Source organism: Hibiscus syriacus, unplaced genomic scaffold (genome assembly GCF_006381635.1).
Source record: "Hibiscus syriacus cultivar Baekdansim isolate YM2019G1 unplaced genomic scaffold, ASM638163v2 tig00112523_pilon, whole genome shotgun sequence".
Classification (NCBI taxonomy): Eukaryota; Viridiplantae; Streptophyta; class Magnoliopsida; order Malvales; family Malvaceae; genus Hibiscus; species Hibiscus syriacus.
In genome coordinates this window covers 1,342,051-1,466,354 of record NW_024063355.1, presented here as the reverse complement: position 1 = coordinate 1,466,354, position 124,304 = coordinate 1,342,051, and the positions used below count along the sequence as shown (strand labels likewise).

The 124,304-nt window shown below is 34.4% G+C and overlaps 9 protein-coding genes and 1 long non-coding RNA gene across 10 annotated transcripts; 3 read left to right on the top strand and 7 right to left on the bottom strand.

Moving 5' to 3' along the window:
* Positions 1–9,592: 9,592 nt before the first annotated feature.
* Positions 9,593–18,587, top strand: LOC120181437 (probable glucan 1,3-alpha-glucosidase). Its single transcript, XM_039186558.1, has 6 exons — positions 9,593–11,196; positions 15,211–15,484; positions 15,563–15,698; positions 17,407–17,617; positions 17,729–17,935; positions 18,108–18,587. The coding sequence occupies exons 1-6, from the start codon at positions 9,625–9,627 to the stop codon at positions 18,471–18,473; spliced, it is 2,766 nt and encodes a 921-aa protein (XP_039042489.1). The 5' UTR covers positions 9,593–9,624; the 3' UTR covers positions 18,474–18,587.
* A 438-nt stretch (positions 18,588–19,025) lies between these two features.
* LOC120181420 (aspartic proteinase Asp1-like) lies at positions 19,026–20,485 on the bottom strand. The gene is made up of 6 exons (XM_039186548.1): positions 20,451–20,485; positions 19,969–20,193; positions 19,731–19,869; positions 19,446–19,649; positions 19,279–19,351; positions 19,026–19,167 (listed from the first exon to the last, which is right to left on the bottom strand). Exons 1-6 carry the CDS (start codon positions 20,483–20,485, stop codon positions 19,061–19,063), a joined length of 783 nt encoding a protein of 260 aa, XP_039042479.1. The 3' UTR covers positions 19,026–19,060.
* A 10,485-nt stretch (positions 20,486–30,970) lies between these two features.
* LOC120181347 lies at positions 30,971–32,409 on the bottom strand. Its single transcript, XR_005521749.1, has 3 exons — positions 32,395–32,409; positions 32,183–32,306; positions 30,971–31,303 (listed from the first exon to the last, which is right to left on the bottom strand). It is a non-coding gene; the product is annotated as an uncharacterized LOC120181347 (long non-coding RNA).
* Positions 32,410–34,794: 2,385 nt separating this feature from the next.
* LOC120181419 lies at positions 34,795–35,190 on the top strand. Its single transcript, XM_039186547.1, has one exon. The coding sequence runs from the start codon at positions 34,795–34,797 to the stop codon at positions 35,188–35,190; it is 396 nt and encodes a 131-aa protein (XP_039042478.1).
* Positions 35,191–40,192: 5,002 nt separating this feature from the next.
* Positions 40,193–40,891, bottom strand: LOC120181296 (nuclear transcription factor Y subunit B-7-like). The gene has a single exon (XM_039186460.1). The coding sequence runs from the start codon at positions 40,889–40,891 to the stop codon at positions 40,208–40,210; it is 684 nt and encodes a 227-aa protein (XP_039042391.1). The 3' UTR covers positions 40,193–40,207.
* Positions 40,892–43,230: 2,339 nt separating this feature from the next.
* On the bottom strand, positions 43,231–46,993 carry LOC120181418 (probable methyltransferase PMT26). Its single transcript, XM_039186546.1, has 9 exons — positions 46,961–46,993; positions 46,341–46,910; positions 46,101–46,250; positions 44,722–44,992; positions 44,487–44,597; positions 44,220–44,397; positions 43,881–44,153; positions 43,594–43,788; positions 43,231–43,459 (listed from the first exon to the last, which is right to left on the bottom strand). The coding sequence occupies exons 1-9, from the start codon at positions 46,991–46,993 to the stop codon at positions 43,231–43,233; spliced, it is 2,010 nt and encodes a 669-aa protein (XP_039042477.1).
* A 5,087-nt stretch (positions 46,994–52,080) lies between these two features.
* LOC120181475 (U-box domain-containing protein 27-like) lies at positions 52,081–74,090 on the bottom strand. The gene is made up of 3 exons (XM_039186590.1): positions 72,750–74,090; positions 69,717–69,723; positions 52,081–52,092 (listed from the first exon to the last, which is right to left on the bottom strand). The coding sequence occupies exon 1, from the start codon at positions 74,002–74,004 to the stop codon at positions 72,790–72,792; it is 1,215 nt and encodes a 404-aa protein (XP_039042521.1). The 5' UTR covers positions 74,005–74,090; the 3' UTR covers positions 52,081–52,092; positions 69,717–69,723; positions 72,750–72,789.
* Positions 53,891–55,807, bottom strand: LOC120181476 (NAC domain-containing protein 82-like). Its single transcript, XM_039186591.1, has 2 exons — positions 55,719–55,807; positions 53,891–55,425 (listed from the first exon to the last, which is right to left on the bottom strand). Exon 2 carries the CDS (start codon positions 55,158–55,160, stop codon positions 54,030–54,032), a length of 1,131 nt encoding a protein of 376 aa, XP_039042522.1. The 5' UTR covers positions 55,161–55,425; positions 55,719–55,807; the 3' UTR covers positions 53,891–54,029.
* Positions 65,346–67,691, top strand: LOC120181474 (probable pectinesterase/pectinesterase inhibitor 51). The gene is made up of 2 exons (XM_039186589.1): positions 65,346–66,327; positions 66,944–67,691. Exons 1-2 carry the CDS (start codon positions 65,403–65,405, stop codon positions 67,627–67,629), a joined length of 1,611 nt encoding a protein of 536 aa, XP_039042520.1. The 5' UTR covers positions 65,346–65,402; the 3' UTR covers positions 67,630–67,691.
* A 38,853-nt stretch (positions 74,091–112,943) lies between the features above and the next one.
* Positions 112,944–115,174, bottom strand: LOC120181272 (diacylglycerol O-acyltransferase 2D-like). Its single transcript, XM_039186438.1, has 9 exons — positions 114,875–115,174; positions 114,679–114,756; positions 114,467–114,549; positions 114,176–114,282; positions 113,930–114,085; positions 113,754–113,840; positions 113,431–113,528; positions 113,226–113,313; positions 112,944–113,082 (listed from the first exon to the last, which is right to left on the bottom strand). The coding sequence occupies exons 1-9, from the start codon at positions 115,072–115,074 to the stop codon at positions 112,981–112,983; spliced, it is 999 nt and encodes a 332-aa protein (XP_039042369.1). The 5' UTR covers positions 115,075–115,174; the 3' UTR covers positions 112,944–112,980.
* Positions 115,175–124,304: the final 9,130 nt, after the last annotated feature.

Sequence of the window (124,304 nt, the reverse complement as noted above, 5' to 3'; positions counted from 1 at the left end):
ACTTGAATGGATTGCATTACTTCAACCAAAAGACAAAACAAAGACAAATACTATTTCACAGTGTTAAAGAATACACAGTTTAGCAGAATTGGCAGCAACCGAACAAATTTACTTTCAACCAAAAGACAAAACAAAGACAAATACTATTTCACAGTGTTAAAGAATACACAGTTTAGCAGAATTGGCAGCAACCGAACAAATTTACTTTCAACCAAAAGACAAAACAAAGACAAATACTATTTCACAGTGTTAAAGAATACACAGTTTAGCAGAATTGGCAGCAACCGAACAAATTTACTTTCAACCAAAAGACAAAACAAAGACAAATACTATTTCACAGTGTTAAAGAATACACAGTTTAGCAGAATTGGCAGCAACCGAACAAATTTACTTTCAACCAAAAGACAAAACAAAGACAAATACTATTTCACAGTGTTAAAGAATACACAATTTAGCAGAATTGGCAGCAACCGAACAAATTTACTTTCAACCAAAAGACAAAACAAAGACAAATACTATTTCACAGTGTTAAAGAATACACAGTTTAGCAGAATTGGCAGCAACCGAACAAATTTACTTTCAACCAAAAGACAAACAAAGACAAATACTATTTCACAGTGTTAAAGAATACACAGTTTAGCAGAATTGGCAGCAACCGAACAAATTTACTAAGCAATCTAAGTGAAATGGCTAATCTAAGTGAAATTACGAGTAAATTTATCATTAAGTTAAATATGGAAAATCTTAAACTTACCTCGTTGCGTAGAGTATGAACCTCATTCTGCAACGATACTATCATCTCACGTAGAGCGGCAACCTCACCACGTAAAGTTGACACCTCCACACGCCATGCACCATCGTTATCGCGTAGAGTACCGATCTCCTCACGCAAGGCATTGACCTCATCACGTAACTCCCTTGACTCATCCCGTGGATGTGGAGGTGGAGAACAGGGAGATAGGAGTCGTGGCATCTTTGCCGGTCGCCTATCATGAGGTGATGGTGGAGAAGAGGCTCGATGATGTGACGGGATAGGTGATGGCTCTCGTTCTAGAGGTGTATAGTCGGGTCGATCGGGTGATGGCTCTAGGTGAGGTGATGGCTCTCGAATTGGAGGAAGTGGATGCTGCTCATCATCCGTGCCATCAAAAAAACTCTGACTAGCTTGCCACCAATCAGTGGCAAGCTCTTCCTCCGTGGGTGTCAGTCTTTGTAATGGAATGTTGGCCTCCTAAAATATAAAAACTCAAACAAAGTTAAACGTCTACTATTAATAACTTGTTTATATATTATATGAAAGTATTTGTGTTAACTTACATTATTTATTGTCGCATATGGTATTAAGTCTTCCCAATCCAACAGAGTTTTCCTCTTCCAGGAAATAGCCCTGGGAATATCATTTGACGTTTTTATTGCATATGTACGCATGCTGGGGAAAGCCTCGAATATCCAAATCTACAAACAATATAATAACAAAATTAGTAATTGTTAAATAATTAATTATAATTTTAGAAACATTATATAGAAATTCTTACCTTAAAGGCCCAAACAAAGCCTGACAAAGTGTATTTGGACCCATCGCCCCGCAAACTTTTGCGGTCATCAAAGGCAGACGACAACTTAGTCCAGGTAGCTTTCCATATATACGAACCCCACGGAAACAGATTCCATGCATTCAGGTCCTCTACCAATATTATTAGCTCCCGATGAATAGGTTGTCTGGCCTCTCTGCCTAAAAAGCCGGCATACACAAGTAGTAGAAGGCATACTCGGACAACATCGACGTCATCCATCCGAGTGAAACCAGCTTTCTTATTAAACAATTTTTCAGGTCGTCGACATGTAGGTTCGGCTTCTCCATTGACTCATCCGGAAAAACCCGGGATAACCATGATGGGCGGGCGATATGACGAGTGTACCGGCCTACATCATCGTGTCCGAATCGTAGACCAGTGATTAAGCAGAACTCCTTCCGCCCAAAACAAGTATACGCTGGTGGAAAATGAAACCAAATCTCTTCCTCACCACGTTGTATACTGTCGGGTAGATTTGATGTCATGGTCTGAAGCCATAAATGTGTCAAATTAGCATCTCCACCCGGATGCTGTACTCTCAGCCATGGCCCGAAGCAGGTTTCCTCAAACAATTGTCTTTGAGCAGGTGAAAGCTTCGAAGCAATTGTAGTGGCCAGGCTGACTTTATTTCTCAAGGTCAATTGAGCCGAAAAAAATTTCTACAAAAACAATAAACATACCAAGTTAGATATACCAAAAACTACACTGTGAAGATATACCAAAAACAATAAACATAAAAGTAGTAGTTTATTCTTGAAACTAAAATTTGCAACACTGTTTTGTCTTTTGGTTGAAATGAAAATCGCAATGAGAGAATCGCAACGCGAAATGAAAATCGCAACGAGAGAATCGCAACGCGAAATGAAAATCGCAACGAGAGAATCGCAACGCGAAATGAAAATCGCAATGCGATTTTGGTTTCGCGTTGCGATTCTCTCGTTGCGATTTTCATTTCGCGTTGCGATTCTCTCGTTGCGATTTTCATTTCTCTCGTTGCGACAGTCATTCTCTCGTTGCGATTTTCATTTATCTCGTTGCGATTCTTCTGCAAATTGAAACTTGAATGGATTGCATTACTTCAACCAAAAGACAGAACAAAGACAAAGACAAATACTAACTTGAAAATCGCAACGAGAGAATAGCAACGCGAAATGAAAATCGCAACGACAGAATCGTAACGCGAAATGAAATCTAAGTGAAATGGTTAATCTATTATTGAAATGAACAGTAAACTTATCATCAGTTTCAATATGAAAAACCTACAATAATGCAAACATTTCAAAATAAAAATAATTAAAAAAACTAACCCTCGGAGGTTGATTTTCCATTTCTGAATATTGTGAGGGATTTCTGACCGTGAATGGTTGTGAGGGATTTCGCCGGAGATGGGGACGAAAATCTTCGGAGATGGGGACGGATTTCTTCGCCGTAGAGAGTGAGAGATGGAGATGGGACTGAGTTGTGATTTTAGGTTTTAGGTTATGAGTTGCGATTACGGGATTTTGTCTTAATATTCGTTTTTGTAATTTGAAAATAAAATACGCGTAGCGATTATAATGGCGCTTTAAATATCGCGTTGCGATTTACGGATTCTCGTTGCGATTTACGGATTATCGTTGCGATTTACGGATACGCGTTGCGATATACGGATACGCATTGCGATTTACCCATACGCGTTGCGATTTACGGATACACGTTGCGATTTACGGATACGCGTTGCGATTTATGTGTTCGCGTTGTGATTTTCATATTCGCGTTGCGATTTTGGAAAATCGCAATGCGAATTTGTACTATCGCATTGCGATTTTCAAGAATCGCGTTGCGATTTTGGAAACTGATTTGCGATTCTGGGGATCGCGTTGCGATTTTTATTTCGCGTTGCGATTTTGTTGGTCATTTTGGCAAATCCAAAAAAAGTTGGTTAAAATCGTATATTATAACTTTTTTTTGGTCACTGAGGCGATTTTCTCTTATTATTATTGGAGTTTTCGCCGGTGATTTCATATTGAAGAAGCATTATTTGTTGGAGTTATCCGTTAGACTGTCTTCACCAAATGATTTTCTTTTATGAATTTTAATTTGTATATCCGATAGCAGAATTATAAATATTTTTTATAGTCGATACATATATCAATAATATAATTTTTTAACGAGATGAACAATATCAATAAAATAAATAATTAATCAAAAAAATATAAATTTTAGGATGAACACATACTCATTAACAAACACATATAGCTCCACCACTATGTATATCAATGTGCATTGAATTTTATCTTTAAAAGATCCACGAGGAAAAAACTTAGTTTTCTCGATCTGAGAAACCTTTAGAATATGAATGGATCAAAGGGTGGGTACATAAAAATAATTATTTTTTAAAAAAATTTAAATTATCATATATTTTATTTTTTTTAATAATCAAATTTTATCTTTTAAATCTTTTAAATTTATTAGTTTAATTTTTTTTATAAAATCTCCTCTTAATATAAATTTCTGTGTCAGACGACCTAAAACTATACCTTAGGTGAAAAAAATAGTGTTTTGAAGAGCAATATAATTGTATTAGAAAATAAATGTTCATTAACGAGTTAGGCGTGTGCGGTTGAACCAAAGTGTTTGGTTTATTGTGTGGATAGTAATTCATAACAACTTGTGCGGCCCAATGAATGTGATGTCGATTCATGATTGGTTAAACTACTTTCATGCTTTTATTTCCTCTCATCTTTTTGCATTTTAAAGTTTTATTTCATCCTATTGATTCTTACTTATTATGGAAAGAGGTGTAGGGATGAGTACGAGACTTTAATTGGACGAGTTTCGATTCGATTCAATTTTATAAGATTATATTTTTTAAAGTAGTTTTGAGTTTGGATTGAGTCGGATTAATTTTTTAAAAATTATGATTCAGTCGGGTCAGTTTGAGTATAGAGTGAAAATATCTGACCCGATCAAACTAAAAAAAAAATTTTACCTTATATATTTAGAGATAATTTTAATAAGACCCCTCTATATAATATTATTTTCAATTAAATCCCTATTTTTTATTGAATAAAAATAATATTTTTATAAATATATTATTTCTGGTCAAATCGATTTAGGTGCGGGTCGGATGGTTGGTGCATAATTTTTTGATTGAATTTGGATCGGGTTGATGGAGTATAATTTTTGGTCGAATTCAGGTTGACCGAAAACCCCACTCAACTCGATCCATACCCATCATAAAGAGGTGGAATTTGACACAATTCGAATTTAGTTACTTGCAAACAAAAAATTAACTATTTTAGTTGGGTTGGAAAATAAATAAAATTAAAATAAGGGATTAAAAAGGTAAAATAGATAAAGAAATTTAAAATGTGATTAGTGAAAAAATAAAGGAAAAAATAAGATGAATTATCATTTTTCTTATTCATATATAGAAATAAATTATTTACAAGACGAGAAAAAAATATAAAATAGATGCAAGTTCAAAGTCTGTATTTTTTAGGGTAAATATTTATTTGATCATATATATATTTTTTTGTTTCTATTTTGGTCACTCAAATATTTTCTAAATCGTACTTAATGTTATATTTCATTGTATTTGGTCACACTAATAGTTTTTTTAAATCATACTTAACGTTATATTTCATTATATTTTGGTCATCCGTCATTAGATTTGACCATCGATTTAATGAAAACTATAATGTAGCATGATATAATAGCAGTTTTAACCCCTAAAATTTACACATTTTATCAAATTGATTATAATTTGAAATAATTCAAAAACTTTAATATTTGAAAATTGATAGTAGAATTAAATATTAGATATTTATTAAATTATTTTAAATTATGATCAATTTGGTAAAATGTGTAAGTTTTAAGTACTTAAATTGTTCTTATAACATGTCACATCACCGTTTATGCTATAACAACATTTAAGCCTAACGACATATGATCCAATCATAAACAAAATGTAATGTAATGTTAAGTATAATTTTATAAAAAAAAATTATGTAACCAAAATAGAAACGCGACCGTATATGATGGGTCAAGTAAATAATTTACTCTTATTTTTTCTGGAAATCCGAGAGCCTTAGCTAACTTTAAGATTATTTTTTAATAGTTAGAATTCCTAGTTACATATATAGGAGGGAAAAAGTTAATTTTGTATATAACAAATCATTAAGTTAGAGATTAGGGTCATATTGTAATTAGTGATTCATTTTCTAGTAAATTTAAAAAGTTCAACATTTAATTAATATATTGAAAATATACATTTAATTAATATAGCCAAAATGTAAAGTATAAATCCAAGAGAATCATTGAGAATTTCATGATAAAGGCAGCATGGCACAAAAAGAGGAATGAGCAGAGTGTATGTCAAAAAGGGTAAACTACATATTTAATAGGGTAAAGTATAGTAATGGTTACTTAACTTTTGTAAAGCTTTCATTTAGGTCCCCCAACTTTTAAAACTTACAATACAGTCCCCCAATATTTAGTCCGTTTTCAATATGGTCCCCCAACAGTTACGTCAGGGACCATATTGCAAACGGACTAAATATTGAGGGACCATATTGTAAACGGACTAAATATTGAGGGATTATAAAGTTGGGGACCTAAATGAAAGCTTTAGAAAATTTCAGTGACCATTACTATACTTTACCCTTAAAAATATAAAAATGTCAACCCTGAAACTGGGAAGGCAACAACAAAATAATATAAAAACGACAGATTTATTAGTACCAAAGAAATGTTTTTGTTGATAATTTCTTCCTCGAACCTGTTTTGATTATAATGTATTTCGTCTTTATTTAATGAAAGCCTTTGTTTGATAAAAAGAGATATAAGGTGGAAATGCAGGGCTGAGGAGAATCACTGGCAGACTGAGAAAAAAGGTATGGAAAATGAATCCTTCTGCAAAGTATCTTCTTTCGTTTTAAAAGAAGAAAGAAAGACAGCAGTAGTCAAGTCAAGCATCTGGCTTTGTGATTCCCTTCATGAAAACGACAACTCTCACTGCCATGCATTTCCTTTCTTACAAATCACCAACCTTTTCAGTCCAACACATTTACCCTTTTCCTTTTTATCACCCAATGATTAACATAACAAACCAGAGACTATTTACTATGTAACAATTGGCAACCTCCTCAAATTTACTCCAATTAGTGCCGTTAGGGACAGAGAAATGAGTTATCTGCTGTAATTTTAACTCAGTAAAAAGCAAATTACATAGTGGGTGTAAGCAATGCATTCACAGCAGCATTTTTATCTTCAAAAACTATCCAAACCGCAAAACCACTCGAAGAACAAAAGCTATCTCGTATGCATCTCTTACATCCCACATTCATCTCATGCCTAAAACTAAACCTAAATAACATGGATACATAAAAGAAAACATTAGCAAAAGAAACGTACATAACTCGAGATTAAACAAGCAAAAAGGGGGGAAAGTTTATATTATATGAGTAGAAAATAGAGAGTTAAGTAAAATCGGACCGCGACCTTCAATTCCCCGCAATGCAATGGTGCGTCTCTCCCTAGAAATTCAGGGAGAGAGCAATGCAAAGCCTCGTTTGTTTCTTTCGCCATTCTCTTTCACCCGTTTTTGAAAACCAGCCATTGGTCGTTGTACCACCGGCACCAGCTCCGACCATCTCTTCCCTTATGTTTCCGGTTCGTATCAGCAGCTCCTTGGAGGCTTCTGGCAATCATCTTTGGCACTGTCAATGGATAAGTAAGTGAAGAATATATATGCATGTAGCTAAAGTTTAAGGTAAAAAGCAAAGATGTCAAGTAGCTTAGTAAGGAAAAGAGGGTGTGGATATATGCATTAGGAGGACCTGGTGGGTCGTATATAAAGGTGAGATCAAAGGGTTTTTGCTTTTGTTGATTTAAGTATTAAATCATTTTTCTAATGAAGATGTTAAACTATGGCTTTGTTAAAGTAAACGGTGAATAAGGGCAGTAAAAGAATCGGGTTTAAACTAATAAGGATGTTTTTATGTTCATTTATTTATTTTCGAACGTGTTTATGTTCAATTTATTTAAATTTTAAATATTGTGTATGTTCATTTATTTATTTATTTAAGGTATTTGTGTTTAATTCGTTTAGTGTTTGCAAATATGTTTGTTTTTATGTTTGTCAACACGTTTGTTAGCGTTTGTGATCATATTTATTTAGCGATTGAAATAAAAGGAAAAAAATATTAAAATTAGGGTAAAGTACAACAATGATCACTGAACTTTTCTAAAGCTTTCATTTAGATCCCCAAACTTTTAAAACTTTTATTAAAGTCCCCCAACATTTAGTCCGTTTGCAATATGGTCCCCCAACAGTTACGTCGGGGACCATATTACAAACGGATTAACTGTTGGGGGACCATATTGCAAACAGACTAAATGTTAGGGATTGTATTGTTAGTTTTAAAAGTTGGGAGACCTAAATGAAAGATTTAGAAAAATTCAGTGACCATTATTATACTTTATCCTATTTAATATTTAAACTATCAGTTTGGTATGTTTTTAATATTTAAACTTTTAATTTTTTCAAAATCATGCATAATGTTTAGTTTTTATTTCATTTTAGTATCCCGTCGTTAAAAACATAACATGTTTAGTAACTAAACTATCAATTTTGGTCCATTTTAAAACCTAAACTCATGAGCACAATTTAAAATCGAAAGATAAATTTACAATTTAAGTCTTAAATATTTTTTTCTTATGATTACAATTTGAATATTAAATTATTTTTAATGATTTCATATATATAATCATTAAAAAATAAATATGAAGATAATAAATCTAGTTTAAAAATATTAAAATATTAAATCAATTATAAGTAAACTATTAGATTTATTTTAGTGATTTAAGTGTTGTCATATTCTCAATAAGTGTTCAAATCCAATTAAGTTAAATCAATTATAAATAAACTATAAATAAACTATTAGATTTAAGTGTTGAAATCCAATTAAGTTATTTAATGTTTTTTCACTTAAACTTGAACAAGTTATATAACATGTCACCTTTTGATTGGATTAAAAATTTATTAAATTAAAATAAAAAACCATCTAATCAAATTGTGACACGTGTCATAATTTGATTGGAGAAATAAATTTATTAAATTAAATTGAAATTAGAACCTAATTAAAAATTAAGAATTAAAGGTAGTCTTGGTGATCAAATTGATTAATTCTAAAAACTAGGGGATTTAATCTATAAATTTAATACATGACTAGAATAAAAGAGTTTAAAGTTAATGCTCAAATTAAGGCATTAAACAGAAATATAAATATGATCAAATTGCATTAAATGAAAATCTAAGGAAACAAATCATATACAAGTAATGACCAAAATGAAAGAAAACAAAGCAGAGTTCTAGCGCCGCGAATACGTAACTTTCCAAGGACTTTCCCTTTAATTATATCAAGTTTGCTAACTGTCACGTAAACACTTCTGTTAAATGTTAAGGGATGTGTTTATATTAAAACCATTTAAATAGTTTAATGGTCATATTGATGTAATTTTGAAAATGATGGTTATTTCGAGACCAAGCCCATAGTTGGGTGGTCATTTATGTAGTTTAGCCAAAAACAAAATTGATAAGTGTAGTTTAGCAAAAAAAATAAAGAGTAAATTATTTGTTTAGTACTTAATTTATTAATTTTATTTTAGTTTAGTACTTAAACTTTTATTATTTTTCAAAATATACCTAAATTTGAGTTTTTTTATTTTAGTTCCCATTCAAAAATTTAATGTTTATTTTTTTTAAAAAATTGAAATTTTAGATTCTAAAACATAAAATATTGATGTTTTAGGTTCTAAAGAGCATTATTTTTTTAATGGTAGAGTGGAAAAATGAAACAAAAATCAAACATTTAGTATATTTTAAAAAAAATAAAAATTTAGGCATTATAATAGACTGATAGTTTAGATTTAAATGCGTAATTTACCCAAAATAAAATTCCGGAGTCAAGCATCTAACTTAATATTAAAGTCATATTTTCCGACGTCCGGGTCCGACGCAGCTGATTTACATAAGTATACAGTGATACTAACTTCACTTCGATCCATGAAAATGAAACGGATCGCCTTCCTTTTCCTCCTTTTTCTCGCTTCCCAAACAGTGCTTTCCTGGAAAAAAGATGAGTTCCGAACCTGCGACCAGACCCCCTTCTGCAAGCGAGCTCGATTTCGCAAACCCGGCTCCTGCACTCAAATCGCCACCGACGTCTCCATCTCCGACGGTGACCTCACTGCCAAGCTCGTTCCTAAAGCTCATCACGATCACGATCAAGATCCGATCAAGCCATTGACTCTCTCTGTTTCAGTCTACCAAGATGGGATCCTGCGGCTCAAGATCGACGAAGATCCCTCGTTGGACCCACCCAAGAAACGGTTCCAAGTCCCCGATGTGATTGTCCCCGAATTCGAGAGTAAAAAACTCTGGTTGCAGAGTGTCACCACAGAGAAACACGACGGAGATATAGCTGGTTTATCTTCCGTGGTCTACTTATCCGATGGCTATGAGACGGTTCTCAGGCACGATCCTTTTGAGGTTTACGTGAGGGAGAAAGCAGGTAAGCGTCGCGTAGTTTCATTGAATTCAAATGGGCTGTTTGATTTTGAACAATTGAGAGTGAAAAAAGAGGATGAGGATTGGGAGGAAAGGTTTAGAGGGCATACTGATACTAGGCCGTATGGTCCTCAATCCATTAGTTTCGATGTTTCTTTTTATGAGTCTGATTTTGTGTATGGAATACCGGAACATGCTTCTAGTTTTGCTCTTAAACCCAGTCGGGGACCTGGAGTTGAGGATTCTGAACCATATAGATTGTTTAACCTGGATGTTTTTGAGTATCTTCACGATTCGCCTTTTGGGGTTTATGGTTCTATTCCGTTCATGGTATCACATGGGAAATCTGGAAAAAGCTCTGGGTTTTTCTGGTTGAATGCTGCGGAGATGCAGATTGATGTATTGGCAAAGGACTGGGATGCAGAAGATGGGATTCTGATGCCCATTGACCAGAGCCGGATTGATACCTTTTGGATGACTGAGGCTGGGATTGTAGATACATTCTTTTTCGTTGGACCAGAACCAAAGGATGTTGTCAAGCAGTACATCAGTGTGACAGGTCTCCCAGCAATGCCGCAGCTGTTTTCCACGGCATATCATCAGTGTAGGTGGAATTACCGTGATGAAGAGGATGTGGAGAATGTGGACTCCAAGTTTGATGAGCACGATATTCCATATGATGTTTTGTGGCTTGATATTGAGCATACTGATGGAAAGAGGTATTTCACATGGGATAAGTTGCTATTCCCACATCCGGAAGAGATGCAAAGAAAATTGGCTGCCAAAGGTAGGCATATGGTGACAATCGTGGATCCTCATATTAAGAGAGATGACTCATTTCACTTGCACAAGGATGCTTCTGAAAGGGGATATTATGTTAAGGATGCAAGTGGCAAGGATTTTGATGGATGGTGTTGGTCTGGTTCCTCATCCTACCCAGATGTGTTAAATCCTGAGGTTAGGTCATGGTGGGCTGAGAAGTTTTCTTATACGAATTATATTGGTTCAACACCTTCATTGTACATTTGGAATGACATGAATGAGCCTTCTGTGTTTAATGGACCAGAGGTATGCCGCTTTTGTTAATTCTGTCTTAACTTCTACCTGTTCATGTGTTTGTCTTTTTGTTGCTTTCTTATCCTATTTTGCATTATTGGTGATAAAGTATCTAATCCTTATTCTTGTTAGATGTTAGCTATCATTCAATTATATGTGCTAGCTTATTGTTGTCCACCTACATGGATCAAAGACTATTAATTTAAGAGGGAGAAGAGGAAAGTTAATGTAATTTTTATTCAAGGGAAAGTGGAGAGAGTGGGGGAAATGTAATTTTTTTGTAAGAAGGGTAGGTCTCATTAAAAACCCTGGTCGTCAAATTTTGGATTGTTCTCTCATTGCTAACGAGGGAATTGATTATTGGAGGAAAAAAAGGGTTCAAGGGCTGCGTTTTCAAGGTTGACTTCAAGAAGGCTTATGATACAGTTGATTGGCCCATTTTGTTTAAGGTAATGGAGATGATGGGTTTTGGATCCAGATGGATTGGTTGGATAAGGAGATGTGTTACTACAGCTTCTGTTTCAGTATTGGTCAATGGAGTTCCTTATGAGGAATTCACAATGGCAAAGGGTCTTCGACAGAGTTGTTCTTTGTCTCCATTGTTGTTTAACTTAGTAGGGGAACTACTCAATTTATTACTTCTGAAAGCAGTTTCTGAGGTGTTATTTTCTGGAATGGTTATAGGTAGGGAGGATGAGTCTTTTAATTTATCACATTTGCAATTTGCTGATGATCTAATCATATTTTGTGGAGCTTTGAAGGTTCAGATTTTGAATTTGAAGAGGGTTCTTAGAGTGTTTGAAGTTATGTTTGGTCTTTAGTTAAATCTAAAGAAAAGCAAATTGTTTGGAGTTAACTTATCTCAAGAGGTCATTCAAGAGTGGGCAGAGTCTATTGGCTGTTCAGTTGAGTTCTTTCCTTCAGATTACCTAGGACTGCCCCTTGGTGCTACTAGGAATTCATCAGCTCTTTGGGATCCGGTGGTTCAAAACTTTCACAAGAAACTAGCTGGTTGGAAGGCTTCTACTTTGTTATTAGCAGGGAGATTGGTATTGGTCAAGTTCGTCCTTTGCTCGCTTCCTACTTACTTTTTTGTCGTTGTTTAAGATTCTAACCTCCGTTTACAAAACCCTCAACTCTATCATGTCTAACTTCTTATGGGGAGGGGGTAATGGAAAGAACAAGATACATTGGGTTAATTGGTTCAATGTGTGTAAATCAAAGAATGAGGGAAGTTTGGGTGTTCGGAATCGCAACAGCATGAACATAACGCTTTTAGGGAAATGGTCTTTTAGGTTTGCCAATGAAATAAACTTTGTTTGGAGGAAATTCATGTGCAACAAATACAATATTGACGCATCCTTGTTATTATTTGACAGAAAGGTTCCACACCAAGCTTCATGGATTTGGAGATCATTGGTGAATAACCATTTCAAAGATGACCTCTTTGGCTCTAAATTTTGAAGTTTCTGTAGATTCCAAGTTGGTGACGAAAAGTTCATTCGGTTCTGGCAAGATAGTTGGGCTTTGGATTATCTGCTAATGGTTATCTTCCCTAGACTGTTTTATATTTCATCAAACAATAATGGCAAACTATGTGAGTTTGGTGAATATCGTTCTATGGGTTGGATTTGGGATGTTCAATTGAGAAGGAATTTAAATGATTGGGAGCTCGAACAATGGTCCAATCTGCTGGTTATCATTTCAAATTACTCTCTTTCCGAAGACGCCAGTGATGTTTTGATATGGAAAGGCAACGGGAATGGTTTGTATTCTGTTAGCTCTTGTGTTAATTTGTGTTCTTCAGGTTCGGAGGAGGTTCATTTCTGGAAAAATATAATTTGGAGGGGTCTGCTTCCTCCAAGAGTGGAATCCTTTATGTGGCAAGTTGTTCTTCAGAGGCTGACAATTAAGAACGAACTGGTTAGAAGAGGGGTTCAGGGTATTTAACATGTTTTATGTCCTCTTTGTAAGCTGGAGGAGGAGTCTTCCAGACATCTATTCTTCACCTGCTCAGTAGTATGGTCCTTATGGAATAAGTTTATGAAGTTTTGGAGTCTTAGTTCTGTTTTACATGCAAATGCCAAGATTTTTCTACTTGCTTGGGATGATTTGAAGACTAATTCAGATATATGGTCATTTATCCCAAGGGTTGTTCTATGGACCATTTGGAAAATCAGGAATGATATACTGTTCGAAGCGGGGAAGTTAGATCAGACATAATTATTTTTCTTAGCAAGATTTAGGATTGCTTCTTGGTTTTTAGCTAAGTTTAAGGAGATTTCTATCCCTAAGGATTCTCTCATTTCTGATCCTTCCCTAGGCGATTCTTGTTCATCCTACAATAAAGTGATTTTATCTAAGATCCCTTGGTTCCCTCCCTCTAAGGGGCTTTACAAATTGAATGTTGATGCTGCAACTAGTTGCGACTGGAAGAAGAGTGGTCTTGGTGGCGTTTTAAGAGATCATTCTGGTTTTATTATAGGCTCTTTTAAGGAGTCTTCTGGTTCGGGCCCTCCTACACTGATGGAGCTTAAAGCTATTCAAAGGGGTTTATCCTTCTTTGTCTCTTTTCAAGGGATTGTTAAGGATCGGTTGATTATCGAGAGTGATAGCAGGGTGGCAGTGGATTGGATTAAGAATGTAGATTTATGTCCAGATGTGTATGTTTGTATTGTTAAAGACATTGTTGATAGGCTTAGAGCTCTTGAGGGTGTTGTTAGATGGGTTGTTAGGACAACTAATTTAGAGGCTGATGCCCTAGCTAAGGCTGGAATAGGCTAATGCCCTAGCTTCTTGTTTACGGTTGTCTTATGGTTTTTAGTCCCTGTAAAGGGCGTTTTATGTGTTGTATTTCTGTAACTCTCTTTATGTTTAATGAAATCTCAAGACACTCTTTTCCTCTTTCCGCTGATTAAGGAGCTTCTTTACGAGTTCCTTTAATCAAGAAAGGGGTTTTTAACGAGGCCTTCAATTCTTATAAAAAAAAACCCTTCATACTTCTCAGCCTCCATAGGGAGGCCAATAGGTAGCGGAAGGGGGAAAAGAGTACCTCAAATTTATTCAAGATTCAAACAAAGATAGAGTTCAACCAAGCATCATAAAACACAGCCCAACAATAAACCACCCAGAAAACAGGACAACAACCCTGCAGACAACCCCATTAAACCAAAACTAAAACAGCTATCCAATTCCTAATTTGGCTAATTCATCCGCCCTAGAGTTTGCACACCAACTAATATGGCGAAGAATGACAGCGCAATCCTTCACAACCGCTTCGATTTCCCGGGCGAGGAGAAGAAAGAGGAAAATATAGTTTCAGCACATAATAAGAAGGTTATTTTAATTAAACTTATGGATAAATAGGTTAGTATTTTTATTAGTTTTTTTGTATTTTCTGGTCTATACTCTAAAATTGTATTGTACATATTTATGAAAAAATTCAACCCAGTGTATATATACTGTTAAACTAGATTAAAAATGGTAATAAATGGGCATGTTCTGTGTAGATAAATGTACTAGTACCATGATTTTCCAGCTAATATTATCTGTTTTAGCTATTGTTCTTTAAGTTGGGTGCAAAGTTTGAATATTCATGCATATATGTCATGTGAAAATTATTCTGTAATGAGTTTGTTCTTTAATAAACATCTCTTTTTCTGTATAATTTTTTTGTTTAGATAGTAAAGGCATGGTTGGTTGGTGATCATAAAAAAGTTTCAGATTTTCTAAACTAAGTACAGAAAAATATTTCCTCTATGCATCCGATGATCGGAATGTAAAAGCATGTTTGCAATCATTCTACGTTTCTTAGTAATAACTTGAGAACTACATTTCCATGAAGATGGAGGTGAAGTTATTTCTGAGTAAATATTTATGGTGGCCATACTTCAAAAACCTTGGAAATATGTTGATTTTTTCTTTTTGAAAATTTCAATCATGTCCTTTTTTTATTATAGATTTGTACGCACTCATAAAATACTGCTTAGTGGCAGGTAATTTTGATCAAACTTTTGCCGTGTTTAGGTGACAATGCCCAGAGATATTTTACATCTTGGTGGAGTGGAACATAGGGAGTTACATAATGCCTATGGATATTACTTCCACATGGCAACAGCTGATGGCCTTGTAAAGCGAGGAGATGGTAAGGACAGACCCTTTGTTTTGTCCAGAGCATTCTTTGCTGGAAGTCAAAGGTATGGAGCAGTCTGGACTGGTGATAATTCTGCAGATTGGGGTCACCTCAGGGTTTCAGTCCCGATGATTTTGAGTCTTGGTCTTACTGGAATGTCATTCTCTGGTATGCATGCCGTTACAAGAAAAAGAAGTTAAAAGCAGTGTACCTTTCCCCTTTTTGATTCTAGATAAACTTTTACAGGTGCTGATATTGGTGGTTTTTTCGGCAATCCCGAGCCCGAGTTATTAGTGCGTTGGTATCAACTTGGTGCTTACTATCCCTTCTTTAGAGGTCATGCCCATCATGATACAAAAAGACGAGAGCCTTGGGTGTTCGGGTATGATATCTTTAACATCCATGTAATTCTACTCTCTGCATCTTGAAAGATTAGCATTCCCTTTGAGAACTTTCATTTATATATTAGATCATTAACATGTATAACCACAATCACATGTGAAGCTCTTTTCTTCACCAAAGTTACATTAATCTCACTTAGTAGCATTCTGATGTTCTCATTTTCATCTGTATCTCATTCCGTACAGCTTAAGAGTTCCTGATTTCCCCCCATATTGTATTGCATTGAAAAGTAAGCTCTATATGCCTGTTGTTTGTCTCCAGAGAGAGCATGTGAATAGAATTCTGATCGGCAGCATTACATTGTATTTTGGGGCCCATGATCCCTTTGAGCCTCTGACAAATATGCAACTGCTTTAATTGTTTTTAAAGATATTCTTGGAAGAAGTGTTTTGGTTGATCCCTGAAAAGACCCTTTTACTTTTGTCGAAAGGCTTTGATGGAAAATAATTTTCTGAACTACTTTGATTAATGTTCAAAATTCTAGTTCCATGCTGGTTCTACAATGGCTCATTTCTTAAATATGTTCCTTCATTTTACTTATAAGAAAATCCAAGATATTTTATTATTGAATTAATTGCACATGAGGTCGCCAAATTATGACTATTCTAAATTGGTCCATAAACTTTAAAACATTCTATCAGCCCCCAAACTCCCCATTCAAAATTAATCCCTAAACTTCAAAAGATTCTTATCAGTCTTCAAACTATCAGGATCATTCCATTTGATCATTCCGTTAACATGTACTGAGTTAACGACATGTTAACGGAAGGATCAAAATGGAATGATATTGATAGTTTGAGGATTGATGTAACATTTTAAAGTTTAGTGACTGATTTAGAGTGGAGTCATAGTTTGAGGACTGATATAGAATGGGGTCATAGTTTGGGGATATCCTGTGCAATTATCTCTTTATTATTTTTCTTCCAAGTTTCATTTCTTTGTGTTAACTTGAAAGTACAAGATGGTTTTGACTGTTGAGACATGCATGGTTTGAGTTGAAGGTTCTTCGAGGGCAGCTGCATTGGCTATATGAAGAGGATATGAACAAAATTGAATTTTGGTCAAGGATTTTACATAATGCTCGTATGGTTGTGATAAAATATATGGCCGTAGAGCTGAATAAAGAATTGTGATTATGAAGGCAAGCCTAGCCTCAACCACTGAATGTCTCTATGAGATTACTTGATTTATTCTGAGGTTATGCGTTGACTAGTATATTCCGACCAAAAATACCTTCGTATAGGTGGAGAGGCCCCTTTATTTATGGATTCATGATATAACCCACTCTTAATTGATATGTTTTTTGTTCTCCCATCACACCCCCCTCACAGCTAAGGCCTATAAATTATCGCATGGCGTGTACTTTTTGTATGGGTGGGTTTAATTCAGCACCACACCAATAAGCTTAGCTATCATTCCTTTATTGCATCATGAAGGTTTAAAATGTGTTAGTATTTTAGACTTAATTGCTTTTTCAGCAACTAATTTTTTGGTTTACAGCTGCTAATCAGGATACTACTTTTCCCCCCTATGAATTTGTGGTTGTATGGATTAAAATGTATTTGGGTGTGATGTTATAATGGGAAGGTTTAAAAAATAAAAAGTTTGATATCGTTTTTATACAATATCTCTATTTTTATTATGTACTTTTCTGATCTTCAAAATAACGAGGTTTATCTTTGTTTCAGTGAACGAAATACTGTGCTTATGAGAGATGCCATCCGTATTCGTTACACCTTGCTTCCATACTTTTACACATTATTCAGAGAAGCAAACGTTTCTGGTGTTCCTGTTGTACGTCCATTATGGATGGAGTTCCCATCTGATGAAGCAGCTTTCAGCAATGATGCTGCTTTCATGGTTGGGAACAGTCTTTTGGTTCAAGGGATCTATGAGACTGTACCACTCTTAACCAGATCTTCTGTCTTTTCTGTTCTTATTTTCTCCGTTGCTTTTCTTATCCTCATAGCCTGTGAATAATTGAAATCTCATATATTTTCTTTTACATAGAGGGCTAAACATGCATCAGTATATTTGCCCGGGAAGGAATCATGGTATGATCTCAGAACAGGAAATGCGTACAAGGGAGGAAAGACCCATAAGCTTGAAGTTTCTGAAGAGAGCATTCCTGCTTTCCAAAGAGCCGGCACTATTGTACCAAGAAAAGACCGGTTCCGTAGAAGCTCAACACAAATGATGCACGATCCTTTTACACTGGTATGTGATCGATACTGACCGGTTCTTATGGCCTTCTCACAAGTATATCTACTTGGTGTAAAATACTGCCAGATTTATTCTCATAAATTCATCTACTAAAGAACATTAGCACCCCTTCTTGTGAGTTGCCATTGATAAGGCGTGTGCCTCTGTCATCACTCTGTCTGTTTAGGTGATTGCTCTGAACAGTTCCCAAGAAGCTGAAGGCGAACTCTATCTTGATGATGGAAAAAGCTTCGACTTCAAACAAGGGGCATACATCCATCGCCGCTTTGTGTTCTCAAGCGGGCATCTGACATCTTCGAATGCAGCATCCTCTCCCCTTGGCAACTCTAGATTTTATTCGGACTGCATTATCGAACGGATTATTCTTCTCGGATATACCCCTGGAGCAAAAACCGCTCTAATTGAACCAGGAAATAAGAAGGCTGAAATCGAACTCGGTCCCCTTCGGTTCGGGGGACATGTCGGTGCTGCTGTAACTATCCGAAAGCCTGGTGTGAGGGTCGCTGAAGATTGGAAGATAAGAATTTTGTAGGATATTCACTTGATTTGATGAATATGTAGCGTTAAGCTCTCGTTGTAGTTATTCTTGAGTTTTTAACTTTATGGTGGAGAAAACTGCGAAGCTAATGGCATTTCGTACGTCCAATTTACTGGATACTTCATAATGGGAAGATACTTTGATAAATTTTATAATCATTTTTGTAGTGTCAATTATATATAGTCCACAACATGGGGATGCCAATTCTCCTCAACCTGGTCCGACTTGATTGATGCTAGTTTTTTATTAAATGGGGCTGGGGCAGAGTATTTCTTTTAAAAGAAAATTTTAAGTTGGGTTGGAAATAAATTTAGGTGAAATCCACCATGTTTTGATATATTTATTAAAATATTTTTATTTTATAATCATATTTATATAATACATTTAAGATTTTCATTAAATGTTTTGATAATAATTATTTTTATTGATTCAGAATACTACACATCATTTATATAATATAATAAAGTACATGTAATGTACAAATGTGCGGAGTTTTCCCTTGTTGGTTTGTGAGTATAAATCTTCTACATAGTGCCTAAGATGGAAGGATGTTGAGAATTATTTTGTGGTTAAAATGATGTTCACATGTAAGATTTGAACCTTGGAGGATGATCACAGTTTGCAGGGCTCCATCCTATCACTTGTTTCTCATTGTCATATATCACCATTCTGTCTTGCATCGACACGACTGTTTAAATCACAAAGGATGAATTAAAAACCGCACCAGAACTGACTCAAATCCGTCGGACCGACGATCGAGTAACTCGGTCAAAACAATAAATCAAATATCAACCCTTACCTCCAATGACATTCAGATTTTGCAGCCCTATTTGTGTTCCATTTAGAATTCCCAGGCAAACATTTCCCTTATTCTGTCAAAACATTATGTTAAAACATTATGTTAATGTTCCAGTATGCATCAACAAAAGAGAAAGAAGAACATATATATGTCTGTGCAGTGCTCACTGATATTATAAGATAAGCTTCAGGGTGCAATTCAAACTGGGTTTTTCTTCTGCCACTGGTTGTAAAGGCCAAGGACAGTACGGTCTTGAAGTATTTCTTGGCGTCGCGCACGCTTCGGAATGGCTTTCGGCCTTTCCAACATAATGGGAGTGTCTGGTCCTCCGGAGATTCCTTTAGAGATCTTCCACTTAGTTCTTTCTTCAACTACTCGTAAAAGATTAAACTTTAGGAGAACTTCATAATTAGAATATCTTGAAGATGTTCTGAAGTTGCCCTGGAACTTACCAATGCTGTCAATGCTAAATAAGCCTGAGAATTAAGGTAAGTGTATGAGCTCCCACTGTCAAAAATCACGATGAGATTTCTAATGCCGGTCGCTTTCCCACCAAAGTGTAGCTCGGCGTTTCCCGGAGAGTAGTACTTGCTGCCATAAGTAACAAGCAGAGGATTTATTATCAGGACTTCAAAGCAATCAATTATGATCAAGTTTAACCATCAGGAACAAAAATGAAGAATTGGTTACTTAAACTCTTGTGACATTGGTGTCCAATTCACATGTGAAGAATCATAGAGGCCATCCCCGAAGAAAAGGAATCCTCCGCCTATTCCGCTTAAATAGTGGCCAACGACATTACGGACCAAGCCCTGGCTCTGAAGCTGTGACACAATGCTCGATTTTCCCCTTCCGAGGCCAAGTATTCCATCTAAGGGATGATTGGATGTGCCCGGAATTTGATCGTATCCACATCTGCACACAAGGAACCGAGACGCATAATGTTTAAGGGGGTGTTGAGAAGCAACTAATCAAAGGATGTGATCTGCTAGTGAAATTCTTCAGCTAAAAGCAATGAACAAACAGTAGGGATTGGTTAATGCAGATTCAAACAGATCATAGTTAATCAGTCATCGTATCGTTTCATGTCATTCTTTTCACTGTCCCCAAGCCCCGTAAAGTCCCGCTCTCTCCTCCGAGTTCCTTCCGCGAATAAAACACAAAAATAGTACATGACCTTTGCTAACACAACAGGGGATGGTACCATGGGAAGTTTGCAGCACTTAATGAACTTTTGACAGGAACATTAGTACTGATATTGAAGATAATTTAGGCCAAAAGCACTAACCCGAGGGCGAGACGAGGACTAACTCGGATTCCATTCGTATAGTTTAAGGAAAACATGTCTCGGACAAGGACTCTGAAGGATGAACCACCATCTGCATACTCAACCTCATAGTCACATTGGTCCGGGCTCTCACATTTGTAGTCACCAGGCGGATGCAATGCTGCACAAAGCGGGGTTTTACAATGCACAAGATCATTGGTGGGTCGGTAAAGCGGATGAGGCGCCTACAAAGACGGTAATAAAAACATTTAACGTACAATAAGACATGCACAATAAACAAAATTTAACAATCACGAAAACCAACAGATTTAACAAGGTAAAATAGATAAACTGAGAGTTTGGATAACACAACACGGAAGCAAGAAACTTAGGATCAGAATAAGCAACCAGGCTAAAATTTTGAAGTACATATACATATACATATATGTATACATATACGTATACGTATACGTATACGTATACATATACATATACATATACATATACATATACATATACATATACATATACATATACATATACATATACATATACATATACATATACATATACATATACATATACATATATGTCCGCTGTTTGTGAGTACTAAAATATGATGCGGATATGTCTGCAAGTATACACAATCGAACAAGTAATAAAGTGATAAGTAGAGTATCGTCTCCACAGGGAATTGGGGAAATCAAATAGGTTTGTCAAGGCACTTTACTTTGTCACCTAAGTAAAGTTAGTTATGTATATACAGATGAGAATGCAGTGGCAAAATGGAATGGACGTAGTGGAAATGGAGTGGTAATAGTGTGGTAGCAGATGGATATGTCGTGGCAAATTAAATTGTGATACGTGAAAACAAATGGAAATGTCAAGGCAAAATAAAAATGCAAATACTAGATTTAATAAATGTAGGACTTTAGCTTTCTCACAAGACAAACAACAATGTAAATGAGTGATGGGAGACACAAGGGAAACTTAAGTTTATTTCTCTGAATGGTGTTTCTTCTATGCTTACCCTGCCCGACAGAGTCTACTGATGTGCCCTATGCTATCTCTAGTAAGGGACTCGACAGACTAAAGATGCCCTGGCAAAACCGATTGGCGTAAGCCCAAGCAGTGATCCTATTGACTCAGCTAATAGAATATGTCTCGGCAATACCTTTTTGCGGCAGCATTAACATCTAACCTATTGTTTATACACAACTCCTTTTAGTCGAATGAAATCCTATCCTTATCTCTAAGGTGGATTAGGCCTAGTTACTATCTAGAACCCGTTGTTTATGTAGTTCCTCCCTAGCTTCTCTCGAAGACTAAAGATAAATTGCCAAGGCATTCTCTCGAACCTCATGAACCCTCCTAAGGAAAGGCTACTCTCGTAGCTCCTACAACATCAAGGCTTTAAGCATCATAAACAAAACAGAATAGAGCATGAAACAACAACCATTCATTAAAATAACAACTTAAATAACCATGCGAACTCCCACCAAATAGGATTAGTTCATGGTGGGGTTCGAAATCAACAAGCACAAAGCAAGATTCATTCGTTCCTTACAACCCAACAACAAAATATAAAAGCAAGTACTAAGGGGAGGAGAAAAAGCCTTCAACGTGCACTGCCAAATGCCTTCCTCGGCCACCAAGGACTGCTCCTAGCGAACTAGCTCCTCTCGGATGCTTAGAACGCCACTCCTTTCTACTAGTCAAGGAGAAATGCCACGGCAAGTGGGATTGACGAAGAAAGATGAGACTTTCTCTCTCTAACTTTTTAAGATCAAATGGGGCTGGAACTAAAGTCTTCTTCAATATGGCTTCATCCTCTATTTATAGGGAAAAATAAATCCTAAGCTTTGGTGTTAACCATCCTAGGAAACCCCAAAACCATGGTTGATTTTCTTGGGAGTCGGGCAGAGCTGGTTGTGTTCCAGCCTGGGTTGCTGGCTTAGACCCGGCACAATCCCACTGCAGACGCCCAAGGACAGACAGAACCTGCAAGGTCAGGCGGCGTTATTATCAAAGTCGACGGTTGCAGTGTCGGTTCCTCCAGGCAGGATCTTCGAGGCATATTTCTTGGGTAGAGCTCTCGAGGAGTCAGAGACCGCTGGCTGCAAAAATATATTATTTCACTTTGTTCGCTTTCGAAATGCCAATCAGACTCGGCATTTTCATTCTGCTCAGCAGTCTCCTTATGCCACGTCATTTTCTTTCCTATTTTCCTTGCTTTCAATACCTGCACACCATCAGATAAGTACCTTTCCCATAAAGCAGTACCGCTGTAAAAATAAAATGCCACGGCAAACTGAAATCCACCACATACAACTATATGCTCCTAAATGCATCTAAATGGTCCTAAATGGGCTCTTAGACATTCAATAACTTAAGTGAAAAGGTCCCAAAATATGACCTTTTCAAGGAGTTATCACACCCCCAAACTTAAGCTATTGCTTGTCCTCAAGCAATGGATAGTGATAAGCAAAACAAAAATACCATGACAAGTTCAGAAGCATAATAGTTATATGGGATAAAATTTCAGCCCTCAGCATTTGGCTTCAACATGCTAGACTAGTTTGAGAAATCAAGTACCGCCCCCTAGGGCAAGATTCTTTATGTGGGTGTGTGGGTGTTTGTATCCAGTCCATGCTTAACAAACCTAAAAATTTTCTACTCAAGTTTTCTCAATTTACCATGACATTTTCAAATTACTACTCCCCTTTGTTTTCTTTTATTACTTCTGCTACGAGGAGAGTCAGCCCATCACTCTACCATTCCACACTCTAGATGAAAGGGAGCATACCTTTCACCCCCGAGCTAGTCAGGTAGAGTCATCCTGTGACTACTTTCATTCACTCATATGCCAAGACATAGCGGAGTGTTCCTCTACAGATATGCCAAGGCATTTATTTATAACTTCTATTTCTTTTTTCTTTTTTTTATGTGGGGTTTTCATCATTCACAGTTTTATGCCACGACATTTAAGAATTCTCTTATAAAAAATTTCTAAGTTTCTCAAGCATGGAAAACATACACTCGTGTTCAAGGGTTTCAAAGAAGCAAGTCCTAGAGTTGGTTCTATCATCCTCAACCAGTCATGTACATTCTATCCTAGCCATCAAGAATTCTTCATCATCGGGCATCCTCAATTAATTCCATAAAACTAATTCTATATTTACTAATGTCATGGTATATTCATTTTACTAATACTATCATACAATGATGCAAGAACCCTACTTCCCCCAAACTTGAGAGAAGCATTGTCCCCAATGCTTACTAAATCTAAGAAAAATGAAAACTACATGCTATGAATGCAATGCAATGCAAGGTACCTTGGCTTCATGGTGGTGGTGCAGCAGTCGCACGGCGAGTGCGCTTGCGGAGCTTAGCGGGGCTGGAATGTTCGGAGTCAGACGCGGGTGCGACTGGAGGAGTGCTAGGACCTTCTGGGGCGGCTAGTAGCGGGGTCTCCGTACGCTGAGATGCCTTCCTAAGGCGACGTCGACTCCTTCGCAAAGGAACTTGTCCTGGCATCTCATATTGTTTCTCCTCCATTGACTCGGTGGGCTGCATGGGATGGACCTTGCAAAGAAAAATAAGCACTTAAAAGAAAATAAACTAAAACAATAGCATAATAAAATATTATTTATGCACAAGAGTAAATCTGAAATGTCACGGCATCTTCAAGATGCTTGGTCGGTATCGACATCGTCCAATAAAAGTGTAGATTTGTCACGCTCGATCGGAGCACCAGTGTAGACCAAAATGCCCCACACATATAACAATTCTGCCTTAAAAATAAATTGCCTTGGCATTTCGGGTCTTTCACATCTAAATTTTAGGACCTTTGCAGTAGTCATCTCTCCTTCAAAGTGCTCTATGCATGAAGTTGAATGGTAGTGGAATGGGATCTCTTTTCGCTCATTTTTGCTGTGGCAACTTGAAATCACTTGTGCAGCAAATTCGTTGGAGAGGTCGAGGTCATCCCTATGCCAGTAGCCACCATCGTGTATGACCTTGTTCTTTCCTAGGCCAGTCAAGTAAGGAAGCAAAACAACACTAACGAGAAATTTGACAATGTCAGCATACCACGAAATTACCACGGCAAATAATAATTTCTCATTAGTGAATTTTTTTTTAATCTCCATTTCATTCCTTAGTTCTTTCACAATTTCTAGCCTAGAAAAATGAGCAGCTAGTTGAGGTTTAGGATGAGTAAATTCAATAGGATTCAAAGGTTCAAATTTCATACCCGGTCTAGCTATGGGTGAGCTAGACTTACTCATCTCCTTTGGAATATCCTCGAGCTCCTCTTCGTCTTCTTCATCAAGATTGAAGTGATTATCACTGCATAAAAATTTGTTGCGGCAAAATTCTGCAGCTTTCTTTTGGTCATCAACTCCTACTGATGGGGTTTTTTCTTTTGCCGTGGCAAAATTTTTCTTCTCTTCATTGGTTGTATTCTTCGAACCCTCATCCTTATTTTCCAGCGAATATGAATCTTCTTGCACCTTCGGATCTTCGTGCATAATCTCATGATCGGGCTCTCCGAGTGTCTTCCCCCCAAACTTAGCATCTTTATAGATTTTGATGCCACTCCTTGAGCTGAATGTACCACAATGCTCCATGTCTTGATCCTTAGTGACTTCAGTATCACTAGGTAGACTGCCATGTGGGCAAAAATGTAATGCCGTGGCAATTTGGCAAACCTGACCCTCCAAAGCCCTCAACGACGAACTGTGGCTCTGAAGCAGAGCTTCTTGACTTTTTATAGAGGTCGCATGGTCTTGCAGCATGGTATTCATTGTTGCGATAAAATCTTGCATCGTGGTCTCCAAAGAGCTTGTGTTAGATGAATATGGTACTCCCTCGTTAGAATTATGCCATGGCATATTCATTTGAAAACCCTGGGAGTCACTGAAGTTCTGCTGCCTAGCGGGCTGACTAGAGTTGCTGGTTCCTTGATTTCCCCATAAAATGTTTGGATGTTGACACCATCCAAGATCGTAAGAATAGGGGTTGTTGTTACCTCGATTGCAGTTCTCTACAAAGTTGATGTACTCTAGATTGGTCGGGCAGTCACTCTCATTGTGATTGCCGTGGCATAATAGACATGCTGAGTTGGATGCCCGAACATGTTGCCTTGCATCCTCATGAGGAGCACCACCAAACTGTCCAATAAAGTCCAACATGTCGAACATAACCGGTTTGAGCTCAAAGTGGGCTGTCTGAATCATGGGTGCCAAAATTCCAGGATTTAGTTCGTCCATGATAATATTTAAATGATATCGAATACTACGAGGCCTAGCTGCATTCCCAGCATTCGGAATTGCCTCGATATGTTGATATTCCTCTTGACCTATTCCTTGATTTCCAATTTGATACATCTTTGCTGGAGCACTTTGAGTACGTAAAATAAAAACTTGAAAAAGACAAGGAAAATAACAAGTAAAACTATACAAAAAAATTGAACAAGTAAAATAAAAATGCTATGACAAAACTAATTAACTTCCAGTTGCCAATTCCCCGGCAACGGCGCCAAAAACTTGTCCGCTGTTTGTGAGTACTAAAATATGATGCGGATATGTGTGCAAGTATACACAATCGAACAAGTAATAAAGTGATAAGTAGAGTATCGTCTCCACAGGGAATTGGGGAAATCAAATAGGTTTGTCAAGGCACTTTACTTTGTCACCTAAGTAAAGTTAGTTATGGTATATACAGATGAGAATGCAGTGGCAAAATGGAATGGACGTAGTGGAAATGGAGTGGTGATAGTGTGGTAGCAGATGGACATGTCGTGGCAAATTAAGTTGTGATACGTGAAAACAAATGGAAATGTCAAGGCAAAATAAAAATGCAAATACTAGATTTAATATATGTAGGACTTTAGCTTTCTCACAAGACAAGCACCAATGGAAATGAGTGATGGGAGACACAAGGAAAACTTAAGTTTATTTCTCTGAATGGTGCTTCTTCTATGCTTACCCTGCCCGATAGAGTCTACTGATGTGCCCTATGCTATCTCTAGTAAGGGACTCGACAGACTAAAGATGCCCTGGCAAAACCGATTGGCGTAAGCCCAAGCAGTGATCCTATTGACTCAGCTAATAGAATATGTCTCGGCAATACCTTTTTGCGGCATCATTAACATCTAACCTATCGTTTATACACAACTCCTTTTAGTCGAATGAAATCCTATTCTTATCTCTAAGGTGGATTAGGCCTAGTTACTATCTAGAACCCGTTGTTCATGTAGTTCCTCCCTAGCTTCTCTCGAAGACTAAAGATAAATTGCCAAGGCATTCTCTCGAACCTCATGAACCCTCCTAAGGAAAGGCTACTCTCGTAGCTCCTACAACCTCAAGGCTTTAAGCATCATAAACAAAACATAATAGAGCATGAAACAACAACCATTCATTAAAATAACAACTTAAATAACCATGCGAACTCCCACCAAATAGGATTAGTTCATGGTGGGGTTCGAAATCAACAAGCACAAAGCAAGATTCATTCGTTCCTTACAACCCAACAACAAAATATAAAAGCAAGTACTAAGGGGAGGAGAAAAATCCTTTAACGTGCACTGCCAAATGCTTTCCTCGGCCACCAAGGACTGCTCCCAGCGAACTAGCTCCTCTTGGATGCTTAGAACGCCACTCCCTTCTACTAGTCAAGGAGAAATGCCACGGCAAGTGGGATTGACGGAGAAAGATGAGACTTTCTCTCTCTAACTTTTTAAGATCAAATGTGGCTGGAACTAAAGTCTTCTTCAATATGGCTTCCTCCTCTATTTATAGGGGAAAAGAAATCCTAAGCTTTGGTGTTAACCATCCTAGTAAACCCCAAAACCATGGTTAATTTGCTTGGGAGTCGGGCAGAGCTGGTTGTGATCCAGCCTGGGTTGCTGGCTTAGACCCGGCACAATCCCACTGCAGACGCCCAAGGACAGACAGAACCTGCAAGGTCAGGCGGCGTTATTATCAAAGTCGGCGGTTGCAGTGCCGGTTCCTCCAGGTAGGATCTTCGAGGCATATTTCTTGGGCAGAGCTCTCGAGGAGTCAGAGACCGCTGGCTGCAAAAATATCTTCTTTCACTTTGTTCGCTTTCGAAATGCCAATCAGACTCGGCATTTTCATTCTGCTCAGCAGTCTCCTTATGCCACGTAATTTTCTTTCCTATTTTCCTTGCTTTCAATACCTGCACACCATCAGACAAGTACCTTTCCCATAAAGCAGTACCGCTGTAAAAATAAAATGCCACGACAAACTGAAATCCACCACATGCAACTATATGCTCCTAAATGCATCTAAATAGTCCTAAATGGGCTCTTAGACATTCAATAACTTAAGTGAAAAGGTCCCAAAATATAACCTTTTCAAGGAGTTATACATATACATATACATATACATATACATATACATATACATATACATATACATATACATATACATATACATATACATATACATATACATATACATATACATATACATATACATATACATATACATATACATATACATATACATATACATATACATATACATATACATATACATATACATATACATATACATATACATATACATATACATATACATATACATATACATATACATATACATACATATACATATACATATACATATACATATACATACATACATATACATACATATACATATACATATACATATACATATACATATACATATACATATACATATACATATACATATACATACATATACATATACATATACATATACATATACATACATATACATATACATATACATATACATATACATATACATATACATATACATATACATATACATATACATATACATATACATATACATATACATATACATATACATATACATATACATATACATATACATATACATATACATATACATATACTTTCACCTCAATACAATGGACGCAAGGAGCATTGCATTGGAGCCATGTTAGGTCACTTCCAGTATTAAGATCAAGAAAGCAGGGCTTGGGAGGGTGGCCGATATTGATGGTAACATTATAGTACCTAAACCAGACATCATAACTCCATGATTTCAACCATATGTACACAATAATTCGTGAGCATACAATTATATTATGCGCATGGAACAAGTTGCAGATGAACTTCTGCCTGAAAAAGTTAAAAAAGAAGCCATTAAATTTGCAGAACTTACCCTGTTGGGTACACATTTCTATGGATAGGGAACAAGATGGAGGATCCAACTCTATTCATCATCATCATAGAAGAAGAAGAAGAAGAACCATTGTAAGCTGACATCATTGCTTTCATCCATCTCTGATCAGAAGCCGAAGAGAGACTCAAAAACAGTAACTTGATGAACACATTCACTTGCCCTTTTCACATTTTATTATCTCTCTTTCTCTGTAGCTACCCAGGAGGAACTTTCAGTTGGCTATTTCCTGTTTGTTTATTGTATATGTATACATAAGGGTTGATTGATTGGTGAAAATAAAAAAGAGGTGCTTTTCTTGTAGGTAAATAATTAATGGGAATTGCTTGGTTCTTCAGACTTGTCGTTCATGGTGTTTCTGTGTTGGTTTCTTCTGTTGTGTTTCCATAAGGTTCTTTTTCATTCATTGCCTTCCCTTTGCTGTTAGATGGGAGGATTGCAAAGTGGTGTTTTCTTTGGAATAATTTCTATACCATAAACACATTATCCAAAATAAATAAATTAATATATAAAGGTTTAATAATCAATTTAGTCCTCAAACAATGTCCATTTTTTTTCATTTTAGTATTTTTCATTCATTTTGGTACTTGAACTCATTCCACCTTAATTTACCTAAAGAATATCATTGTATCTTTGTGGAACTTAAAAAGTCGAGTCGAGTCGATTTAAATTATATTTGTGTTTACGATAAAAGATTTCAACTTGAGATAATAATATAATTATCCCTTATATATCTAAGGATAATTGTAATGACACTTCTCAATATTTTTTAATTAGACAAATAATTTTCTAATAAAAATAAAAATTATATACATATTTATATCAAGTCGGGTACAAATTTTTACCTCAAAAATCATATAAATTTTGAATAAGATAAAAATTATTTAAATTTGAATCAATCAAATAACAGACGACAAAATATAATTCTCAAATCAAACTCGGGTCTACCAAAAACCGACCCAATCTTACCTATACCTATTCCTACTCGTGTGCATACCTATATAAAAATGATATCATTTGTTCATGTCATGCTTTTGCAAGTCAATTGTTAATTATTTCTTTAAAGGATATTAGATAAAGTAAAAGGGAATGAAAATTTATGTAGATAAAAAATTTATGTGGATCAAAAACAAAAATTTGATACTAAAACGATAAACTGATCTATGTGTACGCTATGATGGACATGTGTCAATTTTGAAATCTGAATTTTTTTTTATATTTGTTCTTGATTTTATTTATGTGTCCACCTTAAAATTTTATTTGTATCTATTCTATACAAAACTTTTTTGTATTATTGGATCACCCTGAAAAATATTTCTCGATCCGTCACTATAAATGAAAATAGTGTAAAGATTAAATTGATAATGAAGTCATCAAATAAATATGTTTTTATTAAAAAGAAAAATGGCAAGAACAAGTCAAACAAGGGAAAAAGTTTTGAGGAATAAAACAAAAGATCAAGGGCTAATTTGATTTTTTAAAAAGATCAAGGGCTTATTTGATTTAAATAATTTTATATTTATAAATTATTATTTTTTAAATCAAATAAGCCCTCTATCTTAAATCTTCTGCATTTATAGAACATTGCAATACACAAAATATTGGGGGGCACCTTACATCTTATAAGAACTTGATATTTTTTCATCTTTTGGCTTCGATTCTCCAATGGTAAAAAGATCAGCACATTCCGAAGCAAGACGGCAATCTCTGTTATAAGCCGATCAATCTGATGCAGAAAGGGCTGATTGCAACACATCTTCCAGATATTTTTCGGCAGCGGCATACTGCCTTTTCTTGTCGTCAATTGCCAAGGCAGCTAAAGCTTTATCCTGCATTACAACGACAATAATAATGGTGATAATGAGCTTGTTAGCGTATCTTCCTCGTTTCAAGGTTAAGGATATGGAAAATAGGGACCCTAAGTTGAAAACATTCTAGACAAAGAAGACAACAAAATTGAACTTACCATTTGAATAAACAGTGTTATCTATATCATGACTTTTCAACAAGGATGCAAGTTTTACATGACATGCGGTCCCAAGCAGGGTGCCACCAAAATGTTAAAGACACAAGGAAAAACTGAGTCTAGTTACGTTTTTGATGAGATTAACAGCACATTCTTCTGTTCATTTGTTTATATAAAAACCGTAGAAAGAAATATACAAATGAAAACCATGTGAATATGCATAGCAACCTACAACTTTTGTAGCTTTACATGAAGACATGATGGGAGATGAACCCAATTGGACGGGAGGATCCTAAACCAAATAGTTAAAAGAGTTTGATACAGGAAAGAAACACGAGTATAATGGAGTAGAAATTTTTATATGTATGGAAAAAACATGAACGCCAAAGCATAATAGTGTCCCAATGTCAACCATAAATAACATATTACCGGAGGCAGGTCCTGGTAGCTCCTCAAGGTTTCTAAGATGGGTTTGGTGGTCTTCTCTAAATCCTTCCTGTGCTCGGTCATTTCAACTAACACCCCATGATTAATTTCGGGTGTGTAGCCCACACGATTTAGTAATGCCTGCCAAACAAGATTAAGCATAAATAAAATGCAGAAAGAATTCATGCAAACAACATATAGGTGATAATTTGATCACCAAAAGCTTGATAAATTAACAATGAGTATGAAAACAAGACTAGTTACATTCTTGCTTTATAACTCTTAGACCAACCATATCGATAGAATGTTCCTGGATAATGAACAACATACAGGATGGATCAGACTCCAATGATCCTCATCAAAACTAGTCAGAACACAGGAGTTTATTGTTTGCAGAATGGCGCCTAATTAGCAGCATTAATGACCACCTATAAAAGTAGGGTTGAAGGCTTTTAGAACTAATACAAGGTCATCAAACAACCTATGGTCTATCCCTTACATTATCGAAACAGGTAAGACTAACTTCATCTTCAGCTTAACTTGACACCAAAAGCCCAAACTAGGGAAAACATTGCAAACGAGCTGACACTTTTAATTTATGGTATAAATCAAGTAGAATTAAATTTCATAGATTAAGCAATAGATAAGTAATTTGGAAGCCTGTCATCTTACCAGAATTGCAATCTAACCAACCTAATAATTGAAAGGAACAAGATGAAGTGGAATGATTGGAGGCTCATGATTTACCAAGGTGAATTGAAATATTTAAATGTAAAACAATGTCATATATATCCAAGCCAGCATCCTTTCTATATTTTCTAGGTGACATTGATCAACTTTAACCCAGCCAAATATCCAGTTGAATTTCATTCACTTTTGGCAAAGGCAACTTCTCTTTCCATCCAATTTTGTCGCTTTGAACTGGTAAATAGCATGGTCATGCCAGAAGAACTTAACACTCTGTAACTAGTTTTGCATCTTGATGCTTCCCAGAAAACAATAATACAAAAGGAATCATACCTTATAGTTGTTATACTGTTGCATGTACCGTCGCTCCTTTGATGCCATAACTCCCAAGTTCGTCTTCCAATTTTCGATTTGAGCATCACATGGAGCCACATCATCTTCTAGTTGAGCTAATGTCCTATGTTGAAAAAGCAACTTCTTTTCAGTAAACACCATATAGATTCCAACAATAACCTCAATCAGGTTGGCAAAAGAACAAGTTTTACCTTTTCAAATAGGTTCATTGCTAAAATATCTCCAAATTACACTATTTGAGCCCTGTAAACTAATAGGATAATGTTGCAAATAATTTTATCTTCAACAACCAAAAACATTTTAGAAAGGCTACTTACCTCGCTTCTTTCTCTTCCATCAGTACCTTCCAAATCCATGGCAACTGTGAAAGGCTTATGCCAACAAAATTTGCAATCCAAATACCCTTCGTAGTCTTGATTCTTGTAAATCTGCAATGAAATGATATCTATTAACATGTCTATCAGGTGAAAGTATATAAAAAAGCAACAAAATATTTGTAAATGTTTATTACATTGAAGCTATAAGATTTGAAAAGCGAAAGAACAAGTCTTTTTCTAAATGCATTCATCTTTCTAAAATGTGTATGGAAAAGATGATTTAACATGGAGCTCTTCCCTGTCTACAGAAGACAAAGCCTTTTTAGTTTACAAGGCTAATTATTTTTAAAATGACATGTTCGAATCGGATATTCATATATTCGGTCCGAAAATGTCCGAAAATTCGGATATCCGATTTTTTCGGATCGGATTAAGATCATATTTTAACTATCAGAAATTTTGGATATTCAAATTTTCGGATATCTGATATCCGAATTTGCACACCCCTAGATTGTTTTTTTTATCATAAATCAATAATAATTCCAAGGGTAAACTACATAAATGGTCACCAAATCCTACTGTAGAACCAGAACTGGGTTCGATTCCTCGACCGATCAGAATTTGATTGGATTTGGATAGGATTTTTTAGGGTAGATTTTTTTTACCTGTTGTTAATTAGTGAAGATTTGGGTAAACTATTAATTTGTCACTTTTCTTTAGTATTTGTACACTTTTAATCATTAAATTCAAAGAAGTTACATTTTGATCACTTAAGTTATCGGGTTTATTAATTCCGGTCAATTACGTTATCAATTGTTTTATTTTAGCCATTGAGTCGTTAATTCATGCTAGTTTGATGATGTGGTATTTTACTAGAAAGAGATTAATTATTAATTTGACTTTTGAACTTTGGATTGAATATTAATTTGACATTGAACTTTAGATAAAAATATCATTTTAACCACTAAACTTTAAATAAAATATCAATTTGACCCCCTGAATTCAACCAAATTCCCATGTTGCTCTCGCTACACACCCCTAAATTGTGATTATTATTTTAAATTTGTCCCTAAACTTTTGAAAATTTCAATGTCATTCATAAATTATGACTCTCATTATGAATTCGTCTTTGAACTTTTGAGCATTTCAAATTCATACCTAAAATATGGCCCACATTTTATATTGGTCCCCAAACTATTAAATGTTCCAATTTCATCTCCAAACTTTTGAATGATATTGGAATATTAAAAAATCTAATGACCAATTTAGAATAAGAGTCATAGTTTGTGGTTGAATATGAAATGCTTAAAAGTTTGAGAACCAATTTATAATGAGAGTCACAATTTTGGGATAAAATTATAATATTGAAAAGTTTAAGGACTAAATTAGAATGAGAATTATAATTTGTGGTGAAAGTAACTCAATAAACAATTAATCTTTAAAAGATTGCTTTATAAATAAAAAAAATGCATATTGCATATTGTTTATTTTTAATAGAAAAGGTTTTTTTTGGGGAAAGGCATCATAGGTCCCTATATTTTTTTAAAAACTAATGCAGTCCTCATAATATTTTTTTTTCTCAAGTGGCCCTTAAACTCATAAAAAAATCGAGTGTGGCATTTTGAACAACGTTTTTTTGTTGCTAACTGTTACATTGTTGACGTGGTAGTTAACGATGTTGATGTGGTAGTTCATCTGTCATGTTTGAGTTACCAATTTAGCCCATCTGCCATATTATCTGTCACGTTATCAACCACCATGATCTACCACATCAGAATTGTGGACTACTATATTAGCATCGTAAACTGTCAGGTCAGCACCGTAACAGTTAATGATTACAAAATATTGATCAAAATGTAAGTTTATTTTTTGAGTTGAAATGCTATATTAAGATAAAAAAAATAATACGAAGAGTACATTAATATTTTTTTAAAATTACAAGATTTTTTATACTTTTTAATTTTTTTAATTTATTTTGAGAGATGAACATCAACCTAGATCGAACACGTTGTGTTTCTCTCTCTCATGTTCCGTGTAATATTAACAAAAAATAACCATATTTTACGTGAACAAACATGTTTAACTTGGGAGAACCCCACCATTCCTCGTTTCCAGCCTGCAACAACAACGGCATAACAAACCCTAGGCCAAATTCTCCCATCTCTAATGGGTTCTTTCCCGATCCCATTAGTCTAAAACATGGCTCATCATCATCATGATCGAATTCGCTCATAATTCTCTCGATAATACCATTTCTTTCTAGATTTCATCCAAATGACGGAACCTGGTGAAGATGCCAGCCAGGTTTACATATGGACCATAGCTTGCATCTTGTTCGTCTGCGTCTTTGTCGGCGGTGGCTGCTTTTTGGCTTACGTCACCGTCGACGAGTACCAATCGTCGAGCTTGCTCCCCGTGCTCGGGTTCGTATTCGTTTGCACGCCATGGATATTCTGGATCCTGACCGTAATGTACCGGTTGTTGTCGAGGGCGTTCGGATTCAGGATGATGTTGCGCAGCTTGTACGTTAACAACACCGCCAAAGTCTCCGGAAACAATGGCAGCGGTGGCGATGAACGTAAAGGCGCTGATGATGTCGTTGTTGATGTGGATGAGAAATCTAATGAGAATGATGGTAAAACTAAAGATGTATATGATGCTTCACCGTGAACCATTTGGAAACTTCAATTAATTTTCGGCTTAATGCATAAATAAGTGCCTAAACCTTCTTTAAAATTGACTTTTGGTGACTAAAGAATTTTTCGTTAAAAAAAGATACCTAATGTTTTCTCTGTTACACTTTTAGGTGTCTTAAAAAAAACGTTAAGTTGCATGTGTCACATTAGACACCTAAAAGTGTAATGGAGAAAACTTTAAATATCTATTTTTAACAAAAAAAAAATTTATACACCAGAAGTCAATTTTAATTATAGTTTGGATACTTAATTTTATATTAAGTCTTACTTTTCAACAAGGTTGGACCTCGAAGCCATTGATGATTAACTTTTCACATGGGAAGGTTTCCCCCCCCCCCTCTTTATTTCATGATTATAGATAATTATACTGAGCTTTTAAGGTTTAAATTGTTGTTTAACTTCAATATAGAGGCTAGCCCTTCTTTTACAACCAAAAAAAGTCTATATTGGTAAGAAAATGCACAATATAGACCCAAAAAATAAGAAATTCATTGTTGTCATTCTCCTAGAAAATGCCATCTTTGGTTTCTTTTGTGCCTGAGATTAAAATAAAATTGTATTTTTAAAGGACTAAAATGAATTATTGATGATTACGAGGGACTAAAATTACTATTATTCATTTAACCTTACCGTGTTTATTATATAACTAAGAAATGGACAAATTTGAAAAATATCCTCTCTGGTTTTCTTTTTCTTTTTTGCTCTTTTTGATACCATGGTGTATTATCTGAACCTTTCTCAATGGCTTTGTCTATAGTGGTTTGTAAGGTTGTAAATAAGATGAGACATATCGTCAGCTACTCGAAATCGACACGATCAAGGCTCGATAAATACTCGGATCGAATGGACTCGACTCGAGCTCGACTCGAGTTCTTAACGAGCCTAAACGAGCTACTTGATATTCGACTCGAAAAGCTCGTGAGCAGCTCGAAAATATAATATATTAAGATTTTTAAATAAATTATTAATAATGTTAACATTTATGTATTGATTTTTTTAAAATACAGTAAGATTTTCATGTATTTAAGGTTCAAGTTTGAGTTTGAAGCTTCAATCGAGTTAAGTTTAAGATTTTTTTTTTCATTTCGAGCCTTTTCGAGCTGCTCACGAGCTTCAGTTCAGGATTTCGAGTCGAGCTTGAAAATTATAAGCTCACGAGTTTTCGAGTCAAGTCATCGAGTCGAACTCAGCAATACTCGAGTTTGACTCGACTCGTTTACACCCCTATTGATTTGATCGGCTGCCCAGGATGCAACGGAGGTTGTTGTCAACTAGGAGTCGGCGTCGGATTAAATTGATTCGAAACGAGTTAAAATATTTTGAGTTGATTGAATTAACGAGTTTAATTCTATCATTTTAATTTATTTTTTAATTAAATTGAATGATTGAATCGATTAAAATATAGATTGATTGATTAAGGATTCTTTCGTCAATTTCTGGATCGATACCCTTTTATATCGTGTAAGCTAAGAGTCTTTTAAAGGACAACAAAGAATAAAAGGAAAAATAATTAAAAAAATAAAGAATTTAATTATATGAAATTTGTAAAAAATAAGAAATATGCATAATACTCGACATATATTTACGTAAACACGAATTAAATAACAATCCCAATATATATATATATATATATATATATATATATATATATATATATTTATAAGTTTTGAATGCAATCATTCGATAAGTGTATATTTAAACTATTATATTTAAATATTTTAAAAAATTAATATCTAAATAACGTGAGATTTGAGAATCTAAAGGTTAGAATTTCTTTTAACTGCTATACTAATATAAGTATCATCAAGCCCAAGACATATCTTTGACAACTCAAAATTAGTAATTTTGCTTATAAAATTCTTAAATCATATATTATTTAGATATTGATATAAGCTCCGTGAGTGATTGAAGATAATGTCCATACACATACGTCGCCACCCGACTCATGTTTTTGTTCGTATAAATATGTGTCATGTTCATTTTTTTTGGACATAATTCGAACAAATTATTCTTAATTTTTAATCTAATTTTTTTCTTTTATTTGTTTTGACTCAAATTTTGAAAACTCTGATTAATTTTCTATCACATAAATAAATGTGCTTTCTATTTAAAAAAATATTTCTAAAAAACACATATAATGTGACACACATTTATTTAAGGCTTAATATATTTTTAGGTGTCTAAACTATACCTTAAATTGACTTTTGATGACTAAAGAATTTTTCGTTAAAAATATATGCCTAATGTTTTTTTTGTTACACTTTTTGGTGCCTACAGTTAATAAAATCCGTTAAGTGACACATGTCACTTCCATATTTTTTAAAAAATATATAAACGTACCACATGCCACTTAACAGTTTTTTAGATACCTATTTTCAATAAAAAATTTCTTTAAACACCAAAAATTAATTTAAAATATAGTTTAAGCCCTGTACAAGTCTTTATTTAAAGAGAAATCATCTTTATTTTGGGCATATTTGGGTAAGTAAGCCCTTTCACCCATCATTTTGATGTTATGATTTTGATTCTTTATAAGCTATCTTATTTATCTTTTCAGCTAATCGCATTTTATGCTTTTATTAGATGTGTATTATTCGCATTTCATATGCGTTAAAAGTTCGTAACCAATAACAAAAAAGAGTAAAAAAAGAATTTGTGCAGAAGAGAGTAAACCGAAATGTTAAGTGGATTGCACCCCCGATTGGTCGGATAACATTGAATATGGATGGTGCTCGAAGAATTAGTCACTTGTGGTGGAGTCCTCCGTAACCATCGGGCGGATTGGATCGTAAGATTCTCTTAGTTTATTGGATGCTGTTCGGCGATTGACGCGGAGTTATGGGGGCTTTATACAGGTCTAAACATTGCATGCATGGGACAGGATGTTTCGCAGGCTAATAGTGGAAACTGATAGTAAAAAGGCAATTGAAGTCCTTCAACGACATCCTAGAGTTGACGGCATTTCTCCGATGGTACCGCACATTGCATGCATAGGACATAAAGTATTGCTTTGTTGAGTCATTCTACTATTAAAAGTTACAAAATGATCACCCGACTATTCATTATGTTCCAAACTCGTCATTCTCCGTTAGAAAAATTACAATATTTTGAGCTGAGCATTAACTGCTAACTATGATATGATAAACTATGATCACAGAATCTCAAACGACTATCATATTACAATCATCATGTTAAATCCAACTTAGATAACTACCAATTTTTTAACGAAAAATGACGAGTTTGGAACATAATAAATAGTCTGGTGACCATTTTGTAACTTTCAATAGTCAAAGGACTTAACAAAATAATATTCTATAGTCGATTGACCATTTTATAACTTTATATAGTCGAGTGGCTTAATAAAGTATTACCCTAAAGTTGGGGACCATTTGTGTACTTTATCCAAATATATTATTTATAACAATCGAGTGATCTATTTATAAATTTTTTAAATTAAGTGATTTATTTATAATCTTATTAACAATTTCTTTTTGCTCAGCAACAATATAAATTTATTAAGGATTTGGATTTACAAACTTAAACTTAAGTTTTGTACTTCGTTAAAAACCTCCCTAAACCTATTTGAAGGAAAAGAGTACAACACAACTACATTAGCCTTCCTTTCAACAACACAACCTAATTCACCTTTCTTTTCAACTATAAATTACACATACAATTTCCTACAAAACTTTTTGATCAAAAGCGAATAAACAAAATCGAAACCATACTCCCATCCTCCCTATAGAAAGGACACTTACCACCACACAATTACATGTAATATAATTTTCCCAAAAATAACAAGAAATGGAAAATTTTAGGATCAGGTACACAAATGGTCCATTGACTATAAAATATTTCTTTGTTGAGTCACTCGACCATTAAAAGTTATAAATTAGTCCCTCGACTATAGGATATTGGTTTGTTGAGTCACCCGACTATTCATTATGTTTCAAACTCGTCACTTCTGGTTAAAAATTGACGGTCGTCTAAGTTAGACGTTAACATACTGACTAAGATATGATAGTAGTTTGAGCTTTTGATATCAGATTTTATAATATCTCAGTTGGCAAGTTAACGTCCAGTTCAGACTGTCGTCAATTTTTAATAGAAAATGACGAATTTAGAACATAATGAATAGTCAGGTGACTATTTTGTAGCTTTTAATATCCGAGTGACTCAACAAAGCAACACCTATAGTCGGGATCATTTTATAACCTTTAATAGACCGGAGACTCAATAAAGTAGTGCTTTATAGTTAGATTGCCGTCAATTTTTAATAGAAAATGACGAATTTAGAACATAATGCATAGTCATGTGATTATTTTGTAGCTTTTAATAGTCGATGGACTCAACAAAGCAATACCCTATAGTTGGGATCCTTTTGTAACTTTTAATAATAAGGAATTCAATACAATAGTGCTTTATAGTCAGGGGACCATTTGTGTAATCTACCCAAAATTTTAGTAATTTAATAAGAGTATTATAAGAAATAATTTCCTTTTTGCTCCCCTTAATCTCTGTTAATTTACGCAAGAACCGAAACAAGCTTGTGTTTTGTGGACTAGTCACCCTACAAGTGCAAGTGCTAGCTTATGCAGAACAGTTTGTGCCCTTAAATACATGCGAAACTAGTTATTACTATACATGCAATATGCTTAATAGTTTAAATAGTAAAATCATTTTTAAGTCCATCTAAAAATCATAAACTCATAAATTAGGACATGGCAAAAATTACATTTCAGTTCTCTTAAAATGATTAAATTATAATTTCATCTTTCAAAAAAATATAAAGTTATAAATTAATACAATGACAGAATTATATATTAGTTAATCAAATTATGCATGAAAAGCATAATAATAACATATATTAAAATGTATATATGAACTTAATTAACAATATTGCAAATGAATATAGAAGAAGAAGAAGAAGAAGAAAACTGGAAAAGAGATCCAGTTGTTCTTACCAAACGTCCCACAGAATCAAAATCTTGCTACTGTAATTGCTTTTGAAAGGAATCGGAAGAGAAAGGCAAGGAAAATGGTTGCTCCGTAGGAAGAAAAGGAGGGTGGTGATGATGAAGATGATGATGATTAGACAAAACATTTAATGAAGAATATACATTATTGTTGTTGTTGCTGAACCCTAAATTTTGTTCATATTCGGATTTTTGTTGTCGGACGAGTTGTTGTTGTTGTTGTTGGTGGTGGTGGTGATGTTGTTTTTGCAGCTCCGGTCTTTGTTGCTTCGGGAAGATAAGCTTCTCGTCTTCGATCTCTCGATATTTGCTTAGGTATAACTTCAAGGGTCCGACGTATTCCTCGAACCCTAACGTCGTGATCGCCCATATGATATCGTCTCCGTTTATCGTCTTCCTCTTCTCTCTCTGGCATTTGTCCGAGGCTTCTCCGGTGACGAAGCTGATGAACTCCGACACGCATTCCTGGATCGTTTCCTTTGCGTCTTTGGAGATCTTCCCGTTGCTCGGGATCACTTTCTTCAAGATTCTACTCACGTTTGCTATCGGAAGAAATCGATCTTGTTCTTTATTGTTGTTGCCGCTGTTGTGATTATTATTGATGGTGGTGTTGCTATCGCTACATGTGACACGTGGGCTCTCGGGTTTACCTTTACTAGCCACATGCGTCACATTTCCATGGCTAATCTCATTTTCCATTTTTTTTCTTTTTTATGATAAAAATGCCTCACAATGCTTTAATAATAATAATAATAATAATAATAATAAAAATAATAAAGAGAGAATAATTGCTAGTTTTATTTTGGATGAAATAGATGGAGACATTTGCATGAAAGTAGGGTTTTGAAGGTGAAACTAAACTAATGCCTTGTTTTAACCTAGTGACTCGCTCCTCATGCATGTGAATTTGTTATGACCATGACTTGATCTCATAAACAAATTATTGATTTTCTTTATTAATATATAATCAGATTAATATTTTTCGAGATTCAATTTATCATTTTCGCCCTTATCATATTTTCGTATCAATCTAGCCCTCGAAGTTGTTCAATTGCATTCTAACTTAAATCCTAAATCATAATTCTTAAACCCTAAATCATAACTCCATAACATCTAATCCGTAAACACTAACCCTTCATCCTATCTTAGGATTTATAGTTTAGGGTTTAAGTTAAAGAATAATATATATAATGATGCAATTAAAGAATTTTGAAGGGCAAATTGATACGAAAATACGATAGGGGCGAAAATGATAAATTGGGTCTACTACATGGATAAATGTAACCTTTATCCTATTTAAAATTATAAGAGTAATAGTTCTATTTTACCAATTGAAATATATTTAAAATTTTAAAAATAATTGTCGATTATAAAAATTCATAACCAATAACTTAATTGACTTACCTATTTCAGTGGTTTACAAAACTAAATAACCATTATAGCCTACTTTACTAAAAACTATAGGTTAAATCAATTAAGTAAGTTTGAATAATCTTTTACTCGCTATAAATAATTAGATTTTATTTGTATATAAAAAATATTTTATTTGTTTTAAATGGTTGAATCAATTAACATCGAATTATTTAGGCTTAACCAAAGTTTTAGGCTTGAATTTTTTTTGAATTAATCATTGGTTTCCGATCTATTGACCGACTAATTCAGATCGGGTACTGCATAGGCGAGGGCGACCATCCCAACCCAGTTTGCTCCATTCACAAATGCCAGGATTCGAATCTCTGACTTTACATAAGAGACCTAGTGTCTCATCCCACTAGACCAACTGGTTTGAAATTTTAGGAACGTATTAGGGTAAAATATTTGATAGGAGAGTTTTGTTATCCTTATAATCCCTTTTGATTAGATGACGGTAATCTTTACTTTAATCAAGATACTATGAGGCAAAGATTTGACGGTGAAAGTAAAATAAAGTTTTTTATCCAAGATTTAAGGGAAAATAAAAAAATACATAAAACATAAAAGTTTATTATTAAAATAACACAAGTCCTTTGTCATTTCCTTTTATATATATATTCATTTCATTTTTTATCACTTCAATAATATTTTTTATCTTTAGTATATTTTTAAAATTAAAAAAATTTAAAAAGTATAATTAAATAAAAATACATGAAGCGTAACAACTTAGAGATTCTGAAATAAGTAATATTGATTTTTATTTCGAAATATGAATTTGGATATGAAAATAAGGTTTGAGGTTCTTTGTTTGAGTTCAGTAGGCTCGTTTAGGATGGTAAATCAGTCGAATCGAGTTTGAGTATTGTTGAGTTTGATTCAACTCGAAAACTCTACAATAGAATTCAACTCGGTTCAAAATCTCGCGAGTCTAACATTTTTAAGTTCGACTCGAACTCAAAACTATGAATTGAATCTCGTAAAAGCTCGAAATAATTTTTTTTAACTTAACTTGATTGAAGCTTAAACTCAAACTCGAACCTGAACCATAAATACATGAAAATTTATATTGTATTGTTTTAAAAAAATCAATACGTAAATGTTAATATTATTAATAATTTATTTTTAAAAAAATAAATTCTTAGTAATATATTATATTTTCGAGTTGCCTGTGAGTTTTTCGAGTGGAGTATCAAGTAGCTTGTTTCGACTCGTTAAGAACTTGAGTCAAGTCCATTTAAGTAAAGTATTTGTCGAACTTTGACCGAGTTAATATCGAGTAACTCACGATCTGTCTCGTCTCATTTACAGAAGCAATAGGCTCATTGCTGAAACTTGAATTCCAGGACATTTGGATACCTGAAAATGCTGGTTGCTACTTCCAATGAATTCTCGACTCATTGAGAAAATAATTTCTTCACTTCCATGAATGCCTGAACATCATTTTCCTTTAAAGAAATGACATTGATTACATGAAATCTTGGAAACCAGGCTCATACTACTTTAACATGCCTACTTAACATGCTACAAGCCTCTACAAGGGCTTTTACATAGGGAACTAATCACCAAAAATTGCAGCTAGCAACCACAAGAGAGAAGAGCAAAAGGCAAAATGGAGAAACCGATGCCTAAGGAATGGCGTGCGTGAGCGTCTCGATCTCCGTAGGTCGCCACATCGATTTCTGGACACAAATCAACCCTTCCTTGTCCTGCGAGTATATCTTCTCGACTTCCCAATGCATGGACCGGAATATATCCTCCAGCTCGCTAATAGTCTCGACATGGTCCCGAGCAATAAGCTTCCCTCCTGGCCTTAGTATTCGATCGACCTCGGCAACTAAAGCAATGAAATTGCACCTACGTGCTCGAAAACCATAGCTCGGTTAAAGGGTGAAGCAGATGATCAATAGCACATTATGGCTCATACTGGAAACAGGGATTCTGCTCTAAGCATAAATGTAGATCAAGGAAAATACTGATATGATACCAACCTCTTTTGAACCTTGGAGAATATATGGTCAGCATGGAGAAGATCGTAAGATCTCGGATAAGTGCTAAATGATTCACACCAATCATGATATATACCGAACAGACCTCTTTCATATATGATGGGAAGTGTGTCTGGAGAGTCGATCGGGACGACATTCATGACCCATAGATTCTTATCTTTGAGTGCTGCAGCAAATCTGAGAGCAAACCGCAGTCAGAATCCAGGAAAAAGGAGACGAAACAACATAACGACAGAGTAATGGGTCGAACAATTATAACCGTTGCTTACCCTCCATAAATAGCTCTCATGTCCATGACATTTCGGACAGATGACCAGTCTATTCCCATACTATTCATGTATGACTTGGTGACCACCTGTTTCCAGTGCTCAATGTCGGCAGTAAAATCCTCTGGTGCTGCTCTGCCATAAACTCCAACTTGGGAACTCGACAACCAATAAGGTGGTTTTTCCAACCTTTCTGGCCAAAGCTCAGGCCACTTAGACCCACGTTTTGATACATCTACGGGCACTTTGTGCATGCATGTTTGAAGTGATACATTCCTACAGATAAGAATCAAATTAAATAGTTTTTACATCCAAGTCAAAAAAGAAAAAGAAAAGTATTACCACGCCGCATTTGGATCATCGGACTCAGGACATAATGGAGGGACTTGCTGTGGCCTTCGCTCATAGCAGTCATTAGATTTAGGCTTTCTAAATGTTGCTATAGCCACCTTATTTACTGGTTCCATTTTAGTTTCGTTTAAGAACTCCCAACACAAAGATTTTGTTTGTTCAATCATAGCTGCACAAAACGCACACATAAATTCAGCAGGATCAGTACACATTAGAATTCTCATACAAGACAAGAAAAAGTACAATGGAATTATATACCTTTCCAGATATCAGCATCGTCACCTTTTCTCCGATAAACAGGAGTAGCAGACCACACAAAGAAACCACCAGGTCGTAGCAAACGGTTGAGCTCTAAAAGGAGTTTACCGTCTGTACATTGCTAAGACCAGCAAATATTCAAGCACAGCCAAAATTCATAAAATGCATTGCAATAATTGATTAAAGACTTGAAGACAGCCCGTGATTAAAATTTATGGAGGAGGTTGTAATATACCTTCAATGTGCCATGGCACTCTACATCGTGCACAGTGAATAATATCAAATGCACTGCTAGGGTAGGGAAGTCTCTTAGTACCCATCACAGCAGACACAGCAGGAATTCCCCTTTCAAGTGCAAATTGTACTTGAGCTTCATGTTCATCTTTTGGTGCTAACGACATAGTGATCACATTTCTTTCAAAAAGATAACCTCCAAAGCTGGCAACCCCACATCCAACATCCAACAGCACACGAGAGCGTTTTCCCCATGCTATATCAGGCACAGACTGCAGATTTAATCAAACATCAGAATCCAAGGTGACGGAAAATGCAGGAGAGGAAAATATTGAAAAATGAATAAAATTCATTTACTGTTTCTTATTGTCATCATTATTAGAATGCAACAGGTAACTCTACGGGTGGTAAACAAGCATTCTTTTTAAAACAATCACGTATTTGTAGAAAGATGCATGCAATCAAAATTGCAGATATAGAACGCCCCGCAAGAAATGAAACAGATATATCATATGTGCACATAACCATACACTCAAACATATATCAACCAATGTCCATAATTCAGATAATATAAGCTTCTTGACGCTCCTTACAGGTATGACTGTCAACCACAAAAGCGATTAATGAACATGCCAGTGCCTACTCCCTTACATGATCAAACAAAAACAAAGATTGAATGAATCACTTGCTTCTCATTGGAAGAAATGCCCCAACAAAAGCAAGGAATTTCAGGTTAAGGAAATGCTTCTAATATAAACTCCTGACCTCTTTCACGGGCTGAAAATTTTAAGGTTTAAGATAACAATGCGAACGAAAATCTGCTTGAAAGTACTCATTATGTTTGCCTTTGTTAGCTGTCCATAAGGTTTTTAAGTTGAAATACACTAAATTGTTTTTTTTTTTACTGGACATAGGCTTTTTCTACAACTTACAATTAAAGGAAACATTAACTTATAAGAAAAATGTACTCATTCAATATATAATATGGTTATAACACAAATTTTATGCCAATTCATTGTAGGAAAAGATTGACACGGATGATATATTGTATCGTGGAATTAAGATTACTATCAAAACAATCACAATCAGCTTATAATGGAAATGAAGGGAACTGATAATAATAGCTATTGTGCTCTGAATAATAGCTATTGTGCTCTGGATAAGGTACTGATAATAATAACTTCAGATCAAAAGACATTCATGCCACAGCTTTTATCTCGTGTTAAAGTATTACCACTGTAATAATAGACAACAAACAGATCTAAGACAAAAATGAATATTCAACAAGTAGAGACCATACCCTGGGGAGTGAGACGCAGTATTCAATGATATGATACAATATAGAAGTTCAAAAACAATACATTCAATTTGAGAACTCACCTTTTGTATGAAGTCAATATAATGAAGTGCACCTCTCCTAAACTGGGTTCCACCACCAGGAAATGTTAAGTAATTCCCGGAAATTTCCACCCAATTCTGACCTCCTTTAAATTTTACTAGTTGGGAATGGGGAACATTTCTGTACCAAATCTGCAGCAGGACGAAAGCTTTTGTTAATACATCTGATCACGAACGAAATCAAGCTAAAAAGTTAAACCAACACATGTTGGGTTCAATTACCTTGTCCCTACTTTTTGGCCACGGAATTGGGTATTTGTATCCTTCAGGAAGAGGAACAAGGCAGGTTGGTGATACTTCTGGACAGTGCCTCTCTCGATGTTCATAATGTTTGGTACTATGGAGATTCCTGATGGCCTCACAATTGTCTAGGCATGGGATAAAATCAGGGCCAGCAGTGGTATTGCAAAGATTCCAACTGTATTCCTTTGATGATGTGTTTGACGACTGAGCATCTTTTTCATTTTTTGATTCTACCGCCTGCGTAGAGAAGGGTCCATTCTGAATCTTTGTTTCCTTCAAAAGCTCAGACTTAGCACCAGATGGGGAAACTTCATTTGAGTTCGTCTTTTTTACTTGGCCATCAGAGCTATCAGACTGAGCACCAGATGGATAAACTTCATTTGCGCTCTTCTTTTCAACTTGAGCATCAGAGCTTTCAGACTGAGCACCAGAGAAAACTTCGTTTGAGCTCTTCTCTTTCACTTGACAGTCGGAGCTTTCAGACTGAGCACCAGATGGGAAAACTTCTTTTTTGTTCTTCTCTTTCACTTGACCGTCAGAACTTTCAGACTGAGCGCCAGATGGAAAAACTTCATCTGAACTCTTCTTTTTCACCTGACCATCAGAGCTTTTATCCAACACCTTGTCGACATTTTTATCTATCTTATCCCCTTTAGTCCAAGAAGAGCTTTCATTGCGTTTCTTTTCAGGATCATTAGAATAGGATTTCTTGTCATTCTCATTAGAATAAGGTTTACCATTGCTGTTTTCAGATCCTTGTCCACCCGGATTCTCACTGCTTCCATTGTTTTTCACTCCACCTTCAGGATTGGATTGCTCATTATCCTTCTTAGAATTCTCAGACATAGTATTAGATTGCTCATTATCCTTCTTATACTTCTCCAACTTACTCTCTTCAGTGTTCTCATTAATTTCTTTTGCATTGAAGTTGCTTTTGCCCTCATCTTTAGCTAGACTCACATTTGAATCCCCTGGCGAGGCATCCTTTCCTAGATCATCGGGCTTATCTTCAAACCGTGGCTTGTTGCCGCTGTTTTTGCCATCCATGATTACTGGCTGAATCTGATCCTCGACCTGATTTTTCTTTTCTTCAGCCGTATCATCCCCGTTCTGAACCGGGACAACCCAGGACGAAGTTATCATCCAAATCCCAACTAAACATAATCCCATGAAAATCACAATGGTGACGGTGGAACAATAACTCGAAGACGAGGAACTCTCATTATTATCCACTCTACTGTATTTTCCTAAAGCCATGATCACTATTTCCTTCCTTTTCCAATCAATTCCTCAAAAATACACACCTGAACATTTTATGAAATCAAACTTCAGAAGAAAGCTAATTAAAGAAAATGCAGCATATATAAAGAATATATCCGTAAAATTAAAGCTTGCAAGTTTTACTCAGTTCCACTAAGAAAAAATAAAACTAAATTAATTTTACACACACACAATTCTTCATCAAGATCCATAGAAACAATCTATGCCTTGGAAAGAAAGAAACATAGAATCGCATCCACTTTCTCAGGTTGAGTGATCTAGGACTAAAACCGAAAACCGCTATCACATTTCAAAATATTAGTTTTACATCAATATTAAAAGAAATTATAAAGAATTTGAGCAAAATGCACCATATACAAAAACCATGTTCAAATTTAGCTCAATGCAGATCAAACAGATAAAGCCAATTCAAGTTTAAGACTCCTATCTCATTAGATCTGCAACAAACAAAGAAATCCAAATCGGAGAACAAAAGAAATATACCTGAAAACACAAATATGGAAAGATCTGAAACAGAGAAGAGAGCTTTAACAACCGTTATTGATTCGTTTCTGCGTTAAGCAAAGGCAGAATGATATTGATTTTTTTATACAAGTATATATATACATATAACAATGAATTCCAGCTTTTAGCTACCGCTGGAATTAAAAGTATTTCTTTAGGGTTTTTTTAATTATTAGTGTGTAATTTAGAGATTATGTGAGAATCAAAAACAAAATATAGATAAAAAGGGGAAGAGAGGGTTCGTGAACGAGAGAACACCAAGAGAAAGAGTCGGCCACGGGAAATGGAAAAGCCCGCGAAAACAATGGATTAAAGCTCCATTTGTTTCCGAAAAAACATAAATCTTAAAAATAACGGTAATTAGTCACTCAATTATTAGATTAATTTTGTTTTGGTCAGCACACTTAAAAAACTTTCAATTTGACCAATAATATTATTAAAGTATTATTTGTACAAAGAATTTAACTATTCGACAATGAACACTTATATATAGGGATGACAATTTAACCCAAAACCGATGAGTTTTGACCCAACCCAATAGGGTCATTTTTTTAAAAAAAAAAGGTTCTGGTCAGGTCGGATGAAGGGTGAAAAAACTTCAACCTGGTCTAACCCGAGGATAATAATGTAATTTGCTTAAAAATTATTATTTTTATAATTAAGTAATTATTTTATATCGGGTCGGGTCGAGTCAAATTTATACTCTAAATATTTAGGTCGCGTCGAGTCAAATTTATACTCTAAATATTTAGGTCGCATCGAAGCCTAGTGGAGGATATATATTTTTCAGGTCGAGTCGGATCGGGTGGAGGATATAAGGGTCAGGTCGGGTTCGAGAAAAGGATACATATTTTTTTTGTTGAGTTTGGTTGACTAAAGACCCAACCCGACCCATTGTCATCCTTACTTTTATCCTCTTGCATACATGATACTCAAACTCGTGACCTTAATGGATAACAACAATCTCATAACTATTAAGATCACTTGATTCGTGTTTGATGTATTAAACTTTTTTTTAATAGTTGATGTGTTAAACTTAATTTAACTGACATGTATTTTCTTTAAAATAATTTGAGGTGATACGAATAAATATGATTATATCGATAAACGAATCATAAAAGAGAATTAAGCTGTTGAAAGACCACTGAGAACTGCAAATCAGAGCCGAGCGTCGTGAGTAACTATCCACGAACGTAAAATCTTGCATCCAAATTTAATTCGAATGTCCATGTTAGGAATTGAGGCTCTATGAATTAATCGAAAAAGTGGTCAAGAGGGGTGAATTGACCTTTTGAAAATTTGGGAAGTAAGGAGAGAGGATAGGAAAAATTCGCATAAAGACTTACAGTGGTTCAACTTCTTCAATGAGTCTACATCCACTAACTTAACTCATTACTAAGGATTTCTAATGAATTCACTCATTTGTTCTTTCTTTTTCTAGGCTCAAGAGTAACATTTAGAAATTTCATATCTTTTCAATGTCTAAAATAGAACCACAACCCTTGTAACACCCCATATCTGATCACAGAAAAATAACCCGGATACCTGAGCGTACATTAGAATATGATCTTGTCGAACAGAACAAAAACCTTAATCATGCATACTAAGCAGAAGAAATTAAAATAAAACATTCATCATGCAATACACAATAAAATATATATAACTTAATCACGCTTACAACATTCGTACAATCATACATTACAAGATAAATGATATTAACTATATAGGGGTAAAATAGTCATTTAATATGTAACTATTAAATTCATAGATAAAGTGGAATTTAAACTTAAAAATATGAATTATTAGCCCTTAACTAGTTACATGTAAAATTTCAGCTAAATCGAACATCGTTTAGGGACCTAACTGAATATGCTCAATTTAGGGACTAAAATATAAACTTTTCAAAATATGAAATTGAAGTTTTCATTATGAAATTATTATCATTATAGAGTCATAGAACAAATCTAACAAAATCCAAGTTAAAATCACGCTTTAATTGTAAAATCATGTTTATGGACCAAATTGAATATATTTTAAAGTTCATGGACAATCCAAGGACTTAGGGAACACTTTAAGTCTTTAATAAATTCAATTTTATCAATTTTCATCTAGCAAACAATGAAGGGATCGATCTCTTTTCACGGGGATCGATCATTTGCAAAACATTAGGTTTAGGATCAATCCTTTTACGAGAGGGATCGATCCTTTGCCTAAAGGGATCGATCCTTTTAAGAAAGGTCTCAATATATTTTTCTAGAAAATGCAGAAATGCATACTAATATTCATGAACATGTTTGGAGACCCTTAAATCACTTAGAACATGTCATAATACATATGTAACATACTTCAAAACATTATTTAACATAAAATACAAGTATTTAACATCTAAAGTTAAATTTTGCATATAAAATCAACTTAAACACGAGTTACCTAACCATTTTGTGCATTATTAGTCGTTTCATGCATCCTAAGGGCCTAACATGTTATGTTCACTTAATGTCACTTGTCTAAATGGACAAATAACTTATTTAAGGCATATAACAACATTTGGTCACTCAAGGAATACTTGAGCATATTGTATAACATGTATTTCAACATCAATAATCATCATTTCACTACTTACTCAAGAATCGAAGTACAACATAGATCATTATAGGTCACTTATGCATTAGTAAGTGTCACAAGAACAAATCAACTTAAAGTTCAATTGAGGATTCTATATTGCCTCAAAATAAAACCAAGATTCAAAATAACTTTACAAAAGCTTCATTGCTTTGATCACCACCAAGTGTTTTGCCCCTCAAGCTCTCGAATCGACAAGTATATATTTGAAAAATACTAAACAACGAGTGTGAGATATAAAGCTTAGTGAATGACTAAGCATTCAAATATGATGTACATGCCAAGGCTAAAGAAAAACCCTATATGCATTCACTCTTCACTTGTTTTTTACCTCAATAATCATGCCATCATGTCATGTTTTTATAATCATCTAATGCATTGTAGATGTTCACAAAATCCAGAATATACACATGCTTCCTATCGTAATATAATTGGCAGCAAAGCACATGCACACATGCATAATTATCATTTTGGCAAATTCACACACATCACACATATTTCCCAATTAAGATCAATGGTCTTTTGTTCATAACACAACTCACTCATTAGATAAATGGACTCCATACAACTCCCATTTATGCTGATGTTTTACTTGAAAAGGGAGAGATTAAAGCAGGGGAAATTTGGGATATATACAATAGAGCACCTCGAATATCTCAGGTAGATTTTGATCCAAGGAATGAAATGTTTAGGGAAAACGAAAATGCATGGACTGAAGTTTTGGTTTTATATGATTCTTGTGATTTACTATTCAAGCATTACAATGGTAGAATGTTATATTGTTGTGATTTACTGTTCAAGTATTTTCTTGCATCGTTTTTGGTGATTGCATGATTGATGCTTTTGCCCATTGTCCAGCCTACTGTCACTCCAGTTGACGAATATGGAGCCCTGATTTATGACGGGCGATCCATTGGGTCACACTTCCAGGGAGGGTTACGTTTGCACCTGGAAATTCTGGATTTTCAACTTTCGGTGCACCACGTCCTATGGTGGCAAGTTGGACAGATTTTCATTTTAATTGGTTATATAGTTCATTTCTGAGCTCTGGCAACAATGCCGATTTGGTTCTAAACTTCATTTTATCTGTACAGACTAAAACCGTCAGTGATGAAACCTGGAAGCTAATAGATAATATTTGGGACAAGAGGGTTGAAGAAATAAAAGCTGAAGCTTCGATGCAGATTGAACAAGAGAAGGAGAAGTCACAACTTTTGATGGCCAGTCATTTCCTTTGAAATCATGGTAATGTTTTTCTTCTTAATTGTGAGCAAAATTTCAGTTTGAGGTTCGAGATGCTCCTTTTCATCTCCCTGGCCAATTTCTTTTGCAACATAAATGATGATAGTCTGTGTTGTAAAGCATAATACATTGAATTTAACTGTATTTTTTGTTTTAGAGGGTTCGGAACAGTTCTGCTAAACGAATACAAGAGGCTTTATCTTTCGGGCTTACATAATCTGCTAGAGTTTAACATTTCCGCATGATCTATGCCCGATGATGGCAACGTTTACATCACTGCCAACTCCTCCGGTTATGTACTGATAATCAATGGAGCTATTTTCTGCGAGTGTTGTTTTTTGGGCTCAGGTGTTTCAATACTTTTATTAGAGGACAGACATACGACACACCATTGAATGTAAAGCAGACCAGACCTTTCAAGGCCATCCTAAATAGAATCATTACTGCTACCTGTGGAATTCTAATGAATACTGTGAATGATCCAAAATGGTTTTGTTATTGTAGTCGATTGTAGTAAATTTATGTGATGAATATCGATGCCCTAAACCGTTTCTCTGGTGCTATGTTTATACAAATACCTTTCTGGTAGCTTCTGTAATGGCAAACTACCGAGTCTGGTCAATACCGAGCAAGCATTGACCATAAGGTCCAGCGCAAGCACACCCACCTCGAGCTTGGATTTCGGAAATGTCGTTTAGGGGAGTTGCAACAAAGGGACCATGTAGAGTCTTATCCCTCGTGAACCCAGTCTCGCCCCACATGAAAAGGCAATATCCCTTTCCATCTGGCTCATCGACACGGCTGACTTCTTTGTTGTTGATGGGGGAAGATTTGGTTGAGTAAATGAGGAAAGATGATCTGCATCGTCTCTTGGCGTCGGTGCTTTTATTCCCTAAAACCCATTTGTGTAGATCTAAATCAACAGGGTCAGTCTAAACTATGAATTTATTTTTAGACCCAAAATGCAACAAAAAAAAGTTTGAATGGTTACACTGCCAAATCATTCTTATGTGATCTAGTGGATGGTCAATTTTCTATATTCATCTATATTTAATTTATTGATCAATTAATTCAAATAAGATTCATCTATATTGGTCAATAGGATGTCTTTTAGGTTTAAAGCTAAAATATAGGATTGAAACAGATTGTTGTGTGCATGAACCAAGAGTGAAAAAGGTTTGGTTAAACTGCGTATTTAGTACATAAACTATCAATTTTGGATTATTTTAATACTTAAACTTTCATTTTTCAAAATCATGCCTAAAGTTTATTTTTAATTTCATTTTAGTACCCGTTCAAAATTTAACGTTAAATTTTGAAACAAATTGAAAGTTTTGATATTAAAACATACCAAAACTGATAATTTAAATATTAAACACGTTATGTTCTTAATAGCGGAGTACTCAAATGAAACAAAAACTAAACATTATGTATTGTTTTGAAAAAATTTAAAATTTAAATATTAAAACCGATCAAAACTGATAGTTTAAATACTCACTGTGTAGTTTACCCAAAAGGTTTTTGTGTTTTATGCCTTGATTTGTGGGATATAATAATATAAAAATAGACCACTCTAAATAGAACAACATAACTAAGGAGAAAAGGAGTAACACATTTGGTCTGAGATTTACCAGTACAACAGCAACTTCAATGTTGTTTGTACTTGTCATCTAATGATTCTGTCCAAATCTAACAAAGGAATCATCAATTTCCCAACTGACATGTAAGCATCCATTCAAAACATTATATGAGGTTCATATGTCAATTACAGAGAACCGAACATTGCATGCCGAAACTCAAAATTCCATTACACAAAAGCATGAGAACATAAGATGATAAATCAAACAGACACAAGGATCTCAAATGCTAGTGTTACAAACTTTTATCTCAAACCAAACTCCTGCTAAGAAAACTGGTAAACCAAATAGTAGCATTTATTCCTAAAAATGAAAAAAAAAAAAAGGTGCAGACCTATCAAATTCGACAATTGAAAGAGTGTGTGTTTTATGAAATCTTTATTCAAAGGCACCAATTATTTGAATTGTCGACATCAGTGAAAGCTTCCAGCATGGATAGAACATCATCTTCCTCACAAACTTGGGGTGCCTCGGTAAATGAATCAGTAACATTCCAAATCATTTGACAATCATCTTCAGTAAAGTGATCCAGCATAGATACAATGTTGTTATCGTTGGGCTCTTGATCTTTAGGAACCAGGGCGAGTTGAGGAGCCTCCAACAGTGCAGGAACAGAGTCAGCAGCAGCAACAGTGGGAGCTTCAGTATTAACCACACATGTAGGGGAAGTATAAGCATCAGCATCAGTGACGGTGGTACAATTTACTTCGTCATTAGTATGACCAACCAATGGCTGTGGGTGAACCCCACTTGTGAACCCCACGCATGTAGGGGAACTATATACATCAGCATCAGTGACAGCGGTACAATTTACTTCATCATTAGCATGACCAAACGATGGCTGTGGGTGAACCCAATTTGAATCAACAGTTGTTCCAACACACAGGCTCTCAGGGAAGAACGAGGCACTACCAACAGCTACTGTAGACGTGCCGCAAAGGGAACTTGTATCAGGCAAATTTGTCTCATCATCGTCATCACTCCACTCCTCTTCCTTAAATGGTGCTCCATATTGAGCACCATTTTTTGGGCCCATACCATCCTTCTTGAATACAACGTAAAGCATGTAGGAATCTTGAACTACCCCTCTGTCAGCCAGATTTTTATCTTCAAGTCTGTATTCGTGCATCACCCAATCCGTTCGGTCACCACGTGGAGCTTTACCTTGGTGAAAAACCAAGGTTTTTATCATCCCTACAACTTCGTCATTGTACTTTACAGCCCTATCCTTTCCTGTAGCTTTCCAATAGCCATACGCAGAAGCTCGATTCACCCTATCTCCTCTACTGTATTTCTTTGCCATCGGACAATAAAAGTGCCACTTAAGGTCCCCGGTCTTCAAACACGATTTATCAGGCAAGTCCCATGGTGCATACTTGTAAATCTCGACTTCAGCAATTGGATTGACAGAAAGCTTCTTGCACAATATTTTCCGCTTCAGATAATACATAATCAGCTCCACATCAGTGGGGTGGAATCGAAATCCCGGTGCCCATGAGTTTTTACCCATCATAAAAGTACAAAGTAATCACTAGAAACTGAATTAGGAAAAACTGCAACTCCCTTTAGAATAAATTAGCGGGTCCGAATTGAAGAATTAAAACGGATAAACGGGTCAAATCAAACCTGACGCGTAGAATATAGGCCAGGTCCAATGCCTAAAAGAAATCTTTTGAGAAAAATACCTCAGTCTCCCACAGTTCATAAACCGAAAATCAGAATAAAGAATCGGCTGTTCCCAACTGAGCTCAAAAGACATTTGCTGTAAAATACGAACCCTGTTTTCAATATAAAGACCCCCATATCAATTGAAATTTCATCAAAAAAAAAATCATCGATCAGTTTATTCAAATCAAGGAAACCCAAAATACGAACCGTGCTTTCAATATTAAATAGTTCATAAAAAAAAACTATCACAAGACCATCAATCAGATCATTCAAATCAAGGAAACCCTAAGCCCAAAAATCAAGGAAGACGTAACATGTCAGAGAAAAGACCTCCAATCGAAGATTATTTGTGGCGAACAATAAATAGAATTTGAAATTGAGATATGTAACCCTAGAATTTTACCCGTGGGGAAGGAAGCCGCGAGAGATAGCACCTAGGGAGGCCGAGTCCTGGAGCAGAGTTGAGATAACTAAGAGAAGCGAAGAGTAAAGAGTACGCTAAAGGACGCTTAGCCCTACTTTTATAGGCGTTTTTATCAACAACAAAAAATCACCTAAACCATTAATAATTATGTCATTCTTGATAAAATTTCATCGATTTAACACTTATTTATTGGCATGGACATAAGGTGCGGATCAAACATCTGTATTTTTTTAGATTTTCTTTTGAATTAATGTCACGCAAGCAAAGTACGGATTATTATTCGCGCGTTCTATTATTGAAGATGAATTATTATGTACTTCATTATTATCTGAGCCTTAAAACTCGACGACTCACCCCTCCCTTAAAAATACTCTAGAATGTAAACATCAAATCGTAACAAAATTACTTTTACATTCTTTCTTCTAATATAAAATTATTTATTAATATATTATATTTATTCTATATTTAATTTTTTAACCAAAATTTTTTATACTAATGATTTTATTTTATTTTGTACTTATATAAAATGGAAGGCACGATTAAATTTCGATACATTTTTTTGAGACGATAATAATATTAAATTGTGTTATTAAATTTACTATGAATTTTTTTAAAATGTTTTAGCATTAGTTTACTTTTAAGTCCATATATTATTTATTTAATTAGGCATAATTAATATATTATTTTTATAAATATAAGACTCTCAATCTTTAAACTTTCAAACTCTAAAAATGAGGCATATTTCAGTTAATGTTTACTGTGATTGAGAAATTAGGGAATATGAAACAGGCGGTGTCTTCATATCAAATCAGTGTCAGAATATCCTTCAAGAGAAACATCACTCTTGAGGAGTTTACCACTAAAATTTCAAGGTGGCTCCACGAACAATCCATATGACAACATCGCTTCGAGTTCAAGGGGAAGACATTCATCTGCAAATTTCTTTTACTTGAATATGGGGATGTCATCGACACAACAATCTGTTCAGTACCCATTTGACACAATGTCTTCAAATTCCAATGGGAGTTGTTGAACTATGTTTTGATATAACAATTTAAGGCAAAATGGTTTTTGGACTTGAATTGAATTTACAAAATGTTTTTGGACTTAATTGAATTTATTCAAAGTTTTAAAAGGTTTCAAAAATAATTCAAAGTCCATTAAATTCGGATTTGACCCAAAATGCTCAAGGGTGTCAAAGTGCATCCATGCACCCCCTGCAGTGCATCCATGCATCCCTGCAGTGCATCTATGCACCTACACTAGTGCATCGATGCATCATGCAGTGCATCCATGCACTCAAATACCGAATGCAATTAGTGCATCGATGTATCCTGTTGTGCATCCATGCACGAAGGCTGCAACGGCTAATAACAGCTAGTTTATTTGAATTTAATGAAGGGGTATCGATGCACCATGTTATGGGCAGCCTTTTTTGAGTAGAAAAATCATCCCCAAACGGCTCCAAAACATCCCCAACGACTATATACAACATTAAACACATTCCAAGCTATAAATACAAGCTAAAGACATTTGAAGAATAGATAGAACAACTATCCAAGTAATCAAACACAAGAGAAGAGTTTTTCATTCTTATTTCATCTTTCTCTTGTAAATATTTTGTTCTTGTGAGCTCAATCTTGTAAACACCTACCTTAGAGAGGTTTTATTGTTTACTTATTTTATCCTTTTTGTAAATGGGAAAGGTTCTAGCTTATCCTGTGTAAAAACTAGGGAAAGGTTCTAGTTTAGCCCGGAAAAACTAGGGAGTTGTAAGGTTATCTCTTTGTCCTCAAAAGAAAAAACAAATTAGTGAATTTGTTGAAAAATCCTTGGTTATGAGCTAAGGTAGTGGACGTAGACTTTGGTTTAGAAAGTCGAACCACTCTAAATCGCTGTGCAATTTTCTATCTTTCAATCTCCTTACTCCCTAAACTCAAAAACCGTTCCGACCCCTCTTTACAAACCGTTCTAGTTATCGAATCGAGCTTCCGAAAATCCCAACAATTGGCATCAGAGCCTAACTCGTTAAGAAGGTTTAACCACCTTGAGACGATCCTCGAAGAAGCTCTACCAATTTCTGAAGCAACCGACAAAGAAATGACTTTTTCCTCCGGTGCTTATTATCTTGAAGAATATCCCATTATGGATTCACAACTGGTCAACAAGCCACCCTTCTTCAATGGAGCAAATTATGCACATTGGAAGAATAAGATGATGTACTTTATTCAATCCTACAATCTAGGAGATTGGAACTCAATCATGGACGGTTACTCCTCCTCACCCAGCAAGTACAATGATTAGAGTGAGAGATTTGGGATAAACACCAAGTCACTCATGAAGGAACCGACGAAGTGAGGGAATCAAAGAAAAGCCTTCTCAACCATAGTTACGAGAACTTCAAGATGAAACCCGATGAATACATCAAAGCTATGACGGATAGATTTTCTGTGATTGTCAACGGTCTCAAGGGATATAGAGAAGTAATCCCTAATGAGAAGCTTGTGAGAAAGATGATCTACTCTCTTCCAAAGGAGTGGCAATCGAAGAAGACGACCATTATCGAAGCAAGAAACTTAAAGTCTCTCACTCTCGATGAGCTAATTGGTTCCCTTCTCACTCATGAGATGATGGTGAAGGAAGATGAAGAAAGGGAAGAGAAGAAAAACAAGAAGAAGAAAGAGGTAGGTATTGCCTTTAAATCCACCAATGAAATTTATCAAGATTCAAGTGATGAGGTGGATAAAGACGATGATGAACAAGAAGAAGAGATGGTCAAGCTCTTCAAGGAACTCAAGAGATTCATGATTTCCAAGGAAGTGAAACATGAATCAACCAAGAATAAGAGTCCCCCGATATGTTTCAATTGACAAAGAAAGGGGCATGCCAAGTATGAATGTTATCTTCTAAAGAAAAATGGGAAGAAGACATTTGTTGCATCTTGGAGTGATAAAGATGATTCCAATGATGAAGATGATTCCAATGATGAAGATGAAGTAGTCAACCTATGCCTCATGACCACTCAAGAAGAATTCGAGGTATCTTCTAACTCAAATGAATTTAATTCATTTACTTTTGATGAGTTACAAGATGCTTATAATAGGTTGTATTTGGGATTTGAGATCATGAATTCCAAATATACGAAATTAATTTCAAAACTCAAAATTAAAGATAATTTGATTTTGAAAGCAAAAGTTGATTTTGAAAATCAAAATGAAATTTTTAAAAATAATTTAGAGCTTTCAAAAATCAAAATAAATGATTTACAAAAGACAAATTTTGAGTTAGGAGTTAAGCTTAAAAGCTTAACAAAAGAAAAAGAATTAATTTCTAAAAACAACCTATTATCTTTATAAATGACAAAATGCTCACATTGTCATTTTCATGGTCATAAGGAACATACTTGTCCTTTGAAGAAATGAAATCGTTTTAAAATTAGACAAGTATGGATTCCAAAAGGAACAAGGGGCATTGAACCTAATGTCCAAGGATCCAAATCAATTTGGATACCAAAATCAAAATAAATGTCTCTTATAGGTGTGTGGGAGCAATGGTGATGAAAGTGATGATATTCAAGATGCTCTAGCCACACATGAAAAAGGAATGGGTAACCTCTAAGCTTAATGTTTTTTATTTTGGTTATTTGGTTGCTCATTTGATTTTAAGCATGCATGAGTTTTGGTTTTAAATGATTATGCATCATCGTTTTAATCTCATGTATGTTGAAAATATGATTATGATGAACATTTTAAAGTTATATTAATTTTTAAGATTTTTTAGTTCATCATAATAAGATTTTGGTCAAAATTGTTTTAATGCAAATGATATCTCTCTAACAATTGATATCAAATTTTCAAATACTTTGATTTTACAAATTTTAAAATTTTGACCTAAATTTGAATGTTTATGCATGTGGTTTAAATGAAAATAATATCTCTCTAACAATTGATATCAAAATTTTCAAAATGCATAATATTTTTGAAAAACTTTATGCATATGCACTTAATTTTAACAAATGGTATTGATATCAAATTTCAACAATTGGTATTGCATAAAGTATTTTAGTCTTGGATATATTGAATTTCATGTGCTACTAACACATTTGTTATTCTTTGTAGAAATTTAATTTCTTTTTAAGTGTCAAGTTCTTAAAGCTAAATTTTGATTGGAATGCATTTATTTAGGGGGAGCTTTGATTTTTCATATGATTTTTAAATGTCAAATTTACCACTTACTTTCCAAAGTTATTTTGAACTTCAAAGATCGAATTATTTTTAATATAACAAAAAGGGGGAGAAGTTTGGTTTGAAAAAATCAATTTCTAAATGAAAAAGGGGGAGTTTCGCCAAAAACAAATTTTCAAATGTTTTGTTATATCAAAAGGGGGAGATTGTTGAACTATGTTTTGATATAACAATTTAAGGCAAAATGGTTTTTGGACTTAATTGAATTTATTCAAAGTTTTAAAAGGTTTCAAAAATAATTCAAAGTCCATTAAATTCGGATTTGAGCCAAAATGCTAAAGGGTGTCAAAGTGTATCCATGCACCCCCTGCAGTGCATCCATGCATCCCTACAGTGCATCTATGCACCTGCACTAGTGCATCGATGCATCATGCAGTGCATCCATGCACTCAAATACCGAATGCAATTAGTGCATCGATGCATCCTTCTGTGCATCGATGCATCAAGGTTGTGCATCGATGCATCCTGCTGTGCATCCATCCACGAAGACTGCAACGGCTAGTAACAACTAGTTTATTTGAATTTAATAAAGGGGTATCGATGCACCATGTTATGGGCAGCCTTTTTGAGTAGAAAAATCATCCCCAAACATCTCCAAAACATCCCCAACGACTATATACAACATCAAACACATTCCAAGCTATAAATACAAGATAAGGACACTTGAAGAATAGAGAGAAAAACTATCCATGCAATTAAACACAAGAGAAGAGTTTTTCATTCTTATTTCATCTTTCTCTTGTAAATATTTTGTTCTTGTGAGCTCAATCTTGTAAACACCTACCTTAGAGAAGTTTTCTTGTTTACTTATTTTATCCTTTTGTAAAGGGGAAAGGTTCTAGCTTATCCCGTGTAAAAGCTAGGGAAATGTTCTAGTTTAGCCCAGAAAAACTAGGGAATTGTAAGGTTATCTCTTTGTCCTCAAAAGAAAGAACAAATTAGTGAATTTGTTGAAAAATCCTTGGTGAGGAGCTAAGGTAATGGACGTAGACTTTGGTTTAGAAAGTCAGACCACTCTAAATCGCTGTGCAATTTTCTATCTTTCAATCTTCTTACTCCCTAAACTCAAAAACCGTTCCGACCCCTCTTTACAAACCGTTCTGGTTGTCGAATCGAGCTTTCAAAAATCCCAACAAGAGGCATTCAACTGCGAGATTCTTCTACCTTAATGTTGAGATGCCTACGACATAACACTTAGTCCAAAACTCGTATGATACGATGCATTCAAGTTCAAGGGGAAGACATTCAACTATCAGCTTGTTCGACCTAAATATCGGCATCGCAGAGAAACTCTTATCTCCACCAGAAGAACCTTTTCATGAGCCAGGTGTATATGGTGCTGAGACTGGACAACTCGTTGAGCCAGATTCACCGTAGTTTAACATGAACTCCGATGATGATGATGTAGATGAAGTTCCCACAACTACGATACACACCGAACCTCCAGCACACATGAATGAAGCTAACTATTATGCAATGCATGGGCCAAAATTTATAAATATGTCTAATGTTGATGACTATAAATTTAACTTATCAGTCAATGATGGTGAGTTATATTTTAGAATGGAGTTTTTATCGAAAGAAGAAGTGATTATTGCTATTAAGAATTACAACATTCGTAATTCTATTCACTTTAAAGTGGACCGATCAACCACCAAAAAGTATATTTGCTACTATTTCCAACATGATAACAGATGAAACTAAATGGTTCGTGTATCGAAGAGGAAGAGGAAAAATAACATATGGGGACTAACAATATACAAAGGTCCTCACACATGTTGTGCTAGAGGGATCAACCAGGACCATTCCAACTTGGGCTCTGACATTATCTGCCAAGCCATCATGCCCATGGTCAAAGTAAGCTCTCATATAACTATTATTGTGTTGATTTCAACTATACAGTCTCAATATGAGTACACTGTCTCCTACGGGAAAGAATGGAAGACAAAGCAGAATGTCATTAAAAACAGCACGGTGAGTGGGATTCATCCTACAACGAACTACCAAGTTGGTTTAGCATAGTATGCAGATTGAATATTAAGACAATAGTGGACTTCGAAACTTGTCATGTGTACAACAATGATCGAGTGCTTCGATATCGATGCCAATTCTACTAGTTGCTTTAGACTTACCCACAGTGCATTAATGTTGTGAAATTCTACAAGCCTGTGGTCCAAATTGATGAGACATTCTTGTATGAAAAAAACAAACAAGTTCTACTATTGACAGTTGTTAAAGATGATAATCGTAATATCCTTCCAATTGTTTTTGCCCTTGTTGAAGGAGAAGATACAAATTCTTGGGTTTTTTCTCAAAAATTTATGCTTACATGTTGTCACGAAGGGAAAAAATATGTCATTTCAATTCACGGAGTTGTGATCAAAACAACAATGGACTCTTTGGGTTTAATGTGACAATCGTCCTATGTCCAACATCGATACTGTGCCCGATATATTGCTGAGAACTATTGTGGAACATTAGAGAGCTTGCCTTGTTGGAGGGAAAGAAGTAGAGTGGATCAAGTTGCAGAAGCTAGCGAGAGTGGATGAAGATCCTAGCGTGGAACATTCGAGGTTGTGGGAGCGAGGTAAAAATGTCAGCGACGAGAAAGCTAGTAAGAGAGCAGTAGGTTGATTTGTTACTCCTACAGGGAAGTAAGAATTAGAAGTTGGTGGATAGGATTTCCAGAAATTATGGCTTGACGATAATTTTTGGGTTTCTAAGCTGTGTGCTTCTAAGTTTCGAATGGTCAAAACTCCTCAAAGCTAGATGGATTTATTGGTGTTTTATTGTTTGGTTTCTAGCCATAATGGTTGGTGATTGTTGCATTTTCTGCAAGAGTTTTTTAATACTGGTATGTGGCTTGCTTTACTAGATCTATAGAGGTGCTATATAGTGGCCTAAGGAGCTCAATTTATTGCTTGTTTTCATGATGGTTTTATCTGTACTGGTCTTATTCTAGCTAGTGTTGGTGAAATTCCATGGAATTCTCATTTTTGTCGAGGTGTTCGATGTTGATAGAGAAGGATTGGCGTTCTGGATGGATATACAGTATCTTGGAGTGGCTTTGGTGTTTAACTTGGTTTTGTTTTGTGCTGTTTTTTTTCTTTGTCTATTAAGTAGGTGGTCTATTATTAGATTATCATTTTGTTGTAAAATATGTTTAATTACGTGTGTTCTCTGGAAGTTTTGTTAGGAGACGTCTCCCTTCTGTTGGTTGTTGGGCTTTTCAGTTTGCATGTGTGTTGTATTTTCGTGTGGCGTAGTCTCTTTTATTGGTAGCAGGTAGTTTGCTTTAATAGTATGCCGGGAAGAGTGTATTCTCATATGTTTTCGTTGCTCTTTGGAGGGTACCTCTTTGTTTCTGTTTTATCGATTCTTGTTGTGGACGATGCGTTGCATCGGAGCGGGGTTAACTGTATACTGAGGGTTGATTGTGTTTGCAGTTAGGCCATGGATTGATGGTTCTTCATTGAGTTGTTACGGACATACTTCTAAGTGTTACGGAAGACGGCTATCGGATAGAGTAAAATCGCAACTGATAATTTGAGAAAATAAAAATGAAGATAAAGAAGACACAATATTTAAGTGGAAAACCCCTAAATAATATAGGGTAAAAACCACGGGCAACGATAGAAGAATTTCACTATGAGAAAATAGGAATTACAACCTCTCTCGATCTACCAAGGAGAAAACAATGATAATTCTCTCTTGATAAAAATGAGAAAACAACTCTCAAGAAACTCTCTAAATTCTCTAGTATTGGAAGAAAGCCATAATGCTTTGGGATGGTTTTAAAGCTAAATGAGTTAGGGTATTTATAGTTAAAGCTAAATGGGTTAGGGTATTTATAGTTGAAGCTTAAGGACTAATCTTGTAAATACTCTAAAATACAATGACTAAAATGTACAATTTTACCATGTCACTTTTCAACCATTATTAGTGTCATTTATGAACTATTATTGTTGCCAACTTACAATAAATTATGAACCATTATTATGCATTATGCAACTATTAATATATATTTTTTAAAATTTATTAGTTGCATAATAACTAATACTAAAAGTACCCTAAGCTCCTCTTAGAATAAAATATCCATTTTTTACGTTTAAAATTTAAAGATTATCGTGTGCATGAACCCTTCTTCTTTATAATTATCACGTTGATTTGTTATTAATTTCTCATAAAATTAATATATATTTAATAAAATTGTTGATTATTAGCTGTAATGATATCACGTGTTAAAATATATATAATTGAGCACATCGTGTCATTTAATTATTTTTGTTCTTTATTTTTTAGATTAAAACAATTTTAACATAACGTAAAAATAAATATATTTTATATGTTTAATTAAATAATTATTTTGATTATAATTTTACTTTTAATATTTTGATCCCTAACATTCTAGTTTATGATAAAATATCTTTGGGTTTGATAGAAATCATTAGTTAATTAAACGGTTAACGCTTATCGTTATAGATAGCAAAAAAAATTGAACCCGACGGTAAAAATCGAAAACCGAATTAAGTGGGTCGGGTTCAGGATGATAAACGAGGATGGAGACGGAGAAAAACCGTGTATGCTAAACGGAGACAGGGACGTGTTTGGTAATCCCCGCCCCGATTACCCTAATACCCGGCCCGATACCCAAACCGATAAATATTAAAAATAATTATTATATATATATAATATTAATAAATTTAATTTAAATTTAAATATATATATATATAATATTTATATATTTAATTTAAATATATATACTCGGCCCGATACCCGTTTAAATAATCGTTTATGCTAAACGAGGATACCCGTTTCCCCGCAGTTTTCCTCGATTATCCGATGGGGATCCCGTTTAAATCCCCGCGGTTTTTTAAGCGGAGACGGATACGAGTTTTTTAAACAGGAACGGGAAGACCAATACCTGACCCGAACTCAACCCGTTGCCATCCCTACTTATCGTTGGTGTGATAAGTCTTATTTATTTTAAGTGATAACATGATACATATTATATGCCTAAAGTAATAATACGACACATATTATATATTTAAAATTATGATATGACGTATATTTATACGTTGATATATATAATATGAATGAGTTTTAACATTTTTGTCTAAATGTGAAATTAAAAACCGTGAAACTAAAATCGAATTGTACGGCGGATCACTTCATATTTGAGGATGTTTTAGGTACGAAAATCAATGTTTTAATCCGAAGGATAACAAATTTCCAAAACTTTTCAAACCCATGAATTCCTAATCACCTCCCAATTGCCAACTTACAACCTCCATTAGTTGTGCTATATATGTATATATAATACATGCCTTCATCTTCACCACCTCCATCTCTCCATTCTCACAAGCACATTCCCAGAAAAACTCACGGAAAATCTCCTTCTTCGCTTGCATCAGTACTCATGTCCGCTCTTCTTCTCTTTTACCTTCTTTCCCTTGTTTTTTCCTTCACTCCGTCGTCTTCCACTCGAAACCCGAATTTCCCTGTTTCCTCCGAAATCCGCCTTGCATGCAAATCCACGCGCTACCCACGGCCTTGTAGGGCCTCCCTTTCAAAATCCTCCCTCCCTCCTAATCCAACTTCCCTCGATTTCGTCCGATCAGCCCTTACCGTCACTTACGACAAGCTCAAAACCGGACAATCCATGTTGAAAACCGTCCTCACCGCCTCCAGAGGCGACCTGAACCGCACCACCGCCGCGACCAACTGTATCAACATCCTTTATTACTCGGATTATCGCATCAGATCAACCAATGACTCTCTGAGTCGTGGAAAGATCAAGGACTGTCGTGCATGGATGAGCGCCTCCCTTGGCTACCATTTCGGCTGTTGGAGCGCGCTCAAGTACGTCAACACCACCAAACTTATCGGCAAAACCATGTCGTTTTTGGACGCTTTGACTAAACACACCAGCAACGCGTTGAGCATGATGGTGGCTTACGATAATTTCGGGAAGGACATGGCGGCGTGGGTCCCTCCCAAGACGGAGCGGGACGGGTTTTACGAGAAGGTGACGGGTGGGACGGAGCTGCGGTCTAAAGGGGGCGTTCCGTCGAACTTGAAGGTGGATGTAACGGTGAGTAAAGACGGAAGAGGAGGGAATTATAAGTTTGTGCAAGAGGCGGTGAACGCCGCACCGGACAATCCGGAGAGTACACGGCGATTCGTGATATATATAAAGGAAGGTGTGTACGAAGAAACAGTGAGGGTGCCGTTTGAGAAGAGAAATGTGGTGTTTTTGGGCGATGGAATCGGTAAAACCATTATTACAGGTTCTTTAAACGTGAAGATGCATGGAATCTCCACTTATAACACTGCTACGGTCGGTGAGTATCCCCACCCTTTCTCCTTTTTCCTCATTTTCTCTCTCAACCTGAACCAATTTCTCTCAAAAATTTTCATCAAACCCATCCCTCCCTTCTAAACGTGAATACCATATTCAAATAGCGGCCGAATAGCAGTAGTGTGAAACGGAATCACACCAAATAACGATGGATCGCGATCACTATTTCATGCTTAGTGGCTAATCGTGACAATAGTTGATCGTTATATTGTTATTTTTCTGCTATTTTAATTTTAAAAAAATCATTTCATTCAAAAAAAATTTACGACCATGATATTCGTAATGACCACAACAACATTGTTATAATCACAACTGCGATGAACGAAACGGATCAAAAATACGACCGTACCCGCAATTTAAATCCCTAGTCTTACCTATATTTGAGCTCTCTTGCACAAAGTTTTAACCTTTTTTCCGTAGAATTTCGACATAACCGTATAAAAATGGTACATTTGTTCGCAAGTTATTTGAATTTGAATTCAGCTTGATTAATATTTAGCCAAGCTCAAGTATTCACGAGTCTAACCGAACTTTTTTCTACTAAGCAATGGAAATCAGCAATTGGGAGAGATTTTGACAATGGGATTTAACTGTTGCAGGAGTTCTCAGTGATGGATTCATGGCAAAAGGACTCACAATCAGGAACACAGCAGGCCCTGATGTGCACCAAGCAGTGGCCTTCCGATCAGACAGTGATCTCTCCGTAGTTGAAAACTGTGAGTTCCTTGGCAACCAAGATACCCTCTATGCTCATACGCTCCGCCAGTTCTACAAGAAGTGCCGTATTCAGGGGAACGTCGATTTCGTGTTTGGAAACTCGGCCTCGATGTTCCAGGATTGCGAAATCTTGGTCGCTCCCCTTCAGTTAAACCCCGACCAAGGATCGAACAATGCGATCGCAGCTCTCGGTCGAACAGATCCTGCTCAATCAACCGGTCTGGTCTTCCAGAACTGCTTGATCAATGGAACCGATGAATACATGAGATACTACCGTAGCAATCCCAAAGTGCACAGGAACTATCTGGGAAGGCCGTGGAAGGAGTTTTCGAGGATTGTTTTTATGAACTGTGTTATGGAAGATCTTATTCATCCCGATGGATGGATGCCGTGGGATGGTGACTTTGCTTTGAAGACACTCTTCTTCGGTGAATTCGGGAATACCGGTCCGGGATCGGATCGGTCGAAAAGAGTTGCGTGGAGTTCTGAAATTCCAGCCCAACATATACATACGTATTCAGTCCAAAATTTCATTCAAGGAGATCAATGGATTCCATCATCGTCTTGATTCTTTCTTCCTTTATCGAGTATTAATTGTATTAATGTTTTTCGCTTATGTTAATTTGCCCTATCACCTCATATTTGTATATAAATATTTGATTATTATAAAATAATTATATAAATATTTGATTATTATAAAATAATTATATAAATATTTGCATCTAAAGTTTTTTTAGCACCTGAAGAATGAGAAACCTTTCTCTGGTCAAATCTGCAACCCGAGTCTCCTTTTTCCTTATATAATTTCATGTTGAGTTATTATTAATTTTTCACAAAATTAACGTATATTTAATAAAATTGTTAGGCCACGTATCTAACTATGTATATTAGGAGATTTCTCTCGCGTATGATAATCTTCTCTCGACCCTTTGCCCGTCGAATGGTGTCATGGTTACCGTTGTTGTGATGGTTGTTCCCCGGCCGAATGCCCTGGTTTCTGCCTTGGTGTCATAGGTTTCGGTCGGACATGGGATTCTCTGCCTTAACCATTATCATTGAACTAAATTGCGGTCATAGTTATAATTTCGGTTACGATCGCGGTATCACAGTTGCGAGTATTGCAGACGTTAAGATGTGGTTTATTTTCTAAGAATGACTATGTTTTATGTTGCGGATGCTGTTTTGCGATGTTGTGGTTATGAATTTAAACATTATGTCAAAGGAATAGGCAATAGGGTCTGTTATGTCCGCTATTATGGTGATAACGGACATAAGATGTCATTTTCGGTTATGTCCACTATTGCAATTGCGATAACGGATATAATATCTCATTTTCGGTTTCATTGTGTTTATTATAATTGCGGACATAACGGGTATTATAGGGATGATTTTGAGTATTACAGTCATACAAAAACAGATTTGAACAACACCATTATCGTTATATAACAGATTCTTTTGCGATGGCGGACTACTATATAAGTCCCTAATTACGATAATTTTAAAAGATATTATGATACGATTGTTACATTGTGTTATTGATGGAATTTAATACCATGCCCGTCACTCCTCCCAATTTGCCCAATTCTTGCAACCCAGTGCTTGTTGTTGCAGTTGGAATCGTTTTGTCCTTCAGTTTCTATTCATGTGTCTGGGAATGTCCACGTGTACGGCTAGCATTACGTGGGAGATCATCTGCATGAAGCATGCATTTTCGCACGTGCCATTAATTCAATGTCTATCTCGGGTTCCAGCCTTACCAAGTTATCCTGAATTTTTAATCACGGCGATTTCTTGAATAGCTTTTCTGATTCCACAAGTTTGCGTCATGTCTACGATTACTCTACCGCTTGCACTATATCTTTCGTTGAAGATTTAGGGGTATAATTTAACATAACTTTCGATGACTTGTTCGTATAACGTTCTGTTATGAACCAAATATAATTAATTCAGTAAACACAGCAAACTTTGGCCTCGTCAACATCGGTGAAGAAGAAGAGTACGTATGAGAGAAGGCATCCCAAGGCTTTATCAATTTGGTTAGTAGGTTACTACAGATGGTTATATATAGGCAATAGAGGATAGAGACAAAGGCGTGAAATATTGTTGAAACTTGTTATCTTCTCTCCTCTATGATTTTCTCTAGTCTCTCTTCTATTTCGTCTTTTATGTTCCATCGTTGTAATTCTCTTGTTTTCAATGAACATCAATCTTCTGTATTTCAATTCATATCGTGAATTCTTAAGTACATAACACGTTCGTTAATGTTCGTTTGTTGAGCTAAATAAACAAGTATAAAAAAAATATGTTCATTTAATAAACGAACGAACATAAGTGTGTTCGTATCATTTATGTTCACGAACAAGCTCGTTTATTTACTTGTTCATTTTGTTCATGAATAAGTTTGTTTACCCATTCCTCTTTTTCCTTTTATTTTTTTTACATTTTAAATATTTGTGAAAGTATGGACTAAATTGAACACATGATATAGGTTGAAATTGAAATTGTGAATTTTAAAAGAGTTTAAGAATAGTGGTATAATTTTATCATTTTTTAAACTTACAAATGAAAGGGTAAAACTAGAATTTGAACATATAAAAGGACGATAAACGAACACGTTCATGAACGCTAAATAAACATGTTCTTGAACATATAAACGAACATGCTCATGAACATTAAACGAACATGTTCGCGAAGAATAAATAAACGAGCATAAACACGAGATTAAAAATTCAAACGAACACGAACCGAAAATGAACAATTTTAAAAATGCACAAGCGAACTCGAACATAACCTTATTCGTTCAACCTCAGTTTATTTACACCCCTAATAGGATCGTGATAATAATACAAATTATTGGAGGGGTAAAGTTTAAAAAATATGCTAAAATTATTAAAAAGAATTGTTGAATTTTATGAGGGACTAGGAAGATAGTTTGACCGTTTATCTAGGTGGGCACAGGACAATGGCTCTAGGGCCTAGGCTTTATTTTTCTACCTACAGTATGAAGTAAGTGCATAGATTAGGGGAAAACATATTATGTTAGTTATCCCAGTTTAATTCAATTAAACACCGAAGGAGATAAGATCAAATAAACGTTAGGTTAATAGTAGTATTCCCATACGAAGCCAATGTCTTATGATGAAGTGCAAATTTTTAAAAATTCATATTATAAATTTGAAAATAAAAAAAATTATTAATAAAAATATATTTATTTTATACAAAATTTAATTTTTTTTTAAAGAATAAAACTGTTTAAATACCCTTCGATCCATCAAAATAGTAGGATTTATATCCAATTATAAAATTAAAGGTGACAAGAATTGATGTAGTCTGTAAATCATCTTACATTGGCATAAAGGAATAGGTAAAATATTGAAATTATTTAATGTGCAAAAGAATATATGATTCCAATAAATATATTTAAATTATTCGTATAGCCTCCTATTATTGTTTCTTTTTGATGCATTATGAAATCTGCAAGCATTTATATTATAACATATTTTATTATTTATACTCCATGATCATGGTAGGCGTTTTTTTCGAAAAATTATCGGTGATAGGTATATTTATTGATTTAATATCTATTAGAATATATTTTTTGATCTAACACTCGTAGCAGTAAAACGCGTTTCCTGTCCTACGTTATATGATGATTTGGCGTCATGTGGTATAGTGCGCCCCCTGATCCGTGCTATACGCCACGTAAAGGTATAGCGCCGCCCTTGCTCAGCGCTATACCTGAGTATGAATTATATTTAACGCGGACTGTGATCCGCGCTATACCTTTTATCTAAATAATTACATATAGCGCGGTTCATGTACCACGCCTTATATGGTTATAAAAGCCCTTTACTCCCGGTTAAGTTTCTCACATCTCTCATCTCAACTTATAAATTAATACAACAATTCCGTCAACGAGTAATAATTCTAGTAATTTTCTCATATTTGATTTAGAAGTTCGTGCGATTTTTCGTTATAAATTTTTTTATTATATTTATTGTTTATTATGATTATTTGAAAAAATATTATACTAATTATTTTCAATTAATTTTTGTGTTTGTAAAATTAAAAAGCAGGAACATATGTCAAAATAGTTTTGCGGTGCATATAATAATATAAAATTAAATTATTTAAATTATTTATGTTGATGTGTAAAAAATTTATTGTGTTATATTTTCGTTCATATATAATTTATTTAATCAGGTTTGTTTCAGTTATTTTTTTTGCAGATATAATATTACCGTACTTTTAAACTCAAAGAATGACACGACTTTCATCTATTGTTTATTATGATGGTGAAATTCGAGAAGATGAAACCACCTTTCATTATATATCTGCAAAAAAATTATATTAGTAAAATATTAAATAAAGTAAAATGCTTAAATAAATTAAATACATACTATTAAAAATATTAGAAAATATACCTTAAATAGATAGAGTATTTGAGAGAATTTGAGAGAATATGGTGTGATGAAAGTAACAGAGGATGGGGGCGCGCTATACCTACGTGTAAGCCATGTCAGCATATAGCGCGGTACAAGGGATGCGCTATACAACACGTGACGCTAAATCAATATATAACGCGGGTCAGGAAGCACGCTTTACTGCTACGGATGTTAAATCAAAAAATATAATCTGATCAATATTAAATCGATAAATATATAAATCATCGGTAAATTTTCAGAATAAATGCCATCATGTTATATCTAAAATTATTAAAATGTAATATATGAAATAGAGATGATGAGGGGGTAGTGGGGTGGGTATAGAAGGTAAGGGACAACAGCGCTGCATGGTGGCACGATCTGCTTGCTGCCCTTCCACTCACATTGGATATCCAGTCATTTCACACTCAAAGCACCTAATCATTCACTTTCCATACATAAATGTACCCCCTAAATCATTCTTACCTTTTAAATTTAATTATTTTATATTTAAAAATTTATTATTTTATTCTCTACTTTCCCTTAAATTATTATTTTCTCATAAAAGTTATATTATTTTGAGTATATTATGTATTTAGTGCCTAAACTATCAGTTTTGATCCGTTTTAGTATATAATTTTTTTATTTTTTTCAAAACCATACCTAAAGTTTAGTTTTTGTTTCATTTTAGTACCCATTCAAAATTGAACATTAAGTTTTTAAAAAAATTGAAAGTTTTGGTACTAAAACGTATCAAAATTGATAGTTTAGATACTAAAAACATTAAGTTTTTAACGGTGTGATACTGAAATGAAACAAAAACTAAACATTAGGTATGATTTTGAAAAAATAAAATAAATGTTTAGGTGCTAAAATAGACTAAAATTAATAGTTTAGGTACTAAATGTATAGTTTATCCTATTATTTTTTAGTATAAAAACAAGATTACATGTTGAGTTCATTCGATTTGATAATAAAAAATTAAATTAATAAAACTTTAAAATATACAAAATTTTAAAATTAAAAATATTATTATGCCAAAGACAAAATAATATATTTATAATAATATTATAATTAAGTAAAATATTTATAGTTTTATTACAACTTAACTCGTAATTAAATGATTTTGAATATAATTTATCCATTCCTTTTAAAGAACCACCCCTAACAAAAATCAAATCAATCTCTTTTTCAATATTTCACTAACAGAATTTTCGTTTGATTTACAAGCTTGGGTAATTTTCCCTCCTCTCGTTTCTTCAACAAAAGAAAGGGAGGGGAAAGTAACGGAGAAAGCAAATTCATCAACAGGGCATAATATGCGTAGTCTTAGTATCGTAACTTGACAAACAAGAGTTGGATTTTACCCGAAAAATCTTGAGCAAATCCGCTGACATTTGCTTAATAGCTGAAGAACAATCTCTTTGCATTAGCAACAAGAACTTGGTCATCCCGTTGCTACTACTCACCACAGCTTCTCGAGCTTTCTCCTCTCTAAACAAACAACAAACGCTCCAAAGCACCGTCACCGCATGCTCCGTCGCTTTGCTCGATACTTTGAGTACTTTCTGCACAATCGCCTGTAACAATATTGAATCATGCTGTATCTCCACTCTCCCTTCTTTGCAAAACGATGACGTTTCCAGCAGTTTTAGTGATTTCTCGATTACCGAAACGCTCATGTTTGGTTCGGATAAGAGGTTCTTTAGTTTCGGGATGATTCGATATTGGATTAGCTTGGGTTTTACTCTTTTAGGCTTTGTGATTGTGCTCAAACAGGATAAGCTCGCCTCGATCAGTCTTTCATCCTTCTCTTTGCTTAATGATTCCACTAATTGGAGCAATAAGCCCTCTTTTTCGGCTATTTTGAGCTTGGATTCTCCATCGATTGCTATGGACTCCAGTAATCGAAGCGATTGGATTTGCGAATCTGAAGTTCCTCGTTGTAGAATGACAAGAATCGTTGACAAGCAATTTGATTGCAGCAACGGCTCCTTGTCCTGAATTTTGCTTTGAATCAAATCCAAAATCCTAACAATTTGTTCGATTAATTTGATGTCCGATTCCGCTTTCCTCATGAAATCAAATACCGAGTTAAAAAACCCGTCCATTCTTGCGAGGAATTCACGATTCTCCTCCGATTCTCTCGCGAAACAAACAATCTTCATTAACGATGAAAGACAACTGCTATCAAGCTGTTTGACCAAGAGTTTGACTTGATCTTGAGAAGGAACGCCTGAGTTGGCACCTGCCAGCTCGGCGTCGACTTGACGCCGAGCAACCGAATCGAACCAGACCTGAATGAGTCGTTGTAAATTCCTGTTAGGAACGAATTCTTTGCTTTGAAGAACTTGCATCGTGGCCGGACACGTGTTGTTGCCGCTGTCTAGCCACCGTTGGATGCTGGCTCGGTCGTAAGTTACGCCGGTGCACAAGCTCACTGGGGATTTCATCACGTCCAATGATATCGGACACCTGAAAAGACTGGGAACCGTAATGTACAAATCATCTCTTTTCATTGTTTTTTTTATTTCTTTTACCCGTTTGGACGGCAAGAAAGTGAGAGAAAAAGGAAAAATCGGAGAGAAAGTGAAAGAAAATCAAAAAAGAAAGAGTGAGAGGTGGTAGAGGAGAGTGAGATGCAGGTTTAAAGACAGAGAGAAATAGTCAAAGGATTACTGACGCCATTAACTGCTTTTTAGTGTTAAATACACAATCAGTCCCCGACCTTTATAAACAAATCACTTTAGTCTCTTAAAATTTAAAATATAGTAATTTGATCACTCATTACAAGTGTCAATGTATCATAATGAATTGATCATCTTATAGATTTCAATTAGTTTTCTTATTTATCTATAAAAGTGGAAAGAAGCATAAAGTTATATAACTTTAAATGCCAGGCTTCTGGAGCTGATCGACGTACTTAGTAATAGGAAAATAGATTTTGCATGTATTCAGGGGACTAGGTGGAAAGGGGCTCGCGCCAGAGAGTGTAATGGGTACAAGTTGTGGTATTCAGGCGTAGATAATGCTAGAAATGGGGTGGGTATCTTGGTATCCTCTAGGCTCAAGGAAAATGTAGTTGAAGTTTGTAGATACCGAGATAGGATCATGATGATTAAGGTTATTATAGAATAAGAAGTGGTGAATGTCCTTTCAGTGTACGCCCCACACGTTGGCCTAGGGGAGGGGGAGAAACGTTGCTTCTGGGATCAGTTAGATGATGTACTTAGGAACATTCCGGAGGAACAAAAAGTTTTTATAGGGGGAGACTTCAATGGCCATATAGGTAGTGCAACTGACGGGTATGATGGTGTTCATGGGGTTTTCGGGTTTGGTAGTAGGAACGAGGAGGGGCATATGTTGCTTGAATTTTCTACTGCACATGATATGGTGCTCACAAACTCCTTCTTTAATAAGAGAGATGTGAACTTGATTACATTCCAAAGCGGGGACATTGTACCCAAATCGATTACATCCTGGTTCGAAATAGGGATCAATGGGCTTGCATTGACTGTAAGGTGTTCCCTGAAGAGGCATGTGCATCACAACACAGATTATTGGTTTTGGTGTTCCGCGTACGCCAAGGGAAGAGCACTCATAGGAGGGCTAAACTTGGTAAACCTAGAATCATATGGAAAAACTTATATGAAGCGACAACTGATGACTTTAGGAGTAAGGTTTTATCTTCTACAAGTTTTGGAACTACAAACTCAAATAATGTAGATATGTTATGGAAAATATGGCAAATTCCATCAGAGAGGTGGGCACAAACACCCTTGGGTGGTTGACAGGAAAGGTCAATGAACATAAATAATCGTGGTGGTGGAACGACGAAATTCAAACTAAGGTGAAGACAAAGAAAACTTGCTTCAAGGAGTTCATACAATACAATGATGACGAAGAAAGATCGAGAGCTAAACAAAGATACAAGGAGGCAAAGCGGGAAACCAAGAAAACAGTGGCTAAAGCAAAGGATAAGGCATATAAAGTAATGTACAAGAGATTAGACACCAAGGAATGACAAAACGACATCTTTAGGCTTGCAAAATCCAGGGAAAATAGGAAAAAGGATCTAGGTAACATTAGGTGTTTTAAGGACAACAATGGTGTTCTTTTAGTGAAAGATAATGATATTAAGAGGGTTTGGGGTAGTTACTTCTTTGGCTTATTTAATGACGGTGCCCCTCCCTGTAGAGATAGTATCGTTGATGGGTCAGTCGACCATCATACTACGGCTAATGACTGCCCTACAAGTAGGATTGGTTTGAGGAAGTCAAAATGACTCTTAGAAAGATAGGGAGGGACAAAGCTGTCAGACCGGATCAGATTCCTATCACTGTGTGGTTGGCCCTAGGAGAAGAGGGAGTTAAGTGGTTGAAAAACATCTTTAATATTATTTTAGAGACTTCCAAGATGCCAGAGGAGTGAAGAGAGTCTACGGTGATACCAATCTATAAGAATAAAGGAGACCCCCAACGTTGTGGCAACTACAGAGGTATAAACTACTCAGTCATACCATGAAGCTATGGGAAAGGGTGATAGAGGCTAGGTTGAGACAGGTTACTAGGGTTTCGGAAAACCAATTTGGCTTCATGCAAGGCAAGTCTACTACGGAGGCGATTCATCTACTTCGACGTCTTATGGAGAAATATAGGAGAAAAAATAGAGATCTTCACATGGCGTTCATTGACATTGAAAAGACGTATGATAGCGTTCACGCGATACGATCTGGAGGACCTTGGAAATGAGACGGATCCCAACTGCTTATATCCAGGCGATTCGTGATATGTACTGTAGATCTACTACTTACGTCAGGACTACAGTTGGCGACACCGAGGCATTCACGGTGGAAATCGGACTCTACCAGGGGTCGGTTCTTAGCCCTTACATCTTTTCCTTAATTATGGACGACATATATTCTGCGACACCAGACGGTGTTCCCTGGTGTATGCTTTTCGCTGACGACATTGTCCTAGTAGCTGAAACAAAAACTGAGCTAAATAGAAGACTGACTGCTTGGAAGACTGCTTTGGAAGAAAAAGGTCTAAAGATCAATATTGAAAATACTGAGTATTTATGCTCAAACTTCAGTGGGAACCAAAACGATGATGATGTAGAAGTATGTATAGAAGGACACGTGATCCCCTCAAAGGAATATTTCAAGTACCTAGGGTCTATGATACATAAATATGGGGGTGTAGAAGATGACGTTGCACATCGTATAAAGGCGAGATGGTTAAAGTGGAGGGCTGCTACTGGAGTTTTGTGTGACAAGAATGTGCCTTTAAAACTTAAGGGAAAATTTTATAGAATGGCAATAAGACCAGTGCTGATGTATGGATCAGAATGTTGGGCAATCAAGAAGGATCACGTAAGGATGATGGAGGCCGCAAAAATGAGAATGCTTCGATGGACATGTGGTAGGACTCTGTGGGATATGACACCAAACTCTGCTATTAGGATGTCCTTGGGGGTGGTGTCTGTATCCGAAAAATTAAGGGAGGGAAGACTACGGTGGTTTGGGCATATCCATAGGCGACAACCATCGGATGCGGTCAGGAGGGTTGAGTCGATTACAGTCGACGGTGCCAGAAGGAGAGGACGACTAAGGTGGAAGTGGGAAGACTGCTTGAGATCTGATTTGAAGGATTTAGCCATTACCGAGGACATGACCTCTGATAGGAAAGTATGGAGACTTAAGACCAAGGTAGCCGAGTAGTGCGGGTCACAGACATAGGGTGTAACATATCTGTCTTCTTTTTAATGCCTTTGTAATAATTTCCATGACTTCTACTTATATACGTGTATGTTATTATAATTTATGAAGGCTTAGAACTAGGGTAGCGGATTAGTGTTGCCTCAGTTTATGTTTTAACCCATTTGACTTTATTCCTTCTCGTAGCTTTCTATCGTTTGACCATTGTGTATCATTCTCTTTAGGTTTCCTGTTTTTAAATTTAGTCGGATCTTACGTTTCTGTCTATATGCAGAGATTTTTACGCAATGATTTATTTGCAGGGATTACTCCCCATTACAGACGAGCATATTGAAGACTACATAGGAAGTCTTTTCAACTATGTATTTAGTTATTTATTTATTATACAAGCATTGTATTTTATCTTTATTTTTAATTCTCTTCCTGCCGGAGGTATTCCACAGAAGCTGCTCTCAATCCTGGCGTTGGGGGTAGCCTACTACCCTACCTCCCCCTTATCCTATTGTATATGAGAATAGGGTTTTGTTGTTGCTCAGAATCAAATGTGCTTTGTATATCAGGCAGTGGCTATCGAAAGTTCACAACCCCAGGATTGCTTTCCGGCCTAAGTGAGCTATGTCATCAACAAGCTTGTTGGCTTATCGGGATATGTATCGAATCTTGAGGACCTATGGGCGTTGGAGGAGAAAACTATTCTTCTAATCATTGTAGCCTTCGATCACCGAGGGTTAGAGTTCAAGGTGTTAGCCACCTATATTGTTCAATACTTACAACATAAATGACATATAATAATCTATAATATTGACATTTTCTATTGGGCAATAATTTTTTGATATGTTATGATTACTAGACAAATATTTATGTAGACTTTTCTTTGATGTGTATTTATCTGTGCTTTGTAACGGATGTATAAGAATCTTATGCTTGCTTCTTTCTCGTATGAAATTTATATATAAAAAAACAAAAATTCTTAAATACTCCATCCATGATACATATATACATTAGCTGACCCTTATTCCCATATGTAATGGGGTAAAGGGGAGGTAGAATAGTAGGTTGCTCCCAACGCCAGGTTGATAACAGCTTCCGTAGGAGACCTCCGAATTATAAAATGCCCTCCGTGAGACTCGATCCCACGACCCCAATGTTAAAAGCCTTGTGCTCTACCAGCTGAGCTGGAGGGTCATTTCCCATGATACATATATACATGAGACTTAAATCTAGAGCTTAAAAGTTTTCAAAATTTCTCCCATTACATTGAATAAAGACATCATTGATTGATAATGCATGTTTTCATAATCCTATAAAAAGGTCATATAGATGTAAAAGTTAAAATTTGAAAATAATGGTTAGTTTCCAAGATTTGATGAAAGTTTGAGTATCATAAGTGAAGTTAACTCCTTTTTTTTAAAAAATATTCTCCCTCTTTTTGAGTCGTTGGTCAAGGGAGAATAAGGTTTTGAAAATGGGGGCATCTTTAGGGCGTGTGGTTCGGATTTTGAAATTTAAAATTTCAGCCGTAGGATGAATGCCATAAAAGGCGTCAATGAAAATTGAACGGAGAAATAAACGCGTATAATGAGGGAACGGGGTGAGGGACCCACTGGAAGGTTACGTCGGTCGGTCTTGATTGCATCATCTTAAAGTTTATTTTAAGATCTATAACATTTATTATGAACTTTAAAAAAAATTTTTTAAATTTATTATGTGAGTACGACGAATTTCGAAAAATATAAATATTTATTAAAATATATCACATTTGAATAACAAATTAAAAAAATACATTTTACTAGAACTCATCGTATACAATTACGAGTTTCAAAACATTATAATAAGTACAGTAACTTATTGATTAATTTTTTAATCATTCTAAAACTAAAATAATTATTGCATCAGCATTAAATGACTGATTTACCCATTTTTTATGTCTTTTTTTTTTAAATCTAATGAAAAGCGCCACACATTGGGTGATGATTGGTAAATGGTTGAAAAGGATCTAGATTTAAATAATTATATCTTCAAGAGATATATTGATAATTAAGAAAAGAATTTTAAATTCATCTTATCTTATAATTACGTCATATTATTTAATAAAATAAATAAATAAATTACAAATTTTATCAATAATGAATACAATTTTCTTTGAGAAGTTTTTGAGAATGTAAGGAATTTTTGGAAAATTAATTATATAATGGGTCGTTATTATATTTTTTATTAAGTTAAAGTGATTATAAAATAATATATGTTTTAAATATTTAATCATTTATTAATAAACGTTCAATCATCCTGTAACTACTGATGCTCGAACTTATAACCTCTAAATATAATTACGATTTTTTTAATCATTAAGTAAGTAAGTTAACGGTTTGTTTAGGCCTAATTATAATTTGGTGCAAACGAGCCGAATCCTATGTTAGGTCTCAAACATTGGAGAAAAATCTTTATTTTATATTTCTAACTTTATTCTTTGAAATTTAGTGCGTCTAATATTTATTTTATATATATGTGAATTAAAAATAAATTGTAATTTTAAGTTTAACTGTAAAGAATAACATTTGGGTGAAAAAATCCATACACCTGTTTAGGACATCATTGAACCAGCACCGAAAGCTTGACATGATGGCTGCTTAATTATTACTCTGTTTTTTTACTACAAACTACAACATTTCTTTAGTTCTCCCTCTCGCTACAAACTTTTTTCCATTAGTTGTAAACTTGTATATGGGTAGTTCTATTGTATAGTAACCTAATATAAAATCAAATAAAATATTCTTAGAAATGTTAATATTTTTTTAATATTTTTATTAGAGCGCTTTTTAAAATGTTAAATTTTTATTAGAAATGTTAATTTTACTACTTAAAATGAATATTTCTGATATTAACATTTTCAGTAAAAAATAACATTTTAGGTAGCGCACTATATTAATACTTTGAGAAAAAAAATAACATTTTAGGTAGTACTCTACCAAAAATATTAAAAAAATATTAATATTTTCAGTATCATCTTTTCTCAACTTATATGTTGACATCCAATTGTATAAAAATCAAAATTTTCTTTACTTCAACCGTTAGAAAGAGAATCATATTTCTTTCACCTAAATGTATGAATATGTAAGATTAAAATATATATATACATAATGTAAGATATTATTAAAAAATATGACACAAATTTAAATGATTAATTATATTATACATATCATAAGTATTAGAGTATTATAAAAATAAAAGTATATATATCGTAAATTATATTTATAATTTAATGTTTGATAAAATTATAAATGTTTATAATCTGATTTAATTTTCTAGTTTATATAAGGAGGTAATGATTCCTAAACAATCATCCTCTAGACAAACTTTAACAATAAATTCAAGTATGCTTTACGATTTAGTATTATATTTTTAATGGTTTGATACGATCATATTTTAGTAAAATTTTATATTAGCCATGATTTTATTTTGTTATTATAAATACTTAAAAAGGAATGGGAATTTTCAATAACTTTTCAAGTTTCAGGAATTATGATATTATTGTTGAATTTCGAATTAAAAATTTAACTGTATCATGTAGGGATGGGCACTCAACTCGAACCCGACCCGATCGGGTCAGTTTTTTTTTTTAAAAATCGGGTTCGGGTCAAGTTTTTTAAGTGTGATATTCGGGTCGGGTTCGGGTTTAGGGTGAAAATACCTGACCTGACCCGAAAAAATATAATTTTACCTTATATATTTAGGAATAATTAGAATAATACCCCTCTATATATAATTTTTGTCAATTAAGTCATTGTTTCTATTGAATAAAAAATATATTTTTTATTTCGGATCGAGTTTCTAAGTCATATATTCGGGTCGGGTCGGGTCGGGTCGGTGAAACCTTGTTTTGGTCAGATCAGGTCTCGGGTGGAGGCTCCCTTGTTCTCGGGTCGGGTCGGGTGGACCAAAAACCCGACCCATGCCATCCCTAGTATCATGGGAGTAATGCATATTTTCGATTGAACATAATAGTTTTTATAACATCATATAAGAATATTATTATATAAACGTATCGAAATAAACATGAAAAAATGATAAATAATAATAATAGTAATTGTATATGCTTTAGATGATCTATTATTCAACCCAAAAAAGTTTGTCCATAAAAAGGCTGTCATTGGTGGGGAGAAAAGAAAAGCCTGTTGTTGTGGGTTATAGCATTATGTAAGTTGGCCTGATTTATTAAAAGCAAGACATGGGCTTCAATAAATAGTCCAGCCTTTGTTGTTCAGTAGTTAAGGATTGGATTCGACGGATTTTGACATAATTCAATCTATAAGATTATTTTTAATTTAAGTATCGGTCGAGTTACATTGAGCTTTTAAATTTTTATTTTTTATAATGTAAAAATATTTTATATAATAAAAATTAATTAAAATAATATGTAATCAATTTTCTATTTACTATAAAGATTATATTTTTCTTATAATATTTATGAAAAATATTCTAAAACTTTATAAATTAATTTCAAAAGATCATAAAACCAGTAATATATCATCAAAATAAAATCTAAAAATATGAAACTTAAAATTAATAAAATTAAAAATCAAGTGAATCAATAGAAATGATCACAAATAGTTTACAAAATTCAAAAACCTCTGAATCTGACCTCTACTACTAGAAAAGGAAATTGAATGGACTGTGATAGATATGATCATGAGGGGGCAGAAAGATGTCTCACATGAATTATAATGCATGATTACTTTTATTCTTACAGTTACAACTTTTTATAATGCAATATTTACTTTAGAACAATGTACAATGTTGGAGCCACAGATTTTGTTTTAGAATTTTCTAAAATAAATGGGAAATAACAAAGAAAAGTATGTACACATATAATGTAGGGTAAACTATTCATTTAGTACTCTAACTATCATTTTTGTTATATTTTAATTGTTCAACTATTTTGGTCAGGGGCGGAACCAAAAATTTATTATAGCGGGGTTAAAGTATTTTTTATTTTTATAAATATAATTTTTAATCGAGGTGGTTTGATAATTTTTTCTTTATTTATTTTTTTAAAATATTTTTTTAATATTAATTAATATTTAAAACTATTTTAATCATCCAACTATTTTGGTCAGGGGCGGAATCAAGAATTTATTATAGCGGGGGTCAAATTATTTTTTATTTTTTTGTAAATATAATTTTTAATCGAGGTGGTGATATGGTCGCCCCTACCCCAGATCCGGAAGTCATGCCACAAGGTCCCATTACTAGGTCAAGGGCCAAACAATTCAGGGAAGTTCTCCTAACTAAGTGTCTTGAAGCTTTTGATTCATTTAATAACTTAACACCATCCTATGTTATGTTATATAATGTTTTAATAGTTAAAGAATAACTTAGTATGAACACAACATACACATTGATATTTAATCATATTAGGATAATTTTATAATCATATTAAGCATGATTACATTATATACATCAAGGCAACATCATTATAATTCGTTTTAATAGATCATATGCATTCACATTACCTCTTAAGCTTCATGCATTATCTTACACATATTATGAGATGATATATTTAGCTCATGACCTTCAATCATAGCTCACATTACCATATTCTTACATAGCAGTAAGGTATTTAGCTCGTCTTAGCTCAATATCATGAACTTACCTTATTTCCTTGCACATATAGGTACAATGGAGTGTGATGAATGTTGAGGTAGCTTGGTGGATGATTTGGACGTCCTATGCAGCTCACAAACAACTCACAAAGGACAAGGCAGCTCATGGAACATTAAGGAAAGCTCAATTCAGCTGGAGGAGCTCAAGGCTAGCTAAACTCAGCTAGTTGAACTATTTGGAGCTGAGTTGTCAAAAATGATGTCAATGGTAGCTAAATATAGCTGAACGTGCTGTTATAAAGCTCATAAGGATTCGGCTAGGAAACTTGTTCATAAAACAGCCCATACTTGCTAGCTAGCTCCACACTCAAGCTAGCTTGGCGGAGATACATGCACGCCTAAGAAGGGAACACATGACCAACCATCATCCCATGCAAAGGGCTGCACCACAAGGCTCCCTAGAACACCTATGTGCTTTGCATATGATCAGCCCCCGTGTGCTTTGCATGTGGTTCATTTAGGCGCCAAGATGAAGAGCCATTTAACCATTCGGCCAAGCATTATCTTCTCTCCCATTTGGTGCTAAAGTGAAGGGATACAAGTGTTATTCGGACAAGGATCATTTCCCTCCATCAAGGGCCGAACCATCATCTCTTTTAGTATTTAAATCATGTCATTTTAGGAAGGTACAAGGGCTGGCATAACCAACATGTACCTATTCGGCCAAGTCCCTTCAAAAACTATAAATAGGCTTTCCTATTTCATTTGTAATCAGACTTTTTGATTAATATAAGTGAGATTATTCTCTTCCTTAAGTCCTGGTGATTTTTATCGACTTATCAAGTATTTTATACTTGTGGTGTCAACCCCTTTCTTTTCATCTTGATACTTCTGGTTCCTAGTTCATATAACTAGTGGGTCAAAGTACTTAACACCACCCTTGAAGAAGCAATATAAAGTCTGGGTCTTTGCTCTCTATAGCATTGGTTATTCTTTGAGACTTCTTCAAGATACTATCCTCACTACCATCCCTTTTGTTTTATCGTCATAACCATAGCCATATCAATCATCTTCCGCTTCCATCTCTTATTTCATAATTCACCCATACGTCTACCTACCTTAACCCTATCTTTTGAGCCATTCACTTGTGCATGTTTTGCTTCCTTCCTAGATCCACAATCAATTGTTAAGGCATCAGAAGAGCCTTACATAAAGCGGTAATCATAGCTTTGGTGGAAGAAAGCAACGTGCAACAACAACAAAAAAAAATACAAAAAGAAGTGCAAAGTCAAACAAATCAAGAAAAATCAGAAAATAAAGTGAAGCACTCAAAAAAAGAAAAATCCAGCACTAAAAAAAAGCAAAGAAAAGAAAAGAAAGAAGTTGAAGCACTAATCAACAATTTTCATCACCAAGTAATTCAAGTAATCTGTTTAAATTGATTGTGGTGATAGAAGGTTGTGAAGTGACTTGTGTAAGTAACCCATTTTGTTCTTTTCTTTCTATTTTTTAAGCCACTCTTTCATTATATTTTGTTTTCCATTCATACTAACCCTTTTGTAGCTGACACCAAACAATAAAATTTACTTGATACGATCTTGAGTAAAGTCCTTTAGAACTTGGGACAAGAGAATTGAGAGGAAAAAGGCTGGAGCGTGTGTGAGATCAGAAGAGGACAAGTAAAAGCCATTAAAGTCCTATAGTGCAAACACGAGCGGATTGAATGACATTCAAGTTTCCTTGGAGTGACTTGTGAGGCTTTGTTAAAGCAATATTGGTAAGGTCCTACACACATTTCATTTTTTTTCTTTATTTGCTAACATGTCTCTTTCATCCAACATCTTGGTAGTCAAAAGGACTTTGAACATTCAAAGTCAAGATGATGAACAGAGAGAGAGCATCTTCCATACCAAATGTCACGTGGGAGATAAAGTTTGTGTGGTGATCATTGATGGAGGAAGTTGTACAAACGTAGCAAGTACTCACATGGAGGAAAAGTTGGGTCTCAAGACTTCCAAGCATCCGCATCCATACAAACTTCAGTGGATTAACAATGTGGGTGAAGCAAAGGTAACCAAACAAGTTGTTGTGCCTTTCTCAATTGAAAGATACAGTGATGAAGTCTTTTGTGACGTGGTGCCCATGAGTGCAAGCCACCTTATACTAGGATGTCCTTGGCAATATGATAAGAAGGCTACCCATGACGGATTCTCTAACAAGTACTCTTTCCAGCATCAAGGGAGGAAAATCATATTAGCACCAATGCTTCCAAGCCAAGTTCATGAATGTCAAGTGACCCTCAAGTCACGCATCGAAGAATGGGAGAAAGAAAAGAAGTCCAAAGAAATTCATACTTTGAAGATGAATATCTATGCCAGCAGAAGAGATATCCGAAACATTTATCAACTAAGAGGGCTCTACTTATACTTATGTATAAGGAAAGTTTTCTACTTACTAACCCTCCTCAAGACTTGCCAACTTCTATTTCTAATCTTTTGGAGGAATTTGAAGATATGTTTCCTGAAGAAATTCCCGATGGATTACCACCAATTAGAGGAATTGAACATCAAATTGATTTCATTCCTGGAGCCACCATTCCTAATAGACCAGCATATAGGAGCAATCCTGAGGAAACAAAGGAATTACAAAGACAAGTCAAAGAACTCCTAGACAAAGGTTACATTCGGGAAAGTTTAAGTCATTGTGTTGTACCTGTTTTGTTGGTACCAAAGAAAGATGGAACTTGGAGAATGTGCGTGGATTGTAGGGCAGTGAATCAAATCACTATCAAATATAGGCACCCTATACCTCGGCTGGATGATATGCTTGATGAACTTAGCAGAGCCAACATCTTTTTTAAATTTATTTGAAAAGTGGTTACAATCAAATAAGAATGAAGGAAGGTGACGAGTGGAAAATTGCATTCAAGACCAAACAAGGTTTGTATGAATGGTTAGTCATGCCTTTTGGCTTAACTAATGCCCCTAGTACCTTTATACGTCTAATGAATCATGTCCTTCAGCCTTACATTGGTAAGTTTTGTGTTGTTTACTTTGATGATATCTTGATATACAGTAAGTCACTAAAAGATCATGTTGAACATTTACGTACCATTCTTAGCACTTTGAGAGAAGAGCACTTATATGCTAATCTCAAGAAGTGTGCTTTTTGTACTAATCAAGTTACTTTCTTAGGCTTCATTGTAAGTTCATAGGGATTATCTGTGGATCCAAAAAGATTAAGGCAATACAACTGGTCAATGTCAGCCAAGTCTAGAGTTTCCATGGATTAGCCAGTTTTTATAGAAGGTTTGTACCAAATTTCAGTTCTATTTCCGCCCCCTTAACAGGGATTATTAAGGAGAATTCGATCTTCTCTTGGGGCAAAGAACAACATGAAGCATTCAACGAACTCAAGGGTTGTTTAACAAAGGCTCCACTATTAGCATTGCCGAACTTTGAGAAAACATTTGAAGTTGAATGTGTTGCCTTTGGAATTGGGATTGGTGCTGTTTTAAGTCAAGAAGGAAAGCCCATCGCCTACTTTAGTGAAAAACTAAATGGTGCAACTTTGACCTATCCAACATATGACAAAGAAATATACGCACTTATTCGAACCTTAGAGACTTGGCAGCACTACTTATTGCCAAAAGAATTCGTGATACACACCGACCATGAGGCATTAAAGCATATCAAAGGACAACACAAACTCAACAAGAGACATGCCAAATGGGTTGAATTTCTTGAGTCTTTTCCCTATGTCATCCACTATAAGAGGAAAGGATAATGTCGTGGAAGATGCTCTTTCACACAGGCATGTCTTACTTAACACTTTGGATTCCAAACTTCTTGGTTTTTCATTCATTAAGGAACATTATGCTACTGATTTGGACTTTGGAGAAAGGTATAAGTTATGTGAAACAGGTGCTCATGACAAATATTATCAGCATGATTGATATCTTTTCAAAGAAGGACGATTATGTATTCCACAAGTTTCCATAAGAGAAGTGTTAACCAAAAAGCACATGAAGGAGGACTCATGGGACACTTTGGAGTTGAAAAGACTCTTAGCATTTTGAAGGAACACCTCTTTTGGCCAAAGATGAAAAGGTATGTTGAAAAGGTATGTGAAAGGTGTTTAGTATGTAAAAGGGAAAAATCAAGAGTCATGCCTCATGGATTATATATGCCCTTGCCAATACCAACCATGCCATGGATATATATCTCAATGGACTTTGTTTTGGGCTTACAAAAAACAAAGAGTGGAAAGGATTCAATATTTTTGGTGGTTGATCGATTCTCCAAGATAACTCACTTTATACCATGTCACAAGACCGATGATGCTATTCATGTTGCTAACTTATTCTTCCGAGAAGTGGTAAGGTTACATGGACTTCCTCGAACCATTGTGTCAGATAGAGACGTTAAGTTCTTAAGTCACTTTTGGAAGACTTTGTGTAGTAAAATCGGCACAAAACTACTATTCTCTACTACATGTCATCCTCAAACGGATGGTCAAACTGAAGTAGTTAATAGAGTTTTATCAATGCTAATACGATCCATTATCAAGAAAAACATCAAGACATGAGAAGAATGCCTACCACACGTGGAGTTTGCATACAACCGAACCATTCACTCGGCAACCAAATATTCTCCATTTGAGGTCGTGTATGGTTTCAATCCTTTAACTCCTTTGGACTTACTTCCTTTACCTTGTGATCAAATAATAAACAAAGATGGAAAGAACAAGACAGAATTTGTTAAAAGACTCCTTCAACAAGTCAAGGACAACATTGAAAGGAGAACGAGACAATATGAACAGCAAGCGAACAAAGGAAGGAAGAAGGTAACTTTTGACGTAGGAGATTGGGTTTGGGTACACTTTAGGAAGGAAAGGAATATTCCCAAACCAAAGGAAGTCTAAACTACTACCACGAGGAGATGGCCCATTTCAGATTGTAGAAAAGATCAACGACAATGCCTGTAAACTCGAATTACCCAGTGAGTTTGGTGGCGTCAGTGCCTCCTTCAATATCACTGACTTATCACCCTTTGAGGATGGACACGATTTGGGTACAAATCGCTTAAAAGAAGGGGGATGATATAGTCGCACCTACCCCAGATCCGGAAGTCATGCCACAAGTCCCATTACTAGGTCAAGGGCCAAACAATTCAGGGAAGTTCTCCTAACTAAGTGTCTTGAAGCTTTTGATTCATTTAATAACTTAACACCCTCCTATGTTATGTTATATAATGTTTTAATAGTTAAAGAATAACATAGTATGAACGCAACATACACATTGATATTTAAGCATATTAGGATAGTTTTATAATCATATTAAGCATGATTACATTATATACATCAAGGCAACATCATTATAATTTGTTTTAATAGATCATATGCATTCATATAGCTCTTAAGCTTCATGCATTATCTTACACATATATGAGATGATATATTTAGCTCATGACCTTCAATCATAGCTCACATTACCATATTCTTACATAGTAGCAAGGTATTTAGCTCGTCTTAGCTCAATATCATGAACTTACCTTATTTCCTTGCACATATAGTATAATGGAGTATGATGAACGTTGAGGTAGCTTGGTGGATGATTTGGATGTCCTATGCAGCTCACAAACAGCTCACAAAGGATAAGGCAGCTCATGGAACATTAAGGAAAGCTCAATTCAGCTGGAGGAACTCAAGGCTAGCTAAACTCAGCTAGTTGAACTATTTGGAGCTGAGTTGTCAAAAATGATGTCAATGGTAGCTGAATATAGCTAAACGTGCTGTTATGAAGCTCATAAGGATTCGGCTAGGAAGCTTGTTCACAAAACAACCCATACTTGCTAGCTAGCTCCACACTCAAGCTAGCTTGGAGGAGACACATGCACGCCTAAGAAGGGAACACATGACTAGCCATCATCCCATGCAAAGGGCTGCACCACAAGGCTCCCTAGAACACCCATGTGCTTTGCATATGATCAGCCCCATGTACCTTGCATGTGGTTCATTTAGGCGCCAAGATGAAGAGTCATTTAACCATTCGGCCAAGCATCATCTTCTCTCCCATTTGGCACCAAAGTGAAGGGATACAAGTGTTATTCGGCCAAGGATCATTTCCCTCTATCAAGGGCCAAACCATAATCTCTTTTAGTATTTAAATCATGTCATTTTAGGAAGGTACAAGGGCTGGCCGAACCAACATGTACCTATTCGGCCAAGTCCCTTCAAAAACTATAAATAGGCTTTCCTATTTCATTTGTAATCAGACTTTTTGATTAATAAGTGATATTATTCTCTTCATTAAGTCCTGGTGACTTTTATCGACTTATTAAGTATTTTATACGTGTGGCGTCAACCCCTTTCTTTCATCTTGATACTTCTGGTTCCTAGTTCATATAACTAGTGGGTCAAAGTACTTAACACCACCCCTTGAAGAAGCAATATAAAGTCTGGGTCTTTGCTCTCTATAGCATTGGTCATTCTTTGAGACTTCTTCAAGATATTATCCTCACTACCATCCCTTTTGTTCCATCATCATAACCATAGCCGTATCAATCATCTTCCGCTTCCATCTCTCATTTCATACTTCACCCATACGTCTACCTACCTTAACCCTCTCTTTGAGCCATTCACTTGTGCAGGTTGTTTGCTTCCTTCCTAGATCCACAATCAATTGTTAAGGCATCAGAAGAGCCTTACATCAGGTGGTCTGATAAATTTTTCTTTATTTATTTTTTAAAAATATATATGTTTTCAATATTAATTAATATTTAAAAAATAATTAGAATGGGCCAAGGGAATCTTAGCCCCATAATTTTGGTCAAATCAGTTTAAAATTAAAAAAAACGGTTGAAGTAACAATTAAAAAAAGTTCAATGATGATGCGGTGTTACTAAATTAATATTTTATTTGAATACAGGGATTGAACTAATATTCATCTAAATTTTAGGGGTCAAATTAAAATTAATCTTCTTGACTAATGTGACATATTATCTACAAACGAATTGTTTAAACCGCGCACAATAACTAAATATTATAAAACAATAATATACATAATTAAAATATTTTTTTTTAAATTCAATGACCAAAAGTGACCAAAATATTGTAAAATGATAAAATATTTTTGTGGGTTTATTGTTACTATTTTATATTTTATTTTTTTATTAATCTCGATAAGTGCAAGATAACATTTGTTTAAACGTAACTCCCAACCACTTGACATTAAACGCTCATATCTCTAATATTGATGAAATTAGATCCCGATACTTCAAAGAATAATAATAACTGTTCTTCCACTGAAATTGTTGGTTGTTACATTTCATATTTGATTTTGTAACATACTTGTGTCAATTAATGATATCAAAATATACAATAAAGTTTAATGATAGTATAAATGACGTTTATAAATACGACTGCATTCATTGCAATATTGAAACCTATTCTCCAATTATATATATTGGTCGCCACTAAAATTATGATTTTATACGTTGCATGGGATGCTCGTGAGTATATATAAGATGAAAAGCTGCAAATTTATTTGAAATTTGTTTTCCAGAACTTCACGAAAATAGTAATGTGGGACTGTACAGTGAAAAAGGCTTGTAATGGGTAAAAAAATTGTCCTGCTGCCCCCTCAGAGTTTTCTCACTTGTCTTACATCAATGTCTTTGTTTTATTACTATTTCTTGCCAAAAAATTATACTCTTTCCTTTTCATTTTAAACCTTAATTTATCAAAAATGAGACTAAAATTGGAAGAAACAAAACTTTAAGACCGCTTATTAAGTTTAGATTTGTTAATTCTTTTATTGGTGTTGATCTATTTATGTTGGAGGTGTTTGGCAAACAACTTATACTGATAGTTAGTAGTTGATTTGATCAACTGATTTGATTAACTGTTATATAGAAGTGTTTGGTAAATTTAGCTTATATGGGTAAAATGATAAATAAGGGTATGATACATTTAGTTGTTAAGTACATATATTTTTATAATACTTTAGTCTTTATTGGGGTAAAATTATTCGGATAAAATGATTTTAAAAATGAATTAAAAATTTCTTAAGAAATTAGCGAATATTTTTGAATATTTTTAAATTTAATATTTCAAATATTAACTTTGTGAGATTGGTACATAATATTAACTTGTATAAAAATCAACACTACATTTTTTTTATTTTCATGTTTTGCTATATTTTTTGAACTAAAATAATTTGATAATCTACAACTGAAAAATAAAATAATAAAATAAAATTTCAGCTTAAATATATTAGGATGACGGCTATTTCATTATACTAGGTTTTATGGTAAGATGTAATTATGGAAAAATAAGGTCAAATATGTCATTTAACATCTTATTTTGCAATCAGCTCTTTCAAATCGCTGGATTTTCTATTGTTTTCATTTTCAGCTTATTTTGCACAATAAACTCTTTCAAAATGTGTTTACCAAACACTAAATGGAGGGTTTGAGTACCAATCAGCTATTTATGCTCAAATAAGCTAAACACTCTTCAAAAAGCTGTTTGCCAAACTCCTGTTGCATTTAAGTTATTTTCTTGTTATGGTCTTAATATTATTGACATGTGCACAAGGTGGATCAAAGGGTCTAATGGTAGGACAAAGCTAGGATACAATTGAGGGGTCAAGATTATTTTATCAAAAGAATCAAAAGTTTGTTAAGTATTTAAATTTAAAATTGAGAGACACAAAGTCTTATTTAACTAATATTTAATAAAAAGGACGTAATATATCATTATACCAAAAATTTTGGGAGGGGCAACAACCCCTATAACTTCGTCCCTAGCTAATGACGATAATGCATCTCTAAAAATTTTAAATTTTATATATTTAAATATTTTTATTAATAATATATTTTTCTCTCAAAATTTTATAAATTTATCCATTACATAAATCTTACCTGCGTTTTGTTTGTCTGTGTAATTCAACTATTGGTGTTTACTTCCTAAGAAGGAAGATACATTGCAGAAGATTTTACAGATCATAGAAAAGGGAATCATGTGATACTTGAATTAGGGCAATTCACCATGCCTATACATTATTTGTATTGTACGTATTTGTAAGCATATTTATATATGCAGGAAACTTCAAATCAAAAGCCTGCAAAATATGGGGTCTAAAACAACAGTAGTAACTTCCCTTGTAGTCGGCCATTAATGAAAATGGGACCAAAACATTCCCTAATCAAGTAAAGGAAAAAGGGGTCAATTATGCCAAAAATCTCGTAATTATTAGTAGGTTCATAAGTGGATAATGTGATTTTAAAAATTACAAACGATCATCACATTTATAGATTGCAATGAATAAGTCACTCAACACTTAAGTGCTTAATGGCCTCAATTTCTAGTTATAATTGAATAATCTGATTGTTATAATCGATAAATAAAATGATTTAATTGTTATAATCGATAAATAGAGGGACTTGATTATAAGTAGAGTGATATGTTTATTATAACCAATAAACGTTATGACTCGTTTGCAACCTTTTTAAATTCAATAACCCATGTGTAATCCTATTAATAATTGAGTGACCTTTGGGTGTAATTCACCAAAAATAACATGACAAAAACCCCACAATCTGTCAAAGAGCCAACCTTTGCTTTTTATATTAACAAAATCCTCTCTCCAAGTGTTTTATGTTTCAAATCTTTTCAACTTTTTTTGCTTCTTTTTCCTTTCTCAACTTCTAAACATCAATGCCAGGTTCAGTCCAAAATCACATATGATCAAAAGCCAAAACTCAGCTAAACAAGCCTACCCTTTGATGTGTGCATGATGGTTCAATGTAGAAGACAACTACTTCTTCTCTCTGGTTCTTCTTGATCTTCACTTCCATTGTAGGCCATAGCCATGGCTTGAGACTAACCGGCAACGTTTTCAAACTCAAGCCAAAATCTCAGCACAAAGGTCACTTCTTGGGGTTCTTGCCTAGGCGTTTCCCTATTCCAGCTTCTGGTCCTTCCAGGAAACACAATGACCTTGGCTTACAAAACCGGAGATCACCATGAAGATCATACCCAGATTTTTTATTATTATTCTTGATACAGGAAAGCAAAAAAGGTGATCAATAAATTTTATTTCTTTTTTCTCTTTTTTTTTCAATTTTCTTATTGATCAGCAGTTGGTTGAGGTACCGTATATGGTGTTGGTGGTGACATTGTTTTGTCAAAAGAAAATTGGAAATTTTCTCCTTTGATGCTACAATGGAGGAATAGTTTTTTTTAGTGTGAATCAGATGTAAACATTAAGGGAAAGCTAATAGCATGGCAGAAGCTCTAATTACTGGATTTTTTTATTGTTATCTACATAATATTAATGTCCTTTTGAGTAAAAATCCTTTAGGGTAAATTACGCTCTTAATACTTACACTATCACTTTCGGTCCGTTTTAGTATATAATTTTTTAATTTTTTAAAATTATATGTAACATTTAGTTTTCATTTCATTTTAGTACATGCCATTAAAAATCTAAAGCATTTAGTACCTAAAATATCAATTTTGGTTTGTTTTATTATCTAAACTTTAAATCTTTTCAAAACTTGATGTTAAATTTTAAACGGGATACTAAAATGAAACAAAAACTAAACTTTATGTATGATTAGGTGAATAATTGAAAACAGGAAAAATAAATAATATAAGAGAGTTATTTATACAGTTCAAATCACTGATTTTAATTTTGGTGAATGTTGTTAGGATAAAAATCTATTATTATAATTTCAGTATAAGAGACGTGTAACCTAGACCTAGTACAAAGTTATTTATAAGAACTTAAAACCAACATCATAATATAATTTAATGATGTGGGATACAATTAACTCTTTATTAATATTTTTGCAGCATCTAACCAATTACATGTTATAATTTTAAATAACCAATAGTTTTATTTCGGAGCATGCTTAGGAATAGTGTTATTCTCTATCCTATAATGGTATTATTGCCCCTTGATGCACCTTATCTTGATGAAGGAGAATCACTGCCCTCCGATGAAGGAGAGTCTTCCCCGTCCTCCGGTGAAGGAGCCAACCCACCCCTGATGAAGGGACAAGTCCTTTAAAAAAGGCTAAAACGATATTCTCTTCTTTTCCAGGGAAAGTGCTTCGTTGACAGTGTCTTTAATCTCTTTGAATGCTTCTTTCACATCTACACCAAGCTTTTTTAACTCGTCGTTTTCACCATCCGCCTGGTTCGGTGCATTTCCCGTTGTGCTTATCTTGTTTTTCTCATCTCGTCCTACAATGGGTTTCAGCGAGAAAACAAAGAGAGTTGATAGCAAGACATTAAAGCAATATTCACCATATTTTGCTCGAAAAACTAATTCAGAAGAGCGAGATAAAATGATGTTTGAGGATGAAAATTGGACGACATTTTATAGTTCTTAACGAGGGTTTTTCGTAGAATTAGGGACGAATTGACTAATTTGTTTCAAAATGAACATACACGAATAAGAGAGAGAGAAATTCTCTCAACCATAACTTTTTTATGCACCATCATGAACAAAAACAAAAGGGAAACTAAATGAAATTCATCAATAGCATAAAAAAATATCGATGAAAATCATAATTAATTATATAGATGTGTTGGGATTACGAAGAGACTCAAATTGACAACCGAAAAAAGTGCAGGGGTTAATTGATACAAATGAGTTTAGGGAGTACGGAGGGCAAATAATAGAAAGATTTGACAAAAAGATTTAAAGTGGTTCGACTTCTCAACTAAGTCTACATCCACTACCTTAGCTCTTCACTAAGAATTTTCTAACAAATTCACTAATTTGTTCTTTCTTTTCAAGGACAAAGAGATAACATTTACAACTCCCTAGTTTTTCAATGGCTAAACTAGAACCAACCCATTTTTCAAAAGGAAAAGAAATGTAAACAAGAAAACTCTTACAAGGTAGGTGTTTACAATTTGAAGCTCACTAAAACATAATATTTACAAGAGAATAGAAAAATATGAATGAAAAATTCTTCTCTTGTGTTTGATTGCGTGGATAGGTGTTCTTACTCTTTTCAAGTGTCCTCAACTTGTATTTATATGTTGGAATGTTGTTGTGGCCGTTTCTAGCCGTTGGAGGTGGTTTGGAGCCGTTGAGGGATCAATTTTCGTGTAAAATAAAGTTGCCCAGAATAGAGGGTATCGGTACTCCTAAAGGGAGTACCGGTACTACTTTGTTATTTTAAAGCAAATAGTGTTACTGGCGTTGGGGCTTGATGGTATCGATACTATGCTGTTGTATCGATAGTATACAGAGTAGTATCAGTATTATTTTTGCATTCTAGAATTTGAGCAATGCTGGTAGTATCGGTACTACCAGTGAGTATCGATATTTCCCTTACTTTTGGTATCGGTATCATATGAACAATATCGGTATTATTCATGATGTATTGATACTGTAAGAACAATATCGATACTGTAAGAACAATATCGATACTACTTGTCTAAAAAATTGTTTTGTGCTCAATTCCAAGCTTTTAAGGACTTCGAATTATTTTTGAAAACTTTGAAAACTTTTGAATAAATTCAATTCAAGTCCAAAAATATTTTTCCTTAAATTGTTATATCAAAATATAGTTCAACAATCTCCCCTTTTTTGATATAACAAAACATTTGAAAAATTGTTTTTTGGCAAAACCCCACCTTAATAAAATGTTTAATGAAAAAGATACTAATTGTTGGAAAATATGTGAAAATGTTTAGCTCCATCTTTTTCATTAAGAAATTAAATTTTTCAAACCATACTTCTCCCCCTTTTTGTTAAATCAAAAAGAATTCAACTTTAAAGTTCAAACATAACATTGGAGAGTAAGTGATGAATTTTATCATAAAATCATTTGAAAAATCAAAAGCTCCCCCTCAAAAAGTGCATGCCAAACAAAAATTAGCTTTAAAATCTTGACACTTAAACAAAATTGATTTGAAAAAAGAGTAACAAAAATATTAGTAACATATGAAATTCAATATATCCAAGTCTAAAATACTTTATGCAATACTAATAATTGAAATTAAGTACATGTGCATAAAGCTTTCAAAAATGTTATGCATTTGAAGAATTTGATATCAATTGTTAGAGAGATATCTTTAACATTTAACACATGCATAAACATTTAAATTTAGGTCAAAAATTAAAATTTGTAAAAGCAAAGCATTTGAAAAGTTGATTCAATTGTTAGATAGATATCATTTGCATTGAAAATCAATTTTGACCAAATTCATTATGATGAATTAAAAATTATGAAAAATCATTAAAAATTTAAATGTTCATCATAAACTTTTTCAACATACATGATGAAAACAAACATAGCCATTTAAGATCAAAACTCATGCATGTTTAAAACTAATGAGCAACCAAATAATCAAAATAAAAAAATATTAAGCTTAGAGATTACCCATTCATTTTCAAGTGTGGCTAGAGCATTTGAGTATCTTCATCTTCATCATCATTGCTCCAACACACCTACAAGACATTTTTGGATTTTGGTATGCAAATTGTTTTGGATCCTTGGACGTTAGTTTCAATGCCCCTTGTTCCCTTAGAAACCCATACTTGTCTAATTTTAAAATATTTTCTTTCTTCAAAGGACAAGTATGTCATTGTGACCATGATAATGACAATGTGAGCATTTTGTCATTATGGAAACTAGATAAATTATTTAAAATGATTCTTTTCTTTGTTAAGCATTCAAGCTTAACTTTTAAATCAAAACATTCTTTTTCAAAACTTCCAATTTTAATTTTTGAAATCTCTAATCCTTTTTCAAGATTTCATTTTGGTTTTCAAAATCCATTTTAGCTTTCAAAAGAAAATCATTTTCAACTTTAAATTTATAAATAAATTCTTATATTTGGAGTTCTTGGTCTCAAACTCTGAAAATAATTCATCGTATGCATCTTGTAACTCATTAAAAGAATATGAATTTAAATCATTTGAGTTAGAAGATACCTCGGGCTCTTCACAAGCCATTAAAGACACCACCTTCGTTGGTTCTTCTTTCTTGTTTCCATGAAGCTTTTCGAGCTTATTCCAAAGCTCCTTGGCACTTGAACAAGAATAAACTCCTTCATTTACTTAGGGACCAAATGCACAAAACAACATGTGCATGGTCTTGGCATTAAGTTGAGCTTTCTTCTGTTCTTGGGCACTCCACTCATTCTTCTTCTTCTTTTTTGTAGAAGAGTAACTGTTCTCGATCATCTCCCATGCATCAAGATCATTGGATTGTATGAATAACTTCATTAGTTTCTTCCAATGACGGTGGTTGGCTTCATTGAAGTATGGAGGCTTGTTGATCGGTTGGGAGTCTTCCATGTTGAACGAGTCGGAGGTGGAACCCACCTCTTTGTCGGTTGCTTTGGGAATTGATAGAGTTTCTTCTAGGAATGTCTTAAGGTGGTTAAACCTTCTAAAGAGTTAGGCTCTGATACCAAATGTTGGGATTACAAAGAGGCTCAAATTGGCAACCGAAAAAGTGTAAAGAGGGGTAATTGATACAAATGAGTTTAGGGAGTAAGGAGAGCAAAAGATAAAAAGATTTGGCACAAGGAATTAAAGTGGTTTGACTTCTCAACTAATTCTACATCCACTACCTTAGCTCCTCACTAAGGATTTTCTAACAAATTCACTAATTTGTTCTTTCTTTTTCAAATACAAATAGATAACCTTTACAACTCCCTAGTTTTTCAATGGTTAAACTAGAACCAACCCCTTTTTCAAAATAAAAAGAAATATAAACAAGAAAACTCTTACAAGGTAGGTGTTTACAATTTGAATCTCACTAAAACACAATATTTACAAGAGAATAGAAAAATATGAATGAAATATTCTTCTCTATGTTTGATTGCTTGGATAGGTGTTCTTACCTTCTTCAAGTGTTCTCAACTTGTATTTATATGTTGGAATGTTGTCATGGTCGTTTCTAGCCGTTGGAGGTGGTTTGGAGCTGTTGGGGATTAATTTTCGTGCAAAATAAAGTTGCCTAGAACATAGGGTATCGATACTCCTAAAGGGAGTATCAGTACTACCTTTGTTATTTTTAAATCAACTTGCCGTTGGGGCCTGATGGTATCAATAATATACCTTTGATATCGATACTACTATACAGAGTAGTATCGGTACCCCTTTGGGTATCGATACTATTTTTACATTCTAAAATTTAAGCAATGCTGGTAGTATCGGCACTACCTAGTGAGTATCGATACTTCCCTTACCTTTGGTATCGGTACCATATGAACAATATTGGTATTGTTCATGAGGTATCGATATTGTAAGAACAATATCAGTACTACTTGTCTGGAAATTTGTTTTGTGCTCAATTCCAAGCTTTTAAGGACTTTGAATTATTTTGCAAAACTTTGAAATTTTTTGAATAAATTCAATTCAAGTCCAAAAACATTTTACCTTAAATTGTTATATCAAAATATAGTTCAACAATATGTCTGTGCCTATAATATCCCAAATCAGGGTCAATGACTAAATTGCAAATTTTGAAAGTTTTGTGCTCAATTTAGAAATAAATTAAAAGTCTCAGGAGTTAAGTAAAGAATTTTAATATTGGATTAAATAACAAAGATGGATGAATTAAAGGGGCAAAATGGTCTTTTTATGGGAAAGATTTTTATCTTCCCCTTTTGAGTATTATAAAATGTGGGAAATTTGAGAGAGTTCCAGACTTCTCTTCTTCATTCTATTCTTTTCCACCGTGAAGCCATAAGCAAAGGTAAGATCTCTTGTTAGTTGATATTTAGCTGAATTTAGGATTTGGTTATGATTATTGGATGATAATTAAGCTTAAGGAAAGCTTAAATCATCTTAAAAATAAAGAATGGTGGAATTAGGAGAGATTAAAGATTAAGAGTTTTTGAATGAAATTTTGGAATAGAGTTCATTACCCAAATTAGAAGTTGAATTTGACTTGTCATCTATGAGAATAAAGAGCTAGAAGTGTTAGAATTAAGTTTGGGTAACATGGAAAAATTGGTATGATTCTTGAATGCTATGTGGAGGAGTGGATTTTTAAGTTAAAGAGATATTGAATGAAAATTTATTAGTTTAAGTATATATATTTGAGTTAAGTATATTAAAGGAAGTGAAATAAGAAGTGTGGAACTGAAAATGAAGTGATTTTCGAGCTTAAAATGTGATTTTTGGGCTAGGGGAATCGGTACCCATTCAAGGGGAACCGATACCCCCTCAAACGAACCAGAATTTACAGAATGTCATGGGGGAACCGATACCCCCACAGGAGGGAACCGATTCCCCCTAAAGGAAAGTTGTGAATATTGGTTTAATAGGTTCGTGTAAGTTACTAGTATCCAATTACAAGGTGTAGGTATCTAATAATTGCCTTAAAATGTACATTTATGTAGATTCTATGCGTAAAGCAATTCCGTGAATATTTGGCAAGTAAGATCGATCAAGGAAAAGATAAGAGATCGGTATTGACTAGTGAGGCCAGGTGAGTGCATATTATTATAATATACGTATTGAATATGGAAATTGGACTTGCAACAAGTCTGTTTCCAATATGATTGTAGGAGTAGAAGTATGATTATGTTTGATATTGTGTGAATATGTTTTGTTCATATTATATGTTATGTGGTATGAATTTATATGATATGAGTTATATGACAATGATTTATGTATATAGGAAGATTGTTATATGAACATGTGATATAAGTTTAGGATCACAAATTATGTAAGGTAACCACGACTTATGTGTTAACAAGAGAAAGTGACATAAATATAGAACAAGATATAAATTACCTGATTTAGATATAAGGGAATTGGTGGAATCAACTTAAGGGATTAAATAAAATGTGAGATAAGTTAAATAACATTGACTTATAGAACAATATGAGATTAATAGATATATATATATTAGGAGATATTGATAGAACTGGTTATAGGGATATGTAAGACCAATTATATGGTAAAGATCTATGAAGCTATAGGAAGATGTTATAGGAGCTTTTGATGATAAGTTATTAGAAGACTTGCATATGCGATAAGTATGTGAAACTGAATTAGATAAACATGTGTAAAGGTTATATAAATAATAGAAATATAAATGAGACAAGTAAGTAATGATATGATCAATTATGGGAAATTGTGCATTAGAGTTATAAGATTTATGGAGAATGGAGGAAAACTAGATAAGACTGAACTATAAAAGGAACTGAGAATAATATATCACTTAGGATATTTGGATATAAAGTGATGATATGCACATAGAATATAAAATGCATGTTTATAAATATGAACATGAATGATGTGAATAGGAATAATTTAAGTACTATATAACTATGAGTATTTGAGTATGTATCTAGGTGATGTGATGTATGAGGTCGTATGAAATATTATAAGACTCTGTGATTATATGAGAAACCAAATAGGTACAGGTGAATTATATGGAAATGAACTACGTGAATGGGTGTGATCTTATGAAAATTTATGATGAGCCATGTGAATGAACTATAAGATTATGTGTATATGTAATTATGAAAAGTCATAATAATAGAATGTAAGCAATGTGTCAAGAAATGTAAAATGACACGAAAAGTTATATAAGCTACGTGATATGTGAAAGTGAACTATATGTTATGTGAAATGATAAGTATAAAAGAAAATGCCCATGTTATGTGTCTTGAGAGCTAGGGGTATAGTTGGCATGCCAAGAGTCGAGGGTCTACGCTACGCGGTCTTTCGGGATATATATATATTCTTTGGAACATGTGTGAAGTCTTGTGAGACACATACTTGATCCCTAGTATATGTATATGATTCTTAAGGAATGATATGTGGTCCTTATGGACATTATTATATGGCATTACGGTGCAATTCTATTCGGCACTCCGGTGCAATTCTACGTGGCACTTCGGTGCAATTATACGAGCTGTGGTGACAATATTAGTGCACAACCTCTATAGACTCACATATCTATAGTTCTCACATGTGTACATGGGCTAATAAAGGAAATAATATAAAAGAACCTTGCATGGTAGTATGTGATTGGTTTGTAATCTTTATGGTGTGAACTGATATATGTGATATGATGATGTGTATATAGCTTTTTTAAGAGGAATTGATGCAAGAACATATGACAAAAAGATAAAGAATGAAAAGAAGACTAATAAAGAGATAATAATAAACACCTTACATATGATTTACATGTTTTGTGCTATGAAACCTGTTATAAGAATATGTGAATGATGTGTGTGTACAAGTGGATAGTGGTTGCATGACAGAATGTATGATTTTGTATGATATAATAAGTATAGATTATGAATGTATTAGTAGTGGTTATACTAAGTCATCGACTTAGCGTGTGAGAATTTCACACGTAGGTTCCAGAAAGTTAGAAGACAAGTGAAGAGGAGCAAGACCGATCAGTTACTTCTTATCGAAGATCAGATCAGAAAAGATGTATTGAATTAGATGTATTCTGTATATTGAATATAGTTGGCATGTACTAATTGATTGAGTTAAACAAACCGATGTGACTTTAATGAAAGTTTTAAATTTTCTCGAGTTTTTGTCATGAGTCAAATTTTGAAAAGTCAATGTGACACCTCGGACTCATATCCGGGTCGGGTACGGGTTAGGTGTTACATTTAATGGTATCAGAGCTAAGGTTTAGCCGATTCTAGTCTTAAACCGAAGTCAAATGAGTTTTAAAGATGTGTACATGCCAACATAGAGTGAAAATTTCTGATATAATAGTGTAAGGAGTGTGTTGTCTTGCTAATAGAATAAGATTAGTTTTATATAGTAGAAATCTGATTGTGATAATTCTGAAATAAAGGGAAAGGTGATATTCCTGATTGTTATAACTATTCATCTGCCCTGGTCAGGCAGGATGAAGAGCAGACACCTCAGGAAATGCCTAGTAAGATCAAAAGTTGATTTCAGAAAGCTGAAATCATATCTGAATAATGATAGAAAGTTTTCATTGTTTTGAATCGGAAACACGATATGGAGTAGTTTTGTTATTACGTAGATAAGATAGAATATGGTGAACAAGTGTCAACATAAGATTGTTAAAAAGATCAAAGGATGTGGTGAGTATTTGTATAAGAATTCAAGAATAGATGCATCAGTGACAAGTGTATAAGAGATATGGAGATAGAGTTTATGAATTTAAGACAAAAGGATAGTAATATGTTTAAGCAAGAATATGGATATGATAAGGGTTTGCATTTTAGATGGAAAGAGTTAGCGTTGGCTAACCAGATTATATGATAGAAAAGGTATAAAAATATAGGATTTTGAGATATTGTCAGGATAAGATAACCAAAGATGAGGTGGATCTAGATACAGTTGTATATTTTGATCATAATATTGTGATATAGTGAAGAAGATGAGGATTCATATGTTTGAATAAAGCTAAGGATTGTTAAGAATAGTTTGAGAATGGGAACATCAGTGATCAGTTTATAAGATAAAGGAATTAGAAGGTTGGGTTGGAACAACAGAAATTACATGGTGTAGGAGAATAAATGTAGGATTTGATAAGTTAAGTAAACTATTGTTGAGATAATTCTGACTGGAAAGAATGTATATGAATGGTTCGATGAAGGTTTATGCTTTGGATTGGAAGGACTGGTGATTACTAACAGAATTATGTGATGATAAGTGTATCAAAGGTAAAGGATTAGAAGATGATGTCAGGGTAAATTAACTAAGTATGGTGTGAATTGAGACACGATTATGTATTTTGATCACGGAAATGTAAGGTAATAGAAAAAAAACAAGAGAATAATACTATATACGAATAAGAGTGTGGGTTGGATAAGTGAGTAAATTGCACTGATCTAAATCCCAATCTTGATCGATAATGTCTGGTCACATGTCTCAAATTTTTATTGTCTGCTATTTAACTTATCCTATTATACTCGTATTTTGATTAATTTTTCATTCAATTGATTGAATCGAGCCATCTGATCCGATCTAAAAAGGATGAGAAATATATAAACCCTGGCCATGCCTGTATACATTTCATTGATGAAAAATGAATGCTATACTTGAGCGGTCTTTTATGTTTATCGTGTTGATTAGGATATGATAGTCGTTTGAGTTTACGGGATCAAATTTTATCGTATCGCAGTCAACATGTTAACGTTCAACTAAGACTGTCGTCAAATTTTTAATAAAAAATGATGAGTTTGAAGCATGATTAATAGTCATTTGATCATTTTGTAATTTTAATAGTCAATGCACTCAACAAATCAATACTTTATAATCGGAGGATTATTTTATAACATTTAATTGTCGACGAACTCATTAAAGCATCACCTTATTGTTGGGATCATTTGTTTATTTTACCCAAAATTTAAGTATAATGGTAAAATATACAAATAAATAAATTACGGAATTAGTTATCACGGTTTAAAATGTTATGGTAATATATTTTAGTGATTCAAATTTATGTTTACAATGACTATTTTCATTATCAATAAATATATTATTTGTGTTTTAATGGCGGCATAAATTTATTTTCAAATATAATTGGGTAAATTACACCAAGTTTCATTGACCTATACTTTCTCCTATTTTACTCATTGTAATTTCATTTTTTTGTCTATTCACAAAGATTTCGAATTGCTCCTGATTTACTTATTCTGAATTATTTTATTATTATTTTCGTATGATGTAGTATATTATTATTATTTAATATAAAATAATTTAAAATATAAAATAAAAATTAAAGATGACTGGACACCACCGCCGACCGCTGTCGACTGCCGTAGATGGTGGTTGTTCGGTTCCAAATTTCATGGGTCGTTTCCTCTCAACACCATAAGTCCAAATCAGACCTCCATTTTGTCGAAATTTGCTCAGAAGTCCACGAATTGGAGATTGAAAGTGAGGAAACCTAAACATTTCAATCAATATTCACGGGACATTTTCTTGTGAACGGACTCAGGGGGTCTAGACAAATCAACCCATGAAAATTGGGATTGAACGATCACTATCTATGATGATTTACGGTGGCTGACGTCGACTGGTCACCTTCTATTTTTATTTTATATTAAATAATAATAAAAAATATCACATCATATAAAAAATAATAAAAGAATAAAATATGATCAAAATAAGAGTAATTCGAAATTCAAAGAATAAATTAGAAAAATTAAATGTATGGTGAGTAAAATAAGAAAGAGAGTATAATTCAGTGAAGAATGATGTAATTTACCCAATATAATTTGCAACAAGTACTAACATATCTATATAACTAATTGCGGTTTTTATATTTTCGTATATATTTTAAGTGTGTCGTTTTCATTTTCCTTTTTAATTGTAAGTATAAATAGGGACAAATTTAGTAGGTTTTATGTTAATAGACGAATTTTAACTTATAAAATTCCAGGGTGAGAAATTTAAAGTTATAAAATTCGAGGGCGGTGAAAATAAATTTTTAATAAAAAACAATATAAAAAGATATAATAATTTTAAATTTTTAGGGGACGATGGCCGCCCATTCTACCTAGGTGAATATCCATTGTATTAATGTTAAGAAGGAATGTTTACTATATATGTATATGCTATATATATATAGTACATTTTCAATCATCCCTTTATTATGAACAAAAATAAAGGAGGTTAAGTGAAATGTTTTAATTACGTAGAAAAATGTGGTTGAGATAATTTATCTCTTTCATATGCCCTTAAATTCTACGTAAAAGTCTCGTTAGAAACTATAAATGATGTTCAATTTTCATCTTTAAGTATCATTAACGATAAATTCTATTCTTTTGGATTAATTTATCGAAAACCAATATGGCGAAGATTGATTTGATTGTCTTACTATCAATTGCTCTTGTTCTTTCCGCGAAATCCATTGTAGGGCATGAGGAAAAAGGCGAATTAAGCCCCGCAGGAGATGCTCCAGAGGAGACGACTGAATCGGATAGCGAAGGAATTTCGTTTGATCAACTAAAAAAGATTGGTACAGAGATCAAAGATGCATTCCAAAAGATTGGAAAAGCTGTCAATGAGGCACTTTCCCCTGACCAAGAAGACAATCTTATGGATGACGTTTTCCAAGAACTTGCTCCTTCACCGGGGGATGGTGAGGGCCCTTCATCAGATGATGGGAAAGAATCTTCTTCATTAGAGGGCGGTGATGCTCCATCATCAGAGGGCGGTAAAGAATCTTCATCAGAAAGTAGCGATGCCCCTTCATCAGACGGAGGAAAAGAATCTTCTTCATCGGGAAGTAGCGATGCTCCCTCAGCGGAGGGTGATGAAGAATCTTCTTCATCAGCTCCTTCATCGGAGGGCGGTAAATAATCTTCTTCATGAGGAAGTAACGATGCTCCTTCGTCAGGGAGCGATAAAAGAATCTTCTTCAACAGAAAGTAGTATGCTCCTTCATCAAAGAGGAAAGAATAACTTGCTCGTAAACAGACACTCTAATGGCATTGGAAATGTATATATGGGTATATGTAAAGGCTTTCAAATTGTCAAAAAGCCAAAATAAAACCATTCGTTGGGCAGAAAATTCCAACGAATGGAAAATGTAAAAATTGAATTCACTTATACAATAAAGTTTGTTTCTGTTTATTTAAAATTATAGCATGGAATTGATTGGGTCGTGCAAAAATGTGCTTCAGAAAACGAACTCTTGAATTCAACAAAGAAACAATACAATAAATCACCTATCAAACAACGTCTAGTCAAAAAATATTATTGTTAAAATTATTTTAATTAAAATATCTCATTAAAAACAGTCTTCTTATTCAAATCAAATCACAATTTGATCTGATGTAGCAAAATACCACCCTTATTTCTTTCCAAAACTCACCCTTCCATTTCTCGATTCTTATAAGTGGTCGATCAAATTTTGAAAGTTTACTGAATTTATTGAGTGATTTCACTAATAAAAAGAAGGCTTAATACCAAACTAAATGTTCAAACTATACCTTTTTTTTCTAAATAGGTGTGTAAAGTATTTTTTGACTTATCGCGGTGTCTAACGTTACAAATGTTATCATTTTAGGTGCCCGGTCCGTCAATGGTGTCAATTTCTCCCGTTAAGTGACACGTGTCACAATCTAGTAACTTTATTTTTTATTTAAAATTTAAAAAAAATTAAAATTATATATTTTTAAAAAGAAAGCACAAAAATTTTGAAATAACCCCAAAACTTTAAAAACCTTCATTTCAACCCTTAAACCCACACCGACCACTACCCTTTGCCGTCGATGAAGCTCCACCCAATCTCATCTCCCCGACGACCAAAACCCATATGAAATTGTGACTGATTGATGGTCGATCTACGGTGAATCGACGTTTTACCCTATAAACCCTAGAATAAAAATCGCGATCCCACACGATTCTGAAAGTCAATCGACAACAATTACGACATCGTATGACTAGGAGGATGGCAAGGACTACGTCGGTGGTGGTGATCGTGACTGGAAAGGGTGACGACGACGGGTTAAGATTTGAGGATTTTAGGGCTTTTTTATAATTTAAGAGAAATTAGGTTTTTTTATATAAATATAATCATATTTTTTAAAATTACAATATTATGACACATGTCATTTAATGTGAAAAATTAACACCGTTAACGATCCAGACACTTAAAGTGGTAATATTTGTAACGTTAGACACCGAGATGATTCAAAAAATACTTTAGGCACCTATTTGGGTAAAACGATATAGTTTGGACACTTATTTTGGTATTAAACCTAAAAAGAAATATTGTTCTCATTAAAGGATCTGAATTCAAGCAGCTATGCTCACAGAATGTGTGTTATCAATAGACTAAGAAAATTCTAAACATATATTACATTGTAATCACTTCAGACTACTCAAAGACATAGATCCCAACACTTCAATACTACTCTTCATATTCTCAAATATTAGCAATATCATGGAACCTAAAATTCACATAATGACTTCATCCAAGAACCATCAAACACACTCCATTAGAAATCAGGACCTACATAATGGGAACTCAAGTGTGACACTCGTGCTCTCACTACACGAATCAACTGAAGAAATTGTCTACTCAACGTCTCACCCAAAACACTCGAAAATTCTTCCCAGTAATGGATGCTCATTTGATAAGTGTCGTCATATAAATACTGGAGCAAGCGACAGACCTCTCATACTGGGGTCAGTAAGGGCGGGAAGATATGCTGGCAACGGCAGGTCTCATCCGGATCGGTAAATCTAACAGGTCGACCTTGTACATGAGATGATCGAACCTCGTCTAGCACTTATATCGATGGTTAATGGGGCTCACTATACAAGGGTAAGAACTTAGGATTAGGATTGGCACTAGAGTAACGTACACAGTTAAACTTATAAAACTTGATGGCATGACCTTTATAGTAAATTTTCTAAATTTTTTCAAAATCGTTATTGGACCCATTCATAGTTCAATGTTTAAAAACCAAAAGCTCTATACCAACCGTTAGCTTTATCGATCAACTAAAATAGCCAACAAGGGGTGCATTAGACTTTAAAAAACTTTGCGTGCAAGCTATAAAAAATTAAACTTTGCACAAGGAATTAGAGTGATTCGACTTTCTAAACCAAAGTCTACATCCACTACTTTGGCATCCACACTAAGGATTTCTTAAATCAACTAGATTTGCAAACCTTTAAGTACAAGGTGTAACCTTACAAATACTTTAAGGTTTATACCCAAAACCTGAATATACTTTTTCTCAAAGAGTAATTACAAATTTAGTAAACAAAAGAAAACATCATGCAAAATTTACACAAATAAGTACTCACAAAAAATCACACTTGAGTAAATTTAACAATGTAGCTCACATTGTGTACAAAGAATTGACAATTTTTGCTCTAAAACTCTATTGATGTTGGTTTGATCTTGCAATTAACTTTGTTTTTGTTCTCTATTGAATCTTGAACTCTTTTCTGTCTTCTAACATTAATCTATCCGTTTGGAGCCTTTGGGGATTTGATTAGATTCGTTGGAATCATTAATTGAGCATTTAATACTCACCTGCATATTTGGTATCGATATCGGGATGTTGGTATCGATATCAAGCATCCTAACGGTCAAAATTTATAGTCGTTGAACCATTGGTATCGATACCATTTGAATGAGTATCGATACTCGACCACCGGTCTCGATACTAAGAAACATGGTCTTTAGACTTAAAGCCTTTGGGATTTTGGTATTAAGACTGTCATACTTGTCTCGAGATGGGGGGGTTTTGGCTAAAATACAAGTGTTTTGAACTTTAGAAAATACTTTAATTTGTGAAATTACTCAAGAATGCTTATTATATTTTCACACTTAAAAGCACTTTAAAATCATTTATGACAAATTATTTATAAAATTGTGAAATGTAAATTTATACTACTTAAATCATTTAAAAATTCATGTTATATCAAAATCAAAGTTGGTTCAACACCAACTAAATGTAACCCCTAGACCCAGCCTGTTTTACGACTAAGTCTAGTAAATTACATTAAACATTTCCAAAGCATTTCAAACCTCTTTTAAAATCATACGTAACAAAACACCTTTAAAACTAATTAAAAATTTTAAAGTTCAAATCGAGTAATGAAAACATAAAATATCATGCATAAGTGTGGAATATCAAATAACCAGTATCGTACAAATCCATACATCAGTAGTAAAACAAAAGATATCATAAACAAGTAACAAAATATGTAGGCACATGTCACCTATAATAAAGACAGTATGGAAGATGGAAACATTACAAAATACGGTACAAAATGTATTGATCCTCCAAGAGTTAAGTTTGAGAATTCTATCCAAAAGTATACGAAATGAGAAAGAATTTGGGGAATGGGCTAGGGAGCTTAGTGTGTTCCAATAAGTGTGTAATAAATCATATTGGTAATTTCATAAAATAGTTAGTAAAAATTTCATAAAAGTGACAATAATGTTTTCATAAAAACATTTAGTTGCCCTCCAACTTACACCATATGTAATTCTTATAACTGTATCAATAAGGACTTACCCTAGGTCCATTGGGCGTAGAAGCCAACATAAGGGACTACCTTGCGGTCTTAAAGCCTACCTAAAGAATACCTTGGGGCCTTAGAGCCTACCCAAGTGAGTACCTTGGGGCCTAAGAATCTACCCAATGGAGCATCTCGGGGCCTAAGAGCCTACCAAGGGTGACCATAAGTTCGTAAGGATTTATCAGCTTGATCAAAGATGAACCTCCATACTCCAGAATCTTACCCATGATCCATAAATCAGACATATTTATATTTTTCAGTAAAAACAACATAACCAGATAACATGTATTGGGCAAACATAATTCATAATCAGTAAATCAAGAAAACATGATATCAATCAAGTAAAACATTTATAAAATAATTCATGTAACCCATATTCAAGACAGATAAGCAATTAATATCACACAAGGAACACACCTAAAAAATGAGTCAGACTGGGAAGTCTACTAAACACTGACCTCGCTAACACTGAACCTAAACCATAACGAATTTGGGTTACATTAAAGTAAATAATTAAGTTTAAGTATTTACAAGGATCACAGAGCTATACGAGTAATCACGGGACGGAATGAGAGGAGCTGGGTTAAGTTGACGAGCGATCAGAAGAACCTCGAGTACATTCAATAACAACATCATAATCAGTCATATACCTTATATGAAAAGCACTTAAGTAAAATAATTAATTATGTATGCATGCTTCGGGTTTAACATTTAATTTGGAGGCTTTCGGTTAGAATTTGACAAAACAAACTTCGGATTCAAACTCAAGACGTCGAAAAAACATTGACTTTTCAAAAATTTGACTTATTAGTCAAACTCAACGTTGATAAAAGTCAACGATCTGGGTAAAAGTCAACGTCCAGATCGATTCAAGTTGACTCATGCTTGTTTGGGTTGACTCGGTTCGGTCTGGGTCAACTCAGTGCAAGTAACTCAGTTTCTAGATAATTTGACCGGTGAAGTAGCCCACACGTCAGGGCGGCAAGTGTCTGCGCGTGCGACGGGCAAAAAGGTCAGGGAGCATAATCAAACAATATCAACGCAATAATCCAGCCAAAACGACGTAGAATAAATAGAAAGGATAATTGGGCTCACCCTCAACGGCGTACGACAATTGGACGGCAACGAGGTGACGGATCCATGGGTTTTGCTCGGAAAGGGACGAGGAGCACGGCGGTGTAGGCGGTGTGGTTGTTGGACCTTGAAATCGACGTAAAAATTATGAAACCCATGATGACTTGCTTGCTCCCCAACGAAGCTTTAATCTTTGATTCACGATGAACAGTGAGACTTTACGATTATCGATCAGCTAGGTTTTGATTGGATGACCATGACAATCCCAACGGTGAGGGCGGTGTTATTTATGGACGACAGAGGCGGCAGTAATTGACGATAGAAAGGGGCGACATGAGTTTGAGATATTTAGGGATTTTGAAATTTATGGATTTGGCTCTGATTGGGGAAAATTTTGGGATTTAAAATTCCAAATGAATTGGCTTAAAAGAAAATTTTAGTTTATTTTTGACATTATTGGTGAATTGGCGTAGGACAAAATAAAATATCAAATACATGCTATAATTTTAAATAAATAAAGCAAACCTCATTGGACAAGTGCATTCGATTCTTTGTGTCTTGATAATTAAATTATCAATTCGTTATTGATTTATTGTACAACGAATGATTTGTTTTGAATAAAGCCTTTAGATATACCCATGCATACATTACTCGATGTGATCATGGAGAATGTCTAGGAGCAAGTTATTCTTTTTCTCTGACGAAGGAGCAAGTTCTTTACCACTCCCTGGTGAAAGAGAATCACTGTTCCCTGGTAAAGAAGATCTTTGTTATCCTCTGATGAAGGACCATCAACCCCCTCTGATGAAGAAGATTTTTTGTCATCCTCTAATGAAGGACCATCACCACCTTTTGATGAAGGGCCATCAGTCTCAATGATGAAGAAGATTCTTTACCATCCTCTGATGAAGGAGCATCGCCACCCTCGGGTGAAGGATTCTTCCCCATCATCTGATAAAGGAGCCTCACCAGGAGCAAGTTCTTTCAAAAAGTCTTCCACAAGAGATTTTTCATCTTGTTCAGGGGAAAGTGCCTTCATTGGCAGAGTTTTCAATCTTTTGGAATGCTTCTTTAATATCTGAATCAATCTTTTTTAGCTGATCAGAGGAAATTTCTTCACCTTCCGCTGATGTAATCGTCTCCCCTGGAGCATCTGTTGTAGTTTTTCCTTCTGGAGCATCTGCAGTTTTTCCTTCTAGAGCATCTGCTGCAGTTGTCCCTTCTGGAGCATCCACTGTAGGACTGATCTCGCTTTTTTCTTCATGCCCTACAATGAATTTCGGTGAAAAAAACCATGACAACCGACAATAAAACAATCAAAGTAATTTTTTCCATATTTCATTTGAAAAACTAATTCAAAAGAACAAGAGTTTATCATGAATGATGTTTAAAGATGAAAATAGGAGACATTTAATAGTTTCTAAGGAGGTTTTTACGTAAAATTTGGTACATGATGACTAGTCTGTTTCAAAATGACCATACACGAGTAAGAGAGCGAGAGAGATAAATTCTCTCAACATTTGTTTTTTTATCAAAAATTAAAAAAAAAATGAAATAAATCAATTACATAGAAAAAATTATCCTCTTACTCTTGTATGGTTATTTTGAAGCAAGCCAATTAATATGACTAAAGTTCTACATAAGATCCTCATGAGAAACTACAGTAGATGCTCCAGAAGAGACAACTGCGTCAATGAAAAGTGAAGAATTTTTTTTCCTTCTGATCAGCTACAAAAGATCGGTACAATAAAGAAGCATGCCTGAAGATTGAAACCGCTCTCAATGAAGAAGCACTTTCCCCTTAGGAAAAAGAGACTTATGGAAGACTTTTTGAGAACTTGCTCCTTCACCAGGGAATGGTGAGGTTCCTTCATCAGATGATGGGAGAATCTTTTTCATCAGAGGGCAGTGACGCTTCTTCATCAGATGATTATAAAGAATCTTCTTCATTAGAGGGGTGATGGTCCTTTGTCCTCTAATGGTAATAAAGAATCTTCTTTAATAGAGGACGATAATCCTTCATCATACGACAGTAAAGAGGATAGTAAAGAATCTTCTTCATAAGGAAACAATGATACCCTTTTATCACAAGATGGTGAAGAACTTACTCCTTCGTCAAATGACAAAAAAGGAATCTCTCCTAAACATGCTCCAGAATAAAACCATTCGTTGTTACTTAACGAGTCGCTAAAAATTGAATTCAATTATAGAATGTGATTTGGTATTTAGTTAACATTATAGCGTAATTGATTAGGTTGCCTTGAAATGTCATATCGGCTTTCCCATGAGTATTGTCTTATTTTAAAAATATATTTTACTTTTAAATTTTTATTGTCTACTGTCATTCGCACTGATTCTTTCGACACGATCCGTGGTAGGACACGACGGGCAAATCAAAGACTTCGTCAAAATGAATCAAGTTCTGCAGAAGATTTGGCTGGCGGTGAAACACGTCGGTTTAGAGGTCAGATAAGACTTGCAACACAAGGAAAGCTTCATCTTCTCAAACGACCGCTGTTTTACCTAGGCGTTGGAATGGCGGTCAAGGCGTTTGGTTTATCAGGCTGAAGTTAACAAGAAGCAATCAACGGGCGAAAGTGAAACTTTCCCCCTGGACAGGAAAAGGTGTTCATGGAGAACTTCTTGAAGGGCTTCACCGAGTACCTGACGGCGGCGGCCGCACCGGAAGAAGATAATGCCGATACCGTCATCGAACTTTCCCCTGAAGGTAAAACATATCAGTGCACATATCAAAGAAGCCTTCAAAAATATGGAAAGCGCTTCCAGTCCGATCGACGAGGCTTCGACATGCATCGATGTAGCACTTAGCCCTAAAGAAGAAGAAGAGCCACTTTCCCCCAGACAGGAGAAGGAGTTCGAGGAAAACTTTTTAAAGGGCTTCACCTAATGAGAAGCATAATGTTGAAGCAAAATCTACTCTATATACATTAAGGCTTATTTTTATAAAAAAATATATATATATAACACGGAACTGGTTCATTTACCCCTAATGGGATAATGTTGGTACTATAAAATTATTTTATTAAATTATATTGCAAATAACCCTACATGATTCGCTAAAAGGAACCGATGAACTTGGTTCAAATCAAAGGATCCTTAATGGAAGATCAGCATATCCGACCCCAGCTTTGTGTCTCTCAAACAGATCTTGGAGTGCTTTAACAAATTGGTCATGAACTTCCTGGACCTGCAAAACAAATTATCGGTTTAGGCGTTATCGTTCAATGGATACGGGTACGATTCTGCCGGAGACATGTGTATATGTTTCAGGGGATTTCAGTTTAACATAGAATGTAGCCATTGGTGCAAACGAGAGACGAGTCACGATACCTCTTCAGCGGAAGGTTTCGGATTCCTCTTCAACTCGATCGGTTTACCCACCACCACATGCATGGGACGCTGATACGGTAAATGAGTTCTGCCAAAAGAAAAAGTTAATGAAAACAGAACACTGTAAAAATCTACTAAATTAATGTTCAACATAAGAACAAAAAGTGTCCTAATTGGGATTAAAACAGAGAAACTGTATGCATACCCGAAAATTCCCCAAAATAAGATCGGAGCGACCTTGAGAGCTCGGGAAAGTTGAAGGTAAAGCTTCCCACCTGGTTTCCACCAGTCGTAGACATATGACTGAAGCACAAGTAAGAAGCAAGGAAATTGATTCAGGTGATGTAGAATGTGGAAGTTGTTAGAAAGACAACTATAAGGGTATAAGACCATGCAGTAGTTGCAAGTTTATCCTATAGCAGCTTGTTTTTTCGGACTAGAATGAGTATTTTCAGGAATAATGCATACTATAAATGAAGAAATTACATGTATAAATGCTATGATTGATCAACTTTGAAGCATGCATACCTGACCAAAACAAAAAACCGGGACCAGTGGACACCCAGTTTCGATGGCTATTCGAACAAATCCTCTCCGTGCATTAAGGAAGGCGATCTGTAAGGAAAGTGATTATCAAGTACTTGCCAACATAAATACACAAGAAACATAAAGAAACACTTATAAGGGAGTGAGAAGAATGAAACCTCATAACCATGCTCCATCTGAGCCATCTCCTGCACTCCACCAGGCACCACAATACAACTATAACCAGCTTCCAATAGGGAATAAAACTTCTTCCTCGACGCTGGTGCGACACCCAACCAGGTCCATACATGCCTCAAAAACGGGGTATTGAATGCCTAATCATTCGTCCATTACATGTTAAAAGCTAAAAGAAACTTCATTCATGATGCATGTAATGTGTAGCACACAAATGCGAAAGGCCTTACAGCGCTGCTTGCAAGGACTTTCATTTTCGGCAGAGGCATAAAACCCGTGAGTTCAGCGAGTGTGACAACTCCGATCGGAAAGACCGAATGTGGCTCGTAACCGAAAACTGCAACATTAGCAAACTAAGATCTATTGGTTTCTCAACATATGGTGCTTCAATTATTGATAAGCTCTGCTTGGGGAACTAAAAGGAAGCTAAGGAGTAAAAGAACAGATAAACACAAGCACTATCTAGATTCATGTAAGGCAAATACATGAATAAGTTAAAGGAAAAAAGGAAGGAAACAAACCATAAGCACCATCAGAATTGAAGACATGGATGTCCTCAACATGGAGAGTGATGGGAAAATAACTGCAGAGATGCTTACATATACCTGTTCATTCATATTATTATTATTATTATAAACAAATTTATCTTGATGCTACTCTTCGTTCAAATCAAAAGATATAAACCGTCAGACCACGTTCATTTGATCTAGTAGCAATAGCAATAAGCAAAGAGTACCCAGACAGGCGCCGGCCAAATTTACTGTGAGGGTCGACAGGAAGAACCATGAAAACCAAGAGAAATCCAACCACCCTGTGAAGATTGAATCAAACAAAACACATGAGTTTATGCCATTTAAATTCCTTGCTTTCCCAATAAAATATAAAGTAAGCTTTTGAATGGGAAAAAGAGAAAAATAACGAGGACAAACATGAGGAATTTGGAATAAGGAAGGAAGAGAAAGGAGAAAAGAAGCAGAAAGAAGTTGAAATGCAAAGAACCCATCCACAGCGCAATAGCTAATATCCCATGAAACATGTTGGACGGAAATTCATCTTTTCCACTGAACTTCCGATACGCAGTTCCAGCATCCGCCGCCGCCGCATGTCTCTCCTCCCCTTGTTCCGCCATGGTTTGCAATCCGCCGATCGCCACCACTTTCAACTGTACCCAGTTATGGAGTCGGTTAACTTAATCAAAAGCGATACTTACACGCGGCTTCCTTTCCTCGAATATATAATATAATCTTTCTCGAAACTCGCAAATAGAGATTATCTTCAATCCAGTTTTATTTTTCTTCTTTGTATATAGAAAGAATCACGTGCTGATGTCATCACCTCTCTCTACAGCCAATTAACCATGAGCGGCATACTCCTATTATTTCTGGTAAATTCGCTCCTCCCGACGACGATTTCTTGCCCTCAATTTTAAAAAAATAAAATTAAAATTTTCTTTAAAGTTTTTGTTCTTTGTTTCATCAAGTCTTTACTTTTTTTTTACTAAAATAAAGGATAAAATATATAAATGATTCTTTAATTATGGAGTATTGTATTTTTAAAACTTTTGATTATTGAAAATTATAAAGTAATCTTTTGATTATAGAGTGTTACTTGGTTGAGTATTTCGACTATTAAATTTTATAAAATGGTCATTCAACTATTCATTATGTTCCAATCTCATCATTTTTCGTTAAAAGATCGATGATTATCTAAATTGGATGTTAACATGATTACTGAAATATGATAATCGTTTGAGATTCTTAGATCAATTTTATCATACCATGGTCAGCAGATTAATGTTTAGCTCATAATACAATTAATTTTTAATGGAAAATGATGAATTTGTAACATAATGAATATTCGAGTGACCATTTTGTAACTTTTAATAATCGATAGACTCAATAAAGTAATACTCTATAATCGAATGATTATTTATAATTTTTAATAATCGAAGGACCTGATAAAATACTCTATAATTAAATGATCATTCGTGTACTTTACCCTAAAATAAATTGATTGACAAAAAGTGTTAAATTTATTAAGCTATTATATTAGTTTATTAGCTTAATGATGTTCGTAAATGACGCTTTTAGGTTAGGTTATATTCTTTTAGATTACAAGTTCTATACTTATTAAGAGTATTCGCTCTATTTTTAATTGAATCTTTTTCATTTAATTTAAATCTATTGAATTGAATATGCACTCCTACGTCATATGACATCCAAAGAAAGCATCTTCTAGTGTGAATGCTTACAATGTATATACACAATTTGCGGATCACTCGCACCGTCACGAACGTATATGGCCATAAGGAAACAGGCCAAATCAACAAACCTTCGAATCCTCCGTTGAAACTCTTTAAATCCCGTCCAATTCTCATCCTTAACCATCAATGACAACAAGCGGTTGTTCTTCACATTAAACTCCAAGAAAAACAAACATGGCGAGGGTTTCGATCGTCGTTTTCTCATTGGCACTACTCCTCTCGACACTGTTTGTGGAAGTAGTTGACGGTAAGAAACTGAAAATCTTCGTGAAAACCGAGTCGGTCTCCAAAGGGAAGATTGCCCACGAGATAACCTCGTCGTCCGATGGGGAGCTTTGTCCTGATCAGGTCAAAAAGATTAAGGAAGAGATCAAAACAAGGATGAAAATGAAGGGAAGCCGCCGCGAGAAGGAAGACGAACCCTCTAGCGATGAACCCGAGGCTTCCCCCGTTGATGATGAAGAAGTTGTGGAATCTCCGGCTCCCGATGCGGCGCCGAGCGGAGATTCGGGTGAAGCGCTCTCCCGCTGGACGGAAAGAGTAGTTTATGGCTAACTTTTTTCAACGGAAGGGATACTGTAGGGGATGATGATGATGAGCTTTATTTCTAATTGTACCCTTATTGCATTCATTGATACTCTTAAAATTTTTAATAATTAATAGATTAATTTTTAAATTTGAATCGAATTTTTTATCACATGATATATGCATATCCGATTCTAAAAAATTATTTAAAATCAACAAGTGTTATAATATTATAAACATCTACAATGAAATTTAAATATAAATTCAAATAATATAATTTGATTTGATTCAAATTTTATAAATTTAATTCGACTCGAAAAAATTTTAAATAAATTTATTTTATAAAATATTTCATGTCAACTCGACTAACACAAAACATTTTAATTCGACTCAGTCGAATATCATTATATTCGTAATATTTTCATAAAAATAATTTAAAATTTTAAAGTAAATAAACATATAAATCCCTTACGGTGGAAGAGGATAAGGACAAAATATAGCAAGAAAGTGACTGGTCTTGTAAAATCCACCCTTGCCTTGTCCCGTTTTATTACCACTCCCAAGGGAGATGGCTTCATATTTCGTTGGAGAAATTTAAGAGAGAGTAGTATAATTTAAAGTTGAAAATGAACGTAATTAAAAATGTAATAGTTAATAACATTATAGAAAATATATTTATTTCATAGTTAGAAGAGGTATAACTTTTGGAAGGTATTTAAAAGTTTATTTTTTCTATATTAAATGTGGAATGATAATTTTTTATACGTGTTTCGTTGATGTCGTTTAAATAAAAATTTGTGACAATGACAATTACGTGTCTAAGATATGTATCATGCGTGTATTCACGATTAAATATCTTGAATGAGCCCCTATAAATATAGATTATTTGAACATTTTTAATTCATTCAAAAATCATTTTCTCTGGTTTTCAAAGAAATTTTTATCTATTTTCTCCGCTGTTTTTTGATTTCTTTTGCAGTGAATAGCAATATCACCTTCGTCCACTCCAACTCCTTGGGTGTATGAAATTTTGAAAAACAATGTTAACCTCTAGGGGGGCGTTCGTCCATCGTTGTAATTACATGCATCAACTCGAATTAACTTCTAAGACAGTGAGTCATCACGACACGATTTTTGTCCCAACAGTTAGGGGTGTTCAAATAACAAAACTAATTCGGTTAATCGATCGAACCGAATTAGTTCAGTTAATTCGGTTCGGTTATCGAATTAGTTCGGTCGGTTAACGGTTAAGAAAATTTTTAGAATTCGATTAACGGTTAATTCGGTTCGAATTCGGTTAATTAACCGAAATTAAATTTTAAATATATTATATGTAACATATGGGCTCAGCCCAAACCATTTAAAACTTAATTAATAATTTAAGATTCAATAACTTTTAAACCTAAATCAATATTAATTAATTAAAAAAATTATATAAAATTTTTATTTTATAATTATATATTATTTAAATTAATTATAAACTATTTTTTAATTAAAAAATATTAAATATATTATTATATATAACATATGGGATAAGCCCAAACCATTTAAAACTCAATTAATAATTTAAGATCCAATAACTTTTAAACCTAATCAATATTAATTAATTAAAAAATTTATCTGAATTTTTTATTTATAATTATATATTATTTAAATTAATTATAAACTTTTTTTTGAATTAAAAATATTTAATTTTTATATAAATTATAAAATTTTAAAAAAAGTTCGGTTAATTCGAAAATTAACCGAATTAACCAAAATTTATTCGGTTCGGTTAATATTTTTGAAAAAAAGTTCGGTTCGATTAACGGTTAAAGAAAAAAAATTCGATTAATTCGGTTATGATTAATTCGGTTCATTTCAATTCGATTTTAACCGAATGAACAGCCCTACCGACAGTTAATTGTTTATATTTTCAATCAACGCAAACAATTCTATTTTACGATTACTATTTTCAACTATGATAAAAGAAATAGTATTTTAAGTTATCTTATTTATAATATTTTTGATGTAATTAAAAATATGTTTTAAAAAATTAACGTTTTAATAACATTTAACCAAAAATATTATATTTGAAAAAGATAACAGAACTACCATATTTCTTTGCGTTACGATTGAGAGCGAATGAAGCAGACACTATCATCCACTTGTGAAGATTCGTCCCTTGTCTCTTAGGAAGATCCCTTGGGAACACTACAAAAAGTAAAAAATATTAGGCATCTTGAAAATGTTTTTTTTTACTTCATGTTTTATTTGAGATATGGTGTCTGGCCGGTCCAATGGCATGTAATTCACGTAAACTATAATTATTAAAATATTAATACATTTTCAATCCACCTATTTCATAGCGACAATTTTGAGTCGCTTCAACTATATCATTTTGCGTTAAATTAAATTAAAAGTGGAAAAAGTTACGATTATAATTGTGTAGTATGATTTAGTGGGTTCATTCCATCTTTTAATTAAATATTTATATATTTAAAAAGCAATTGAGGAAAAATATATTAATAACTATTATCGATGATAGATATCATAATTTTTAAAAAATACAAGAATAATATTAGGATGATAAGAGTGTTCAGGTTACGCCATGTTTTGCTCATTGTAATAAGGAGTAACAAATATTAAAAAAATACAAGGGCAACAATCTTTAAGCCAACTTTTTATTTAACTAAAGGAGTAATAAGGATTAAATTGAATCAATAATTTTTTGAAGGGACTATAAACTTTGTTGGGAAATAAACGAGTAACAAGTAATTTACCTATAACCATATTAGTGAGAATGCGAAATAAAAGCGAAAAATAATACCCGAAATTGATAACGGAGTTCAGCTAATTATGCCTACGTCTTCGGACTGTTGCAGATCTTTTACTAAGAGAGAAAATTTACAGGTGTTTACAAAACACTCACTACTCACAAGAAAACTCTCTAGTATTGGGAGAAAGAAATTATTTGGGATAATTTTGAAACTAAATGAGCTAGGGGATTTATAGTTGAAGTATAGGGACTAATATTTGAAAATATCCTAAAGTGCAATGACTAAAGTGTAATTTACCCTTACTAAAAAATCAACAATTGTTGCCTAATAGCAGTCCATGTTGCTAGCCGCCCATGTTGTTAAAAAAAACCCACCGAAAGTTTTTTTGTTTTATTTGACTTTTCAACTCAACAATCTCCTACTTGAAGACTGATTTTAATCTGTCTTCACAACTTGATCAATGCAACAACATTTATGGTCTTGTTACTCCAGCATGCCAACTGAAGCTGAAAACAACTTCAGTTTGTTCGTAGTCACCGTCTTTGTTAACATGTCTGTCAGATTTTAAGCTCCACTAATCTTTTCAAGTTTCAAAATCCCATCTTCCAGAAGAGATCGGATAAAATGATATCACAATTGTATGTGATTCGTCTTGGAATGAAAAGACAGATTCTTTGCTAGATGGATAGCACTTTGACTATCGCAATACAAGACATTGTTTTCTTATTTCTTGCCTAACTCTTCCAAGAAACTTTGGAGCCAAACCATCTCCTTGCTGGCTTCCGTAACAACACATATTCTACTTCAGTTGTGGAGAGAGAAACTATCTTCTGTAGTTGAGAAACTCAACTCACTGCGGTTCCTCATAGAGTATAGACACACCCTGTAGTGCTTCCGGCTAAGTCAGCATCTACATAGTCTGTCAATATCGTATCTCCACCTTTAAAACAAAGTGTTTTGTTTGTGGTACCTCGCAGATATCTGAGGATCCATTTGACTGCTTCCCAGTGTACCTTGCCCGTATTATTCATGTACCTGCTAACAGCTCCCACTGCATGAGCAATATCTGGTCTGGTACAAACCATGGCATACATCATACTTCCAATTGTTGAGGCATACGACACCTTCACCATGTGTGCACGCTCTTCCTCCGTCTTTGGTGACTGTTCTTTGGAGAGTCTAAAATGAACACCTAAAGGCGTACTTATTGGTTTAGCATCTTGCATGTTGAATCTAGAGAGTACTTTGTTGATGTACTCAGCCTGTGATAACTTCAAAGTCCCCGACTTTGTGTCTCTCTTAATCCTCATCCCAAGAATCTGTTTTTCAGCGCCCAGATCCTTCATAACAAACTGCTTCGACAATTTTTTCTTCAAGTTTATAATCTCTTGTATGTCTGAGCCTGCAACGAGCATGTCATCAACGTACAATAGTAAAATAATGAAGTTGTTGTCGAACCTCTTGATGTAGCAACAATGATCTACTTGGCATCTGGTAAAACCACTGCTACTCATGAAGCTATCAAACTTCTTGTACCACTATCTAGGAGCTTGTTTTAAACCATACAAGCTCTTCTTCAACCTGCATACCAGGTTTTTCTTGCCTGCCTCTATGAAGCCTTCTGGCTGCCTCATATAGATTTCTTCCTCCAAATCACCATGAAGGAAAGTTGTGTTTACATCTAACTGCTCAAGATGTAGATTTTCTGCAGCTATAATTTTCAACACCAATCTGATTGTAGACAGTTTCACGACTGGAGAGAAAATTTCATTGTAGTCAATACCTTCTTTTTGCTGAAAACCTTTGACAACCAATCTTGTTTTGTAGCGTTTGCTCTCATCGTGCTCTTCTTTGATCCTGTAAATCCACTTGTTATGGAGCACTTTCTTGCCTGGTGGTAATTCAGTTAATTCCCATATCTGATTTGACATAAGCGAATCCATCTCATCTTTCATGGAAGACTTCCACTTGACTGAATCCTCCACTTGCATTGCTTCATCATAGCACTCTGGTTCACCATTGTCAGTCAGCAACAAGTAGTGCAAAGAAGGTGAATAACGCTGGGTTGGTTTATGAATTCTGGAGGAGCATCTCAGTTCTGGTGTGCCTGATTCTTCTTGAACTGCTTCAAGACTGATCTGAAATCATTTCCAGAAATCTCCTCAAAATCATCAAATTCCTTTGTTTCAGCTTTGGTATTGGAGCTACTTGATTCTATGGCTGCCATGTCTTTGTACATCACATTCTCATTGAAAATGACATCTCTGCTTCTGATGATCTTCCGATTTTCATAGTCCTAAAACCGGTAACCAAACTCATCACCACCATAACCAACAAAGGCACATTTTTTGGACTTAGCATCAAGTTTACTTCTTTTAGCAGAGTCTATGTGTACATAAGAAATACAACCAAACACTCTTAAGTGTGAAAGGTTTATTTATTTATTGCTCCAAACTTCCTCTGGTATTCTTCCATCCAAAGGAACTGAGGGCCCACAGTTGATCAGGTAAGTTGCAGTGTAACACCCCCAACCCGTACCCGACCCGAATACGAGTCTGAGGTGTCACATGGACTTTTCAAACTTTGACTATTAACAATATTCAAAGAAAATTTAAAACTTTCATTAAAATAAAAGCGGTTTATTTACATAAATTGACCCAAAATAATCAAAATCGATCAGAGCATATTCAACTCAATCAATTAGTACATGCTAACTATATTCACATTAACCAAACACATTTAAATCATCTATTTTCTGATTTGAAATTTTGTAAGGGAGATGTTGACCTGTCTTGATCTTCTTCGCTTCTCATCTCGCTTCTTTAACCTACGTGTAAAATAATCACACGCTAAGTCTATGACTTAGTGAGGCATAATTAAATTTACTATAACATACCATATCTAATTGCTATTATGCATACTTCATGTAGACTTCATAAACTATGGAATGCATTATGTATCAAACATAACTACAAATATATGCATATCAATTCTTTATTTTTATTATAATTCTTATCATTATCATTGATTTCTTAATCATATTACCTTTTACTCACCATGCATACACATTATATATAACTATACCAATTAACAATCGTATCATCATGAGATTGTTGTAACACACTTAACATTACCAAACATACATATCACATATAGTGTATTTGTTATTATCTCTTGATTAGCCCATGTACACTGTGAGAACTATAGATATGTGAGTCTATTGAGGTTGTGCACTAATGTTGTCACCACAGCTCGTATAAATGCACCGAAGTGCCACATAGAATTGCACCGTAGTGCCGCGTAGAAATGCTCCGAAGTGCGATATAAGATTGTCCCTAAGGACCATGTAAAAAATTCCTTAAGAACCATATACATATACCAAGGATCAAGTATATGTCTCAAAAGACCTCACATATATTCCAAAGAATATATATATGTCCCGAAGGACCGCGTAGACCCTCAACTCTTGGCATGCCAACTATACATCTAGCTCTCATGTCACACAACATGGGCATTAATATTTATGTTATCATACATTCACATATACATATATTCTCATAGTTCTTTCACATAACTCATTGTCATATAAATCACATATCACATATACATTTAGACACATGGTTCACTTACGCGTAGAACATATTAATATGATTCATATATCACAGAGCTTATCACATATAATTGTATTCTTTTTCATATAATCACATAGTCATATCACATAGATACGTATTCAATACTCATAATCACATATCTTATCTTTTGTTCTAATAAGTTCATATTTATCATTTAACACATCGATTCTTATTGCATATTTTATATCATATTCTTATACCACTAATTCATAATATAGTTTAGGTCAATGTCGCTTAACTTATTTTTCTCTTTCACTTATTCATATAATTTCATTATCCCAATTTCTAAAATTTATTACAACCTCATGTACTCTTTTTCCTATAATTGACACATTAATGTCATATAATTTTTATTTTTGATTTCTATAACATCCTCACATGATTTTAAGTACTTTGATACTATATTTCATATCATATTAAAACCTAACAGTTTTATATTATAGTTTCATTTAACATATCGACCTTCCTATATTACTTATCTGACATATTCATATACTCATATTACATAATAATTTCATCTGACTATATCTTATGTTCATTTCATGCTTAAATCATATAATATATAATTTACCTATATATATATATATATAGTTTATGCTACATATTCAAATAATCTTATTTGAGTCTTATATGTAATTGCTACTTATTTTATCTCATTTCCCTTTTACCAATTTACATGATTTATAACACTAACCTTTACAATAACATATGACTTAAATCACTTATCTCACAATATTTACATACTAGATTATTCTATTTATTTGATTCAGTTCCATATACCTCTTATAATCCTTCTCATAGGGATTCTATAGTTCTTCATTTTATAATTCATATATCATAGTTTCTATAGTGCTTATCATATAGGTTCGTTTCACCATTATATAGCCATGCACACATACAAATCATGTAATACATATAATCACAAATAACACATATACTCATCTTACACTCATGATCATGCTCATGATTTCATGCATACTACCATAGAAAATAGACTCATCACGAGTCTTGTTTCCATTCATCATACTTCACTAAAATGCACTCACCTTAGCCTTGTTTACTTTGAATCAATCCTAATCCTTCGATTATTTTGGAACAAGCTTTCCTTCTATATCTACATAGTAATGCATTGATACTTACCAGTATACTATTTAACTATAACTTCTTATGCTAAAAGAAA

Coding starts and splice junctions, on each gene's coding strand:
- LOC120181437 (XM_039186558.1), top strand. CDS start 9,625: ATGAAAATGAAACGGATCGCCTTCCTTTTCCTCCTTTTTCTCGCTTCC. Junction 15,485..15,562: donor TACTGGAATGTCATTCTCTG/GTATGCATGCCG, acceptor AAACTTTTACAG/GTGCTGATATTGGTGGTTTT. Junction 15,699..17,406: donor CGAGAGCCTTGGGTGTTCGG/GTATGATATCTT, acceptor TCTTTGTTTCAG/TGAACGAAATACTGTGCTTA.
- LOC120181420 (XM_039186548.1), bottom strand. CDS start 20,485: ATGGTACCATCCCCTGTTGTGTTAGCAAAGGTCAT. Junction 20,194..20,450: donor GTTGTGTTAGCAAAGGTCAT/GTACTATTTTTG, acceptor CCTTGTGTGCAG/ATGTGGATACGATCAAATTC. Junction 19,870..19,968: donor CCAATGTCACAAGAGTTTAA/GTAACCAATTCT, acceptor TACTTATGGCAG/CAAGTACTACTCTCCGGGAA.
- LOC120181419 (XM_039186547.1), top strand. CDS start 34,795: ATGACGGAACCTGGTGAAGATGCCAGCCAGGTTTACATATGGACCATA.
- LOC120181296 (XM_039186460.1), bottom strand. CDS start 40,891: ATGGAAAATGAGATTAGCCATGGAAATGTGACGCATGTGGCTAGTAAA.
- LOC120181418 (XM_039186546.1), bottom strand. CDS start 46,993: ATGTCGACAAGGTGTTGGATAAAAGCTCTGATG. Junction 46,911..46,960: donor GTTGGATAAAAGCTCTGATG/GTCAGGTGAAAA, acceptor TCTGGCGCTCAG/TCTGAAAGTTCTGACGGTCA. Junction 44,598..44,721: donor AGTGCCATGGCACATTGAAG/GTATATTACAAC, acceptor AGCAATGTACAG/ACGGTAAACTCCTTTTAGAG.
- LOC120181476 (XM_039186591.1), bottom strand. CDS start 55,160: ATGATGGGTAAAAACTCATGGGCACCGGGATTTCGATTCCACCCCACT.
- LOC120181474 (XM_039186589.1), top strand. CDS start 65,403: ATGTCCGCTCTTCTTCTCTTTTACCTTCTTTCCCTTGTTTTTTCCTTC. Junction 66,328..66,943: donor TTATAACACTGCTACGGTCG/GTGAGTATCCCC, acceptor TAACTGTTGCAG/GAGTTCTCAGTGATGGATTC.
- LOC120181475 (XM_039186590.1), bottom strand. CDS start 74,004: ATGAAAAGAGATGATTTGTACATTACGGTTCCCAGTCTTTTCAGGTGT.
- LOC120181272 (XM_039186438.1), bottom strand. CDS start 115,074: ATGGCGGAACAAGGGGAGGAGAGACATGCGGCGGCGGCGGATGCTGGA. Junction 113,841..113,929: donor AGATGGAGCATGGTTATGAG/GTTTCATTCTTC, acceptor CTTTCCTTACAG/ATCGCCTTCCTTAATGCACG. Junction 113,529..113,753: donor CGGTTTTTTGTTTTGGTCAG/GTATGCATGCTT, acceptor CTTGTGCTTCAG/TCATATGTCTACGACTGGTG.